General features: G+C 53.6%; 7 protein-coding genes across 14 annotated transcripts; 3 read left to right on the forward strand and 4 right to left on the reverse strand.

The window, feature by feature from the left end:
• Positions 1-19,159: 19,159 nt before the first annotated feature.
• On the reverse strand, positions 19,160-27,862 carry RHCG (Rh family C glycoprotein). Its single transcript, XM_068144353.1, has 10 exons — positions 27,505-27,862; positions 24,003-24,189; positions 23,427-23,577; positions 22,517-22,664; positions 21,940-22,106; positions 21,115-21,252; positions 20,634-20,770; positions 19,996-20,120; positions 19,597-19,670; positions 19,160-19,465 (listed from the first exon to the last, which is right to left on the reverse strand). Exons 1-10 carry the CDS (start codon positions 27,713-27,715, stop codon positions 19,400-19,402), a joined length of 1,404 nt encoding a protein of 467 aa, XP_068000454.1. The 5' UTR covers positions 27,716-27,862; the 3' UTR covers positions 19,160-19,399.
• Positions 27,863-34,365: 6,503 nt separating this feature from the next.
• Positions 34,366-57,759, forward strand: TICRR (TOPBP1 interacting checkpoint and replication regulator). The gene is made up of 22 exons (XM_068143414.1): positions 34,366-35,066; positions 35,563-35,848; positions 36,412-36,653; positions 37,022-37,265; positions 38,147-38,282; positions 39,292-39,434; positions 40,124-40,336; positions 40,877-41,022; positions 42,525-42,619; positions 42,955-43,048; positions 43,800-43,879; positions 44,207-44,449; positions 45,614-45,710; positions 46,238-46,307; positions 47,408-47,548; positions 48,039-48,129; positions 49,337-49,398; positions 50,646-50,783; positions 51,521-51,678; positions 52,143-54,402; positions 56,071-56,184; positions 56,507-57,759. The coding sequence occupies exons 1-22, from the start codon at positions 34,410-34,412 to the stop codon at positions 56,623-56,625; spliced, it is 5,829 nt and encodes a 1,942-aa protein (XP_067999515.1). The 5' UTR covers positions 34,366-34,409; the 3' UTR covers positions 56,626-57,759.
• On the reverse strand, positions 57,757-70,265 carry KIF7 (kinesin family member 7). 3 transcript variants are annotated; one of them, XM_068143417.1, is made up of 18 exons: positions 69,940-70,265; positions 68,491-68,691; positions 67,847-68,258; positions 66,091-66,622; positions 65,676-65,813; positions 65,322-65,549; positions 64,741-64,949; positions 64,361-64,467; positions 63,932-64,087; positions 63,404-63,606; positions 63,072-63,269; positions 61,615-61,740; positions 60,957-61,133; positions 60,454-60,669; positions 60,041-60,247; positions 59,125-59,323; positions 58,891-59,040; positions 57,757-58,687 (listed from the first exon to the last, which is right to left on the reverse strand). In XM_068143417.1, exons 1-18 carry the CDS (start codon positions 70,238-70,240, stop codon positions 58,317-58,319), a joined length of 4,131 nt encoding a protein of 1,376 aa, XP_067999518.1. In that variant the 5' UTR covers positions 70,241-70,265; the 3' UTR covers positions 57,757-58,316. The 3 variants fall into 3 exon arrangements, with proteins under 3 accessions (XP_067999518.1, XP_067999516.1, XP_067999517.1); XM_068143415.1 differs by having other exon boundaries at positions 63,072-63,287; XM_068143416.1 differs by having other exon boundaries at positions 63,932-64,102.
• A 955-nt stretch (positions 70,266-71,220) lies between these two features.
• On the forward strand, positions 71,221-74,293 carry LOC137443618 (ras-related and estrogen-regulated growth inhibitor-like protein). Its single transcript, XM_068143424.1, has 4 exons — positions 71,221-71,463; positions 71,913-71,966; positions 72,431-72,507; positions 73,052-74,293. The coding sequence occupies exons 1-4, from the start codon at positions 71,325-71,327 to the stop codon at positions 73,475-73,477; spliced, it is 696 nt and encodes a 231-aa protein (XP_067999525.1). The 5' UTR covers positions 71,221-71,324; the 3' UTR covers positions 73,478-74,293.
• Positions 74,294-74,507: 214 nt separating this feature from the next.
• Positions 74,508-81,746, reverse strand: PLIN1 (perilipin 1). 5 transcript variants are annotated; one of them, XM_068143422.1, is made up of 9 exons: positions 81,643-81,746; positions 80,878-80,936; positions 79,207-79,405; positions 78,994-79,076; positions 78,265-78,517; positions 77,834-78,099; positions 77,136-77,288; positions 76,193-76,429; positions 74,508-75,552 (listed from the first exon to the last, which is right to left on the reverse strand). In XM_068143422.1, exons 2-9 carry the CDS (start codon positions 80,920-80,922, stop codon positions 75,181-75,183), a joined length of 1,608 nt encoding a protein of 535 aa, XP_067999523.1. In that variant the 5' UTR covers positions 80,923-80,936; positions 81,643-81,746; the 3' UTR covers positions 74,508-75,180. The 5 variants fall into 5 exon arrangements, with proteins under 5 accessions (XP_067999523.1, XP_067999520.1, XP_067999521.1 ...); XM_068143419.1 differs by having other exon boundaries at positions 80,878-80,968; positions 81,643-81,710; XM_068143420.1 differs by having other exon boundaries at positions 76,193-76,426; positions 80,878-80,968; positions 81,643-81,707.
• A 2,407-nt stretch (positions 81,747-84,153) lies between these two features.
• Positions 84,154-91,462, reverse strand: PEX11A (peroxisomal biogenesis factor 11 alpha). 2 transcript variants are annotated; one of them, XM_068143425.1, is made up of 3 exons: positions 90,931-91,462; positions 89,509-89,624; positions 84,154-87,818 (listed from the first exon to the last, which is right to left on the reverse strand). In XM_068143425.1, the coding sequence occupies exons 1-3, from the start codon at positions 91,068-91,070 to the stop codon at positions 87,265-87,267; spliced, it is 810 nt and encodes a 269-aa protein (XP_067999526.1). In that variant the 5' UTR covers positions 91,071-91,462; the 3' UTR covers positions 84,154-87,264. The 2 variants fall into 2 exon arrangements, with proteins under 2 accessions (XP_067999526.1, XP_067999527.1); XM_068143426.1 differs by lacking the exon at positions 90,931-91,462 and adding an exon at positions 90,030-90,151.
• Positions 91,025-103,071, forward strand: WDR93 (WD repeat domain 93). Its single transcript, XM_068143427.1, has 15 exons — positions 91,025-91,288; positions 92,370-92,565; positions 93,057-93,121; positions 93,360-93,438; positions 94,257-94,384; positions 95,781-95,868; positions 96,662-96,845; positions 97,051-97,121; positions 97,580-97,663; positions 98,029-98,160; positions 98,674-98,890; positions 100,099-100,159; positions 100,805-100,961; positions 101,058-101,235; positions 102,544-103,071. Exons 1-15 carry the CDS (start codon positions 91,025-91,027, stop codon positions 102,659-102,661), a joined length of 2,022 nt encoding a protein of 673 aa, XP_067999528.1. The 3' UTR covers positions 102,662-103,071.
• Positions 103,072-135,937: the final 32,866 nt, after the last annotated feature.

Consider the following 135,937-nt stretch of genomic DNA (forward strand, 5'->3'; position numbering starts at 1 on the left):
AAAACGAGATGGGGAAGAAGAGACACCAAACTCCCCCGCAGCAGGGCGGGGGTTCGTGCCTGCCGGGCTTGGCGTGGGGATGCTCCCACCCCCATTTACCCTCCCTGTGCTACCAACAGTTCCTACACAGGCAGCTGAGCTGAGCAGAACCTGGAGCAGCCAGGGAGAGACAGAAGGAAGGAGGCAGCAGTGTCAGGGACCACAGCTTGGGCATCCCCATGCTGTTTCTGTGCTGGCATGGTGCATCTTCTTACGACATGGACACGCCAGGGAAGGTGCTCACAGGGGCAGAGCAGGGCAAAGGGAGATATGCTGGGAGATGCCACTCAGGACCCATCACACTGCTAGGATGTGCCCTCTGGTAGAGGGGGACATGTGGAAGACACAACTGGGCACTCAGGGAACACAACTGCTCCAGTGCCTACAGGCCTGGAGGTTGAACACATGAAGTAAAAGGTGATTTGAGCTCAGATGGGAGAGAAAAGCCACTTCTGGAGCACCTTCTCTGGTGGGAAGTGACTTCAGAGGGGTCAGGGAGTTCTGGAGGGGCTGAGGGTTTTCCTGGGAGAGGTTAGGCTGATGTTTCTAACTTGATGGCAACCAAGGCAGCTCCTCTGGGGGTGGTTGTGATGTTTACTAATGGTGGCAAAGGAAGGGACCAACAGATTTTTAGATCCTCACAAATGTAAAGAGTGGGAATGAGCCCTTCCTGACCATGGGCTATGACTGCACTGCTTTGGTGCAGGACTGCCTAGCTTCCAGCCATGTCCCAACAAATAAATGATGAAGAAAAGGAGAACAAACCTCAATGCAAGCAAGGCATCAGAAGCCCCTCCTCTGCCTTAGAGCTCCCCTTGCTAAAGCTTGATTGACCCTGTTCTGGGGACCCGCACGGCAAACCTCACATGCAGGCCAAAGGCCACTTGGTGGGGGTCTCTCATTTCACCTTCAAACCAGAAACCCCCCAGTTCTGCACCTGCCAAGTGCAGAGCCCTGATTCCACTCTCACAGCCTCCTGTCCCAGGTGAGAGCTCCCTTTGGGAAGGCGATGCACCTTCCTCGGTCGCCTTCGGCGCTGCGTGCCCCCTCACACCCCTTTAGCATCTCTGTCCCCCTATTAATATCCTTTTGACTCTCCTCACACCTGCAGACAATCTGGTCCCCAACCACCTCCACCTTCCCCCCCCCCCCTCCTCAAAAGCTTCCCTCAGCTGTCTTTAAGTCGTAGCTGAAATCTGCGGTATGTAGGAGGAGAAATTCAGTCTGACAGCAGTTTAAAACACCGCACTACTTGGCAGATTTAAATGCTATTTTAAATATAAGCTATGACACAACGGACAAAAATAGCATTGAAAATACCCTGTCATGTTCCATATTGCGAGGAGCAGAGAAGCAGACCAGGCTAGAAAGGAGCAGGGAGAAGGGGGCCAGATGGAGAGGAGAGGTTATTTTGTTTTGTTTGAAAGGAACCGGATCGATGTATTCGGTGTGTGGCTGGGGGGAAAAGTGTTTCATGGAGCCCAATAGAATCAAATAAAATCAACCTTCTCATGGGGGAGAAAAAAAATAATAATATAATAAATAAATCTGCATCTCTTAGTCTTTGTGGGAACCTGCCAAAGCAGCTTTGCTGGTCAATGATTAGTGAGAGGATGTATTTGCTGCCAGGTTGTTTTGGTGGTGCTCAGAACCAGCAGGCAGCAGCGACTGGGCGCCGCTCGGTTCCCTCTGAGCCTTTTTCTCCCCTTTCTTTGTCTGTGATTTAACAGGAATTTGCTCTCCTCGAGGAAGAGAAAAAGGCACCCTAAGATGCCTAGAAGGACACTTCACCTGCAGCTCCTGGCTCGATGGCGCTGCGGTGTGGCAGGCCAGAAGTGGGTGCTGCGGGAGCTGATGTATCACAATGCTGGACTGGGGATGTCCCTGACAGGGTGAGCCTGTGGGACTGGGGAGGGATGAGGACTGATTTCCCAAGGTACGTGGATGCGTGGCTGGAAGATCCCAGGACCTTGTGTGACCCCACAGCACGGTTTCCTGACTGCCATGGGTGTGAAGAGCCTGGAGCATTTGGGCCCTGAAACCGAGGGGCTGCAAGGAGAGATTTCTTTTTCATCCTCCTTCCCAAACACACAAGCGCTGCTCCAAACTGCTCTCTCCTCCTAGCAACTTGTTTCCCACCCCTACACACACAGATGTTCAGGGCAGGATGAACAGCCATGCCTTCTTTGAGTTTGTCTCAGAGGAGCAGGTTTTGACTCCTTTCAGTCCCCCCCAGTATATCCAGGAGTAAATCTAGTGGGAGAAGGTTGACCTGAAGAAGGTTCAAGAGATTTGGGGAGAGGTCAGAGTGTGAGCTAGCCTCAGGCTGCAGGATTTGGTCTCTGACAAGCATCTGATGGCAGAAGTTACCAAGGTGGACAAGCTGCCAGTGCCCTGCAGGACTTCTGCAGCTCCTTGAGTCTTCTTCACCTCCTGCTAGTCCTGCTGCAGTGGCAGAAGCCAGGGTCAGAGAGCCAAAGTGAAACATTTTTGCTATCATCTTCAGAAAGATCTTTTTTATTTCAAAGCCAGTAGGGCATTATGGTAGAAACATGTGGTTTAAAGAGTTTAACAAAACCAAAACAAAAGCCAGAGGCTGAGATCTTTCAAGCCCTTACAGATCACCACGACCTGGGAAAACATACCCTTGGTTTCCCAGCTGACAACTCCAGGCAGATTTCCCTGAGTGTCCAGTAAGGATGGTAAAAGCTCCTTATTAGAATAGAGAACTGCCCTGATGCTGTGCTCCCATCTCAGCTCCTCATCCCCTGGGTGCCTGTCCCGGGGTCTCATGGCTCCTCCTGACTGTGCCCACTTCCTGTGGACAGCAGCTCTGTGGGCACTGCAGCAGAGGGACCTCAGGAACTGCTCAGCTTCAGGAACAGCATGACTGCTCATAGCACCAGGTAAGGAAGGCGGCCTGCAAAGCTCCCGACACATTACCATGACCTTCTCAGGCTCTGGGCTAAGGCACCCAGCAGAGAAGGGCATCCACACCTCAGCATCTTAATAAAGATTTCAAAGACACCCCAGCTGCCCTACCTGATGCAGGCTGTTGCAGATATACCTTCAGACACTAGCACCAAGTGGGAAGTACCCCCACAGCACCTCTAAGCCCCTGTGTACCTTGCAAAGGAGAGTGTGTTACCATTCCCAGCACCTCCCTGTGTGTGTGGAAACCTGGAGCCAGAGGGAAGCAGGAGGATCCCTGCTGAGAGGTGAAGAAAAACCTCCTGGTAGGGCCAAAAGAGGCTTTGCTGCATTACAGACAAAAGAGCATCGCTGCTGCCAGAGCTGGCACTGGGCACTGGATGCTCTGCTCGCTGGGTGATTTTCATGCCCTATTCAGAGAGGCAGAACCACTGCCCTGTAAAAGCAGCCTTCTCTGTGCTTGTTTTCCATTTTAGATGAAAATAAAAGCATTTCTTTGCCTTTTGATCTGACTCACTTCCTTACTGACACTTTCAGGATGCTCACAAGCATTTGGGTACAGTAGGTTCCCTGTAGCTCAGCCAGTCCTCGGGACTCCCCTGGGAACTGCAGCCATGCAGGTACAACCAGTAAGAGAGAAGAGAGGATGGGACATATCCCTCACCTCTTCCAGCCTTTCCTTTGGCTGCCTTGCCACCCTCTGCTGCAGTATCAGCCTTGGGGTGCAGAGCTGCTGATACTCAGGCACCTGAGAGGTACAGCCATGGGGGTACACCAAGCTCCTGCCCACCTGCAGCAGGTATCACAGGGCCAAAGCTGCTCCCTGGAGTGGTGGCATTGCAGTCCTGCCTCCTCTTGCCTCTCTGCCCAGCTGCGACGGCAGCTCAGCTCCCTCCTTTGCTCTTTGTTAACCACTGAATTCATCTGACAACTCAAAGAGAGAGAGAGAGAGAGAGAGGGGAGAGACCCTGCGGCCCGCCGTGGCCGGCACGGTTCCCCGGCTCCCCCTCTGCCCTCATTTGCAATGCTTGAGTGGGGATTTCTCTATTTACTAAGCTAACAATGTGGGTTCCCAGGGCCTGGGCTGATGATGACATCCCGGCGCTGGTGGGTGGTGGGGCCGGGGGGGCGGTGAGGACTGAAGGGGGGGGGTGGGGGGGGATTGCATAATGCCGAGGCAGGCGTGGGAAACCACAGCATCTGCGAGAAAAGTCTCTGCCAGCCGCTTTGAGCATGGCTCAAAGGGCTCCTGGGGAAGCCACGGGGCAGAGGGAACCTTGGGGACCCAGTGGCATGGGGAGAGGCTCAGACACACCTCCCACGACCCCGGCCCCACGGCCACGTCCTTGCCGAGCGAGGGGCAGCCAACGGCCCTGCCACCATCGCCTCCGTCCCTGGAAGGGTTAACGTGGGCCGCCATGGGTCTGCTCATTACAGGGTTAAGGGGGAGATGGCACTTGCAAATCCCTCAATTACCCGGGCCAGAAGGCTGCTCAGGAAGAGCTTTATTAACGGTTGCCGTCTTCATTAACCGCTTCTCCACAGCTGCCTAATTACGGCCGCCATTAGGCTCGCTGGGTCTCCCCACCACCGCCCTGACCCCCCAGCCCTCTGATTAACCTTAATTACACCTCCATCCCCGGGAACCGGGCGCTCACCTGAGCGGGGCCACGGCCGGGGGGCTCAGGGCTGCCTAATTGTGGGCATCCCCGGCGGCGCGGGGAGGGGGCCGGATGCGGCCGGTGGCCAGCCGCCCACCGCACGCCAGATGTTCGGTGCTGAAAGGCAGAGGGCTGCCCTCGCACTGAGCTAAGCGGCGGCAATCAGATCGGTAGCAGGGCATTGAGGGAGGCGGTGAAAGGGTTTCCCACCTGAGCCGATGGGGCTCGGTCGGGAGTAGTGCGGGCCGTGCCGCAGGGGGAAGGCGACAGACGAGGGGTGGGAGATGCTGCGGGTGCTGCTGTTCGTCCCCCCACGCCCTTCCCTGACGAAAGGCACAGCACCCTTCTGGGTGTGCCCCGCAGACTTGCTCCTCTCTGGTTAGGCTACGGGATATCTCCCAGGCTGGATGCAGCAGGCAGGGATGTCTGTCCCCAGAGGTGGCCGTACAGTGCTTGCCCATGCTCAGTATTCCAGGCGAGGCCATGTGAGCTATGGGCCGTGGTCGAGACCCCACTGCTCTCCAACTCTGCCTTCTCCAAGGTGCTGCCACTGCTCCGGGACAGCTCCAGCCTGGTGTACTGCCCTGGCCCCCTTCCACAAAGAAGATTCTGCTGCTTGTCTTCTCTCCTTTGCTGAACAGGGCAAATCACAGCTCCCTGGGTACAGGAAAAATGGAGCTGCTTTCTGCCTCGAGATGCCCCCACCACCTTCTTCCCCCTCCTTGCCACACACCTCCCTTTTGGGAGGGGGAAAAAAAAAAGAGAGAGAAAAAAAGAGATAATAAAGTTCTTATTTCCACCACATTTGCCATTTCCTGGTCTAAGTAAAGAGTGTCATAAGAGTGACAAGCTAAAAGCCACTGATTACTGTGGATTCATGGCATTTATTCTCCTCGTGAAAAGAGCAAACATCAGAAATAATGTGGTCCGGCCTGCCTAGGAGCCTAACCCTGCAATTAATCAGCATTCATGTGCAGAAGGTGCACGAGCATCTGATATGCAGAGAGGGAGTAATTAAAGGCAGATGCAATCTCTGCTTCCCGCAGGCCTGGGGAGGGCAACAACACCCCTCCCATTGGGGTGCAGCCCCCGAAAGTCACCGCTGTCTCCCCTCTCCTCTAGAGCAGCTGGTCATGCTCGCCCTGACTCCCCTTGCTGGCTGCATCAGGGACAGGCTCTGCTCCCTGGAGTGAGCGGGGCGATGGGGACCTCACGTCCCTGGCTGTTCAGCAAAGTGAGCAGGAGGGTTTGGGGACGCGGGATTTAGGCGAGCTTCCGATGCCGTGAACCCTGACACAGCTCGGTGACACCACGAGATCCCCAGAGAGGGGGATTGCTGTGGGCTGGGGCTTGCCCCGGACTATCACTGGCCTCCTCCCGCCGGGGTCTGCCCCGCTGCTCCCGCTGATCCTGTCGAGACCTTTAATCCGTGGGGGATCAGCAAATTAATCCACTAAAGCATGAAGGGCCTGAGCTGTGTTTAATCGCTCCCTTTTGTGTCAGGGGACGGCTAAATGACCATACAAGAGAAAAACCCACAGAGGGGTCAGAGGGGAGGCGGTGGGCGATTAACCCCCGTCACCTCCCTCCAGGCTGCGGCTGAGGGTGAGACAGGGCTGAGCTTGCAGCCGCCGGGGCCAAAGCATCAGGGCATCAGCTGAGCCGCCATCCCCTTGCTCCTCGACGTCCCGTGTCACGATCAGGGGTAGCATTGAGGCCCACGGCGCCCTGAAGCCCCCCCAGAACGGTCAGAGCTGTCCCAGCCGCCAGCAAGATGAGCTATGAGAGGCCTCAGCCCGGCTCCCAGCAGACAAGCTGTTATCACGGCAATTACCCCCCAATAAGCCCTTTGGGAGCTATTTCGGCCGAGGGGTCAGCGGTGCTGAGAGAGCGGCCGAATCCTTCCCTTGCCCCCGGGGAGGAGGAGCTGTGCTGGGGGGAGGCTGAGCCGGAGCCGTCTGCCTGCTCCGGCACAGATTGTGCCAACGCGTGGTTGAGCGTGGCGAACGCTCACAGCCAGCACCCTTCAAAAATATCATTCGGGGAACAAATGACACCACCTCCCCCTCGTCATCCTCGCACACCAACGCCCTCGCCCTGGCAGGGGCGGCCACACCAGCCTGGGTGCTGCGGCCCCCTGGTATCCCCCTCCCATTTTCTTCAAAAGGAGAATAACTTGCAATATATAAATACATATATTATATATATATATATATATATATATGATTTCCCCCCCCCCTTCCTTTCTGGAAACTAATGGACTCCTTAAATAGCAAAAATTGCACCCTGTAATTAAGATCTTGCTTTTTAAATGATTAATCATTCTAACCCCTTCCAGCGGCATCCCACTTACTGCTGCTCTCATATTGAAATGCAGATCTGAGAGGGAGGGAGCCGAGCAGGTCTGTGGAGAGGAGCAATTAAATCTTCCAGCTGTCGCTGGTCCACCCCATCCTCCCTTTTTTTTTTTTCTCTGTTGATTTTTTTTTTCAGGAAGCCTTGGGCGTTGTCCACCGGGTTGGCTCCGTGCCCTGATCAACATCCCCCTTTTGATCCTCTCATCTCCATCCTCCTCTCCCAACCCCCTCCCCTCCAGCCCTTCTATTTCTGTTGTCTCTTGGTTTTTTGGGCTCAGGGACACTCTCTCGTCGCAAGGTCTGACCTGACTCTCCTTGCAAGTGCTGTCAGCTCCCCCCACCCCCCAAAAAAAAAAGCCACCTGCTCCCCTCTTCCTAGATGAAAGGGGAAAGGATGTGCCCTCAGTGTTACAGTAACATCAGCTGGGGGCCACAGAGAACCAGCAATCCCAGCCCGTAACAACCAGCTGCCTGTTTGGGTATGGTACTGCTGCTCTGTGTCTGTGCCAGCCTATGCAGTCCTCTGAGATCTCACCCTCCTGTTCTTCTCTTGGCTTTCCCCTGAATCACATCCATTGCAAAAAAAAATATCAAATAGTATCATAGTATCAGTCAGGGTTGGAAGGGACCACAAGGATCTTCTAGTTCCAACCCCCCTGCCATGGGCAGGGACACCCCACACTAGGTCAGGCTGGCCAGAGCCTCAGCCATCCTGCTCTTAAACATCTCCAGGGACAGGGCCCCAACCACCTCCCTGGACAACCCATCCAAGGGCTTCACCACTCTCATGGTGAAGAACTTCCTCTCCACAGCCAGCCTGAATCTCCCCACCTCCAGTTTCATTCCATTCCCCCTAGTCCTATCACTACCTGAGATCCTGAGAAGTCCTTCCCCAGCCTTCCTGTAGGCCCCCTTCAGATACTGGAAGGCCACAATTAGGTCACCTCTGGGCCTTCTCTTCTCCAGACTGAACAGCCCCAACTCCTTCAGTCATCCTGCAAAAGACACTGATGAACATGCCCTCTCCCTGCAAGGGGTTCCCCACAGCCATGCTGGGCATGTTGCCTGCCTCCCTCACACTTCCCTGGGATCAACTACAGGTATCTTAGGATGCTTCAGCAGGAAAACTGCCCAGGTGTGTAGGAGGTTCTCTGGCCTAAATTCCTCCTGTAGACCCTCTTTGGGTTGGAGGGAGTCCTTCAGGTGTTTTCTAGAAGCATGCAGTCTTTTTTTTTTCAGCCCACTGTGGTGAAGCTATAGGCAGATGGAAACCAACCAGGGGAAAATACATCTGGTTTCCCTTCCCAGCAGTGTCAGGCTGATACCTTGTGAGGGGCAAGCTCCGTCCTGATCACTGTCTAAAGGGCAAGGACCTAGGATCTGTGCTTCTGATTCAGTGCTCTGCAATAAATCTCCATTTCTGTCACATCTTCAAGCCCAGTCCCATGGCAGGTCTGTGAAGTGGCCAAGACTCCAAATCCCATCCCCAGCCAAGACTCCAAATCCCATCCCCACAGGCCAAGGAGGAACCTGGTACTCTGGGCTGATTGAATTCAGAGTTTCTCTAAGAAATCCCCCCAGAGAGGGGGCTCTCCAGAGTTTCTCTGCCAGTCTGGGTTTTCTGATATGGACACAGAGAGGAGACAGGAGAGTGTGTAACCATGTGAGATGGGGAAAAGGGAATGGCAAAGAAGAAAACACCCAGAAGCTGGCAAAGAAGGAAAAAAGAGAAGCTGGGATAGGCAGAAGATGCTCCCCACAGAGTGGAAATGAGAGGAGAAAATGCTTTCCTAAGGAGGGGGAAAGGGAAAAGGGCTCCTGTGGTAGTTAGCTTTCCAACACTGCACCTGTCTTCCCAAATGTTTCCCAAAAAAAAGAGAGATTCCCAGAAGATCTGAGGAAGGGAGGGAGATTTGAGCTCCTCTGGACCATCCACCCCACAATCACCACACAGTGCATTGGACTAGTGTAGTGCTGAGCACCAGAGCAAAGCATGGGAAGGGTGCTGCATAGGTTGGGGGAGTGAGGAGTGAGCCTCCTCCAGGGCACACACAAGGGACTGCTAGCCCTCAGCATCAGTGCTGTTTCCACTCTGATTGTCAGGCTTGTTCCACGTGTTCTGGGTTGAAGCATCCAGCTGTGTCACGGCTATAGGATAGGACATGGCCCTTGTCACCAGGTACTGATCCATACCAGGACACAAGGCAACGCTGCCTGCTGAAGCCAAGAGGAGTTCCAGCCCTCCATTCTCATCCTCTTCACGTGGATATATCCAAGAGGGAAGAAGGTCCCTAGACACCTTGTTCCTGCTTTGCTCTTTATGTTCACTAGGATGGCTTTTAATTGCATGGACAACACTGACATGGAACTTCATTCTCCCCCTTCACCTAGAGCTCAGAGGCCTTTTTGCCATAAGATGGAGACAACATCAACAAACCACAAGATAAGCAATGGGGAACCATGCAGAGCATGAACTGCCCTCCCAAAGGACTCCTTGTGGTCTCCATGCTGATTCGACACTCTTGCTTATACAGTCTGGCTGTTCCAAAACACCCAGCGATCCTCCAGGATTTTAAATGCCTGATTGTTGGTGTTCTGGCTCTGGTCTTGCTGGGAAAAGCCTATGCAGATGGGATCTTAAGGCCAGGTTGCTGTAGACCTCGCCAGGAGCACCGCAAGGGTTAACCAGCAGGAAGCAGAGTCGGGTACAGCCAGTTCTGATGGGACCAGATTCCCAGAGCACCCGAAGGAAAGTCAGCAATCCCCACCAAGCTCTCTATTTACGGATCTCTCCTCTTCTCTACGGCCTTTTCTTCCTCCTCTTTGCTTCCCTCTTTTTACTCCCTGCCCTGAGTTGCAAGGCACAGGACCCTGTCCTGTCCCTGAGCCCCCTCCACGCCATCATTTGCATTTTCACCAGCCTTGATTAATGCCAGAGCCTGTTTATAGAGTTACAATCTCCAAATTAGGTTGCCGAAGGCATCCCGGGCCAGCCCTGGAAAAATCTCGGTGGCTGAAAGGAGCCATAACTAAGCCTCAAGCAGACGTCTTTATTCAGCTGTAATTGACGTTTAACAGACGTCTGTAACTTCGTCTGGACTTATAAAAAAACCCCGAAAGAAAGTTCTCCCCTCTCTTTATGTTCCCCCCTTTTATCCAGCAGTCAAAAGTGTAAGAGCCCACCACACCGGCCCCACTCGGTCAGTGTGCAGCAGGGGCCGTGACAATAGTGGGGCTGAGACAAAGGCGCAGCCCACGCTGCACACACTGGCGCCTTGTATGTCTATTTACCTCCTAGAGTGCTTTATGCTAATTTATTGGCGAGCGGCGACCACTCCTGCATACTGATGGGCTGCCACTTCTTTCTGAGCAGGGGCCCTCGTCTGCAGGGAGGCCCGTGGGGGCACCCCCTTCCCCACCAGCAGCGCCCCGGAAAAGGATGCTGCGATGCTCGGGGCTGCCCGTCTGCCCCCCTCTCTCCCCCCCTCCTCCCCCTCCCCCCTGCCCATCCAAGCTGCCAGTCTGGTCACACCATGGCTCTTTATTTCGTTCCCTTTTGGGCACGGGGTGCTGACGCTGTCCCTTTGCCCAGGGATGTTCTGGGCGCTGGAACCAAACTGAAGCAAACCAAATCTCCCTCTCTGGAGATACCCAAAACTGGCCTGGGTGCGTTCCTGTGTAATCTGGGGTAGGTGACCCTGCTCTGGCAGGGGGGGTTGGACTGGTTGATCTTTCGAGGTCCCTTCCAGCCCTTAACACTCTATGATTCTGTGAAATCTAGAGCCATAGGATGGAGCTAAGGACACAGAGAGAACTGCTATAGATAGCTGTGGAGACAGCCAGATTTTCATACAAATATATCTCCGCTCTGTTCTGCTGACATGTGTGAGTATGGAAGGGTGCTCACAAGTCAGGAAGACACTAGAAATCAGGATAAAATTATTTTCTTCTTTCTTGAGTGCTTACTATTCTTTGCTGCACAATGGTTTATTTCAGCACTGGGACATGAATTCTCGGAACAGGTTTTACCGATGAGCCCTTGAAGGCAAATTTTCCTTTCTTCCTCAGGAAGATGCGGTGCTGCCCAGCCCCTGGCTGGGGAAGAGCCCCTGTGCTCTCCTGCAGGATGATCAGACCTTCAGGAGGAGAGTCAGGTCTACCTCTGCAGACCACATCCCTCTCAGAGGAGAGTTTTACAGGGCGTTTTTCAGTGTGGAGACTACCTGAAGAGCAAATTTGTTTTACTGGTCTGGGACTCCTCAGCCAAAGCAACATCCTGCTGCTCTCACCCACAAAGCACCTTCCAGCACCTGCCAGAGACAAGTTGGGGCAAAGCCAAAGCTCAGAGGCAAAGCCAGGAGAAATGACCAAGGCAGAAGGAGTAAAGACAGGAGCAATATTTTTGGGCACTGAGGACTTGCTGTTTGTAGCACATGGAGGTCAGTGCCATGATAATGTGACCCAGTTACACATGGATCTCCATGTCCATGGTGTGAGCATTGGATAGTTGTATTGCAGCCAGTAAAGTGGATGAGTCAAGTAGTTTACCCAAGAGACACAGAGGCCGTTTGCAGGGTCAGCTGAGCAGTGGGCCAGGAAGCTATAAGATATATGTTTAAAGTCCCTTTGACCTCTCCTGAAGAGAATTAAAGGTCTGCTCCATCCCACTGCTTCTCCACTCATACAATTCCTGGCTGCAGAGCAAGGCAGGAAACCTGTCTGTGTGGTGGAGGACCTGTCTTATGGCTGGCAGAGGCACCCCAAAAGAGTTAAAAATCTGGCCTGAAGCATCAGAGCAACGCTGAGGTCCCAAAGCCAGGAGTTTGCCCTGCCAGGGCAGCCAATTGTCAAGAGAAAGGGGGAGAGTGTTAGTTGGAGAGGTAGGACTGTGACTCAGGTCAGCAGACCTTGCCTGTGCTTTGTCAGCTCAACCCTAGGGAGACCTGAACACTTGAGGAGCTGCTAGCTGGGAGGTGTTTATCTGAGGTGGGTGCCTACCACCAAGCATGGCCAGCAGCTCGCACAGCCACTGCTATCCACTGCAAGCACCTGCACAGTAACACCACCGCTCCCCAGAACACCAAAGGTAGGCACTTCTGCTCCTGGGACGACTGGAGAAAGTCATCATGCCTCTGATGAAACTTAGGAGAACCTCAGGCCACTAGGTAATCCCATACCACTGTCCAAGGCTCAGGGGGTGGCCCCTTTGGCCACTGAGGGACACACACCCCGCACACACCCCCCCCTGCTGCCCCAGGCTGGAGGAGAGCTCAGCTCACCAGAGGAAATAATCTTTCAGCTGCTTTGTGCTGCTAAAGCTACAGAGAGAGGCTGAATCACAGCCCTGGATCCGGCCTTTTGTGTTTCAAACCTGAAGGCTGAGGGTTTCTTCCCTTTTGGTGTAACTTTTGCAGTGCCTCTGGCATCTTTCCCTGGGGCTTTTCACACCAACTGGTGTGGCCATGTGGAGGGAGCAGCCTGTGGTGCTGTGCCAGTGGCTCCCTTTGCTCACAGAAAAGGAAGCAGCCTCTGTGCGGGTCTCTTCCACAGCCCCCTGGCACATCAGTGCAGGGAGTCCTGGTCAGCTCCCTCCATCATGAGGTCAAGGGCTCGCAGGAGCCTGAGGCCAATGCTGAAGCAGGGATGGGAGTGTTCCTCCAGGCTTCCTACAGCAGTGGAAAGGGAGGATTCCCCACAAAGCGCTGAGCACAAAGAGCTGGAGATGCTGTTTGTTGGTAACGCTCAAGGGTGCTTGCGCTTGGGGCTGATGAGGGAGGTTCAGTAGAGAGCCACCAGAGGGGTACATGCACAAAGGGGAGCCTCCTTCCTCCCTGCTAGCACCCTGCCTGTGAGGGAGGAGGGCAGGTGGGGCTCCAGGAAGGTGCCAGTCCAGGGCCTGGCAGCCTGTAGCTCTGCCTGCACCTCTGCCTTGCAGGAGAGAGGGGAGATGTGAGCACAATGTCTTAGGCGAGGGCACCTCATGCTGGTAGCTCCAGAAATAGCCAGGAAGCCTTTGTTTTACTGACTGGCCTTCTTTCTCACAGGGTTGCGTGCCTCAGCTGGTGCTAGCTGGGAGGAGGGTGCCCTGGAGCAGTGTGAGACTGCAGAGACCAAAAAGCTGTCCCAAGCTGGGAGATCATCCTCCTGTTTTCTCTGCCACATGTCCCCCTGCAAGCCCATGCCCAGAGCCATCCTTGCATGAGGCCAAGCCAGGCATCTCCTTGGCCACCAGCACCGACCATCCTCCGAGGCCATGTCCTCAAGGTCCCAGTGTGTCCCAACCCGACAGGCTGTGGGTGTGTGGGGTGGCTGCCCTTTCACAGCCTGTCTAGGGACACCTTCCACGCATGGCAGCAAAACCCCAGGCATTTGGGGCTGCCCCCCCTGACCCCAGCCCTCTCTCCAAAGGATCCTGCATCTTCCCTGTCCTCCCAGGGCGAGCCGCCTCGGCAGGGGCATCCCCAGGCCTCGCTGGCGAGCTGTTACCTGCCAGTCAAAGGCGGGTGAGAAAAGAAACACCCTCCCTAAAGCCCAGGATGTCTGGTGTGAATCTCCCGATTCTGCTAACCCAAGGGCTCCGCTGGAGCCGGCCGCGTGCAAGCGGCGGCCCCGGGGCTCACTTAGCAACAGGGCACGGAGCAGGCTGCGGCTGGCGGGAGAAAAAAGGCTCTTTTCTTGTCGGTGAAAGATTCATCGCTGGGCTGAAAGTGGCCCCTCCCCTCTTTCAAATACTTGTCAGCGGGGAGAATACAGCTTAGATACTGGGCTGATCAGATCATGGCTAATCTGTTATTCCTGGCCGCGAAAACTGCCGGAAGACTTTCAAACAACTTCACTGGGAGCGTGTGCGGCGGGAGGGAGCGGGCAGGAGATGCCTGCGGCCCAGCGCCGGCATCCTGAGTCCATCCCCCGCCTGCGAGGTGCACAGGGAGCGCGGTGCTGGTCCCCCACCCTGCACGGCACCCTCTGTTCCGCGGGCAGCGGAAGGGAAGAGTTTGGTGCTGAGCGGTGGGAATGGAGGTGATGGGTTGGCCAAAGTGTCCCCTGCGGGGAGGAGGGGGCCCTGCTGGTTGCATGGCTTTTGATACCATACCAGATGGCTTGCAGATTTTTGCCACTGTGGGAGGATGCTTGGCAGCCATGCCTGGGAGCCTCGGTGCTGCAGAGAGTACCCACAAAGGTGTGGCCGGTTTGGAGAAAGGGGCTTTCCTGGTTACTCCCTCTCTCTAGCCTGAGAGGTTTGCAAGGGGAAAACCAGACCATACGGGTCAGACAAGTCACACTCAGTCTGTGGTTTGCAGGAATTTCATGTGGTGGCCCAGATTCTGCTCTCCTGAACGTGGTGGTATTTCAGAGAGGTGCAGTTAGCAGGACAGGTAAAGGCACATGCACAAAGAGGAGCACACATCCTGCTGTGCTCAGCACCGGGTCCAGTGTGGGTGCCCAGCCCAGGAAACAAGGGCAATGCACCTTTAGGGGCACTTCTCACTACAAAACAAAGGTAAATGAAGCTGCTTTAACCACTGCCATTTGCACACACAGGTAAGACCTGATCCCCAAGCCTGGCACACATTGCTGTGGCTCTCCCCAAATGCTCTGTGTGCCCACGCACCTTGCCCTGCTCCTTACTACTCTTGCTGCCACAGCCTTGCCCTGCTGCATGCTCCTACCAACCTGGCTTTAGCCCTAAATTCACCTCTTCTGGGCTCAGCAGTAACCATGGTTATTGTGCAGGACCTGCTCTGGAGATGGACCCTTAGTGGGATTCCTCTGCCTGTGATGGAAAGGAAAACTACTGCAAAGTGGCCCAAGCTGATGGGAGCCTGTGGGAGGGAGATGGATGCCCAGTGAGCCTGGGGACTTGCCTGCACCCTGGCAGGCTCCTCTTAGTCAGGAATAATTAATTACCTTCTTGAGGATCTTAGCCTCAGCCCTTCCCTGCTCATGCCCCAGCCTAGGGAAGGAGGGAGGGAGGAGACGGCAGCGAAGAGGGTAGAGAATTAATTGGACATTGTGTTGGGAATCGCCTCCTGGTTGCTGTCAATCTTGGGAGTGAACAGCCTCTTGTCTCACTCAATAGGAACTTTATATGCTCCTTTAATCCTTCAGTCCGTATTGTCAGAGCTTCCCCCCTCCTCCTGTCTCTCCTTCCCACCGCAGGACTTTTGATGACCCCAGCTGTCTGAGGCAATACAAAGAAGCCCCTTAACTAACACCCTGTGATCTATACAGGCAATAAAGAGGCTCCCCTTGACAAGGATTTGCAGGCAGAATATATGCAAATGCCAGGAGGTGCACCGAGAAAGCCGCCGCGCGACAGGGCACAGGTCCCAGCCCTGGGCATGTGGTGGCCCAAGCAGGGACGTGGTGCAGGTGAGGGATGGCCAGAGAAAACCAAGGCTGGCTGCTGCTAGGTGGGTACTGCACACCCTGCCATGGACTGAAGCGAACAGCAGTGCCCTCTTCATCCGGGCCGCAAGGCCAAGGCATCCAGGAGCCCGTAGATGGGGAGCTCCTGGCCTGAGCACCCCTGCACTTTGCTCCTCTACGGCCACCTCCTGAAGTCAGGAGGCCATGCTCCTTCCCACATTAGCACATGAATGGGGTTAGGGGTGGGGGGGAGGCGGGAAGGGGGGCAAGCCCCCACTGTCCACTCAAGCAAACAATTTGGCTAGCAAATTGACATAATTACAAGGGACAGAGAGAAAAGAAAGGCGAGCCCCCTCCCCTGCGCTCCAGAGGGCCCGACCCCCGCAGAGTTACTTAGACCCTTTGTGTGACTCAATGCTAGGTACTGATGAGGGGACGTATGCCCTTTTCAAGGGCCCTAAGCGACCGGCTGCCCTAATCTGATTACAATTTACAGCGCTCCTTCAGAAGGGGCTGGAGCGGGGCTCACGCAGGCGTGGACACACCAGGTCCAACACGCACGGGCAAAGGTAGAAGGATGTGCCTGGCAAAGGGAGAGGGATGTGCCTGGCAAAGGGAGATGGATCTGCCTGGCAAAGGCAGATGGATGTGCCTGGCAAGGGCAGACGGACGTGCAGGGCAAGGGTAGATGGACGTGCACAGCAACACTGTGGCTGGCAGGCTGGCGTGTGTGTATGTGAGGACCTTCCCACATCTCTGGCAACATGGACAACGTGGTTTTCAGTGTGCTGCTTGAACATGGTCGAGAAGACTGAACACAGGTGTGTGGGGTTGCAAGGCTCGAGGCACTGCCAGCAAGAGGTCTGCCGCGGCCAGCACGTGGGGCAGGCAAGGAGCCCATCTAAATCTGGGAGTTCCACCATGTGCCTGCAGCCGCGCTCACCAACACACGCACGGCAACAGATGTAAGCACACAATCGCCATCCTCCTGGGCAGGCCTGCGGATGGGGACCCTCTGCAGAGGCACCGGGGTCCCCGCCAGGAGCAGGGGACAGTGGAGGCGAGCAAAGGCCTCCCTCCAGAATCTCTGCTTCAGCTCACAGGAGCAGGAGTGCGAGCAAAGCTCACCACCTGCCTGTTAAAAGCAGGATTAAATGACGCTGTTCCCCCCACCCCCTTCCCACTCTACCACCACCCCATCCCCTTGGGGAAAACACCACCTTTACACCAGAGTTCCCTTTTTTTATTTTATTTTTTTTATTTTACCTCTTTTCTGCTCCGTGCCCCATAGATTGCAGGGGATTAGCAGCTAGGCTGGGCTTTCCAGCCTCCTTGAAGGCAGGTTGTTTCATCCAGCCCCCCCATGGGAACCTGCCCCAGGACAACTTTGGTCAATGGCTCTGGTGCTTCCCAGCCAATTTGTACCACCTAATCCCCGCGGGTATCGACAACCCCTTTCTCCCACGTCCTCCCGCCTGCTGGAGCAGCCCCAATCCTCTGCTCCCCGCGCTCCCCCGTTGAGAAACCGCCCGTCCACCGCTGGGGCCGCGACCGCACTTCAAACGCGCCAGCATTGTTTGCCGGGGAATTAAAGCTGCAAGGCCAGCCCCAGCGAGTGATTTAGGTACTGAGACCAGACAGAGCCCTGCAAGAGCATGGGCAATAAAACGCTTCACTGCCCAGCAGCCTGGGCAGTTTAGGCGTCTTCCCACGAGGAGGAGGCAGAGCTCGGAGGGATGGGGAGCAGGGTCGGGGCTCCTTGTCCCGGCACACGCACTTGGCACAGGACCAGCTCCCGGTGCTGGCAGATCTGACCTGCCAGACATGTGGGCTGGCCACAGAAACACAGAGGCTGGAACAGACCTCTGAGGTCATCAAGTCCAGCTTATGACCCAACACCACCACATTGAGCAGACCATGTCACCAAGTGCCACGTCCAATCTTTCCTTAAACACCTCCAGGGATGTCAACTCCACCACCTCCCTGGGCAGCTCATTCCAGTGTCTAAAGGCATTGAAGGTCACTCAGACTTTGCCTTCACTGATCCCCTGGAGGCCCTTGCAAGCTGCCTGGGGGGGAAAGACTGGAGGCCACAGGGGCTGGATGTACAGCTGAATGCTGGCTCACCTGGGGCATGACCGGAGCTCAAACAGGGTAGGAGAGAGGGACACTAGTTTGGTGACACAGTAGGAAATGCAATGCCCAAAAGGTCTGCTTCTGTTTTCAGGTTTTGGCAGACTTGGGGCAAAAAGTTCAGGACTCCCTTTTTAACATGAGATTGTCTACAGTGCATGTCAGTAAACATCCCTGTGGTGGCTTCTGGCAGGCGCTCTGGCTGAAGCTGTGAGCAGAAAATGGCTGTTACATCCTTTCCCCCGCACAAAGAGGCTGAGAGATCTCCTTCCTTCAGCAGATCCCAGCACATGGAAATCAGGAACTGCCTTTCGCTTCCCTGTCCTCACCCTGGGGAAAGGGTGCAGCTGAACGTATGCTCAGTCCCTGCAGGGGTCAGTCTCTGGAAACCACGCCTGATCCCTGCCAGACCTGCCTTTGCCATTGTAAGACAACACACAATATACCACCAGCTGGCAAGAGGGCTCCTGACGGCCCAGCTATGACATTTCTGCATTTCCCCCGAGCCAGTAAGCCCTTTCCCTGCATCCCACGCCACTGAGAACATTCCTGTGGAAGATTTTAGGCCTTTTGTTAGTAGACTTTCTATTTTTTCAACAGTGAGGTTGTCTCAGGCAAAGGGGAGGCAACAGGGGTTCAGAAGAGAGCGTCTCCTGTGCCTGGCTGTCCCCATCCCCGCGCCGTGGCAGGGGAACACAGCGTTTCGGCACCTCCTCCTCTGTCACAATGTTTTTCAGCTCCACCAAGCAAAGTGTCCAATTAGAGCAGAGCCTCTTGCTTCCATCTTTGCCGACATTTAATTAACATGGTGCTGCTGGCAGCCGCTGACAAATTCCAGAAACATGTTGTAAAGGGGTTTTTGTCTTTACCCGGAGTGGAAAATGAGGGTGTCATATCCCAAGGGGATGTGAATAGCTACTTTTGACTCCCCCCCTCAGGTGTGAGAATTACAGCTAGATGTGGTGAGCAGACCTATCAGCCCTCCTACCCTCCTTTCTCCCCCCTCCCCTTTTCCTCACATCTTATCACCCTGGCAAACATGCAGGTTTTAGGCCTGATTCTCATTCCTGTCTCCCCCAATTCTGGATGAAGCCTGATGGGCTGGTTAAGAGCCAGGTGCTGTGCTCTTCCTATCAGGACAGCACTGGTAAGTGGAAGGAGTGGTCTGATACCACTGGAAGAAATGGCTGAAACCAAAGAGAGCAGAGTCTGGTCTGCCTGTGCTGCACATGCAACCATCGCTTCCAAGGATCAGAGATGGAGGCCTCAGCAGAGCAGGTGAAGAGAAGATGATGGCAGAGTGTAAAAGTGTAGCTGGGCTCAAAGCTGGCCCTTGCCCAGGTCTTGGAAGAGTGCAGGAATGACTGCTGCAGTTCAGTGCCCCCCCAGACCCACCAGCCTAGCCTGTGCTTCCCACACGTGTTCAGCTCCTGCCGTGGAGAGCCTGGCAGCTGCCTCCAGCCGCTCTATTTTAAGGCAGCGGGCCCCGAGCCAGTGCTATCCCCACATTGCCATCGCCTGTGCATCTGTGTTGGCCCCATGGGACTCGGATGTGTCCCAGCACCTCCGCTTTAGTCCCGGCAGCCAAAGCCTCTCCCAGCAGCTGCTCTGTGAGAGCCTGGGTACCACCCTGTTCTGCCCCACTACCGACACACGGGGGCACAGGGCTGGAAAGAAGAACACCTTATTATTTTTATTCACAACAGCTCGTTACAAAAGCAGGAGAGAAGGGCAGAGACAGGTGCCGCCTGAGCACGGGGAGCAAACGATCCTCTGCCCTCACCCCGCAGCCGTCCCCGCGGTCCTGTGATGGGGGCAGAGGCTGGCGGCGAGGGCAGGCTCGCAGGCGGGCAGCCCCCCCGCCCCCCCGAGGGGCATCGCCCTTGGCAGGGGGCGGCGGCGGGCGGCTCAGGGCGAGGCGGGCTTGTCGGGGTTGTGCATGTGGTACGCGTCGCTCTCCTCGTCCTCCGGCACCTGCGGCGCGGCACGGCACAGCCCCCTCAGGCCGCGGGCCGACAGCGCCACCTGGTGCCTCCCGCCCCCTCCGCCCCGCGCCCGCCGCCGGCCTCGGCCCCAAACCCTCGGTGCGCCCCTGCTCGCCTCACCTCCCAGTACACGTCGTCCTCAAAGCAGTTCTCGGCGGCGGCGTCGCCCCAGACGGGCAGCTTCAGGATGGCCCCTGGAAGCAGGCGGGCAGGGCGGTGGGCAGGGTGCTCGCACGGCCGTGGTGCCGTGTGGGATGTGGGGTGTGGGTGGCTGGAGTTCACCCACCCCGGCAGCAAGGTGCTTGGTGCCAATCTCCCCTTTTCTCTAAACCGGTTTGACCTTACCCCCTGCTTGGCTGCCAGCTTTTCCCTGCTCTTTTGGGCTTGGGGGCGGTCTAAATGGCAGCAAGCCAGGGCTACGACTCTTGCAATGCGAGTGGCAAGGACACACAGTGCATGGATACCTCCATGTCAGTCATAGGCTCAACACTCCCCTCTCCATGCTCCCCTCCTGCTTACCCACAAGGGCACCCCCGACAAAAGCCATCAGCAGGGACACCATGATGCCAGCTGCCTGGAACCCTCCTTGGACACTGGGTGTCCGTGCCTGGTACACGCCGGTGAAGTCAAATGCCTTGATGAACCTGCCGAGGGCAGAAATGGCGAGGATTGCTCCTGGCAGATCTTCATGTCCCGCTCCCTTGGGGACTCCTCCCTAGCCCCATCCCACTTCTGCAGCGGACCAGGAGAGTGATGCAATGACACAAAACACCTCTCACTTCCTTACCCTCTAGCCCCTGGCAAAGCTTTACCTTGGAGGAGGCCCAAATATAAACATTCATCTTGTATTTCAGACCTTCAGGCTTACCTGGCTCCCCAAAACAATGCAGGGGTGGAGGGAGGAGCGCTTCCCCACCCACCTGGGACCTAGAATAATGCCAAGCAGTAGGGCTGTGGCTGACTTTTTTGATGCCACAAGGAGCCAGCTGCAGGAGAGGAGTCTTTTACACTTCACCAAGTCTGACACAGTCAGTGTACCCCGTGTTTTTGAGTGGGAACAGGGCAATTGACAAGGGCTGTTCATTGCTCCTTGCTCCCAGCCCAAGGAACCACAGGTGAAATCTATTCTCAGAGGGAATACGTCCAAGCTGTCTTACCCTTCCTTTCCATATACATCCTCTGTGGCTGCAGCTGCAGTGATGGCCCCTACAATGCCCCCAATAAGGCCTGGCATGGCGTGGAGGTTGTGGATGCCACATGTGTCCTGAATGTGCAACCTGGACTCCAAAAAAGGCTGAAGGAAAATGAGGTAGAGGAAGATCAGACATAAGCAGAGCTCTGCAAAGGATTAGTTCCTTCCATTGAGGACTGCCAAAGGCAGAGAAAGAAGAGTGATGTCTTGTCCCATTAAAGGGCTAAAGGCTGTGGAGCCAAATTCAAGATAAAAATAACAACATATCCTCCAAACTCTCTCCTGAGGGAAGATTGAACCTTCCTGAGCATCCTGGGGCAGTAAATGGAGCCAGAAGTGCATCTACGTAAGGGATGGTGGAAAGCAGGAACCATCAAAGGGGAGTGTCTCCAATTTCTGGTCTCCTGAGCAGGACCAGGGCTGCAGGCCCCTAGGGCAGCACTCACCGTGAGGTAGACATACCCCACCGTGGACACGATGCCACTGATGAAGCCGACGATGAGGGAGCCGTATGGAGTCAGCATCATCTCCGCACTGGTGCCCACAGCCACGCCGCCTGCCAGCGTTGCGTTCTGGATGTGCACCTGCAGAAGCAACCACCCTGTCTTGGCATCTCGGGGGGACTGCAATTGGTGCAAGTGGCCAAGTGGGAGAGTCGGCTCTGAAACCGCTTCCAGAAGAGAAATCAGGGCCTGTTCTCCTGCCTCTCGGTGAAAAACAGGAGGGGAACAGGCAGCCTCTGTCTGCAGCGCAGGCACACATGGACTCCCACTCCCCGTACCACACACGTTCCCTGCATCCACAAATATGGGTGGGGAGTTGTGATGAGATGGAAATTGTCTCACCCGTGTGTCATGCAAGCTCTGCTGTCACAGAGACATGTCACCCACACACAGAACATGCACAAGTCAGCCCCCTGATTGCTCACGAGCTGCCGTGCAGGCCCTGCTCGGCTGGCAGAGGAGCGCTGCCAAGCATGCTTCTGCAACATGCCCGTCAGGAGCTCTCTAGGCAGAGGAGGTCCGGTGCCTGCTGTGGCTTAGATTCACCATGTGCAGGGCATCACCCTGCATCTCAAGCACGGCAGGACTCACTTCCCACTTGCTCATTCAATACAGCCTCTGGGTTTCTCCCCAGATGCTGCTTTCATCATTATGCCCTGTAACCCAGTATCTGTTCAGCAAAGGAGAAGTGTTGATCGTTTCCTGGACCCTCAACCAGCCTCATTAGAAGTGGCCTGGGCCCTGCAGAGCTCTCTGCTCGCAGCTTACCATGTCAAGCTTGCCTTTCTTCTGAAGCACACTGGAGAAGGCCACGGTGGTGAGGACACAAGCGGCCAGTGAGCAGTAGGTGTTAATGGCAGCCCGGTGCTGGGCATCCCCATGATCAGAAATTGCAGAGTTAAAACTGGGCCAGTACATCCATAGATACAGGGTACCTGGTGGGGTGGGGGTGAAGAAGAGAAAGGGGAAAGAGAGAGCAGAGGGATTGAAAAACACCCTCTAAAGGAGATCATCCTGCACAGGGTAAGCTAAATCTTGTAGTCCTGCTGCCCTGCAGCTGCACACTCCCCTGTGATGGGACCAGCATCAGGAGGAGCTGGCAAAGAGGGGGAAACAAAATGCATCCTTGTCTGTCCAGGCACCAGCCCAGCCCAGCTACTGCTGAAGGGAGCTCTGTGAGGTGGAAGACAGGATGCAGAGCTTCTCAGCCCCAGATCCTGCTTTCAGTTTGCTTTTCCCCAGAGACAAAGCAGGGACCAGCTCTCTGCAACTGAGCGGTCTGCATGTCCCAGCACCCCTGAGTGGTCTGCATGCCCCAGCAGCCCCAAAGTGCAGGCCAACTCACCAATCATGGCAAAAAGGTCAGAGTGGTACACGGAGCCCTGCTTGTCCTTACTCTGCTCCAGGTTGGGTCTGTACAGGATGCGTGTCACTGTGAGGCCAAAGTAGGCTCCGAAGGTGTGAATAGTCATGGAGCCACCTGCATCCTTAACCTGCACCCAAAGAAAGACAGAGGCTTGCTTCTGCAATTGCCACTCATTCTGGAGTTGAGGTCTGGTTTGCATCATGCCCAGCTTGCCTGCCCAGTCATCCTTCCAGCCTGCACTCGGTTGTGGGGAGATGTTGATGAAAATGATCTGATCCTGCTAGCTGTTGTGCTTACTTGGTCCTATGCATGGCTATGATGTTCCTCTCAGCTTCCCCTTGGAAGGCATTGAGGCAGAGGGAACTTTCTGACCTGTTTCCATGGCAGGCAGGTTGCAGCATAGCCAGGTTGGCTCCCAAGTGCATTCAGGTCTTCTGGGAGCTCATTTGCATCTATCTCAGCCCTTCAAACCCTCTCTTGGAGGGCAGGACCCAGCAGGAACCCTACCTCTGTCAGCAGATCTCTTATCCTCTTTGTAACTTGATTTCCTTCTACAACACCCATATTCCAGCAGGGAAAATAGATGAGGGAAACCTCAGGCAGGAAGGGAGTGACTGCTCCTTTGTGCTAGGGCTCCTTGTCTGCCTCGGGAGCCGTGGCAGGGGGACACTGAATTGCCAAGGTTGTGTTCAAAAGCCCAGAAGATCTCCCTCCTCAGGGAATTAACACCCCCTGACCCTCTCCTTCATAATTTCTCTACTTTTCCTTCATTCTTGCAGAATTCTTGCATTCCAAAAGCTTATTTGGTGAAGCCGTAGCAAAGGCAGGCAATTTGGAGAGATGCAGGGAGGAAGGAGCAGAACCAAGCAGGTGCTGCCTAAAGCCTTACATGAAGCAGGTTGAGGAGGATGTACTCATTCACTGAGAAGAGTGTAACTTGAAACAAAGTGAGGACAAGGAGCTGGATGGGGCTGGTTTTGCCCAGGATGGCCCCAAAGGCAATGCACACAGAGCCCACGCAGAAGTCAGCGTTGATCAGGCTGGGAAAGGGGAAGGGAAATTGCAGTTTAATAAGCCAATATTCTTTGGTAGCTCACCCCCAGCTCTTGAGATCCCACCCAAAGGAGAACAGATGATTAAGAGACAGCCTTGGATTTCCCACTGACCTTCCTCCCATCCTTACATACTGTCCAAGAAAGGTGTTTTTAAGTAACGTGGGAGGTGTTTTCTCAGCACCGTGTCCACGGTGCTTGGCTTGGGACTAAGGAGTGACACTGATCTCACATTTCCCTTTGAGCAGTACCCCTACAATGGCAGCTACCTTTGGGCCAAGGGGTGGAACGCAAGTAGAGGTATGCAGAGGGAAGAACATTTTAAAGACTTATTTGCATGATGCTTGGCTCCCATCCCAGCTCTTCCACTGGCCAGTCAAGAGGTGGCATCCCAGAGCCCATCTCCCCCTTACTTTTCCACTCCAATGAGGATCTTCCCGTTCTTGAAAGAGTGGAACCAGCCTTGCATCAGGAGAGCCCACTGGATCCCAAAGGCAGCAAGGAGGAAATTGAAACCCACGGCTCCGAATCCGTAACGCTTGAGGAACGTCATGAGGAAGCCAAAGCCCACGAAGATCATCACGTGGACATCCTGGAAAGCTGTGCAGAGGGAAGGGTCTGTCAGCTCTGTGGGGACAGCAGGGCTGAGAGTGCTAATTGAACTGGGTGGTGAAAGGAAGCCAACTGGATCAGTGGCACTAGAGGGGAAGTTAAGAGAACAAAGGTGTGTTTGTCCCATATCCCCAGCTTTCTGAGTCTGACAGTTGCTCAGCTTTCAGAAACTGCTTTTGGTTAAAAGGCTCAGTCTGGAAAGCAGAAGTTTATTAAAAGTTGTGTGCAAGAGAAGACTGGAGACTAATGGAGCATACATAGGCAAACAGGGTTTTTTATGCAGGTAGGTTTCTTCCCTCCAACCCTTTTTTAGTACAAAACTTGGCAAATGCCGTGTGAAACGAGCAGTGCAGTTTGTTAACGACACAGGAATGGTGGTTTGGGGTAGGTCCATCCAGGGCGGGGCCCTGGTGATGGCTCAGAACAAAGAGCACAAAACAACACCTACTTAAATGCCACTGAAATCAGTGGCAAAACACCCTTGAGACCAGGAGCCCCACCTTGAGAGATTTCCAGTGCTTAAACCAGAGAGACCCAGTTCTTCCCACTAAGTGGAGCCCCTCAGATGCCCTTCCCCGGGGGGGAAACCAGACCTGCGTGAGCCTCTTCCAAGGGCTTCCCAGGGCAGTAAAGCCGCTGTGCTTTTTAATGCTGCAGGTTTCCATCAGATAAGCCTGGCCTTGCCATTAAGGGAGCTGAAACGCTGCATACTTACAAACTGAACCATGCAACCCCTCACGCTGCAGGCCACTCTGCCCATGAACAGAGCAGGAGGGCCAGGGCTGCCATCCCCCACAGGGATCCTCCCACCAGCAAACCCGCACTGCAGAGCCGGTAAACACAGCGTCCATGGAGCTACACCAGCGAGTGCAACCTTGTGCAGCACACAAACCTCTGTAGCCGCTTCAACCAGCAACCCTTGTGGTGCCTCCCAGAGGGCAGGCAAAGGAAATTGACTGAATCTGCTCCACACCAAACCTGTGCTGAAACTCGGCAGCCCCAAACGTGCTCCCTCAGGGACAGGGTGGCTGTGTCTGCTGCTTCCACTAAGTACTGGGTGAATATTTTGGGTGAAGTGTGGCTTTGCAGACGCTGTGGCTTTTGTCCTTTGGTGCTTTACAGTGTCTTGCAGCCTTGTTTAAGGCTGAGCATTTTGACAAGCTCCAGCAACGTTGTGCCATGTTGCAGAGCCTGCTTGGTTTTAAAACGCCCCCCGTGCCTGTGAAATAATTGGGAAAGAAATGAAGGAGACAAGCTCTGCAGCTGGGACTGCTCAGCTGAGGTCTTCAAAAGCACTCCTCTGCTTGTCCTAAGAACTGGTCAGCTCTGGTTTTACCCAGCAATGCCCCAGACTCCTCCTCTGCAGGTGCGTTTATTCTCCCCACCCCTCTTCTCCAGGGTAAGCAGTACAGCACACAGCTAGAATTACCCCCTGCCATTTGCATGACATATTTCCTTGTTCATCCTAGAACCAGAAGCACACAGGCCAGAGGTAATGCTGCACCTTCTGAAAACACGGAAGATGCCCACTGTGCGTTAGACCCTGTGCAAACCCAGGAGGAAGAGCAGGTCTCCAAACTGCACCCAGGCTAAAGCCTTTTGCCAGCTCTCGACGTTTGCATTCCCTTGGGAAAAACAGCATTGACCTCACTTGGAGCCAGCCCAGGTGCTGCCATACACTAAAATGTTTCTAACCCCACTTTTGTGGCAGGACAATTGCCATCACTACTGAGAGGAAGCGTTTGGCCTTTGGGAATGCCCCCGGTGCTGAAGGATCTCCTTTCTTTTCCCTAGAAAGCAGAAGAGTCACCCCTTAGGGACTAACATCAATGTGTGATACAAAACAAGAAGGAGCCGTGACACTGGACCTGGCAATGGGCACCACTGGCACAGCCACCCACAGGTTTCCCAGTGCCTGCCTTGCCAATCACCTCTGGGCTGGGAGGAGCTGTCAGCTTGTCACTCATATCCCTCTGCCACTGTGGACAGGTCCTATGGATAGCAGTGGTCACAGAGACATCATTACGGACCCACCGCTCTTCTGAGCGGTGCTGGATGGACACAGGGATCTCAGTGCCAGGGCTAGACCACATTGCCATGATTTGTCCATCCTTGCAGAGAGAGAATGTTTGTGATTAGATAACGGAGGGAAACCAGCTGGCGTTCTGAGCGCGTCAGCCCTTCCTCAAATCTGAAGCAGAAACACAGCTCTAAACTAAGCTGAACTAAGCAGGTTGATTTAGTTGCTCTGGCAGAGGGGTTGGACTCGAAGACCTCCAGAGGTCCCTTCCAACCCCTAGCATCCTGTGATCTGTGATCCTGTGAATCCGTGCAGCCATTTGAGGAGGAACGTCTGGCGCTGCAGAGCAGGGGTGAGATCCAAGGACAGAAGAGAAGTCACATCCTTGGCTCCTGCAAGCTCTTTCTTGGACCCCTAATGTCCTTCCAGCACATCAGTGATTAAAGCAGCCCTCAGGCACTGCTGCTGCTCTATGCTAACATGCAAGGGGTTAGTCCCAAGGGTAGATCTTTCTAAGGAGAGCCCATGGCCATAAACTAAGCTGGAAGCTGGCTGAGGAGTGGGTTTCTGTAAGCAAATCCTTTTCTGAGCCAGCTAATCCCCAGCAGCCACAGGTTTCTATAGCTGCTTTGATTTAGCAGGTGTTTTTAATGGAAATGTTCTAAATAGATGCATGACTCAGGCCTGTTGCTTCCTTGGAAACAATTGCCTGCAGAAGCAGCCTGTTTTGAATGGCTCCCAAAGATGACCAGCCCTGGAGATCAAAGCCAGCCAAAGGCACTGCCTGGCCGAAAGGGCTTTCGCCACCCGAACAGTCCTCGTGGCAATATGATGCAGTGGCCCAAGAGCCCTGGGAGCCTGGCATCAAAATGCCAGTACCTAAAGGGTGATTTACTTGTGAGGGGGAGGGTGTAGGAATGGGAGGAAGATGTCACAGCATCTTGACAGCCGTTTCTCCTCGTGCACAGAAAAGCTTGCTCTGATCCAGAGCTGAGGGAGGGGGCAGCAAGCCGAAACTTGCAGGGTGCTAGGAACACGTCAGCCCTATTCCTGGAAAACAGACGTCATGTGCTGGTGCAGTGGTGCCCTGCCGACAGAGCCCCAAGAGAGCCTCGAGGCTTCTCTCTTGTTCTTTGGTGCACCCCAAAACAGCTTCAAGGCAAGAGCTCAACTTGCCAGCACCTAGCGGAGCCGCCGCCTCTGAGCGGCTCTGCCACGGGAGGGGATGGATGGGATGGGATGGGGAGCATCCAGCCCCAGGAGCAGGCTCCCGCAGTACTCACACGGGTATCGGAAGTAGAAATCGTTCTCGATGTCGCTGGTCAGGTTCATCTCTCTCTTCTCTTCCTCCCAGTGTGCGTCGGCCTCGGGGCTGAAGCGCACAAAGACCCCAAAGAGGACGACCATGGCCAGCTCCCAGAGGAGGCAGACGAGCGGCAGCCGCCAGCGCATGGAGGTGTTCTTGGCCATCCCCTGGTGCCTCGGCCGCTCCATCCACAGGGATTCCCCAGGGCCCCCCCAGCCCGTGCCAACTCGCAGCCCCCGCGCTCGGCCACGGCAGGTGCCATATATAAGTTGGAGAGGGCGAGGTGGGGCCCAGGGAGGTGCCTGCGGCAGGATCACGTTTCAGGGCTTCGGCAGACTTGCTCCTCTCCCCCCTTCCTCCCTGGGAGGAGGGACAGACCTCGGCACCTTCGCTTCCAGCTGCTCCGAGCACTTCTGAGCCCTGCCTCCCTCGGGACGAGTAGACTGGAGGCCACCGTGAGCGGGGAGTGGAGCCTGGGTGTACTGCCCCCTGCTCTGCCCGGCCCCACACCCCTTCCTTTCCCCTTGCAGGAGCATCCTGACTCCTACACCCTCAACTCTTTCTCTCCCTTCACTGAGTGCTCCCTTCACGGCCCCCCTCAGCTCTGCAAACTCCTTTCCCTAGCTGGCATTGAGGGTGAAGGCAAGGTGCCAGCAGGGTGCCCCTTGCTCCAGCTCTCATCTGTACCACCTATCTTGCCATGCACAGTAACAGCCCCAGGAGTGCCTTTGTCCCAGGGTGAGACCATCCTGCTCTTGGCTTTGCAGCATGCATCTGGACAGTTGACCACACCTTATGAGCCAGGGTGGAGGGACAGGCTCACCATCCCATGCAGGGCAACTCCCAGAGCCTCTTGGGCAACACCAAACTGTCATCACGAGGGACTGTTTCCCCCTGCAAGCCTCTTTCCAGGGTGCAGAGATGGGGAGACACAGCCTTGCTGCAAGGGGCATCTACCAGGGGCTGCCCCCTCCTTACCCAGAGCAGCTGGCTCAGTTTGACCAACATGAAGTGAGGCTGAGCCACGCTCCCTTTGGATGACCAAGAGGAGATGGGGGCCTCCCCACGTGCATGCCAAGGCAGCCTGAGTCACTGGGCTGGGATTTTGGGAAAGCAGTCTGGGGGGCATTCCCAGGAGGAAAATAATGTGCTTCAACCTGAATGCCAAGGTCTGTGTCCTTCCCCCCCACCCCCGACATGCAACAGCCTCACCAAGGCTGCCATGTATCTGTAGGGATGCTCAAGTGACACATCCCACCATCTCCTGGAGTGGCTTACCCAGAGCATCCTCCTGGCAGGGCAAGCTGGGCTGGGGCTACACAAACAAGGGCAGTACTCTGAGGTGGTGCTGGAGACCTCAGCACTGCAGCTGAAACATCTCCTCCTCTGGTGTGAGGCTTCCTTTAATTAATAAACATAAACACATCACTCCTTTTATCCCCCCAGTTTTGAACCATGTACTCTTTCCCCAAAGAGCTGGGCAAGTCCTTCAAATGAATCCCACTTCCTTCCTTTGCCTGCAGATCCCCAAGATGCCTGTCAGTCTTCAAGAGATGAAAGACTACAGCCCAGGCAAGCTGCCCAAATTTGCTGATGGCATCTAATTGTGGCCTGCAGGCTGAGCAAGCAGCACTGATTTCTGTGTTGATTAGGCAATCATTGGAGTTTATTATTTTCGCTTGTTTTCTTTCTTCTCGAAATGACAGATGGCAGGAAAATGGTGTGGATGGTCTTGAAGAGACTGATGGCCACACAAAACCATTCTCCAGCTTCGTTTGGGCCCCCATGCAGGCAGCAGGGCAGAGGCAGCTTTGGGAAGAGCTGGGGGAGAGGCAGCTCAGGAGCACTCCTGTACGGCAGAAGAACCAGCTGGGGATCCAGGCACACCAGGAAGGGCTGGCTGGGAGTAAGATGGCAAATAAACCTGGACAGGGAATGTCAGACCATGGGAGAGCATTGAGGTACAGACTCCTTCCTACAGCTCTGGGGGAGCACTGGGAGGTTGAGGCTGCACACCACTGCTGCATTTGTCTTGGCAAGGAGCCAGACAAGCACCACTCCCCTCCTGCCCATGCCAGGGCTGAGGAAAAGAGAACCTCATCTACCCAGCCCCTACCCTGCATGAGCAGAGCTTCAGCTGGCTGTGGCTGGACTGGGGTCACTTGGGGGGGGACACCTAAAGCAAGGGGATGTTGCTGCTGTCCTGAGGACGGGCACTCACTCCCTGGAGCAATGTTGCTCAGGGCCCAGTCACTGTTTGTGGATCTCCCATTCCACCTTGTTTCTGCAGGGCAAGTTGCAGCTGTAGGCACCAGAAAGATGAGATCTCCAGGCAGAAAGAGGCTGAAATCCCTAAACAATACCTGAGCCCTAATTGCTAGAAGCACTGTTGACAGTCTCATGTTCTCTCACCAGCTAGGTGACAGGACCAGGCTTCAGCCCTGCCCTGGAGCAGCCCCTGAGAAAGGCAACACAAAGGCAGAGAGGAGCATTTTAAAACACAAGAGAACACAGTAAGGTAGCACAGCCACCAGCAGCTCTGCTCTGTGGTTACTCTCTAGCAGAAGAAACAACAAACTGCAGAGCTTTTCTAACCTGTGGTCTCACTGCACCAGCAGCAGCCCCAGAAAAGCAATTTGCAAAGCCCTCACACAGCCCAGGAGGTAGCAGCTTTATCCCACTCACTGTCCCCAGCCCCTCTCTGCTGCAGGCTGAGGACAAAAGCTTTTGGCTTTCCCACCAGTGCACTGCACTTGCCTTGTGCTGCCCCTCCTTATCAGCCTGCAGATCAGCACTTTGCCACTGTAGTCCCAGCAGAGCTGGCATGCTCCACTGCCTGCCCATATTGGGAGAGCTCATTAAAACCACCTTCTCTGCAGGCTCCTTTGCAGGGCCAGGGTAACGCTGGAAAAGCTGATGGGGCTCTGCCCTACAGCACTGTTGGCATAGAGCTTCCTGTGGTGGGTTAGACCAAGCCCTTTGCATCCATCCTGCAAGGTACCTGTGTAGTGGGATGCTTGGGGCAGACTTTACCATGCTCCAGTCACAAATGCTGAGCTGACTTAAAAGCCCTGCTGGAGCCTCCACACTTCCACCACTGAATTTGGCCCATCATGTCCAGCACCCCTATGAGCAGCAAGGTTTCCCCCCCAAAATCAGAGGAAGGAGATGCTGGGGGAAGAAAGGCAGGTGTGTTTGCCCTTCTGCTCTGGAGACACAGGGCTAGGGCTGGCAGCAGGAAGGTCTCAGTTGCCTGGGGAGGGCTCTGGGTGAGGGTTGTACAGTACTGGTCCTAGCTGGGTCTCTCCTAGTTTCTCACTTTTATGAGCACTAAAAATATTTGAGAGAGGTGAAAACAAAATCTAAAGCACACAGAAATCCTTCCCTCTTGCCTGGAGGCCTTCTTGCAGCTTCACCCTGGAAAGGAGGGAATGGGGGGCTCCTTGGGTCACTGCAGACTGTCTTGGCAGATCTTATCATGACCAGTGCTGGGCTGGCTCCAAGAGGTGACTGCAAAGCCAAGAGGGTCTGGAGGTGCTCAGGGGAGCACAGAGCCAGAACCACCACCTCCACTGTCAGCAGTATCGAGGGTGCTGGCCTGACAGTCTATGCCTGCTTACCCTCACCTTTCTCTCCTTTATCTCCTGGCAGCTCCAAGGATTCACTGGCGTGAGGAGAACCAGGAAAAAGCAGGCAATGCCAGAACTGCTCCAGGGGAGGGATGTGAGGCTGGGCTGGCCCACATACAGCAGGCAGCAGTCCTGGCTGGATTTACCCTGGAGCTCACACTGGCTTGCCTGGCTTGGTGGTGAGAAGAAGGGAGACAGATCAAACCCTCTCCCATTAAGACAAAGAACTGAAGAAATTGCCTCTCCACTGACCTCTCATGCCATGCTACATGCAGGCCAAAGCCTCCTCCAAGGACTCTAAGGCTAAAGAAATGCAGAAAACTCTCCCATCTGTCCCCTTCTCTTCCTGCAGCTCTCTCTCTTTTTGGACAGCTGGCTGGAGAACCATCAAGAAACCTTTTTCCCTGTTTGCCTTGCTCTCCAGAATTAGCAGTAGCCTTTGGACACACTGGGTAAAGAGGGCACTAGAGGCTCAGAAGTCTTCACACAGCACAAGTGAGTCTCCAGGCACTGCCTATCATCAAAGGTGACTCATTGCACGTGCAGGTCCTTGAGGAGTGTCCTGAAAGCAAAGTATCTGAGTCAATCCAAAACAAAACCCTTTTTTGGGGGGGGCTGGCTCAGCAGAATAGCAAACAAACTTTCCACCAAAGAGGGACAGAGTGGTGGATAGAGCAGGAGATCAAACAGTTCATTCAGGTCTGGGTTTTCTCAGCCCTCATTATTAAGTATCACTGGCAGAGAAATGTTGGCAAAAGGTCAAAATAAAGCAAGACTTTTAACCTAGATAAAAAAAACCCACAGCCCAAACCCAACAAACCCTATCTGGATCAGAGTGCCAACCCAATGTGAGCCTGATTTACAAAGGATTTTTCTTGTGCTTTCCCCTTCCTCCCAAGAAGCTGCATTTATCAGCAAGTAAATGATTGTCCAGAAAGAAGCCAAGGGCTCTGTTTGAGAGTGGAGTCAGTGTCCTTGGGGAGCAGGCAGAGAACAAACATCTCTGCAAGCAGCACAAGCATGGGGCAGTGCAAAACTCTGCCTGCCCCGCTGGGAAACATGCAGGTCACCAGGGCTCAGCCATTGTCTGAGAAGTCTGCAGAAGAGAAGGCTCCGAGGTGACCTAATTGTGGCCTTCCAGTATCTGAAGGGGGCCTACAGGAAGGCTGGGGAAGGACTTCTCAGGATCTCAGGTAGTGATAGGACTAGGGGGAATGGAATGAAGCTGGAGGTGGGGAGATTCAGGCTAGATGTGAGGAGGAGGTTCTTCACCCTGAGAGTGGTGAAACCCTGGAATGGGTTGTCCAGGGAGGTGGTCGAGGCCCTGTCCCTGGGGGTGTTTAAGACCAGGCTGGATGAGGCTCTGGCCAGCCTGATCTAGTGTGGGGTGTCCCTGCCCATGGCAGGGGGGTTGGAACTAGATGATCCTTGTGGTCCCTTCCAACCCTGAATGATAATGATACTATGATACTATGATACTATTGTCTCATCAGCTTTCCTGAGAGCTGGATGGGCTGCAAGAGCAAATATGCTGGAGTCAGCACGCAGTCAGCGGGGGCTCAAGCAGCCGGTGGCAATTCCTGTGTTGGGCTTTGCTGGGAAACTCCCCTCTGCTCCAAGTCTGTTTCTGGTCCCAGGTGGACTGTGATAAGGCAGGTTTTGGTCACACTCTGCTAAGTGTCCTCAGCAGGCTCTAGGACAGACACCAGTGGCTGGGCAATGCCAGTGGGAGCACAACGGGGTTGGCTCTTCTTCAGGACTCGGGAGCGATAGATCGACAAGCAGGACGAGATGCCTCATTTGGCCATGCACAACCCCCAGCTGGGAGGAGGGACCCAGGGCTCCCTAGGGAGCCCACATCACCAAGATTGCAGGCTGCCTGCCTCCCTTTCAACCAGCGAGACGTAGTGTCCTTCCCCTGCACTTGGTGGCTGGCTACTCCTGTGCGCCCAAGTGGATCAGGTCCCTGTTGCAGTTCATTAAACCCGCTTGCGTTCACAGTCACAGCAAAGCCCGATGGGTGCTTTATTGCCCACTTGTCTTTGTTGCTTTGTAAATACGACTGGCTGCCCATGACACTGGTTTAGACTGGGGCATTCAAGCTCTGGAGAGAGGGGTGGTGTGGACCTCTGGGTGCCTTTGGTCTGCAGGGCTTCTTCCTCCCTGTTACTCAGTCCAGTTTACCCACCCACGGATCACACTTCGACTGCTAACACCCGCGGGGTAAGATGCGCCCCGAGATCCGCAGAGAGGAGATACTCGGGAGCAAGCATAATGACAGCCCAGGTTCCGTGCCCTCCACTCCCCCAGCCATCAGTCTCTGTCCAGGCACCCCGGCGCTACGCCTGTTTCACCCACACGGGCCCTGCGTTGTCCTTGCTGTCCTCCAGCAAGGCTCTGAGATTAAACGAAGCGATAGCATGCTATCTCCCGGGGCGCTGCAGGACTCCTGCCTGTAACTGCACCTCCTGCCCCGGGCTCGGCCCGCCCGCGGACGGTGCCAGGGTTGCAGAGGCAGCTGTTTGTGGGCCGGCCTTGACCTCTAGCGGCCAGCGGCAACCTGCGTGGGTGCAGGACGGCGAACCTCCTGCGGCTCAGCCCCGGGGGGGCCCTGCCCGCCCTGCGGGATCCCCCAGCCAGGCGCTCCGCGCTGTCCGAGGGGAGGTCACGGCAGCGACGTTATTACGACATCACCACCTTGATGCCCAATGAGCGTGAGAGTAGGGCAATGACGTCACTGCCCTGCGCCGCCCGCCGCCTTTAAATTTTAAACTGGGGGCGGTGGCCAATGGGTTCGCTCCGGGCGCGGGCCTCGCACTCTGCTGTCGTTACGCGCCGGCGCCAATGGGACGCCGCGCCCCCCGCACTCACGCCGCGCCCCCCGCACTCACGCCGCGCCCCCCGCACTCACGCCGCGCCCCCCGCACTCACGCCGCGCCCCCCGCACTCACGCCGCGCCCCCCGCACTCACGCCGCGCCCGACCAATCAGCGGAGAGCGTCGCTCGATCTCCGGCACGGGCCCTCCTTCCGGTCCCTCGCCCGCCGCCAGCGCGGGCACGCGCTGCGCAGGCGGAGCAATGCCGCCGCGACCCAATGGGGAGCGAGGAATGAGGGGGGCGGGCTCTTGTCGGCAGCCAATGAGGACAGGCTTGGCGAAGGCGCCAGCAGTTGTACGGGGCGATGGCGGCGGGCGCGCTTTGAGGGGGTCTCCGGGCCGGGCGGCGGCCGGTGGTTGTCCCTGAGGCGGGCACCATGGCCTGCTCCCACAGCGTGGTGTTCCTGCTAGATGTGGCCAGCCCGGGCCGGCGAGCGCGGCTCCAGCGCGGCGCTCTGCGGCTCCTCAACCATCTGTGCTGCCGCTTCGGCCTGCCCCGCCTCCGCTGGGCCTTCAGGTTCTTCGACTCACTCGGGACCCGCGGCGGGGCTTCTCGGGGCGGCGGCTTCCGCTCCCCGGGGCCCAGCGCCTGGGCACGCTTCGAGGAAGAATTAACGGAGCGGTTCGGGGCGCGGGACCCCGCGGCCGTCCTGCCCGGGCCGGCGCCACGCGTTGCCCTCACCCACAGCGGCCTCAAGGAGACGCTCCTCGACTTCCAGTGGGACCGTCCGGAGATTGCCTCCCCCGCCAAGCCGCTGCGCAGGAGCCGGAGGACGGGGCTGTCCGCCGGAGACCCCCCCGAGAGCCAGTCCCCCCCCGAGGGCTTTGTGAACGCCATCTTCCTCTTCTCCCCCTGCCCCCATTCACGGAGGGAGCTGCGGCAGTTCGTGTCGGGGAGCGACGCCCCTTCCTCCCCTCGTCTGCCGCCCACGGCTCAGGAGCTGGCGGAGAAACTCCTGCCCAAGAGTGTCCAGGAGCTGATCGCAGAGCAGAAAATAGCCCTCTTCTGGGTGGACACTGCCGAGTGGGCTCAGGTAAGGAGATCAGACCGCAGAGGTTTCAGCCGTGAGTACTCGCGGGCCATCCTCTACGCTGCCCTCCCGTCTAAGAACGGTGAGCGGGTTTGTGCTAGAGCCCTTGAGCAGCGGGGAAAGGTTTTCTGTTACTGCTGCATGATTCTGCTCAGCAACAGCCGTGTGGACTGTGCTATATCGTGGTGGTTATTGATGGATCATCTCGTGCTTGGGGCTCTGTGAGGGTTTTAGCTGTTCAGAATGGCAGGTGAGCATTCTGGTGGTTCACATGTCAGGATACCAGCTTGAAAACTCTGTCTAGCTCTCAATTCCATGGGTATAGCATTTTCTTTTATTAGCTTTCTGTGAGGGCCAATGAAGCCCATAAAAACACTTGGGACAGCCCTGTGTTTAGATGCTTTGTGTACATTTTTCTACAAGCATGCACTCTTTGTTTGGGTGAAGGTTATCTTGCTGCCAACATTAACTGGAGACCTCTCTGTTAACTTTCTTTCAGCTGATGGAATCCCCAGATCACGTTGGCTACTGGACAATGTTTGAGCTGATCTGTCAGACAGGAGGCACCATTTTGCCAGCTGAAGCCTTAGTGCAGGGTTTGAGTCCCACCAGGACAGGTCTTGCTCGTGGCTGTGGTGGAGACTCCAGTTCCTTGGTGCCACAGACTGTGCCTTGGGCCACGCTTCTGCCTCTGGATGCGACTTTGAACTGCTTGTTCTTGAAGCCCTCCGTGTTTCAAGCAGTGTTTCCCCAGCAGGAAGGAGTGTTGTTTCTCAGCATGCCTGGTAATAAAACCCATAAAGAAGCTAGGTGTGCACAGTGGTGACTGTGAGCTGCAAGGGCCCTTGATGAGCTTCCCTTGTGAACAGTGTTCAGGTGTTGAAGAGCCAAAGCTTCAGATAAGAAGTCCTGCTTGTCCTCTGGCTCCTCTCACACAAGAGCTATCAGATAGTATTTCTGACTTAGTCTCTTCAGTTTTCCATATTTCTAGAAGCTTGGGTGCATGAAGAGCTCTTCGATGGTCTGACCTTGTGTAGATGCAGACCCTTTTCCTAGGTGCTTTGTCTCAGCTTCAACTGAATCAAACTAGCAGCACAAAAAGCCCCTTCAGGAGAAAACAGATGAGCTTTAAAGCATTGTACCTCGGCTCTTTCTTTAGTGGCCCCTTTGTGCACTTGGCTTCTTGAGAGCTTGGAGGAGGTCATATCTGTGGTGTACTTAATGCAGAACTCTTCCTTGTTTCCTCTTGGAACTTACTTGGTTTGGTTAGTTTGTTGTTTGGGGTTTGTTTGGTTGCTTTTTCATTTCACTTGCTTTAGACCTTCTGCTTTATCTTGCTCCTGCACAGGAAGAGAGAAGCAGGAAAGCTGTGCTGTGATCCTGGAACCCCTTTCTGTGAGCCAAAGACAATTGCATTGTCCAGTCAACATCTTCCTGAGAGGCAGCTTGAGGAGTTGGAGCTTGGTGCAGGCTGGCCACTTCCTCACAGAGAGCTGGATCCTGCAGAGCTCGCGGGCTGAGCAGGCAGAACATCACAGGTCATTGTTTCATCAGCTGTTAAGGAGTCTAGTAGCTGAAGAACTGCACCTGGTAAGTCCTTCTCTCTGCCTTCAGCTAATACCTGCTCTGAAACAAGCAGAGACAAAGCAAGTGACAGTGCATCATGTTGTGAAGGCAAGAACACTTCTGTTTGTTGCACTGCAGATAGCTTATTTGGAGCTATGCCCTGGACATGCCTTAGGGGATCATGTATGCTTGTAACAGGTGTTTAAGACCGGGCTGGATGAGGCTCTGGCCAGCCTGATCTAGTGTGGGATGTCCCTGCCCATGGGAGGGGGGTTGGAACTAGATGATCCTTGTGGTCCCTTCCAACCCTGACTGATACTATGATACTAACCTGTTCCTGGGTCTCTGTATTTCTAGATAACCCAAATTTTTCTTCTTCTTCAAAAATGTAGGTGGCAGAGGTATTTCTGTCTGAAACTTGCTGCCCCTGCACTGCTGTTTTGTCACCACTTTCTGAGAGCACTGCAGCTTTGACCATCCTTAGGACTGAGAAGACTGCTGAAGCTCAGCCATGCAACCTGGCAGGAGCTGTGGTGGAGGAGTCTTCCCAAGACCATGCTCTCCACCTCCCAGATATTGTGCATAGTGTGCTGAGTAAAGTTGACACATCAGTGGAAGATTCTCTGGCCAGTGTGGGTAAGTGTCAGGAAATGCATAACTGAACCATCTTTTGATCATCTCTAGGTCTGATTTGGAGTCAAAATCTCAAGCTAATGATTTCCTTGGTGAAAAGCCTCCCAATTTGGGGGCTTGTTGGTTTTTGTCATGCCTTGAGATGTGGTGCAGAAATCTGCACTGCTGTATTTTGGGTTCTACAGGCAGAGTGTTGCTGGTAGATACAGCACAGGTACTTGTGCCTGGGGACAAATTCTAAGGGTGAGGTGTCTGTAAGCGTGTCACATAGGTCATCCCTGGCCCCTAAAGCCTTTGGGTGCAGTTGCAAAGGGGCTATTCCCAGGCACAAATCCAGGCTGGGTGCAGAGTGGTTTGAGACTAGTCCTGAAGAAAGACTTGGGGGTTTTGGTTGCTGAGAAGCTCCCCTTGAGCCAGCAGTGCCCTCATGCAGCCCAGCAGGCAGCTGTGTGCTGGGCTGCAGCCAGAGGAGTGTGGCCAGCAGGGCAAGAGAGGGAAGTCTGCCTCTTGACTCTGCTGAGACCCCACCTCAAATCCTGCCTCTAGTTGTGGTGTTCCCAGCATGAGAAAAACACAGAGCTGGTGGAGTGAGTCCAGAGGGCTGGAGCACCTCTGGATAGGATGGGTGAGGCCTTGAGCAGACAAATCTAGTTGAGAGGTGTCCCTGCCTGTGGTGGGCAGGTTGGAGTAGATGATCTGAGGTCCCTTCCAACTTAAACCATTCCAGGATTCATCTTGTGTGTCTCCTCCCCTGATGTATTGTCTGTTAAACTGCCCCTCTGGAGCAAAGGTTTGAAAGGATTTGCTTTTAGAGCTTCTATGAAGACTGGAACCTTCTGCCACTTACTTTCTTTCTAATATTCCTTTTATGTGCCTGCTCCCAGGAGAAGAAGCTCCTATGCCTGAGTGGGTCCAGCAGGAACTGTCTCACACAGGAGGCTGGCACCCTTCAGTGCTGGAGGCATGGTATCCTGCATCCAATGCTTGTGGAGCAAGCTCAGATCTGATGGAGTCATTCAGGTATTTTTGTGTAACATCTCTAAGAAATAACAAAGGGTTTCTGCTTCTTGTAGGGGAGTGTGGCTGTGGTGCTGCTCAGTTCTGTGCTCTCACAGTGTTTCTACTTCTGTACTTGGTTGCTGTGTGCTTTTGCTTTGTCTGGTGTGTGGGCAAAGAGGAGCTTGGGTAGTGATGGGTGTGGATTAAGGTCTTGATGGTTTCAGGAGTGATACAGATTGACTTAAAATGACCTAAGCTCCTTGGAAAAATATCAGGCTTCAGCTCTTCTTATCATGGAATGGCTCAGGTTGGAAGGGACCTCACAGATCATCTTCTCCAACCTCCCCATCAAGGGCAAGGACACCTCTCAACTAGACTCAGCTGCTCAAGGCTTTATCCAACCTGGCCTACAACACCCCCACGCAGGAAGCAGCCACCACCTCCCCGGGCAGCCTATTCCAGAGTCTCACCACCCTGCTACTGAAGAGCTTCTTTCTCAGCTCCAGTCTAAGCCTGCTCTGCCTCAGCTTCAAACCATTCCCCCTTGTTTTGTCTCTAGACACCCTCATGAAAAGTCCTTCTGCAGCATTCCTGGAGGATCCCTTCAGATATTGGAAGGCAGCTCTCAGGTCTCCCTGGAGTCTTCTCCAGGCTGAACAACCCCAGCTCCCTCAGCCTCTCTGGCATTCCTAGGAGTGAATAAATCTCTTTTCTTCAACAAGCTTGAGTGAAACACCCCAAAAAATCCTAGTGGGGCATAGCATAAAGCTGCTCAGGTGGCTTTGTGGCATGAGTCAGTGCCAAATCCATTGTACATTTGGCAACTCTTGCTTGGTTCCAACTTGATGATATTCTTGTTTCTAACTTTTTAGGGGGTGGTTTGGGGCTTTTGTGTCTTGAATAGCTTTTGGGGAGCAGGCAACTCTATAGCTGTGGACTGGCACCTAGAAAACCCTTGTTCAAGGGAGCAAGGAATGTGCCTCCCACTCCCATCAGTGTTAACTGGATTCAATTGGCTTTTTCTCTCTAGGCTCCTGCAGTTTCCTGGTGCCAGTGGGAAGGATGATGGGGAGCAGACTGAAGTGGAACTCTCAGAAAGTCTGTCTGAGCTGTACCAGAGAAAGTTCAGTGAAACCTCTGCTGCAGCTGGACCAGGAAACAACAAAAAGAGACGTATGTGTAGCTTGGGCTTAGCTGTGCACGCTGTCAGAGGTGGCAAAGGCTTTTCAGCAGGCCCTTCTCATGCAGGAACCCAAGAGACCTCTGCTAGCCTGAGACTTTGCATTTAGGGACAGCATCATTTATGTGTTGATATCAGGATTGTTCTTCCCTACAACCCAAATCTCTCTAATTCAAGGCTGTGCAGTGAGTGGCAGAGCTGCTGAAAAGCAGCATGCTGAGCTCTGCAGTTCCTCTAGTTGCTGAAACCAGGACCACTCTCTACTGCTGGTGAAGCCTGCAGCCTCTCAGCTTTTTTCTGCTTTGGAGAAATCAAATGCTTTCTTCTCCAAGAGTACAGTTACTGTATTTCAGTGCACTAATCACAGTTGTCTACCCACTCACCTGCTGCATCCCCTGTCACTTGCTGTGACAGAAGGTTGCTTGCTTTATGGTGTGACTTCTGATTTATCCCTGGATCAGTTCTTCTGTGGAACCACAGCCTTCACTTGCTTTTTGCTTACAGAAGCAGCTGCCTGCTGTGCTGACTGTGTGGTTATTTCACACACAAATACCCACCTTGAGGGCCATGTTTTCCACTAGAAAATTATTACTCTCACTTGACAGTAACACAGAATTCCCCTTGGGTGGAGCTCCTGCCCCAGTGTGTCTGATGGTGGAGCTCCCTTTTTGTGCCATTGCAGGTGGAGTTCCCCGAACTCCAGTCAGGCAGAAGATGAAGACCATGCCCAGATCCCTGCAGATGCTCAACACAGCAAGACTGAATGTGAAAGCTCAGAAGTTCCAACCTGATGGTGCTCCACCAACAGTGAATGAGAAGCTTCCACAGAAGCTTTCAGTGAAAAGATTGGATGAAAAGGTGGAAGAGAAGGAAAAGGCACTTAAAATAGCAAGAGGTGTGTGCTGAGTTACCAGCCCAGCTTGTATGAGATCTTTCTGAAAGGGAGAAGGAAGGCTAAGGAGGGAGCCCCAGGTGCTAGGGAACAGAGCAATGCTTGGGTTTCTGTATCTTCAGCTTGGCCCAGAGTGGTGGTTTTTTCCCACCCCTCTCCCAGTTACTTTCTACAGATGCTTGCAAGGCATTGTTACAGCCACTCCTGGGGTTAGTTTCCTGTCTTGTCTCCACCTGAGAAAAAGGAATAATTAATTACTCTTTCACCACCAGAAGCAGAGGGAAGCAGCTATTTACTAAAGTGTGCAGAAGTGAAGAGTTTCTTGACTGCTGCAGTAGCTTGAGAGCTTGCAGATCTACTCACAACCAAACTTGTCATGGGTCTGGGACTGCTTCTGTTGTTATTCTGTGGTCTGGATGTGTCTTTGCTAGAAGAAAACTCTTGTGATGCTTTCTCTGTTCCCCAGTTCAGCTGGCAGGAGTGTTTCATCAGTGAGATGTGCTGAACAGGCATTTGGCTAACTTGGACCATTTCCCTTTGCAGACTTCAAAACTGAGGAGGAGCTGCAGTGCCACTTAACCACAAGCTACCAGAAGGCTGTGGCTGAGGGAGTCCTTTCATCTGTCTGTGCCCAGAATATGATCATGGCCATTAAAAGGTTCTTGAAAGTAGATGCCAAAGAGAGAGAGGTAGGTAGGGCTTGTGGGCAGGGTTACTACTGGTCTGGAAGTGAAAATTCTTACTGTTTGATGCTACTTCTCCTTCATCTTCCCTGAAGGTGTTGTGCACAGTTGCACAAAGCTGGTCCAAACCACAGCCAGCAGCTGTGCCAGCTCAGTAGTGAAAACCTGTGGGCAGCTGTAAAGAGTGGAGGGAAATCCAGTTGGGCTTTCAGACACCAACAGATGTCTCTTCTTCCTTTCCACTGACCCCATCCTCAATTCTAATTTCACTTCTTCAGAGAGGGTCTCTCAAGAAAAAACCCATTCTTAAAACCCATCTTTTATAAGAGCCTGAGGGCTTCTGGTTTTGCTTTGCATGGCAAGCCCAGGCCTCCTGCTTCTCCAGGAGAGAGGTCCTCAAGGTTGGGTTTGGGTTTTTTTGATTGCCATTAACACTATTTATGGAGTTGAAATAACTTAATGAAAGCAAAATTGGTCAGCTTGTAATTGAAAAATGGTGGTGTGAGGGCTTGGGGCTGCGGGTGTGGGGCAGGGCTTGGGGCTGCGGGTGTGGGGCAGGGCTTGGGGCTGCGGGTGTGGGGCAGGGCTTGGGGCTGCGGGTGTGGGGCAGGGCTTGGGGCTGCGGGTGTGGGGCAGGGCTTGGGGCTGCAGGTGTGGGACCTCCTGTGTGATTTCAAGCTGTCAGTTTTTCTGTGTCCCCTGGTGACTTTGTCACTGAAAGAAAAAGAGAATCCTTTTCCTTGGAGGAGACAGGAAAAGGAGCCATTCCCAAAAGAATGTCAGAAAGCTTTCTGTGGCTGCCTTCCAAAGTAAGGGCCACCTAAGGAAATTGGGCTGCCCAAAGGAGCAGGTTTGGAACAGGCTGCCAAGGGAGGTGGTGGAGTCACCATCCATGGAGGTGTTCAGGAATGGTGTGGCCATGGTGCCTGGGGGCATGGTTTAATGGCCATGGTGGTGCTGGGTTGATGGTTGGACTGGGTGATCTTAGAGGGCTTTTCCAGCTGCCAAAACTATGATCCATGATTAAGGGACTTGAGCAGCTGTGCTGTGAAGGGCTGTTTAGTCTGCAGAAGAGAAGGCTGAGAGGGGATCTGATCAGAGTCTATCAATATCTGAGGGGTGGGTGTCGGGATGAAGGTGCCAGGCTCTTTTCAGTGGTGCCCAGTGACAGGACAAGGGACAACAAAGACAAGCTTGGAACACAGGAGGTTCCACCTCAACATGAGGAGATGCTTCTTTATGGTGAGGGTGATGGAGGCCTGGAGCAGGCTGCCCAGAGGTTATGGAATCTCCTTCTCTGGAGACTTTCAAAACCTACTTGAACATGTTCCTATGTGACCTGCTGTAGGTGACCCTGCTCTGGCAGGGGGGAGTTGGACTGGATGATCTCTGGAGGTCCCTTCCAACCCCTGACATTCTGTGTATGGGTCAAGAGAAGGGTGGGGGTAAATCCTATCCTGCAGACAGGGAGCAGACTTGAAGCTTTTGCTGTAATTCTGTCTCTGCAGGTAGCCTGTTTGGAAGGGGTCAGAAACCACCTCCTGAAGACCAGCAAAATGCTCAGACAACAACAGGGCTTACAGAAGGACACCAAAGTTGGAGAGTATGAGACACTCTGTTTACTTCCCCTGAGATTCTGTGGGGTTGGTTGGCAATTTTTAGTGGTGGGCATTTTGTGCATGTGGAAAACTCTGCCTGGGGTAAATACTCCAAAGAGAATCCGTGGTCAGTACAAACATGCCATGAAATGCAGCTATACAGAGACTGTGATAAGCTTTGCAGCCTACACTTGAGCTGAGGCATCTCCCTGCCACCTAACTGAAGTGCTAAGCACACTGTGCTGTCCAAGGGAGCTGCTGCCTCTCCCATGGCTTTCCTGAGCAGTGGATGTGCTGTTTCCAGTGGGAGCAAGGCAGTGAATCCTGACTCTTCCCTTAGGTGCCGCCTTCAGGTGTTTTTACGCCTTGAGTTATGCCTTCAGTGTCCTTCTCTGCAAAGCAATGCTGATGAAATGGAGCAGCTGTTGGAGGAGGCAAGTAAATCACTGAATCCTAGAATGGGCCAGGCTGGAGGGGACCTCCAAAGGTCACCCAGTCTGACCTCCCTGCAGTCAGCAGGGACATCCCCAACTAGGTCAGGCTGCCCACGGCCTCACTGAGCCTCACCTTGAATATCTCCAGGGAAGGGGCCTCAACCACCTCCCTGGGCAACCTGATCCAATGTTCCACCACCCTCATAGTGAAGAACTTCTTCCTGATATCCAATTTAAATCTGCCCTTCTCTAGTCTGAAGCCATTGCCCCTTGTCCTGTCACCACAGGGCCTTGTAAACAGTCTCTCCCCATCCTTCCTGTAGGCCCCCTTTAGGAAGGCTGCTATCAGGTCTCCTTGGAGCCTCCTCTGCTCCAGGCTGAACAACCCCAGCTCCCTCAGCCTGTCCTTATAGCAGAGGTGCTCCAACCCTTTGATCATTTTTGTGACCCTCCTTTGGACCCTCTCCATCAGGTCCATGTCCTTCCTGTGTTGAGGGCTCCAGACTTGTACACAGCACTCCAGGTGAGGTCTCACCAGAGCAGAGCAAAGTGGCAGAATCACTTCTCTGCAGAGACCAGGTTGTGTTTCTGGTAGGCACTGGAAATGCAGACCTGCAGCCTATAGGTTTCCCTTGATTTTTACTGTGGTGCTTTACATTCCCTGCTGGGGAAAAAAACCCCAACCCAAACCACCCTGATGTTGCAGCTGGCACAGCTTCACCCATTTCCCCCGCTTGGTTTTCTCTTCCAGATGACAGATATGCTGCGCATCTTGTGCCTGACTGAAGACTCGGGGTATCTCACAAGGTTTCTAGATGAAATACTAGAAGTGTAAGTTCTTGAGCATGCCTGAAAGTGCTACTGGGGACTGTGCCTTTGGTCAGTGAACAGCAGTCTGCAGCTCTGATGCCCTGAGCCTTTGGAGTTTCCAGAAGTTAGGACACGTTCTGTTTGCTAGGCTTTAGCTTGGTTTAAAGAAGAGGTAGCTGATAATTAAGCTAATGGGGGTGGAAAAAACCCCAAACCAACCAAGCCAGCTGATTTTTAAGTTGTTTTTTCTAACTGACATTTAAGAACAAACCTTTGAGTTCAGACTTGGGGACTGAAGCACTGAGAGGTCTTCTGGGGGATTAATGTGGCTTCTCTCTGATGCTCTAGGTACATGAGTTCTATACCCAAGACCCTAGGAGATATTTACTATGGCCTTGGTACACAAATACCCCCAAAGCTGGCATCAGTTCTGCCTTCAGACTTCTTCAGTGATGACTCTGTGACCCTGGATAGCAAATCTCCAGCCCTTTCCCCATCTTTATCCTCGGCCTTGACGCCGGGCACTGTTTGCCTGCGCAGCGAGAGCGCTCAGCTGGAGGAGCTGCGCACCAGGTCTGCCAAGAAGAGAAGGTAACTATTCCAAACAGCAGCAGCTTCTTGCAGTCCTGCCTGTGGCTGAGTTACCTAAACTGCAGCTCAGTCATGTTTCTGGTGCTGCATAAGTAGTTGGAGCAAGCTGACAGCTGCTGATCACCCTGCAAGCCAGAGAGAAATACTGAGGGCTCCCATGTTAGTGCTGGCTGCATGGAAGTGCAGTCTTGGTTCTGGTGCAGAAGTAGTGTTGATGAGCAGCTTCCATGAGGGAAAGAGGGTCTTCTACTGTGCAGTAGGTTCCCCCTGTCTTGTTAAAAGTTAAACCTCTCCTTGAGTGTAGACCCCTGCTGTTGGGGATCCTGTGCATGTTTCGGTGAGCTGTGAAATGGGTTTTGGTACCAGTCATAAAGTTCAGTGCAGCCATCTGTATTGCAAGTCATCTCTCACTGGTTTAAGTGAGGTGCCAACACAATTGGCAATCTGCATGTAGGCAATGGTTTTCTATCTCTGGTGTCAAACCTCAGTTCAGAATGGCTCAGGTTGGAAGGGACCTCACAGATCATCTCCTCCAACCTCCCCACCATGGGCAGGGACACCTCTCAACTAGGCTCAGCTGCTCAAGGCCTCATCCAGTCTGGTCTTGAACAATTCTAGGGAGGCGGCCTCAACAGCCTCCCCAGGCAGCCTATCCCAGAGTCTCACCACCCTCCTACTGAAGAGCTTCTTCCTCAGCTCCAGTCTAACCCTGCTCTCCCTCAGCTTCAAACCATTCCCCCCTGTCCTGTCTCTGGACACCCTCATGGAAAGTCCCTCTGCAGCTTTCCTGTAGGATCCCTTCAGATATTGGAAGCCAGCTCTAAGGTCCCCTTGGAGTCTTTTCAATCCCAGATCCCTCAGCTTCTCCTCATAGCAGAGGTACTCCAGCTCTTGGATCATCTTTGTGTCCTCCTGGATTCACTGCAACAGTTCTGTGTCCTTCCTGTGCTGGAGACACCAGAACTTGATGTATTTGAGGTTGGGTCTCAGCAGAGCAGAGCCAAGGGGCAGAATCCCCTCTCTTGCCCTGCTGGCCACGCTCCTCTGGTTGCAGCCCAGCACATGGTTTGCCCTCTGGGCTGCATGAGGGCATCTAACTGTCATTAGGTTGATTAAGCATGCTTCTGGTGTGTCTTTAATTTAGTCTTTGTATGCTTTCTGAAGGAATCATGTATTGGCCAGACACAGGAGCATGACAGAGGCACCACAGAACTTGCGTCAAATTGAGATCCCCAAGCCAGCCAAGAACCCTATCAGAAAGGTAAGGTCTCACAAAAGGATCCTGTGGGTAGCATCTGCAACCTTGTGAAGGGACATTGGTGCCAAAAACAAGCCCTCCTGCTTTGTGTGGTGGTTTTAGGTTTAACCCACTGCTTTCTCTCTGCTTCTCTTGTGGGACAGGGGAGGGGGCAGTGGAATGGCTTCCCTGGTCTCTAGCAGGGGGAGTTTTCATGTTTGCTAGTTGTAAATATCTGCATGATGTTGTAAATACTGTATATTTCATACCTATTCATTGCATTTCATTCTAGAGTGTAGTTCTTGCTTGCAAATACAGCTTCACTTGCTTCTGACTGAGTTAGTCTGGCTGAAGTTAATGCCTGGGGGGGGAAACTTCAACCCACCGCACTCTGCATTCACTTACACCTTGCATCAGCTGTGCAGATATACAGATTGTTTTGAAGGAGAAATTGAGACAAGATGGTGCAGAGCTTGCAGTTGATGTGCACAGTGGTTAAACACAACCTGGAGCTGCCAGTGAGGCTCCATCTACCTTCTCCTCTCTTTCAGGAGAACCTCCGCTCCTGCCCCGCTGTCGAGAAGTCCCAGCGGCTGCCTCTGCAGAAGGAAGCAGTGCAAGGTAAACTCAGTTCTGACTTCCATCCAAAGGTGCATCTTCAGCAAGTGTTCTCTGTGAAATTTAGTGACCTGTGGTGAAATTCTGCTGAAGCATGCTGGAAACCTGAGAGAATCCTAGAATGGCTCAGGTTGGAAGCTCCCTTGGCCTGTCTTCATAGCAGAGGTGCTCCAGCCCTTGGATCATCTTTGTGGCCTTCTGGACTCCCTCCAGCAGCTCTGTGTCCTTCTCATGCTGGGTACACCAGAACTGGATGTGGTAGTTGAAGTTGGGTCTCAGCAGAGCAGAGTCAAGGGATAGAATCCCCTCTCCTGCCCTGCTGGCCACACTCCTCTGGGTGCAGCCCAGCACATGGTTTGCCCTCTGGGCTGCATGAGGGCTCTGCTGGCTCCTAGGGAGCTTCTCATCAATCAAACTTTGAGGGAAAAACAATCACTGTGCTCTTTTTGTGCTCACATGCAGAAGACTTAAGCCATGTCTCTTGAAAAGAAAGCTTTTTCCATTCTTCCTTGAATCTTGCAATTATTGTCATCTTTATGTGTTCAGGGCCAGGTTGGGTGAGGCCTTGAGCAGCCTGGTCTGGTGGAAAGTGTCCTTGCCCATGGCAGGGAGGGTTGGAACTAGGTGATCTTTAAGGTTCCTTCCAACCCAAACCCTTCTGTGAATCTGTGAGAATCAGGACAAGAGTGAACTCCTGTATCTGGAAAGAGAACATCTCTGCACAATACACAGCAGATGAATTCTCTGAACCAGCTCATGCTTCACTTGAGATTTGTGGTTCCCTTCCTGTTGCTCCATCTGGGGCACTGGCTGCTGCTTCTGCTGTGGCATCTGCTTGTAGTTTCTTGCTGGAATAATGCAAACATGTGAGAGAAGTTCAGGATGGTTTTAGAGCAGGGCATGTTCCAGCAGCAGAAAAATAACTCCTCAGTGTTTGTGTCTCTAAAAAGTTGGGGTGTTTTTTCTGTGCTAGGTTGTGATGTTCTTATAGTGGCCTGACAGTCATCTTCCTATGATTTATTTCTGCTCTTCCTCTCCCCTCCCCCCCCCCCCCCTTTACTCTATCCTTTTAATCTGATCATTGCTTGCTTTTTGACTCACAGAGGTTACCAAGGTAAGGAGGAACCTCTTCAATGAAGAGATCCTTTCACCCTCCAAAAGGGCTGGGAAAAAGCTGCCTAGAAGCCAGTCAGTGTCTGCTGTGGAAGGCTTAAGATACAAGTGTGCTGATGAAGGCACTAAAGGTAGGGCATGACTTGCACCTGTGGGATTGCTGTGAAAGAGCTTTAGCTGAAATCCCTATGTCCTCAGTTCTTTGAAACAATTCAGTACCTGTTTTTAATGAAGGAGATCAAAATGGAGCTCATTGCTGTGGTGTTTTGCTGGTGAATAGGAGGGGATTGAAGCTGAAACCTGGGACTGAGCTCTGCCTTATAAAGGAAACTGATGTTTAAAATGCTTGGTTCAAAAGGGATCTGGGAATGAAAGGTGAAGCATGAAGAGTTTACTTCAGTAGGTTAATTCTGTCTGACACACAGTGCTGTTAATGAGGGGGTGGGAAGGAAGTGATGAAATGATGGACTCTTGAGTGTTGGGGGACTGATGCACAAGCATTCTGTGTTGGCTGTCATTCTTAAACTGAAGCCAGTACAGAAGTGGTTCTATTTTTGCCCTAAGTGCTTGATGACTGTGTGATGAGGTAGCTCTTGCTTGATTATTTTTTTTTTTGTTCAGATCATCACAAGTTACTGACCAAGAGAGTTGCAGAAACCCCACTGCATAAGCAGGTCTCCAGGAGGCTGCTCCATAAGCAGATCAAAGGCCGGTGAGTAGCACTCTGAATTTCTTCAGTAAGTAGCAGATGTGTAAATTAAAGTATCAGAGGTCTTCTGCTGTGAGAACAAGAGCCAGGCATCTTCTCTGTGGTCAAAGTGTCATCTGTGGTCAAAGTGTCATCTTCCAGAACCAGTGGAGGCTAAGTTCTGTGTGAGAGGGGGGAAGTACTGCTTGCTTCATGTATCACAGAATCATTAAGACTGGAGGAGAGCTTTAAGATTGAGTCCAGTCATAACCCAACCACCATACCATGTCCTGAAGCACCACAGCTACAGCTTCTTGAACACCTCCAGAGAGGGTGACTCCACTACCTCCCTGGGCAGCCTGTTCCAACCCCTCACCATTCACTCACTAAAGAAGTTTTTCCTAACATCCAGCCTAACCCTCCTCTGGCTCAACTCAAACCCATGTCCTCTCATCCTGCTCTTGGGAGAAGAGACCAACACCAGCCTCACTCCAGCCTCCTTTCCTGCAGTTGCAGAGAGCAGTAAGATCTCTCTTCAGCCTTCTCTGAGATTAAACAACCCCAGCTTGCTCAGCTGCTCCTTGTATGATGCCCTCCAAACCCCTCACCAGCCACATTACTCTTCTCTCTCTACCCTCCAGCACCTCAATGTCTTGTCTCCCAGAACTGAACCCAGTGCTCAAGCTGTGGCCTCTCCAGTGCCCAGTACAAGGGCACCATCACTGCCCTACCCCTGGCCACACAGGTTTTGATACAGGCCAGGATGCCCTTGGCCTTCTTGGCCAGCTGGGCACACTGTTGGCTCATGTTCAGCCACCCACCAGCACCCCCAGATCCTTTCCCACTGGGCTACTTTCCAGCCACTCTACCCCAGTCCTGGAGCATTGCTTGGGGTTCTTGTGACCAAGTGCAGGGTGCTTTAGTTCCTGCAGCTAACTTATAGTTAGTTTAATTGTTGTTTCAAGGCCTTCTGAAGAAAAGGCTTCTGCTGTGTTTTGTGGGGTCTAGGCTGAAGTGTAGCATTTGCTTCCATGTCACACTGCTGCCTGGACAGCTAGGCCCTGCTCAGTGCTGTGTTAACAGGAGGCATAGCGCTTGCTGATTGCTCAGAGCAGTGCACAAAGCAATGTATTGGTGTGGGAGAGAGGAGTGCTGCTCAGTCTGTGTGCCCAGTTCTGGCTCTGTAAACGTGAGCAGTGTGCTAAGGCCAGAATGTCTGCTGTCTCCCAAGGTCCTCTGATCCAGGCTGTGACACTGATGTTGTGGAAGAATCTCCAGAGAAAGCCATAAGAGGTAAACACTGTTTGTTTGGTTAGAGGTGGGTTTTGCTCTTGTAGCTTGAAGATGAGCAGGCTTCAACACAGGTGATTCTATTCTATTCTACTGCTCTGTTGGTGCAGCACTCCTTTGATGGAACATCTTGCTCCTTGTTTTGACACCCCTCTACAGCAGAAGTTATGAAAGACAGGGAGAAAGACTCTTAAATGAAAGTAACAGGAAGGACTTTGAGGATGAGCAAGGTTCTGAGCTGCTGTAACTGCTGTCAAGCCAGCACATGGTGTTTGTTTTAATGTGACTTCAACATGTGCTGTGACCCTAACACTGCTCTGATGTCTAGCAATGGCCACCTAGCTCTCTGGAGTATCTCTTCTGTTGGCTGCTGCTGTTTCTTATCTCCAGGACTGAAGAAGGAAATGTAGCAGTTGGGCAAGCAGGAAGGTGAAATCCTTAGTAAAAGAGGCAGAAGAATGAACTAATCATTTAACTGAAGTGTAACTTGAGTTGATCATAGAATCATGGAATGATAAGGGTTGGAAGGGACCACTGAAGATGATCCAGTCCAATTCCCCCTGCCAGAGAAAGATCACCTAGGGCAGATCCCACAGGAACTCATCCAGAGGGGTCTTAAAAGTCTGTAAAAGAGGAAAATCCACAAATTCTCTGGGCAGGTACACAGTGATGTAGATGACAAATTGATTGTGCTTGTGCTGGAAGACACTAGCTCATGGAGAGGAATGCTAGCAAACCATATAAATGATAGAGATGGATGAGTGGAAAGATAGAATAGAATTAACCAGGTTGGAAGAGACCTTTGAGATCGAGTCCAACCTGCCATCCAACACCATCTGATCAACTAAACCATGGCACCAAGCACCCCATCCAGTCTCTTCCTAAACACCTCCAGTGATGGTGACTCCACCACCTCCCTGGGCAGCACATTCCAAGGGCCAATAACTCTTTTTTATGAAGAGCTTCTTCCTAACATCCAGCCTAAACCTCCCCTGGTGCAGCTTCAGACTGTGCCCTCTTGTTCTGGTGCTGGTTGCCTGGGAGAAGATGACTTAGAGGAGGAAGATTTGTAGGCATTAATGTTCCACATTCTCAAGGAAGATGAAGCTTGCTTCTTCCCACACTTGCCTCCCTGTGCCAGGCAGTTCGCTGCATGGAAGTTTCTTCACTGAGTGCTCCTTTCAGTCAGGAATGTCCCTGTTGGAAACTGAGCCTTCTTTCTCCCTCAACATCGTCTTTATCTTCCTCAGGAGCGGGGCTGAGAAGAAGCCCACGCATCAAACAGCTGTCTCTGAACAGGACCTGCTCTGGTGTTTTCTATCCCACTGCACAGCCCAGAGTCCAGCAGGGACATGAAGAGGAGAGCTGCACACTGCAGGATGTGGAAGGTACTGAATGGGATTTGAGCAGGCTGATATTGCTGATCTGAAGAGCCGGTGTAACTGGCTCTGAGTTTGATTTGATTTGGCTCTACAAGAGACCGTAAGAAGCTAAGAGCTGTGCTGTAATATCTTCTGCAGACAGATTCATCCCTGGTAATTATCTTTGAATTGGGAATCTGGATTTGGAGGCTGGTAAGGCAGCTCTTTCTGTGGTGAATATACTGCCAACTTAAGAACCCAGTCAGGGCCATCTAACAGAATACCACTGATTGTCAGTCTTGCATTGCTTCAATGCAGTGAAATCCTGGTGAAATATGGGACAGAAATCCTAAAGCTGACTTTCAGTCTGCTCTGTGGCAGCATAAAGCACTGACTGATGGGATCATCTTTGCTGGTTTTCTCAGTGGGATTATCAGCTATAAATGGTGATGTTTAGTTCTTCATATTGTACTTACCAGAGCCCTTAGTCATGAACCAGAAGTTTCTGAAGCTGCAAGCTATAAATAGAACAAGAGGCTGAGCTATTCTATACTTCCTTTCCCCTGCTAAAGCACTTTGTGCAGTTGGATATTAGTTTCATATTGGGAAATGACAATGCTGGTGAAGCTTTAACATCTGGCTGGAAAAGAACATGCCAGGGTCTAGGCTTTGTGTGCTGCTTGTCCATACATCTGAAGTGATTGAGACAATTGTTCTTGGCAGGTTACTTGGTGTTAGCTGAATTGTGCTGTTCCACTTTGTAGGCATTAAATGGCATTCAGAGGGCCCCACTGTCCAGACTCCCAAGAGGTTTTTCTTTGGTGCAGTCATTGATGCATGCAGTCCTGCAGTGAACCATTCACCTGGAAGGAGGAGGACAAGAAAAGATTCCTTACACTTAGAGGAGTTGCCTGCCTGTCAGGTAGAAACACTTCTCTCTCTCTCTCTCTCTCTGTTTCTTCCCATCCCATTTTTCTCTGCATATTTAGTGAGACCTACACATCTTAAACTTAGTGTTTCTCTTAAGGGTTTTTTCTTCCACCATGAGAACAGTAAGGCAGTGACATAATCTCCCAAGATTCCCAAGCCATGGATTCCCCTATATTAGGCAGTTTGAAGACTCAGCTTGACACAGGGTGCTGGGCCAGCTTGTTTCAGCTCCACTATCAGCTGGATGATTCTTGGGGTCCCTTCCAACCTGGCATTCTAAGATCCAGTCAAATGGATTTTGTGCTGTAAATCAGTGGTTGGGGTTGGAAGGGACCTCCAAAAGTCCCCTAGTCCAACCCCCAATCTTGAGAAGCAACTTAGTAAGAGGGGTAACCAATACTGCTGGGATAGATCAAGCAGAATTTTGTTGATTGTTGTTTTTCCTCCCTCCTGCAGACTCCTAAAAAGACACCTCAGAAATGTGCCCAGAAGCCTCTGAACTCTGCCAGCAAGCTCCCAAGGAGATCACCTCGTATTCTCCACCGGACCCCACAGAAGCTGGAGAAGACTCCTGGCAAGAGTCCAGCTGCTAAGCAGACTGCAGCTAAATGTTTGGGAAAGTACTTTTCTGATGCTGTGCGAAGGGTCAGGTCACCACCTGCTGTAACTGACAGCAAGAGGCTTCGTTCGCTGCAGGTCACTTTCAAGGACTGTTCTCCAGCAGAAAGGCTTTCCCCTTCTTCCAAAGAGGCTAGAGAGCAAATGCCAGAGCAGGAAGGGTTTGCAGTGCTTGATGCCTCACTGTCACCTCAGACAGATTCAAACCCAGCTGCTGCTTCCCCTCAGGGAAGATGCTTTGCAGAACTGCGAACACCGAGACGTTCCTTGAGGTACCTCTCCAAATCAGCATCTCCAGTTGGTGCTTGGAGGCAAACCCTCCCAAAGGACAGCCAGATGCCACCAGATCTAACTCAATCAACCAGAAGTACTCCCAGGAAACCTGAAGATCCAGGCTCTGAATTCTGTCCCAGCCCACTGAGTGCAGCAATGCCGCAGCTTGCTGTGGGGATAGAGCCTCCCTTCGGTTTTCCTCTCTGTGAAAGGTCCACAAAGGCTGTGGCCAGCAGCTCTCCTTCCTATGCACAGGCCAGGGAATCTGGCTGGGAGCTTAGTGCCTCTAAACCACCTTTTCAAAGATCTCCAGACATTACTGACACTTCACTGGGGTTCATGCCTCACACATCCAAGCAGGCCAGATGTGAAGCAAATTCTAGAGGGCAGAACTCCCCACCTGCATGTTCAACAGCTTCTGAAAAGAAGGAGAGTTGTGATGACAGTGGTGGTAACTCCTTCGGCCTTCAGCTTTGTCCCCAGGTCACTGCAAACCCCCCTGTGTCAGAGGAAGATAAGCATCTGGCTGTAGCAACTCAAAGGTCTCCTCCAAAAGAGAACTTGGAGAACCTGGAAACACATTTGTCTGGAAATCCTTCTGCTGGAGGGCAGGTGTGTGCACAGGGTGCTGAGATGGAGCATGCAGAGCTGGTGAAGGAGGGGACCTCTGGGGCAAGCACCTTCCCGAAGGGCTCTCAGACACTTAGTGATGACCTGGGAGCAAAACCTCTGCCGAGGGAGGACTCTGTGGGGCTGAAGGCTCCAAGCCTGAAGAGACACTCCAGGTTTGCCCAGAGTACTTCACCTCCTGCGCCAAAGTCTCCTGCCTACTCTCTGCGCTGCACCGCAGACAGGAGGCAGCGGGAGGCTGCGGCGCGGATGGGAGATCCTCAGCTCCCGGTCAAGCTCACAGCTCCCAAGAGTCGCTGCAAGCTCGCTGCCGGCTCCCCGACGTACGAGGTGGAACTGGAGATGCAGGCTTCAGGCCTGCCCAAGCTGCGCATCAAGAAGATCGGCTCTTGCTCGGCGCTGGAAGCCCAGCAGGAAGCGAGCGCCGGCAAAGCCAAGGGAGGAGACAGCCCCTTTGGGGATCCTGCCACCACCTGGTGCAGCAAGCACCCTGGGAAGCCAGCAGCTGCCTGTGTTTCACCCTCCTGCTTTCGCTCCTTCCACAGCACACCTGGGAAAGGCGGAGGACAGACCTACATATGCCAGTCATACACCCCGACCAGCTGTGCCTCTACCACCACCTCCCCGTCCCCCTTAGAAGCAGGAGTTCCCTGGACACCTTCTCCAAAGCGGAAGGGGAAGGCTACCCCTGATGCCATCAACGACTGGCCTCGGAGGAAGAGAGCAGCAGGCAGCACTGCTAATGCCAGCTGCAGCCAAGGTGAGAAGAGTGCTGAGGAACACAGCAGAATGTCAGCAGGCACAGGAGAGGTGAAGGTCTCAGAGCATTGCAGCAGCAAAGCAACAAGTACTTTTGGGGAGTTTGAACTGGAAGGGATTTACAGGCTGCAGGACCAGGCATCTCCTAGTGACTCTGAAGCCAGGGCTGAGGAGGACTCTGCCACGGGAACTTTTGGCTTGAAATCTCGGAAGAGGGCCTTTAAGGATCTGTCACCAGACAAGGGGGAGAGTCAGGATGCCAAGAGGTCCTGCAGGGATAAGCACAGCTTGGATCTGGCTGGCTCTGTCACAGATGAGGGCAGCAGAAGCAAGTCAAGGATGGACTCTGTACTTCCTGAGACGCTTAGAGCGTGTGTGCTCCTAACTCCTGAGCAGCACAGCCATGTAGGGGAGGATGATGTCTTCCTTCTGTCAGGTAATGTGTGGTCTTACATGGAAATGCAGAGATGATTAAAAATGTGGAGTGTGCAAAAAAGCCAAGAACACAACTGTTTCCTGTCTGTCTGAGGGAGAATGAGGTGGAGGGAGGGTGGATTGTAAATGACATAGCAGCTAATTATGAGGACAGAGACTGAATGTGAGGAGTTCCTCAGTGGAGTGTTAGTGAAGGCAGAGAGATCAGAGAGAGATGAAACAGCTGGAGGAATTAAAAGTTAAGAGTCTGAGAACTTGGGGAGGGAGGATCCCAGTTGCATCCAGTGGTGGTGTTTGGTGCTGTGGGGTTTGGTTTTGGGTTGTGTGCATGCTGCTAGTTGTTTCTGCCCAGCAGCCAGCAGTGAAGCCAACTGACTTAAGTCTAAACCTTGGCTGTTCCACTGCAGTGTTAGCCCTGTGGGTGTTGGTAGTTGTTGGTGCTGCAGTTCTTCTGTCTGCCCATGCTGGTAGGCCTGGTGGAAGTGGGTCTCAGAAATGATTGCCTCACCAGCAGTAAGGTTCTGTTGGGAGGTGCTGAAGTGTGAACTACCTCTGCTCCTGTTGTGGGTACAGATTGAGCTGGCCTTGGGGAAGCAGTCAGCCTCAGCTCTGTAAGCAAGGCCTTGTGAATTTCCAATAGCTCATGCAGTGCTGTTTTAGAGATTAAGTGGAACAAGAACAACAAGATCTTGTTCTGTAGTCATTGCATGCCCTGAAGCATTGAGCTTCAGTGTCACCTTTTACTCTTGCAAGGAAAGGTTTGCAAGATGGAGAGGCAGTATCTTACTCATTCCACAGGTGTCACTGAGATGAGTGGGTAAACTTGAAAGCAGCAGCATTAGTCCACATGACTGATGTCACACACCTCAAATTCTGGGTCTGGTTTTGGGGCCCTCACTCCAAGAAGGACATTGAGGTGCTGGAGTGTATCCAGAGAAGGACAACAAAGCAGGGGAAGGGGCTGGTGAAGAGCAGCTGAAGGAGCTGGGGTGGTTTAGTGTGGAGAAAAGAAGGCTGAGGGGAGACCTCTTTGCTCTCTACAGCTCCCTGAAAGGAGGCTGCAGTGAGGTGGGGGTTGATCTCTTCTCCCAAGTAACTGGCAATAGGAAGAGAAGAAATGGCCTGAAGTTGAACCAGGGAAGGTTTAGGTTGGATATTAGGAAGATTTTCTTTCTTTACAACAGTGATCAAGCACTGGAACAGGCTGCCCAGAGAGGTAATTGCATCACCATCCCTGGAGGTGTTGAAAAACCATGGGACTTGGGGACATGACTTAGAGGGCTTGGTGGTGTTGGGTTGATGGTTGGACTTGATAATCTTAGAGGCATTTTCCAACCTTAGTGATTCTATGGTCTATATTCAGGACACAAAATAACAACAGTATTTAGCTTCTAGTGGCCCAGTAAGAGACTTTCTGTACCTGCAAACCCATGGTCTGTGTTTGCAAGCCCCCATGGCTGGAGCAGCTCTCTCCCAGTATAAGAGTTCCAAGCAGTTAGTCTTCAGAGAAGGGAAGAGGCTGCTGCTGTGCCAGCCTAGACTTTGTTTCAGGTAAACTCAAAGCATCACTGATGGAAGTTTTGAGGTAGAAGAGAGGCTGTGCATAAAGCTCACATGAAAGCACTCCTGAGTTGTCAGTTGGCTGGAGCATCTCCCTGTGCTTCCCTAGGCTCAACCCCACCAGTGAAGAGCTCTCTGTCTGCCAGCAGCCTTCGAGCCCTGACCCAGTCTCCACTGCTGTGCCCAGGCCAAACACCACAGCCTTGCAGAAGGCCTGCTCCAGGTAACTACCTGTCCTTGGGGAAGGGCTGGTGTGCTCTGCATGCATGCAGCCAGGGAAAGCAGCAGAGTGCTGTGCTGGGGCTTGCCCTTCCTCCCCAGCCTGGGGCTGGATCTGCCAGTCCTGCAGTCAGGGTAGTCTCAGGCTTCCAGGAAGCTGCATGGCCTGGGAAGCTTGGGAGGGGTGGGGAGGTGGCAGTGAAGAGAGGGAGTGGCTTAGTAGGAAATGCAGCATAGTGTTCTTGTTCCCAGTTGGTGTTTAGCTTCTTGGAGTCACCTGTGAACTTTGGCAAACCTTGGCTTAATTTATTCCTTCTCTTTTGTAGAGGAGGAATCTGATGGCTTCCAAATTGCTGCCAGCCAGGAGCTGTCTCCATTCCACCTGGTGGCTTCCAGGAGGCGCCCCCTCAGCAGGACTTACTCACGGAAAAAGCTGCTCAGCTGAAGTCTGGAGCCACTTTAGGAAGCTTTGCCTCCTCCCAGCTGCAAAACATCCCTTTAACCAAGGACCTCATCTTTGGTGCTGGGCTGGAGCTGTTTCGTGTTGGTGGGAGAATGGATGCAAGCATATAGCAGTGGAAGTAAGGACCACTCCAAAAGTTGCTTTTCCAACCTCAACTGCAGCATCTCTCCACCCATTTCAAAGCCTGGCTCAGTCTTCCTGGCACCACTTCTGCTGGTGGTAGCTAAGTTCTGCAGTGAAAGTCCAGCTCTGCTAGGTAAAGAGGGAGAGTTGTCACTCTTCTGTGCTGCCTTTGTACAATAAACTGGTGTCAATTTTTATTGTCACTTAATTGGATTGAGGCTGGAGGAAGAAGGATGCTGGAAGTGAATGGATACAGCCCAAGCTGTGTACCTTGTCCTAACCCTGACTTGGATCCCTCTGTTGTTGCATTCAGTTTGCCACAGCATAGTGGGAAAGCAGTAAGCAGATTAACTCTCTGACTTGATAAGTAAATTACTCAAAACACTTGATGAATGCCAAAAGCATGCAGAGGCAGGGAAAGAAGGGAGCTGAATGCCAAAAGCATGCAGAGGCAGGGAAAGAAGGGAGCTGAATGCCAAAAGCATGCAGAGGCAGGGAAAGAAGGGAACTGAGAGGTTGTCCTGAAACAGCTTGCCTTTTGGGGGGGTCAGGTAGCCAAGCTCCTGTTTTCTTCTGCCATGACCTTAGACCAGGTGCCTGGGCTTTGATTTCTGGCTCTGCCAGAGTGAAACTTGAGTCCCTCTTCCTGAGGTGGATGGTACCAATGCCTAGTCACAGCATTGTATTTCATCTCTCTTAGAGCCAGACTGGACATTTTCCCAAAGCTAAAGTTCCAGGCTGTAGCACAACGTGGCACTGAGCCAGGACTCCTTTTATCCTGGGTGCTTGACAATTCTGCTGCTGCCTGGAAATGCCTTTCCTGCAGCAACTCAATGTAGGAAGCCTCCCAGCTCTGGCTGAGCACTTACAAAGCAGCTACTTAAACATCAAGGCAATGCTGTGACAGCAGCTGAGTTCCCATGCAGTGAGGTTTAAACTGAACTCCTGCCTACAGAGTCAGAGTGAGAGCTGCAGCCTCAGACAAGTGACTACTTCATAAAACATCCTCTGCTTTATTAGAAAAGTTACAGTAGAAATGTAAAAAAAAAACCCAAAGTTGCTACAAAAATCTCTGTACAAGGTCTGCAGGGCTGCAGAGCATCTCCCTCTGGGGCTGAGCAAGCCCTGAAGCAGAGGGTTCCAAACTGTAAACAAGTTTTTAGTGTTAGAGGCCAGGGGGTGAAGGTATCTTAGAATGACAACAGAAGGGTTTGGGTGGAGGAGACCTTGAAGATGATGTAGCTCCACACCCCCTGCAGTGAGCAGGGACACCTTCCCCTAGGCCAGGAGAAACTGGGAAGCAGAACTTGCCAGTATTTAAGCTACTGGGGGGGCAGAAGGAAAGGTGGCCAGCCAGCACTGTGTGGACTGGCAGGGGCAGTGCAGGCTGCTGTCATTTCCCTTACACTGAAGGCACAGCTGCTGCTTCTTCAGGCCTCTGCAATGGAGCAGGGCTGCAGCCAGGCTGGCAGTGGCAGGAAGGCTTTCTCTAAGCTTCAGCCAGTACCTGCTGCTCCCTGCCCTGTGCCAGGTTAGGGTGGAGCTCGGGGCTAGAGTGGGTTTTTCCTCACATCTATCATGGCAGGGTGGTGAGGCAGGGGGGTGATGTTGAGGCTGCCTCTGCGCAGCTCCCGGCGGGGCTTGGCGGCAGGGCCGAGGCTGCGCGGGGGGTGCCCCTCGGGGGCCTGCCCTGCTCTCGGCAGGGGCTCTGCCTCCCGCTGCCGCAGCTCCCCGGGGCTGTCGCTGGGCAGGGAGGAGCGGCGCCAGGTGGAGGGCAGAGGGGCGTGCACCAGGTCCCTGCTCTCCTCCCTGGCTCGGTGGCTTTCTTCAGCGATGGGCAGTGGCACCGGCAGCTCCCCAGGGCTGCATTCTTCGTAGGGCCCTCTGTCCCCAGCCCCATGAATGCTTCTCTCCATCCCTGCTGGGAAAGATGAGGGGTACAGTGAAAGGGCAGCAGGACCTCTACTTTTCTCAGTGCCTGTAGAGCACTTGCTCAAGGCCAGCAATGACCTGCATCCATGCTGCCCCTGACTTCAATCAAAGCCCTCACTGCCAGGGAAACTAATCCAAACTCCCTTTTAACTTGGCAGGAGCAGCAAAGGCCCAGCCTGGCTTTCCTCTCACCTTTGGTCTGTCCAGGATGGAGGTTCATGTTACTCAGCCTCTGGTTTAGCTCCTGGTTTGCCCACATGTAACGGCTCAGCTCCTTTTCCAACACCTGAATCCTTGCCTCATACTGCAGCTTGCTGCTGGCCAGCCCCTCCTCCATGTGCTCTGCAAGTAAAAGGAGGCCACTTCAAGCTGCAAGCCCTGGCAAAACCCAGTGCAGGGCCCCTGCTGCAGGAGTGAGGTGCTCACCACGGCTCTGCTGCAGCAGCAGCTGCATGCTCTGCTCGTGCTCCTTCTGCTGCAGGGTGAGCTGCCGGTCCAGCTCCAGGCGCTGCCGCTCCACAGCTGCCTCCAGCCAGTACACCAGCTGCTGCTGCTCCTCCAGCTGCATCTCCAGCTCTGAGAAGGCAATGTGCTGCCTGTGTTGGTCCTCTCGCAGTGTCACCACCTGGCCAGGGCCCAAGAGCAAGGAACACCTCAGCTCCTTCAGAGCCTAGCAGCTTTCCTGTGATGCCCAGCCTGAAGGAGTTAAGTTTCTGGGTAGAGCACACAAAGGTTAGGAGGAAGTTCTTTACTGTGAGGGTAGTGGAACACTGCAACAGGCTGCCTAGGGAGCTAGTTGAGGCCCCATCCTTGGAGATCACAGAATTAGTGAGGCTGGAAAAGACCTCTGAGATCATCCAAGTCCAGCCTCTGACCTAACACCATGACATCAGCTAAACTGTGCCACATCCAATCTTTTCTTACAGACCTGCAGTGATACTCAAGGTCAGGCAAGACAGAGCTCTGGGCAACCTGATCTAGTGGAGGATGTCCCTGCTCAGTGCAAAGGGGTTGGTCTAGATGATCTTTGCAGGTCCTTTCCAACCCAAACCACTCTGCTTAGGAGGAAGTTTGTATTTCTGGCATGCCAGAGCTACCTCGTGCAGGCAAGAGCAATGTGTGTCTGCACTGATGTGACAGAGCCACCACAGGGGGCTGTGACTAGTTAAGCCCTTGTCCCAGGTGTTCAGGCAGGTGGAGATCACGGTGCTGTGGCTTTGTAGACTTGACTTTATAGGACCAAGGTACAGTAGGAGGCAGGGAGAAAGCTTGAAGCTGAGGAAAACAAGAGTGTGGTCAGATCCTACAGCTCCCACCAGCACAGAGGGCAGCTGCGTCTCACCTTGTCAAAGTACTTGCAGAGCAGAGCTCTGGTCTCAGAGGAGGAGAGGTAGCTGAGCTTGGCCATGAGGTTCATCTCACACTGGGACAGCAGGCTGGCTGAGGCCCTCAGAACTCGTTGCCTGCAGGTGATGGACTCATTCTTGTACTCGATGGCTGCATCCAGAGCCTCGATTGCCTCATCCAGCTGGAACAAGATCCGTTCTTCCTGCCCAGGCAGAGCTGCAGTTACCAGGGAGCAGAGTTTGCTGTCCCACCCTGCCCTGCCCATCTCTACAGTGCTGGCAAGAAGCTGGGATACGCAGCCTGGAGAAGTGGGGGAGCATCTGCTAACCACCCTGTGCTCAGATCTGGACTTCTCTCTGACTACCTCACACTCTTGCAAGCAGAGCAGCCCCAGCCAAGAAGAGATACCTCTGGGGACAGAAGGGTGCCCTGACGCAGCTTGTTGTCGAGCTCCAACCTCTGTTTGAGCAGCTGGTCCTTCTCCTGGCGCAGGCTGTTGATCTCCTGGCGGATCTGCTGCTGGTCGTGGGCGCTGCCATGACGCAGTTGCCCGCTCTTCTCCGTCAGCTCCTTCTCCAGGTGCTCCAGGCGGCTGGACACTCGCACTATGTCATCTGTCAGGGCCTGCAGCAGAGGATGCTCAAGGGCAACTGCTCTGAAGGCAAGTCAGACCTTCAGCCCCCTTCTGCTCCCTCCCTAAGTTGAGTGATCCACACACACCCCTAAGCCAAGAGCCTTTGAAACAACCAGCTCAGAGGCACAGCAGGAGCAGGCTCCCCTGTAAAGGCAGATTTCCTACCCACTTCCCAACACCACCTTATCCTGTCCTGCAACCCTCTGCCAGAGCCAGGCTGGCACCCAGCTCTGCTAGAAATCAACCAAGGGGTTGAGGTGTCACCCTCTTGTCCTACCTGGCTGGAGCGCAGTCGTTTGCTCTCCAGCCCATTCTTCTCCTGCAGCAGAGCTTCCTTCTTGGCCACGATAGCCTCCCGCTTCCTCAGCTCATCTTCCAGCTCATCCAGGGCCCGGCGCTGCTCAAGAACTTTATCCATCTCCATGTCCAGCCACTTCTTCTGCTCCTCAATTTTCTAGTGGAAGGAGAGGCAAAGGGCAGATGTGTGTATGGGGTGTGTGTGTGCAGAGGGCAGCAATGACCAGGGCTGCTGAAGAGCAGTGGGGTTGAGATCAGAGCAAGAGCCTTGATTCCATCTCTGCTAACCCCTTCAGCCCAGACTTCACTCAGTTTATCCTTCCTCCTCAAGAGGCAGAGCTAAGCTAAAACTCGAGCTACTAAGGAGTCCTTGGAAGCCACATCTCCCATCACCCTTCTGCTAACAGACAAGTTTCACAGCTTCTTTACCAGTGCTAGGATTTAGAGGAGATCCTGAGGGTAAGACAAGATCTAGGTCCTCTGCTCCTAACTACAACTGACATGATGGACTGTCCTCCTCAAGCTGATATCCCCTTTCAATCTGACCTCCTTACTCCCAGGTCTCCCCTGTCAGCCTGCCGTCTGCCAAGCAGTTCCTTTGAAGGAGGGAAGAGGAGGCAGGCTGGCTCTGCCCGTACCTGCTGCTGCTCCAGGCTGATGACGGAGCCGTTGCTGCCGCTCCGCCGCTTCCTCTGGAAAGCTGCAATTTCCTCTGTCTTGATGCGCAGGATTTTCTGGTGCTGCTCGTGCTTCAGTTCCAGCTCCTGCGTGTGTGACACAGCAACTGTGAGCACTGAGGAGGAGAAGCTGTCTGCCCTGCAGCCAGGGGCAGAGGGACAGGCTGGAGGAGAAGCTGCCTGCCCTGCAGCCAGGGGTAGAGGGACAGGCTGGAGGAGAAGCTGCCTGCCCTGCAGCTAGGGGCAGAGGGACAGGCTGGAGGAGAAGCTGTCTGCCCTGCAGCTAGGGGCAGAGGGACAGGCTGGAGGAGAAGCTGCCTGCCCTGCAGCCAGGGGTAGAGGGACAGGCTGGAGGAGAAGCTGTCTGCCCTGCAGCCAGGGGTAGAGGGACAGGCTGGAGGAGAAGCTGCCTGCCCTGCAGCTAGGGGCAGAGGGACAGGCTGGAGGAGAAGCTGTCTGCCTTGCAGCCAGGGTCAGAGGGACAGGCTGGAGGAGAAGCTGTCTGCCTTGCACCCAGGGGCAGAGGGACAGGCTGGAGGAGAAGCTGTCTGCCCTGCAGCCAGGGGTAGAGGGACAGGCTGGAGGAGAAGCTGTCTGCCCTGCAGCTAGGGGCAGAGGGACAGGCTGGGGGAGAAGCTGTCTGCCCTGCAGCCAGGGGTAGAGGGACAGGCTGGAGGAGAAGCTGCCTGCCCTGCAGCCAGGGGCAGAGGGACAGGCTGGAGGAGAAGCTGCCTGCCCTGCAGCTAGGGGCAGAGGGACAGGCTGGGGGAGAAGCTGTCTGCCCTGCAGCCAGGGGCAGAGGGAGAGGAACAGACACCACTGGAACAGGGTGCCCAGGGAGGTTGTGGAGTCTCCTTCTCTGGAAACTTTCAAGACCCACCTGGATGCATTCCTGCGTGGACTACCCTAAGTGATCCTACTTTGGCAGAGGGGTTGGACCTGATGATCTCTTGAGGTCCCTTCCAACTTCTAATATACTGTGATACTGTGACAGGCTCTGGTCTCTGCAAGATCTTTGGATATTCTTTAAACAAAACTCTCTCTCTCTCTCTGTGCTCTCCATGACAGTCACAGGCTGCACTGCTTTGTTGTGGCTGAGTATCTAACAAACAACTCTGCTTTTCTCTCTCCTGTGTTGTGTACAGGGGGGAGAGGGAGCAGGGAAGGGGAAGCTATTATTATTACCCCCCTGGTTTTGTCCTGGGGGGGTTCTTGTGCTGCCTATAAATTGTAGAGACCTGTAAATATTGTCTATTTGTACATACTCATTGCATTTTGTACTTCAGATTGAGGTTCTGCTTGTAAATACAGCTTCCCTGGCTCTTTCCCCTGAGCTGGTCTGGCAGTTTTCATGTTGGGGAGGTTAATTTTCAACCCACCACAGGGGGTTAATTTTCCACCCACCGCGGCCACACTACCTTGACTCGGTGCTGCCGCTTGTTGACCTCGGTCTGCAGGCGCCGCTTCTGCTGGCTCTCCTGGCGCAGGCGGCGCTGCAGCTGGCCCTGCTGCCGCCGCATCAGCTCAATGTTCCGCTCCAGCTCCTGCACTCGCCGCTCGCTCTGGGCCGACAGTGACACCAGGCGCTCCGTCGCCTGCTTCTTCCTGGACAGAACCTGTCGGGGCGTGGAAAGCTGCCCTCGGGCTCGGCCTCTTCCCCGTGCCCTTTGTGGAGATGCATCCCCCCCCCCCGTCCCCTCCCCAAGCTCTGCCCCTGCCGGCCTCCCTGGGTGCTGCCTTGGCTGCTCACCTGAGCCTTGCTCTGGGCGGCTGCCACGCGAGTGCGGCACTCCTGCAGCTTGCGCTTCTCCCCGGGGTCCCACGGCTCTTTGCTCTCCAGCTCCTGCAGCTGCTTCTGGCTGTCGCTCAGCTCTGCCCGCACCTGCTCTGCCTCCTGCTCCAGCTCGCTGATCTTCTGGCAGTACTGCCTGTTCAGAGCCTGCGCGTCCTTGCCTGCAACACATTGCCCCCCCAGGGGTCACCTCCAGGGCGCCTTCCCTCACAGCCAGAGTCCTGTAGAGGAATGGATCTTTCCCCTTTCTTCCCAGGTAGTTTTTGGCTACAGAAAATTAAATGCTCCCTTCCCCTCAACTACTCCAGGGAAGGGAAAAGCTGACTGGAAGGGTCTCAGCCAGATGGAGGGGATGGAGAAACAGGGCTCCGCTGCCTACAGGGAGGACTGAGCACAGGCAACACAAGGAGGGAAGATGAGGATAAGTGTAGAGACCAAGATTGTGACTAGGAGGAGGTTTCGTGGGGAATGGGTTCATATTCCCACCTGTCTTAATGAGTTCTGTGATCAGCTCCTCCTTCATGCGGATGTTGATGGCCAGCTCTCGGATCTTCTGCTGTGCCTGCACCAGCCTCCACTCGGAGTCCTTCCCCAGCAGGCGCTCCCAGGGACCCAGCAGCGGCTCCCGCCTCCTACAGACCTCTGCAACACAGGTTCCTGGGTAAGGAAGGTCCCACATTAGCAGCCCAGTGATAGAAGGCTCAGATCTGTAGCCAAGAACTGGCAGAACACAGCCCAGTTGCTCACGGCTTCCACCAAAACAGGCAGCTCCTGCCAGACCCCTGTAGTTCAAGTCTGCAGCAAAAGCAGGTGACTGTCATCTGCCCCAGTGCTGTCCTCTGAGCCCATGCAGGTGGGACATCAACAGCACCCAACAGAGCACCACCTGTCCAACGACCTACAGTTGCTACTTGCCTTTTGACAGCTCCAGCTGCTCCTCCTGAACCGAGTGGGCACTGCCTGTGCTCAGCTCCTCGCTCAACTTGTGATTCTCTTTCTTGCTGCAGCTTTGCATCCCGTTTCTAGAAGGAACAGCAAATCAGTCAGCTGGGCATGGGCCCTGCCAGAGCTCTTCTCAGTAAGGACCCTCATGATCCACAGGCTTCAGAAGATACAGACAGAAACAGCAGCTGTGATCAGGAAAGAGGGCAATGAGCTCCCCAGGCAGCAGAATCACTGACCCCAAAGGCAGCATTTCCTTCCACACCCTATGTGAGAGCTGAGCTGCAGAGCAGGAACAGCCAGGTCACACAACTGCCAGGGCACTGCACGGTGCTGGGACAGCCTCAACTCACCGGCGCTGGGACAGGGACCGCTTCTGGTCCAACTCTTCCTCCTCCTCCTCCTCTCCTGAGGACAGCTCTGCTGGCTTTTCCAAGTCCTGGCTGAGTTCCCTCCTCAACACCACAGCTTTGATCTCTGGATTGCCAGTTGAACAGTGCATGTGGTTCAGGCGCCAGCCTGTCAGGTCCTCCTCCTGGAAGGAGTGGTTGCTGTCAAGCTGCTAGGGCAGAGGATCAGGTAAAGAGGAAACATGAGAGCTGGTGTTGGAAAGAGCAGTTCTCAGCTGGGCCACCACCAAGCACAAAGAAAGCAACAAAATGGAGCTGAGAGGGTTTTCAGAAGAACTGGAGTGTTGCTAGACCCAGCTGCCTGCCCTCCTGCTGCTCAGACACTGAACTCAGCTGGGACCTGCCTGCAACACTGAAGTAAAAGCATCAGTTTCGAAGCTGGGCTGCACTTGCCAGTGTTATGAATCTCTCTGGATGTCAACACAGCCCTCTGGACTACACCTCTGACAAGGCTCACATTTAATGGTGGAGAAAAAGGAGTCCCTGCAGTGGAGAGCATCAATAGTACAAACTTGTACCCTCACCTTCCTGCAAAGGGCTTTCCCACTCTGCTCAGCAGGAAGGAGCCCCGAGGGAGCCCCGCTGAAGCCAAGGGATGGGGCAGCATCCAGTGGGGCTGTATGAGGTCTCTGGCCAGCAGTCACCAGGTGAAGGTTTTCCAGCAGCTGTGGCACGCAGAGGTTTGGCATTGCCATCTCCAAGCGCACGTGCAGCTCCGAGATCTTGTCCTGCTGCTCCTGCAGCTTATCGCTCTGGGAAGCAATGACAGAAAGGTGGTTATGGACACTTGGATCCCACAAAAGATGGGCTGTGCCCTCCTGGGGAGGAAGAGTGGGAGTGGGGCAGGTTGCCAGAGAGAGAGCAGAGCCCAGAAATACCTGCAGCTTGTACTGCTCCATGGCATCCTCCAAGGCAGCCAGGAAATCCCGGTTCTCTTCCTCCAGGCGCTCCACTTGCCTCTGCAGTTTGGCCACCTGCTCATCTCTGAGGGACTCACACCCCTTCTCAGTGCTCACCTGCCCCCCAAAACACAAGAGAGATAGCATCAGCACCCAGCTTCTTCCTTCTCTGCACACCCATTTTTTTCCTGTGAAATAGATCTCTTGGCTGCAGCTAAATCCAGCCTCTCCCTGCCTGCTTTGAGGGCCACATCATTCTCTCTCCCTATAGTCTCTTGGCCAAGTTACTTCTCCTCTCCCTCTCCTGCCCCTTCCACCCTGCTGTGCTGAGGTCGCTGCATTCGGCAGCCATCAGATAAACCCCACCTCAGAGCTAAACCACCCCAACCATTACCTCGGCTTTTGCCGGCTTTGAGCCTTGTGCCTCGGGGCTCTGCTCTTCCGCCGAGGTGCTCTCGATGCCGCTGTCCAGCCCGGCCGAAGTCAGCTCGCTCCTCTCGCTCTCCACGGCGCATAACCATTCCTTAACCCGCAGGATCTGCTCCACCGTCAGGTTACTGCCCTCTTGCAACTCCATCAGCAGCCGGTAGGCGGCGTCGGTGCAGGTCCGGTAATGCGCGCACTCGGCCAGCAGCCGAGCCGTGGCGTCCGGCGCGCCCCGTTTGGCGGCGGCCGAGCGGTGGATGATGCGGGTCTCGGAGCGGTGCCGCTGCTCCAGCGCCTTCTGCAGATTCTTTATCTGCAGCTGAAGCTCTTCCACGTGCTCCGTCTCCTTCCGGCAGTTCACCACAGCCTTGTTCTGGATGTTTTGAGCCCGGCTGGCGTAGTTGAGCGTGTTGAGGCTCTCGTCGAAGTCGGAGGAGGATGGGCTGACACAGGCGATCATCACCGTCTGGGCGTTCCCCCCCAGAGAGTCTTTCAGGATCCTAGGGATTGATGAGCAGAGCCATTAAAGCAGCTGAATTTCAAAATGATGCAAGATCCAGGAGTTTTTCAACCCTTTTCAGAGGTTTAAGCCCAAGGAAAATGATGTTCCTGCTCTGTGGCCAGTTTGGGTCGAGTAAGGTGAGCAGGAGAGGCTGAGGGAGCTGGGGTGGTTTAGCCTGGAGAAGAGGAGGCTCAGGGGAGACCTTATTGTGCTCTACAGCTTCCTGAAAGGAGGTTGTAGCCAGGTGGGGGTTGGTCTCCCCTGAGCCTCCTCTTCTCCAGGCTAAACCACCCCAGCTCCCTCAGCCTCTCCTCACAGGGCTGTGCTCCAGGCCTCTCCCCAGCCTCGTTGCCCTTCTCTGGACACATTCAAGTATCTCAATGTCCTTCTTAAATTGAGGAGCCCAGAACTGGACACAGGACTCAAGGTGTGGCCTAACCAGTGCTGAGCACAGGGGCACAATGACTTCCCTGCTCCTGCTGGCCACACTATTCTTGATGCAGGCCAGGATGTCATTGGCCTTCTTGGCCACCTTGGGCACACTGCTGGCTCATGTTCAGTCAGCTGTCATCTTGGAACAGAAAGTAGTAAAATGTAAATAAGTCACTATTGGGTGTAAAAAGGATAACAATGATAGTTCTAAGCTATCTACCATATCTACCACTAGGCACCTACCATAAGAATTAGTTTGGTAAACTTTCTCTCCCACTTTTGGCTTCTTTGCTCTGGGAGATACTAACTCTGTGCTGTGCTGGCTTCTGCTGACCTTGGCTGCATTGTTTTGGCTAAGTCTAACAAAATTTTCGACCCACCAGTTTGTTTGCTCCCAGGCAGCAAGGGGCAGGATAATCCATGCTGACACCCCACCATGGCTCTGGCAGCATGACTGAAGCAAGGCTTGTCTTCAGCAGCACTGTGATGACCTAGTCCAGCATGTCTACTCTGACCTCAATGCTCCTCAGGCTTCCCTAGGTGAAAATTCCCACAGCAGGTAAACTGTTAAACTGCCATGGGGCACAAAAGGCTGACTGTCCCATCAAGCCATCAATCTGACAGCCTCGGTGTGAGAGCAGAAGGGACAACTGGACCTGCAAGGTGCTCTTGGCCATGCCGGTGTCTCTGCTACTCAACCTGGCAGGCTGGGCATGGGAAAAGGAGGGATTAGCTTGTCCCTCCTGCTGGGACAAGAGCTTGTGAGGGAGGGTCCTGGTCTCAACTGTACCTGGTGATTTTGGAGTCTCTGTATGGGATGTGGCTGCTCTTCCTCCGAGGGTCTCCCAAGGCACTGATGACATTGCCCAAGGCCAGAAGGCCACTGTTGATCTGGATACTCTCCTTCAGCCTCTCCCCTGTGTTTCCTGTCTTCACAATTCGCTCTGAGCCTGCCAGGTCCACAAAGTGAAACTTGGAAACCAGGACCTGTCCCGAGGCAGGGACAGCGGGGGGGTGGTGGCTCAGGGACAGGCGTCCGGCCCCACGCCGCTGTTCCATGGTCACTGTGAAGATGGTGTGCGAGCGGCTCGACTGCCTGTTGATGTGGGTCGCTCCTGTGTGCTTGGCTGTGTTCCCCATCTCCAGCAGGCTCAGCACCTCGTCCAGCCCTTCCACTTCTGACTCCTTCACCCCACAGAGCACTGCAAAGGCAAACAGCATGGTGACTGAGAGGGACGAGCTGCCTGAGCACACAGCTCCTCTGTGCTGTCGCCCTGCCCTACACAGACCTGCTTTCCAGAGTGAACAGGACTAAGCACAGCAACCTGCTGCAGGAGAGGGATGGAAAGAGAAGACCTGGCCCTGCTTTCAGGGATAGATAACCCATGGCCTTGGGCATGGGGCAAAAAGGGAGCCTGTAAGTAGCAGACATACCAATGTTCCCCTTGTCATCTTCTCGGATCTGGATGTCTTTGCTGGCTGTATCCACCTGCAGCAGGTCCCGGAACTCCTCCTTGTAGACCTCCAGGTAGGACACTCGGACTGTGTAGTCAATCAGGTCGTTCTCATCAATAAGCCTGAAGGTCTCAGCCATGGCTCGTGGGATGATGCCCTGCTCATCTTCATTGATGGAAGCTGCCACAGAGGTATGTGATCAGCGGGAGCAGCAAGTGCCCAGGAAGCCTGTGCTGGCCAGGGACAGAGCTGCAGCCATGAGCCTGCCCAGCATGCATCAGCTGGAAAGGTGCAACCTCACAGCCCTCCCACAGTTCAGCCTGGGATTAAACATCCCTCTGAGCATTTCTAAGCCACAGGACCTTTGGGCAAATCCTATCCCAGTGCTGGTGCTGGATTCCAGCAACACTGCTGGTCTCCAGTCCTTCCTCAAGAAGGAAAAGGCACGTCAGCATTTCAGCAGATAGCAAACACCATGCCTGCAGCTACAGCCTGCTGTCCTTTGAAGTCTGCATGACTCCACCACCTTTCCCACCTCTGAGGACTTTTTGTGCTTGCAGCCTGTTTGTATCTGGCCACAGGACTCCGCTGCCTGCGTTTGAAATGGTTTTGCTTTTGCCTCCAACAGCCATGTGAAAGGGCAGTCCTCAGATTTGGTTCACTGACAGCCTGAACTGGGAAACCCAGCACAGAGGCAGATTGAAAGTATGGAAACAATCTAGCTTTTACAAACTATGAAATTAACTAACGCTGACTGAAACACTCACAGTGCATCCTCTGTGTGGAGTAACAACATTAAACCAGCAGCTATAGGAGGGAAAGTTTCCTCTTTCTCACTTCCTTCACATAAACAAACTGGATTAACCCTTGCAGCCCTCCCTCTCCCTATGGTTTATTTCAAGAAAAGCTGTTAAGATTCAAGCCCTAGGAAGACCACCACCCCCTCCAGAATGGACACAGCCCTCTTGCTTGTCCTGCAGGGTTAAGGCAGAAAACCTTCACGCTGAGATCTCCCAAGAAAGTATTGTCCATGGGGGAATGGTTATGACAGCATGGGTGGAGAGGTGAGCGGGTGAGGATGGTGGTTGGGTTGGTGGGGTCAAGCTGAGGGGGTTGGCAGGGTCAAGAGGGAGGGCAGGATAAAGGGGCTGGTTGGGATGGTGAGGTTGGGAGTGATGGAGACGGTGATGTTGGTGGGGTTGGGTGGAGAAAACGAAGCTGATGAGATGCGTAGGGACGGCTGCATGGGTGAGGTTGGCAAGCCACGGTGGGACGGTGGCATTGGTGGCTTGTCTTGGGATGGAAGGAGGTGGCGGTGCGACCCTGGAGCGGCTAGTGAGGAGACCGGGAGGGTAGCAGCGACGCCAGCAATAAAGCAACGCTGCCGGGATGCAGGGTGCCCGGCGCTGCGGGCTCGCCGCGACTCACCGACGCTGGCCTCGCCGATGGTGTAGGTCTTGCCGGAGCCGGTCTGCCCGTAGGCGAAGACGGTGGCGTTGAAGCCGCGGAAGAAGGCTCGCAGCAGCGGCTGGACGCAGGCCCGGTAGACGGCCGCCTGCCCCGCCGCCTCGGGCAGCACGGCGGCGAAGCGGAAGCGGCGGCGGCCCAGCGCCACCTCGCCGGTGGCGGCGTCGCTCCGCAGGCAGGACCGGTGCCCCCGCAGAGCCTCCCGGGGCAGCAGCGGCCGCACCCGCACCGCCACCCGCACCGCCGCCCCCTCCGCCGCCATGGCCGGGCCGCCGCGGGCAGCGGGATGCGCCCGACCCGGGCCCCTCCACCCCCGGCGCGCCGCGATGGCGTCAGGCGGCTCCGCCCGCCGCGGAGACGGGGGTGCGACCAGCACCGCCCCGGGTGAGGGGGGCGAGCAGAATGGGGCCAGCCCGGGGGAGAGCCGCCGGAGTGGGCGGCGGGTTGGGGGTAGAGCGGTCGGGGGATACGAGTGGGCTGCGGGGAGGGGAGCTCCCGAGAGGCTGCGTCGCTCAGGAGAGATTCCGTCACTTGTGAGATGCTTCATCGCTTGAGAGGGGATGCTACACTACTCGTGATGTGCTCCACCACTCATCTGATAACGCTCCACCACTAGGGAGACAACGCTGCACCACTTGTGAGGTTCTCCATCACCTGCGTGAGACAGTGCTCCGTCACTTCTGAGGCAATCCCTCACTCGCAAGAGACTCCAGCACTCGAGATGCTCCACTGCTTGCGAGATGCTCCATCACTTGTGTGACACTGCAGCAGTTGCGAGACAGTGCTCCATCACTTGTGAGACATACCCTCACTCATAAGAGAGTCCATCCCTTGGGAGATGCTCCAACACCCGTTAGGCAATGCTCCATCCCTTGGGAGATGCTCCAACACCCGTTAGGCAATGCTCCATCCCTTGGGAGATGCTGCAGCACTGCCCAGACGCTCCACCGCTCCTCGCAGGCATTCCCATGCTCACCTTAGGGAACAGACAAGGGGCTGCGTGGCCCTGCCAAGGGACAACGCTTGAGGTGGAGGCGTGGGCAGCCCCCTGGGATGCCGTTTGCGAGCAGCTGGTGCAGACAGCCGGTGCTTCCCGGCCGCCTGCCGTGCCGGGGGCTGGCAGGGCCGGCTGCAAGCAGTGACGTCTGTTCGGGATGATGATCTGAGCCCTAGCAAAGTTTTTCATCTGGCCACCCGCAGCTCCGGCCGCACCGCCCCTGCGGCTGCGGGGAGGAGAATGTGCCTCACGGGTCCCCTGGGTGCTGTGGGACGCGCCGGCTCCTCGGCTGCAGGGATCGGAGCTGCACACATAGCTGGGCTTGCCGGCGGGCACGGCAGTGCTCGGTATGGGGCTCCGGCTGCCTCTGCGCCGGAGCGCCAGCTTCACCCCCGACCACCCTGCCCTCATGGAGGTGCCTGGCCCCACCACCCTGAAGATGGAAGCAAATGTCCTGGTTATGGGAGCAGACAACGTAGGGAAATCAGGTAAGGACCGACCGTCGGGTGAGAACCGAGCCCTGGGAGCAGCGGGTGCCCCGGCAGGGAGATCCATTTCTCCCCCACCCCCCTGAAAAAAGGCTGAAGACTGCAGCAGCACTTGGAGTACAAGCTGCAGAGAGCAGCCCCGTGAGCAAGCTGGTGAGATGGGTCTGAGCTTTCGGGCGCTGACCGTGCCTCGGGGCTGAGCACAACCCAGCAGGCAGCGGGCGGGCGAGGGGCAGAAGGGTTTCCTGCCGAGCTGCAGCTCGGTGATGCTGCAGTTCATGCCCTGCCTCTGCTCTGCTCGCGGAGCTGCTGGCGGCTGCGAGAAAACCAGAGGTCATTCTGCTGGGTGGGAGTTTACAGGGGATGGTGCCTGCCTGTGCTCTGCTTTGCAAAAGGAGACTCTTTGGGGTTTAGGACTGCTCTGATGATTCTTTTCCTTCGCTCTGCAGCTCTGACTGTGCGCTTCCTGACCCGGCGCTTCATCGGGGAGTACGGAGACATGGGTGAGTGCCAGGCCGAGGCCAGGCCAGTTCCCGTTAGGGACTGGGGTCAGGGCTAGAGCCTGCTTCTGCCCTCCGGGGTTTGCTGCTTTCCATCCACTCCTTGCCTTTCTGCAGAGCCTTTGCCTGCTCGCAGGGTGCTCGGTGGTGGTGTTTGTAAACTGACTCAGCTCCTTATGCCAGAACTGCATCTCTAGGGTGCAAAATGTCCCGGGTGGCAGCTGGTGGCACCAGTGTACCTGGATTGGATGCTGGGATGGAGGCAGGCTGGGGCAGCCGCAGCTGTGAGGGTTATCATGCTCCATGTGGTTGTTGGTGTATGAAAAAAAGCCTCTGGGTCTTGACTTGTGCAGCACAGCCTGCCAGGGTGGATGTGGCAGACTCATCCCCAGGAAGAGAAGACCTGAGCTGAGGGAGCTACCTCTTGGACCCAGGAGGATGATGATTTTGTAATATTTTTTTGGCAGAATTCATCTACAGCCACAACCTGACTGTGGATGGCAGAGAGATTCTCTTCCACATCTGGGATGTCCCCAGTTCTCAGGTGAGAAGGCTGCACCCCTGTCACCTGTTTTCACCCCAAGGACAAAAGAAGCTCTACTGAAAGTTACCTATGGGGAACCACAGGCTGGCAGCAAAGCTCCAGCTGAGTAAAGCTCTCTCATCAGATGATTTCTTGCCTGCAGAGCACAGGGCAACAGCGTTGCTGGCAGAGTAGTGACAGCCACTGTAGCCCATGGTCCTCCAGCTGAGGACATTAGAGCTGAAGCCCTAACACTGCCAGCCCAGACTGAGCACAGGACTGTTGACAAAGTAGAAATGCCATGCTGAGGTCCCCATGTTGCTATCACCTACAGCAACAGTGCTTGGCAGCTGGGTGGTAAGGTGAGGACAGTGATGCTAAAGCTCAAATCATGTCCCCTTGCTGAGGTCTGCCAGGTGCTTCTCAGCCTTCCTCAATACTTCTCTTTCTTCCTGCCCCTTTGCTACTTGCCAGCGGTCCCTGTACCCTGGGCTCAGGACTGCTGCCTCCAGGCAGGCACAGAAGGAGGGAGCCAAACAAAAACTCCTTCCTTTTCTCTTCCCAGGAGCATGCAGAGGAGGGATCCTCCGAGGAGAAGAGAATCCAGTGGGCAGACAGCTTTGTCCTGGTCTACAGCATCTGTGACCGTGCCAGCTTCAACATCCTGCCCCTCAAAATCCAGTTCATCAAGGCAGCCAAGGAGGGGCAGAACCAGGAGAAGGTGCCCATCGTCATTGTGGGCAACAAGCGGGACCTGCACCACCAACGGGTGGTGTCCAGCGAGGAGGGGAGGCTCCTGGCTCTCTCTCTAGACTGTGGTTTCTACGAGGTCTCTGCAGCTGAGGCCTATCACGGGGCCCTCATGGTCTTCCATGGACTGGCAGAGCGCATCCCTGACACCAAACTGGCACTGAAAAAGGGTACAGGGATCCGTGGCATCGTCAAGACCATGTCAGCTGTGTTTGCCCGTAAGCGAACGGACTCCCTCTGAGCTATGGCTGTTGCTTCTATCTGTGCTGTGCAGCTGGGCTGAGCCTCCTTCCTCCCTGGGTGCCCATGGAGATGGTGTGTGTGTTTCCATAAGTATGATGGATTCCTTGCTGACCTCCTAATGCCCGTGTCTGGGTGTCCTGCCATACACAGCCTGTGCAGCTGAGGGCTGTAGTGCCTTCCTTTTGGCTCTGTGATGGGGCAGAAACTCTACTCTTTGCTGTACCAGCTTTGTAGGTGCCTCCTGCTTTCTTCTTCCATCCTCCAGCACTGGAAACCACCAGGTGATTTTTGCCATAGATCCAGGCAGCATCTTCCTCAGCTGCTTGGCTGGGGGCTGCCCAGGCAGCTGGAGAGCAGGGAGGACACACCACTTCTGCACGACCACCCAGCCATCCCAGAGCCTGCAGCACCAGCCGACCCTGGAGGGCCTCAGGGAGGGCTGACACCTCCCATCCCAGCCTCCTTGCTCCGAGCCCTGTGTCCCACAGCCTGTCAGTGACTGCAGCCGTTTCCCTTGTGCGAGGTCCCTGCAGGCTGTGCCTGGGAAAGTGCAGCGCGTGGCTCGTTCCCAGGACAGGATCGCACCCTGCGCCTTCCCAGCCGTGCAGCTGCCTGTCCCCGGGGAGGGGGGCAAGAAATGGGGAAAGGGGTCTCTGGGCTCAGCTCGACCCCTTCTGCTGCTGGGAGGGTTTTCCCTGCCTCTTCCCCTGGAGTGCCTGGGAAAGCAGTTTGCTGGGAGAGGGTTTGTGTCTGCGGTACAGACGCCGATTTCTCTGCTGTGCTCTGGAAATGCAATAAATCGTCTCTGGCAGGAGGCCCCCGGCTCCTCGGGGCTGTGGATTTGTACTTGGGGCATGGGAACAGACACGTCTCATGCTGGGCATGAGCACCCACTCTCCCCCTGGCAGTGACTCAAGGATGAGTTTCCCGTGCCCACCCCCTCAGCCCTGGACTGGGTGTCTCACCCCACTGTGTTCTCTCATTCTGGTGGCTCGCCCCCGTACAGCAGCTGAGCAGACAGAGAGAGCAGCAGGTCAGGAAGGTTTATTGCTGCAGCAGATACAACGAGGTGTTGCAGGAAGCCAGGAGGTCCTGGGGGAGAGAGGGGCTCCAGGAGCTCCACCTGTTCTCACCAGTTTTCTTCCTGACCCCACCATCTGTCCCACCATGTTGTGGGATGGATCCCCAGGGCTTTCTTACTCCCAAGTCCTCCTGATCAGCAGGGATCTTCAGCTCCTCCTTGGCCAGGGATGGGCCCTGTGAGGGGGGATGGAGGGAGAAAGGATGGGGAGCTATCATTGCTGTGCTGATGTTTCATGGCTTTGCTGTCCTCCCTGCTCTCCATGCTGCTCTCAGCATGTATCCCACCTGAGCCCACACTATCTGCTCAGCAGGGACTGGGGTAGTCCAGTGCCAGTCCCTTTTTCTGGTCTCACCCCTCTTTCTATATCTTTGCCTCTCTGGTCCTCTCTGGTCCCACCTTCCCCTACCTTCTCCTTCCCCTACCAGGGCTTTCAGATGCCTTTATTCCCCTCTCCTGGCCCCGATGCAGTCCTGAGGATATCCCATGGCATGTCTACCACTCTGAGCTCCTGTGCTGGTACAGGGATGCGGGCGGGTGGCTGGCGGTGGCCCGGGCAAAGCATGCGGGGGAGCGAATGAGAGAGGGGGAGCCGGGGTGGGCTCATGCTGCGCTCCCGCTCAGTCCTTCTTGAAGGCAGGGCTGTAGAGGCTGCCGCCGTAGGCGCGGCCGTAGAGGGCGTCGGGGCCGAAGCGGTAGGAGCCCTCGCTGACCCGCCGGCTGTAGGGGGTGAAGGCAGCTTTCCGCGGCACGGCGTACTCGGGCTCGAAGGCCGGGCTCCGGTAGAAGTTGTGGCGCAGGAACAGGGGGTCCTCCAGCCCCAGGAAGGAGAGAGGGTGGTGGCCGCGGTACATCCTCCAGTCGCCCCTCAGCTGGGCTTTCTCCTCGGTGGAGGGGGAGGCAGACTTGGTGTCCTCCTCCTTCTGCTCCTTCTCCGGGTCAGGCTTGCTGCCCCCAGCCGCGTTCTCGTCCTTCACTGACTGCCTGCGGAGCTGAGAGAGGGAGTGAGCACCTGGCCGGGCTGTGCCCACCTGCCAGCCCCGTGCCCGCCTTCCAGCCCCGTGCCCGCCTGCCAGCCCTGTAGCACACAGCCCCCCTAACGCTAGAGGGACCTCAGGACAAGCCAGTTTACCCCTAGAAGGGTCCCCAGTGGAAGGGACTGGCTGGCTGCAGCCCCTGGGCAGCCTCAGTGGAAAGATGGTCCCAAGAGAGCAGCAGAGTGGTTAAAAGTTCAACCTGAGCTTCCCAGGAATTTGTTGTCACAACATGGTTTAGGTATAAAGCATAGAACCATAGAATTGTTTTGGTTGGAAAAGACCTCTAAGAACATTGAGTCCAAGCATCAACCTAACACCACCATGGCCATGGAACCATGTCCCAAAGTGCCATGCCCACATTTCTTGAACACCTCCATGTGAAGGTGCAGCCACTGGCCTATCTGCTGGCTTAATGAGGGGGACTTGCTGTCACAGTTTGGGGTATGCTCAGGAGGAGAATGCAACTGAAGTGTTCTAACAGCATCCCATCTGGTACCTCCTGGCACTGCCTGGAGGGATGGGATGCCCATGGGAGGAGATTGGGCAAACTGGGGGTTGCTAGAGATGGACAAGACCTGACTGAGGACAAACTCACCGGCACATAGCTGTACAGGGTGCCCAGCAGATGCTTGGGGGCACTAACAAGGGTCCCTCCAAGAGCATCCACTGTCTCCATGGCCTTGGACAGCCGGCGGGGGGTGAAGAGGATCAAGCCCTCTGCTGCATCCCAGGCCACGGCTGGGACCTTCTTCACGCTGGAGATGCCAGAGGCGCAGGCAGTTTGCAGGTTGTGAGCCATGCTGCCCACCAGCCCGGGCTCCTCTCCTGCCTGCTAAGAGAAAACAGCTCAGCTGCTGACCCTGGGCTCACCAGCACCTCTGGACAGGGCAGGGCAGGGGTGGCCCAGGGCTCCCTGTCCTCTCCACAGCTCAAAGCCTGAGCGCTTTGAGCTCACTGCTTTGCAAGAGCCACCAGAGTCCTTTGTGTCAGGGTCACTCCCTGTTGTCCACCCTCCTCCCACTCCCCAGCTCCCACTCCCAGCCCCCCAGGGACTCTCTGCTCTGGGCTGTGCTTCCGCCGCAGGCAGGGGTGAAGGACAGTGACCCCGACCTGCTGTTTCCTGTCCCCATGTCCCAGCACAGCCACCACGGGGACTGTTCCCAGCCCCACCAGCTCACACCACCCCTCACTGCAGGGACTGGGGGGGAAGGGGTTGAGTCTGTTCAGGGGCTCAGCAGGGAGCTAGGTGCTGACACCCCACTGCACCAAAGGAGTCTTGAATACATGAACCAGAGTGACCCTGCCCAACCCAGAGCCTGCCCACAGCCTCCAGCTTTGGGGAGCCAGGGGAGGGGAGTCCTGGGGCTGCACCCCTGCCAACTCCCCTTGGACTCCACCGAGCTGCAGTTCAGGGTTCAGTAGGGATGGAGGCATGGTCCTCAAGGCTGTGGGGGGAACATCCTTCATGCTGGCATGGTCCATGGGCAGGAGGATGTTTTGGGGTGTCTCTGTTTTCGCTGCCCCTCTTTTTTCCATACCTCCTTGGTGGGGTTGCCGTCTTTCTTCCCTGCCTTCTCCTGCTTCTGCTCTGGCACCTTGCTCTGCCGCCGGCTCAGCCAGCCAGATGTGGTGCTCTTCTCATCACTGTGGACCTGTGGTGCCTCAGGTGCACTTGGCTTGGCCAAGCTGCCCTAGAAAAGGTGCAAAAAGCCACCATTTAGAGAAAGCTGGCAGGTCCCATCCCCCTCATCCTGCTTAGCCTGAGGATTTCACAGGGTTCCAGGGGGGTGCAGGGAGCAGAGGAGTTAATTCCTGCACAGGGGAGAAATCCTGAGTGCAGTTGAGAGCGCTGGCCTTTGGGCACAGGCCTGGGAAGGGGTTCCCACCACAGCACTGGGTGGGAGAGGAGAGGCACCTCCTTCTCCCCATCCTCTCTGGGTCTCTGCAGGGGCTTTTTGCTTTAGGAGGATGTTATGGCAAGGCCATAAATCAACAACATACATTGGGAGGCAGCTAAAAATAACTCGTCCCACCAACACAGCAGAAGGTTGTGTGTGAACGTGCCACGGGAATCGCCAGCCCCAGCCTGTCCTGCTGAGTCGGGGGAGCAGCCTGCTGCCACCACTCTGCCCTCAGCCCTCCTCCAAGGAGCCTGAAATGTCTCCTCTGAAGGCAGAATCAGCCTGGAAGAAGGGATGGGGGAGCAGGAAGCCGGCAGGTGGGTTTTGGCACTCACCAGGATGGGGATCCAAGTGGCCAGCTCCTGCCCTTTGGCTTTGGCACGCTGGAGGCTCTGGGTGGTTTGCTGGTAAGCGCGGTGGGAGACAGTGCTAACCAAGGCACCAATCCGTCCCAGGGTGCTGGGAGTGCTGGGAGCACTGGGAGCATTGGGAGCACTGGGAGCACTGGGAGCACTTGGAACACTTGGAGCACTGGGAGCACAGGGCTGCTTCTGAGAGGCCTTTGCTGCTGCTGCCCCATGTGCTGCTTTGGGCTTCTGATCTGCAGGCAGAAGAGCAGAGGGGAATTTATGTCCTGGTGGGACCATCCCTGTGCCAAAATCCAGGAGTTTCCTCCTGCTGTGTGCACCCCACGAGTGAGGTGTCACCCCACGCACAGCCAGCCCTCATTAGACACCCTCAGGGGGCATTTGGGCATCAGGGCTACCTGTTTCCTCATCCTCCTCTGGCAGCAGGTACTCCATCAGCTTCTCCAGCCCTCCCAGAGCTGTGTCCACCCCTGCAGCTGCCATCTGGGTCACCGAGTTCCTTCTCGTGTACTTTGCTGTCGTTTCCACTGTGCTCTTGGTGACTTCATAGCCCTCTGCTGCCAGCTCTATGATCTTATCCACAGAGTTGCCAATGGTGCTTCTGGCACTTAGGATGGGGATGGAGATGCTGCCCTTCAGTTCAGATGCGAGCTGCAGGCAGAGAGATGGAAGACAACCCTGTTGGTGTGCTTGGGGTGGTGTGGGACAGCTGGAGGGACCATGGGGACTCCAACAATGGCAATGCCAGTAGGCAGCCCTGAGAGGGGCATAACAGCTCTCCAGCCTGGGCTGGAGGTAGCTGACAGGGATGGGATATATGGATGAGCCAATTGGTGCCATGGTTTAGTTGATTAGATGGTGTTGGATGATAGGTTGGACTGGATGACCTCAAAGGTCTTTTCCAACCTGGTTAATTCTATTCTATTCTATATAGGATGCTGCTGGCCTGTACTAGGGAGTGTGCAAACCACCCTCTAGACTGCAGGAGCCCCTGAAAGAACCCTTGCTTGGAGGTGCTGCCTGGTATTCCCCATAGCAGCCCCCCACCATCGAGAAACAAAGCCAGAGGAGACATGCTGTGGGCTGTGTGGAGAGGCCAAGGGGACCCAGGCTGTGACAGGACTTACTTTGTGAACAGGGTACTGCAGGGCAGGGATCTTCTCCTCCAGGTGGTCCAAGCCTCGGCAAGCCAGGTCGTTAGCCACAGCAACTGCCTTGGGCAAAAAGCATGAGGGGGGTTGGTAACAAGAAGCTCCTGGGCTGTGCTGGGCACATGCTAGTGCCAGCATTGTCCCAGCAGGAGAGGCCGTGGCGGGCTCCCCCGTGCAGTGCAGACTCACACTGAGGCTCCAGCCGGCGCACCACGGGCTCCACGCTCCACTTGGCCAAGGCGCCGGCGCCCTGCACGCCCCTCTCGTAGACATCACACACCGAGGCCACCAGCGGGTGAGCCTCCTTGGTGCTGCTGTAGGTCCTCTGCAGGCTCTCGCAGGTCGAGCTCACCACGGGCAGCTGCAGGACCCTCTGCAGCACGTTCTCCTGTGCGTGGCAGACAGGAGCCAGTCAGCCTGCAGCCTTTCTCTGCAGCCTCCTCCTCACCGCCCCGCTGGCACTTGGTGCCTCGTAGTGAGCCCGGAGCACCTCAGCTCTGCAGGGGGGCATGTCTCAAACCCCACTGAGGGGCTGCTCTATACGGCACCAGGCGTGGGCAAGCAGGCTGGCTCCTGCTGCTGCTGAAGGAGCAGGGACACCACAGCCAGTGTCAGAGAGGTGATGATGCCCTCTCCCCTTGTTCCTGGAGCCTGACTGTCCAGGTGCTCTCTTTGCCTTTCCACTCTGCTCTACTGTTTCTTCTTTCACAGTATCACAGAATCACCAAGGCTGGAAGAGACCTCAAAGATCATCGAGTCCAACCTGTCACCACAGACCTCATGACCAAACCATGGCACCAAGTGCCACGTCCAATCCCCTCTTGAACACCTCAGGGAAGGTGACTCCACCACCTCCCGGGCAGCCCATTCTGTCTGACCCTGTCCTTGGACCAACAAAGACCAGGCTATGTGGCACCTCTGTCCTCTCTGTCTCGCTACCATTGTGACAAGTAAGGGATATGGACCTCAAAAAGGAGAAGTGGAGAGGAACAGGTCTGGCCCTGAGGGCATGCCAGACTTTGGCAGGAGCCGTTGCTATAAGAGGGCACCAGAGCTCTCCAAGGCAGCAAGGTGCTGTGTCCCCACCCCCTGCTAGCAGGGGTGACATGGGATGGCAGTGTACACCAGCACAGCTGACTCCTGTGTGCACTGCCAGTGTCAGAGCATGGGTGGAGGTAGGTTCCTCAAAGCTGGGTAAGCAGGATAAACCTGAGCTCCAACCCTCCACTCCTGCTCTCACCCAGCACCCAGACAACTGAGAGGCATTGCAGTGCCAAGGGAGGACCAGAATGGATGTTGGCTCCTCACAGCAGCTGTGAGGCAAGAGCACCATGGGCTGCATGGGACAGAGCAGAAGAAAGAGCTGAGCTTTGCCCTGATCTCCAGTGGGTGAGAGTGTGGCTTCATGTCCCACTGGATACCATGCCTGGGCCGTGAATCTGCAGGTCTGAGAAAAGCTCTCCTTGTTTTGTGCTGTCTTGTCCTGGTTTTGGCTTGCCAGGGAGCCAATCCTCTCACAGATGCTGCAGTGCAGCAATCCCAGGGGCTCCAGCTGTTCATGACTGTTGGAGGTCTGCTCTCCACACAGTGGGGACACAGATGAAGGGCAGGCACTGCCTGCAGGCATCACCAAGGGCTCACATCAGCTCAGGGCTAACTTTCCTCACTCTGAACTATTTAATTTCAAGCCAGTGAAAGGTTTTATCCTTTGCATTTGCTGATGCTCTGGCTACAGATAGGTAAAGATCCATGTGAAATTATGGGGGAACTGTGGGGCAGTGTGAGATTATGTGGCAGAGTTGGCACACACTGCCTGGTGCCCTTGGCCCACCTCTGCCCTCCCTCTCTCCCGGCACTCACCTTGGCAATTCCATTCTGCAGAGTCTGATTCTTCTTCACTGTCATCGTGGCACACACACCTGCAAAGCAAGGTTGGGAGCCACAGACCCTGCTGCAAAGGCAGGGCTGGGCTCAGCCTCTCCCCACCACTCTTGTACCTCCTGAGCATGGCAGGTCCAGGAGCTGGGCTGAGATGCAAGCCCCCCCACGCCAGTCCAATGGATTTGGCAATACCTAAAGCTTGACTTTTTCACCAGTGAAGCTGTAGAACTGATGACTCCACACAACCATGCCCTGCTAGTGTCTCTTAACACCCAAAGGTGTAAACATGAGAGGCATCTAGTCTGCAGTACAAGGCAGGACAGAGAGCACTGGCAGAGCTGTACAGCACGTTTAGAGCAGCCAGGATGCTCTTTGCTGTGCGTGAGGGCCAGGCGGAGGTGGAGGCTGAGAGGAGGTAAGGCAGGACAGGAGGAGAGGAGCTGCAGGTAGGGATGGGGCAAGCTGCCCAGCAGCTCCCTCCCATATGCCTGCCCTGAAGCTCTGCTGCTCGTCCTGCCAGCACCCAGCCCTGCACGGCACCAGCTCCATGCAGGGGCAGAAGCACCCCAGAACACCCATCTCCTGTGCACCCAGCTGGGCAGCAGCTCCCGGCCCCGGCCCCGGCCTTTCCTTAGCAGCAGATGGAATTCAGGAGGCTTAAGGAGAGTGGTATGATCCCTGCTGTCATCCCCCTGGTCCTGCTGAAGCTCTCCACAGAGCACTGGATGGGGACAGGCTACTCACCGAGGGCGAGGCAGGAGCAGAGAGTGGCAGCTGTGCTGTCCCTTCACCCGGGTCCTCTGAGAGTGATGCGTGCACCCTGCCCGGCCACTACTACCACCGTGAGGCTCCACCTCCTGCCCGTGTGCTTTGGGAGCTGGCAGACTGCAGTGGAAACTGGCCAAAGAGCTCCCTGAAACCTCTGCCGTTTGGAGCATATGACAGCAGAAAATCCCCTTTGCCAACTGCCCTGCAGAGCCCAGAAGCTGTGGCACAGTTGGGATGCACCGGGCTGTGATGCCACTCCTCCAAGAGAAGATGAAAAGGAGCAGCCCTTGGCCCTCACCACCTCAAAAGCCACAGATCATGAGCAGCCAGGGAGAAGGTGAGGGATCAGGCATTGTTTAGCCTGGAGAAGAGGAGGCTCAGGGGAGACCTTCATAGAGAGGAGCAACTGCTCCTCTTGACCTGTCACCACTGCTGCTCTTCCGTGGCCAGCCTGCCTCACTGCACAGGAGGCACTCTGCCAGTTCACACCATAGTGAACATAGCTGCTTGTGGTACTGGTTCAGAAAAAGAGAAGACACCACCTGTGTGGAGCTAGGATAGGTTTTGGTTGCTGATTGTGGATGTCAAGGATGAGCTGCACTGATCAGATGAGGACACTGTGGTGTAAAGAGGACTAAGGCCAGAGAACAAGGCAATAACCAAGGGTGCAGGAGAGCGGTTTGGGCAGCTGGCTGACACAAGCCTGCTCTGTCCCCTGGACCACCTGGCACAAGGCAGGGAGCCCCTTGGCATGGGGCTCAGCATCAGGGGAGGCCCAAGCAGCAAAGCCAAGTCCTTAAACACCTGCAGCTGCCCAGTGCCCCGATGCAGGACTTGATGTGCAACCACCATGGCTCCCAGGCTTCCTGCTCCTGGCTGTGCTGCTCCTACATGGGAGTGGGACACTTCCCAGGCACGTGGGCAAGCCATGCAGGAGAGGAAAATCCCTGCTTCCCCTGCAAAGAGCCTGGAGTTTGCTCCCAGCCTGGGGCTGCAGAGAGCTCACTGGCCTGCCCTGCCAGCTGGGTGCAGGGGCACACGAACGTCCTGGGCTGTCCCCAGCTCACGGTGGGGTGAGTCACTGCTCTCCAGATAGCAGCACAAAGGGCAGCAGCCTGCTCAAAAGTTTGCTCTTTTGGCACTGAGCCTTTTTCCAGCCCCACAGACCTTGCTAGACGTGCAGGGGGCATGCCAACCTTCTCCCTGCATTGGCAGGAGCCAGGATCAGCAGACAGCACACAGCCTTTGCCCTACTGGCGCCTGAGCTCACCCCCTCCTATCCTCTGGGGCAAAGGCTATGCCAACCCAGGATTCTGCAGGGCAAACTCCCACTGCCTCCACTCCCAAGCACCAGAAATGCTTTCTGTGTCTCTGCAGGCAACATTTACAGCTCACCAGATCAGCTGGGTGCACAGAAGCAGTCTTACACCCTTGCCTCTGCAGTCTGCTCCATACCATTAATGCACCACAGCGAGGGCGTGAACCAGATCCCCAGGGAGCTGCAGGGCTCCTCTGCTTTCAGGTTTGGGAGGGAACTGGAGAATGCAAGGTCCTGCACCTGGGTCAGGGCAACCCTTGATATCCATCCAGCCTGGAGGATGATGAGACTGAGAGCAACCCTGCAGAGAAGAACTTGGGGGTGCTGGTGGTAAGAAGCTGGACATGAACCTGCAATGGGCACCTGCAGCCCAAGGACAGTGGCAGCCTGGGCTGCATCAAAAGCAGTGTGGCCAGAGATGGAGAGAGTGGATTCTGCCCCTCTGCTCTGCCCTGCTCACCTGCAGTGCTGTGTCCAGCTCTGGGGCCCCCAACACAAGAGAGACATGATCCAGAGGAGGCCACCAAGATGATCAGAGCTGGAGCACCTCTCCTCTAAGGACAGGCTGGGGGTATTCAACCTGGAGAAGAGAAGGCTCCAAGGAGATCTTAGAGTGCATTCAGCCTGAAGTCTAGGGAGGGGCTGTTCAGAAGGGCCTGTGGTGACAGGATGAGGGGCAATGGTTTGAAACTGGAGCAGAGTAGATTTAGGTTGGACACCAGGAGTTCTTCACAATGAGGGTAGTAAGACACTGGAACAGGTTGCCCAGGGATGTGGTTGAGGACCCATCCCTGGAGGCATTCAAGAGCAGATTCGATGTGGCCCTGAGCAGCCTGCTGTAGTTGGAGGTGTCCCTGCTGCAGTTGGAGGTGTCCCTGCTGCAGTTGGAGGTGTCCCTGCTGCCTGCAGAGGGGTTGGACAAGATGAGCTTTGAGGGCCCCTTCCCACCCAATACAGTCTGTGAATTTCCATGCCCTATGGCAAGATCAGCACCTCCCTCACCTCCCTGCTGACAGATGCCTGCCCAGTTTCTTCTCCAGGTCTGCCTCCCTGGGCAGCCCATTTGGTGTTCTGCTTTACTTCAGCTTGGGAAAAGTGTGATTTAATTCCCCCTGGCTGCCATCTGAATGCATTACTTCCTGGATGGATTTAAAGACTGATTTATTGCCTTCTTCTTTGCAGACCTTTTAGACACTTGAAGACTTCTCACACCCTTCCCCAGTCACCTTTCCTCTACACCACTGGTTCATTGGAGTGTTCTCTGAGGTTCCTTCCAGCCTGAGCCATTCTGTGATTGTATGAACATCCCCTTCACAGTAGCTGTGCTTGTGCTTGGCAGAAGCCTCCAGCTCTCACTGCTGGTCCTGAAGGGTGACTGATGGCAGTTCTGAGGATGTCACTTTGTTTCAGGGGATTCCACACCTCCAGTTTTACCTGGCAGTCACAAAGCTACTCCTCCAGCTTCCTGCAGCAGAAAAGGGGACTGGAAATCAGCCTGACCAACCTTGGCTGCCACCTTGCTACTGCAACAGGACAGCTCTGCAGCACCCAGGCACAAGAACAGGATGATCCTCCACAAAATTCAGAGGTGGGAGGGAGGATCCCTCCTGCAGCATCTTTGTATAACACACTTTAAGTTCCAGACAGAGACAGTGTCACAGTCATCTCAGTTTATTGCTGGCCTTATGCCAACTGCTGTATTAGAAACATACACACACACACAAAAGGCACTAAAAGGATTTTCTCCACATGGTTGTGATTCTATGGCTTCAGTCACATTATGTTAAGGTAAATTAAAGTGCTAGCCTCCAGCTGGGGAGCAGAAGGCAAGTATTAGTGCTTAATATCCAGTAAAGAGAGTTACTCCTCTATGTTCCCACCCACCTCATGTAGCAGGGGAGAGGTAAGGCTGAGACAGGCTAAAAATTCACGTCCCCAGCTCCTACATTAGGCCTGTACTTGCTAATCTATGTCAGTCCCTACAGCAGAAACATCAAAGCCTGGCTCAGAGCTTTGCAGTGCTTGCCTGGCACAAGGGAAAAAAAGAAAACAAAACACCCTTCCTCCTTGTCAGGCACAGGGAGGTGCAGCTGGGTAGAGACCACATCACTGTGGTAATGAATTTCCCTTTACCTTTGAAGTACAAGAGAAAAGAGAGAAATCAGTTGGCAGGCTACTGAAAGAAGGGTTTTGTATCCAGCAGGTCCCCAAGAGGAATTCAAAACATCATTTTCTGCAAGAAGATCAAATTCAGTAGGCCAAAGCTCTGCTGCCAGATCATCAAGACTCCTCTTTCTTCCTTAGGAGGGGCTGCCACAGGCTGGGATAATGATCAGAGCTGACCAAGGAGGGCTGGGCTGCACATTGCCAGCAGCTCAAAGGCAAATGGAGCAAAGGAACAACAACAACAACAACAACAAATTCCATTGTTGAAAAAGGAGAGGAAGCCCTTGAAGACAAGTAGCCCCTAAGTGATGCTCCATTATGGTATGGACTGCCAGCACTCTCTCCTTCTAGAGGTATTCACTTCCATGCTAAAAAGAGGAGCTGCTGCTGGCTACCTTTGGTCTTCAAGAACACTTTATCATCCTGCCCAGCAACCTCTTCTTCCAAACACTTCCTTGGCAGGCTCACACACTTCAGATCCAAACTGGAAGTAATTCCAAGCCCAACCACAAGAGTTTAAGGTAAAGTGGGGCACTGGCTGAGCCTCCTCAATTCCACCTTTTAATAGAGGAGACCAGCACCTTTTCAGTTCTGTTTTCAGACAACATCAGGGCTTAATAAGAGTACCTGAGCCCAGCTTAGAGCAGTCTCTGCTCACATCTCCCAAGAGATTAAACAAGGAGACCTTGCACCAGAAAGCAGCAGAACACACAGGCCTGACCCTAAGGAAGGACCACTGTTTCTCCCATATAATGTGCAAATGTTAGTGTCAGAACTGGTGCTCTGCCAAGCCAGGAGCAACAGGGACTGCCTGCCATGTTAAGACAGTTGGACACAACATTCCTCCTTCCACCCAGGTGACACTGCTAGGCAAAGGGTAAGCCAGGAGCAAGGATGCAGTTGCAGGGCAGACTTAAGGCATTTTCAAATGGTAGAACCCATTCAAGCAGTGAGGGAACACACAAGAAACCTTGTGGCCATGGGAGAGGGGACTAGACAGGAGAATATAACCCATGAATGCCCAGCTCCAGCAATGAGCTTTTCTTCTCCCAAGGGATTCTGACAGCACCACCAACTATGTTCCCTTCCCCCCCGGGAGCTTACACAACTAGAAACACACCCTGGCAGTTGTTCTGACTCAGTGAGCTCTGAGCCAGGCTTCTCTCATTAACTCCAGGTTCCAGAGCTCTTTGTTATGCTGGGATTTTTCATGTAACATCAAAACCACAGAGCAAGCTCCTCATCACAGTATGATGAATGGGAGGTTGTTGTACCTGGAGTCACAGGGAGCTCAGGCACACACGTGATGGGAAGTTGAGTGCTTGTGAGTGCTTCCAGGCTCACAGCTGTGGAAACCCACTTCCCTGCAAACCACAGCAGCAGCAGCACTCAGACAAGCTTCTCCACACACTGTCCTTCACCAAACCCCTCAGCCATAGCCCAGTGCAGCAATCAGAGGTGGTGGCCAACAGGCCCTTGGCTCACATTATCACAGGAAAAGAAGAAAGTGCTGATTTCCTGGGGCACAAGCTGGCTCTCACAGGACTGCAGATCCAGCAGATGATCAGAAGCTCAGATCACACCACTCCTCAGCAACCAGCACACTGCATTCACACCACTGCCTGCAGAGAACAGGTCCATCAACCCAAACCCTTCAGAACACTCACACTTGACTTCAGGCCATTGCAAGCACAGCTCCTAACCTGCCTGAGCCCACTGTAGACTACCTGAATGCAGGAACCTTTGCCTGAATTCCAGCTTTCCAGTGCAAACATGATCAGTTCTGAGTCATACCCCCAGGACAGTCTCTATGCAGTTATTTCACAACCCTGCACTAAAAGAGAGGAACATCAATATCTCCTCATTGAGCAGCCATGTTCCAAGTCCTGCTTCTGTTTGGGAAACATTACTCTGTCTTCTCCCCGTCAGGTAACGTGTCATAGCACCAAACTCAGCTGTGATGACACAGGGCAAGGAAAAGGGCAGAATTCACTTATTCAGGGGACAAAAATCAATCTGGAAGTTACTGTAAGACATGTTGATTTCCAAAGTGCCACAGGAAGGATCAAAACCTGCCAGAAGATCAACGCTGTTTGCTTGCTGCCTACTTTGAGTCACTGTTTCAGCTTCAGGTGTGGCCTTGCTAGTGTGAGGATCCCCACAAGGGAGGAGAGGACACCACAGAAACCAATCACTCCTGGGTTGGTCTTGTAGATGGCCAGTGTATCCAGAGGGCCTGGGAGGTCACAGAGGTTCTTCACCAAGTCCAGCAGCAAAGCAGGATGCCTCTTCAGCACCTGGAACAGCAGGAGGAGGAACCCAGGGAAACCCTCAGATTTCACACATCCTACTTCCCGACGGCAGAAGTTCTCCTTCACCTTTTCTTCCTGTATAGCTTGTTCCAGCCTCCAGGAGATCTCATACCAGTCCCTACCCAGGTTCAGCAGCAGTGAGATGTAGTAACACTTGGTGGCCCAGCTGTGCCACTTGGGCCTGTCGATGTCGGGCCGCAGCCCCACGCTCTTCAGCCACAGGACCGTGTCACAGACAAAGTAGAGGGCTCGGGACAGGTTGGAGGCTGTGAGGCAGAAGCGAGGAACCACATCTGACAGCTGTGTCGTCCTCCTGGCTGCCACCAAGGCGTGCACCACGTTGCCCAGCCTGAACACTGCAAGGAAGCCCCACAAAGGTTAGCACAGCCTGGCCCTTACCGCAGGCTGACCCGCGCGGGACAACCTGCCACGTCCCTGCACACGTGTGCCCTTGGAAACCTCTGTGGGCTTTGAGCATTTGTGTGCTCAAGCATCCTCTTCTCAGAGCATGAGAAGCTAGGATGAGTGAGGAAAGGGGTGTCAGCACCTCAGTTCTGTCCTGACCACCCCCACACAAATTCTGCCAATAGCCAGGACTTGCAGCCTTCTCCTGCTGCTCCATCCTCGGTGCCTGGGTTCTCTCTGGACCACAATCACCCATGGATACACAGATTGGGTTGGGTTGGAAGGGACCTTAAAGATCATCCAGTTCCAACCCCCCTGCCATGAGCAGGGACTGCTCCCACTGGCCCAGGTTGCTCAAGGCCTCATCCAACCTGGCCTCGCACACCTTCAGGGAAGAGGCATCCACAAGCTCCCTGGGCAACCTGTTCCAGCTCCCGAACGGCATGTTGCCAAGACAGCCATGAATGAGTTAGTGGCAGCAAAAAGTGACAGAGCTGCCAGTTCCAGCTGTATGCTGCACTGGATTTCACCTAGCTCTGTGGGGAGGAGATGTTACTGCACTAACCCCACTGCCATCTTGGGCTGTGGCTTCCCTAAGCCTCTGTGGAAGGTGGTGGTTAATGTGCTGAGCACAATGAGACCCCAGTCCCTCCTCAGCCACGAATTTGTCAGAGGCAGATGCAGCTCCCTGCAGACAGGAATAGCTCTAACATTGCCTGATTTCTTCTGCTGCCCAGTTTGGGTTTTGCCCCCTGCACGCTAACATGATATTATGCAAACCACTTTGAATAACCTGCTGCCCTGGTAGATGTTGGCAGCACCCAAGCTTAGTCCTGGATTTAGGCTTGACATCTACTCCTAATTTGTTTAGAAGCAGCAACAGAATTATGGCTGATAAACCAGCTGGCCTCTCTGCTTAGGAATTCACCATGCTGTGGAGCTAGCTGGGGAAAAAAAAAAACACCAAAACAAATCCATGGCAACTCATGAAATCAGAATCTTTGCCTCATACATTGAAATTGTTCCTGGATTGAGCAATTGCTAAGTGGGTGCAAGATCAACCCTAAGCAGCGATGACGACAGCAACCATAATGGATGCAGCTGTGACACAGAACAATGTGGTGCAAGCAATTGAGACTATGAGAAAAAAAGGATTGAAGGGAAAAATCATTTAGTGGAGGGTTAAAGGAAATTCATGTGTGAAGTAGGAGATAAAAAGCCATGCTCAAGTCTGGTCCCTCAGAGGCGATCTTTAACGGAATGATGATCTTTAACATTAGGCCTGCTCAACCCCATCACTTAGAAAGTCTAACAAGAGGGCACCAAGACAGCCCTGCACCATAACCCTTTGGTCTGTCCTTGTACAGAGGTGACAATTTGATCTCTGCAGCAACAGCTGCCTGTTCACTTACCTCCCTACTTCTCCCCATGGTAATTCAGGTTTCCTCACTGGAGAGGAGGTTGAGAGGTGATGGAGGTCTACTTGGCCATACCTAGCCTGGCAAGCCAAGGCAGGAATAAGGTCTACTGACAGTTTCCATTGGGTGGCTATGGGCTAAGTTACCTACAGAAAAGGCAGAGCTGTTTTGCTGGGAGGTAGAAGTGAAAAGGGACTTATCCCTCCAGACACCAGGTACTTACTTTTCCGGCCAGAACTCATGCTAGATTCCAACTGCTTGAGTTTCATTACCAGCTTCTCTTTATCAGTCTTATGCTCTATTAGATAGCTAAGCAACATGCATGTGAACTGAGTGGCTCTGGAATGGAGAAAACGAGGAAAAGGGTACACAGGTGAAACACAGGCACTTCACAGCGATGGCAGCAGCAGGGCAAAGTTTATTTCCGAGCTTAAGGTCACCCCTCTCGCCCCCTGGCTGCGCCAGGGCGAGTTCTACCCGGGAGCAGGGGCGCCGAGCGCAGGAGGGGCGGCTGAGGACAGGCGGAGCGGCGAGCAAGGGAGCAGCAGTGCGGCGGCAGAGGGGCCGCTGCCCGCCCGGGGAGCCCGGGCGGCAACCCCGCCTGCGGCAGGGGCTTCCCCGGGAGGTGCAGCGGGGATGCTCCGCCCCACGGGGGTCCCCGGGAAGCCGTCCCCGCGGGGCCGCTGCCCGCAGGGGCCGAGCCGCCGGCCACGGCATGAGCAGGCCGCCCGGCCCCGCACTCACCGGAAGAGCTGGTCCCGGCCCTGGCTACGGTTGGTGAAGTCCACGAAGGCCTCCATGGCAGCGGCGACGGAGGGGCGGCGGGCGCGGGAGGGGCGCGGGAGGGGCGCGGGAGGTGCGCGGGGGCCGCGGCCGCTCCGCCCCGCCCCGCCCGGGTCCCGCCCCGCAGAGGGAACCTCCGGCTCCGGGCTGCGTTCCCGGCCGGGCTGCGCGCCGTTGCCGCGGTAACCGTCAAGCACGGGGCAGGTGTCGCCGCTAAAGGCTCTCCCCGGCTGCCGGCGCCTGCGGCCGTTACCTTCGGGAAGGTGGGAAGGGAGCGGCTGGGTTGCCGGCCCGGTCCCTCGGTTCCCGGCCCGCACTCTGCGGCTGGGCCGCTGTGCGGGGTGACGGCGGCGGGGAGGCGCCCGGCGTGAGCCCGAGCTGCCCCGGCCCCGCTGTGCAGGAGGGAAGCTCAGCAAGCAGCCGGTGGCTTGGGAAGCAGGGTCGTAGCTCGCAGTGCAATCACCTGCTCTCCAAGTGAATTGTCGGGGGGGTTTATCTCGGGGGTTGTGCCTTTAAAGGTCCCTTTCCATCCCAAAGCATCGCAAGATTCCATGGATCTAATCCAGGCCGAATTAAGTCTCCTAACGAGGGCACCAATGAATATTTTTTCCGCAGTGCCTTGTCACTATTCTCAGACAAACTGGTGCCAAAGCTTTCACACTCTTGTTTCCTGTAGGTAGCTTGCAGACATCTGCGTGGCTCAGCACTCCCAGGACAAAACCCCGGAGGAACAGAGGTAATGCAGGGGACAAAACGCTCTGTGTAGAACAGGGCTGTCTATCTGTGCTGAAAGGGATCTTCCTTGCCTTGCAGAGACCATTAATCACCTTTTTCTTCACCCCCCCACCCCCAACCCCATTACCTCATGCAGGTAGATATTGCACGTTTCTTCACTCTTCTGCATCTTCTGTGGGTCCCACGTCCGTGGTGTGGCTTGCGTCTGGAAGGGCAGCAGCATGGCTGTGTATCCCCGGAGGCACCCCCTGGAGATTCCTCCTCCATCTGAGAAGGACTGGCTAAAGGACGAGGAGGAGAGTTTCTTCCTGCAGGATCCCGACCGAGAGCGTGCTGCCTTGCCTCAGCCCTTCAGGATGATCAACAAGCTGGTGATGCTGGTTCTTGAGAATGCTATGGAAATCATTGAAAGAAGGGAGATGCTCCAAGAAGCACAAAAACCGAAGAGCCAGCCCACAAAATGCTTTCCTACAGCTGAATTCCAGGTACAGAGCCCCTCGGAGCAGAGGCAGAGTTAAGCACCGTAGTGGTTTTCCTGGAGCGTATCCGTTCAGCTGCTTTTACACTCTTCTGTTCATCACCTTCCTCAGAAGCCACCACCAGCTCACTGCTTTCACTTGAAAAGGCTGCAGCTTCTAAGCTGGTCTGACAGGTTCTGCTTCCCACCCACCTATCACACCTCTCTGAAAAGAGAGAAGCAGATATTAAGCAGCTTTTAATTCACCTTCTGCTTCTCAGGCTGGCTCCACCCTTGTTTGCTGAGGAGAAGGCAGCTAGTCCTTAGCAGTGGGCAAACTCAGCTCTGTCTTCTGGGGTACACCCTGGCTGGAGGGTCAGGAGCAGGAGGGCAGTGCTGCCCTCCCCATTGCTGTGTGGAGGTATCCAGGAGGATGCAGTGATGTCTGCTGGTGCTCTACCCAGAGGAGCTCAGTATCATAGAATCACAGAATCAGTAAGGTTGGAAAAGATCTCAGAGATCACCAAGTCCAACCTGTCACCCAGCACCTCATGACTACTAGACCATGGCACCAAGTGCCATGTCCAGTCCCCTCTTGAATACCTCCAGGGATGGTGACTCCACCACCTCCCTGGGCAGCACATTCCAATGGCTAACAACTCTGTCTGTGAAGAACTTTCTCCTCACATAGAGTCTAAACCTCCCCTGGCACAGCTTGAGACTGTGTCCTCTTGTTCTGGTGCTGGTTGCCGGGGAGAAGAGACCAATCCCCTCCTGGCTACAACCTCCCTTCAGGTAGTTGTAGAGAGCAATGAGGTCTCCCATTGAAGCTCTGTGGGAAGGCTGAGTGCTCCTCAGCTCTTGGCCTTTAAAGCCCCTTCTGTTTGCCAGCAGGGGAGAGGTGGGAGCAAACTTTCTCCTTCCCAACACAGAGCAATCTCTCTGGTGGGAATGAGAGGCCTTTCCCTGCTCTTCTGATGAAAGCTCAGGCAAAAATGCCTCCCTTGCAGAGTCAATGATTTCTGCTGGTGAAGGACTGGGAGTCTCTTGCTAGCACGGCTGATGTGGGGAGGCAGTTGGGTACACTCATCTTTTCCCTTTCTTGGCAGGTAACTGGAAGAGCCAATTGCCTTGCAGTGTCTGGGACATGCATCTTTGTTGGCCTGTCCGTGGGCCTGGCTGCCTTCAAGGTGTCTGACTGTGAGGAGCTCAGTGCCTGGGATGCAGCCAGCACAGAGATTTGTGCCGTCCGTGCTTCGCAGCTGGGGAAGGAGCACCACGTCCTGCTGGCTGTGGATGAAATGGGTTGGTGTGGCCTGGCTTTCCTTGGCTGGCTGGGGATGGCTGTGCTCTGGGGCTGAAGAGCTGACAGCTGCTGGATCAGGAGGAAGATGGGAATGGCTGACAGGGTTCCTAGAAAGCCTTGCACAGAGGGCGTTTGATGGCAGGCTGGAGGGTGGCTGTGATTAGCAGAGGGTGTGGGTTTCATGTCCTCTTTGGCACAGCAGAGGCAGGTGCAGAGCTGAGTGTGGGAGATTCTAGGGACACCTCAGACCAGGCTTTTCAAACTGGCTTATCCATCTCTTGTCTACAGTTGAGTGTTCATTGCTGCTGGCATAAGGAAGCCAGTGAAAGTTTAGTGCTGGAAGCAGTGGGATGCTCTTCCTTGAGCCCAGGAAAAAATATTGTCCTGTTCACTCTCCTGTACATGTTGTAACAGCCTTCTCCAAAGAGCATGGCTGCCATCTGTTCACTTTTCTCCTCCTCCTTCTGTTACTTTTGTGTTTCTGTTGCAGGACTTGTCTGGCTTTTCTGCTTTCACAAGGAAAGCTTCTTGCTCATTAAAATCCTGAATGAAGTGGTAAGTACTGCCACAGACACTGGGCAAAGGCTGGTAAGGAGTCAATCATAAGGAGTGCTAATTGCTCTCAAGAATTTCTGTCATGAGCAGCAGCAGCAGCACTCTGAGAGTGCTGCTCAATATTCATTCCTGTTCTGCTCACAGTCTGTCTGGCCTTCACCCTGTTGAGAGCTGTGGAGGGCCACAGAACTCTGAATCAGGGATCTTGCTTTGGTGCCAGCACTATTTTCTTTGGCAGGAGGATATCAGGATGCAAAGTACTTGTGTGGAGGTGGTGCTGTCTCCAGGAGGTGATTACACAGGAGTCCTGCTGCAAGGCAAGTGCAGCAACATGGTTTGTTGGGGGATGGCTGCTGTGTTCTAGCAGAGGGGCCAGCAGCAATGCTTTTGAAGTGTTCAAAATGTTCTGGGTTCACAGGGATCCTGTTCCTAACCCTCCCACTCCCTCCTCCAGCTGAGAAAGCTGGTCCTGCCACTTTCCATCCTCTCCAAGAGGCCTGCTGTGGATCAGGGCTGATCCCCAAAGTGAGCTGTCTGTAACTGGCCAGCACAGTTCCCAGCTCCCAGGAGGCTCAGTGAAAGCAACTTTCCTGCTTCCTCAGAAGAATCAAACTCACTTTTTCCTCTGCTTTGCTATGGCTCCCTGGGACACTGGGAATAGGTACATCTGAAGAATGTTCTCCACAGGCATAAGCCAGACAGCAAAGGCTCCAAAATCACTGCAACAACCTCCTTGCCACAACATTTTTCTGCTTCATGGCAGCTGCCTGTGTCAACCCATTTGCTGCTGGCAGGCTTTCTGATCCCTTGTTTGGTGGAATCTGCCTGAACATACAGTGAGAGATCAAGATAAGTGGCACACACAGAACCACTGTGAGACCATGTCTCACTTTCTACTTTATCTCAGAGGGAAAATAACTTGGAGCCTCTCCACGGTGGGTATTGGAGCTGGAGGCTGAGGTGTCAGTCTCAATCAAGCATGTGAAGCCTTGAGGAGGAGGAGGGGTGGGATTTTATATTGAAAGAAAAAATAGTAATCCAGATGATGTTTTAAGGCCATAAGGTAGCAGAGGCTGCTTGCTTGAGAGACCTTTTCTCCTCTTCTCCAATTGCTCAACGTGGTTTCTCAATGCAGACAGTACAAAAGCTTGGCTGGAGATCTACCAATTGCCTAAGGAGTCCTGGCTGAAGGAGATGGAAAAGAACTCAGGAGCTGCAACAGGGCTGGTTTGTGGGGAAAGGAGGTCAAGCTGGACATCTGTGGTACAAAACAGTTCCATCTCCCACTGTGCCTTATTTGCTTGTACCCTTTTGCCTACAGGTCCTTCCCCAAGCCTTGCTCCAGCAGGCAGTGACAGCAAGATACAGGCTGAACAAGTCTGTTGGCCCAGGGGGATGGAGTCTGTGTCTGTGTGGCTGTGCTGCTGCCCATCCCACATTTCACAAGGCTTTTTTTGTTACTGGGACATGTTTACTCTCCCAAGACAGGCTTTTAAATGAGGCTCCCTTGGTCCCAGTGCTAGTCCTGCTACCCCTCCCTGAAACTGGCAGCTCCTTCCCCAGCAGTGTTGCCCCATCTGAGGGTGCCCTGCACAAGGGCATTCCACAGGGCTTCTCCTTTATGCTACTGGGGGAAGGTTAAGGAGTGGGAATTGGGCCTGGTGCCTCCACTTAGAAGTCTGGTCCTGAACCATGGTTTGTGTTTTAGGCTGTCTGCAAGAGGAGGCTGGTGGGGTCGTGGCTGAACCCTCCTGAGCAGGACTGGGTCTCTGCCTGTTTGCACTGACCACTGCCACCTCTGGTTCTTTGGCAGAAAACTGGAGCTGCATGGAGGGTTCAGCTGAAGTGATAACTGGCCTCAGCTGTTACACAGAACTTTAGGTGCTAGCTCAGTGGTCAACCCTCTCCTGCACTGCTTCCACCCGGATAGATTTTACCTCCCAACACACAAACATCTTCTGCCCAGCACCTCCAGCTAACCCTCTGTGATGCCTGCCTTGTACCTCCTTCCTTCCCCTTTTCAGCAGAGGCTTTTCTGGCCATTTAAGAGGGAGGTGCTTCTCAGCCCTGTCTTCAAGGCAGACATTCCCCTTCACTTGGCCAAGCCAAAAGCCAACACCCAGACATTCCCTCTTTGCTGATTCCATGTAAGGTACTCAAGTCCCTGTCCCTTCCTTCTCAGACATGGTTGACTCTTATGTAGCCAGCTGTCAGTGTGTGTGTGGGGGGGCTGGTGGTGATGATGGGGATACCCCAGTGCTAGTCCCCTGCTAGGATTTTCCATTCTTGGGCTCTCTGAAGTAAAACCTGGTTCTTAGAGTCAGCAGCACTCTGCCACCTTTAGTCCTGCTTTCCCTGCCCCCTCCCCCCCCCTATCTTTTTCCCTGTACCTTCCTGTGCCCCATGCAATAAGCGGAGGCTGCTCAATGCACAGAGACAGGAGGTGCTTGGGCAGGACATCCTTTGTGATGCTGAGAAAGCAGTGACCTCCCTGAAGCTTCTGTGTTTTGATGATTGAGCTTAAACCCAGTAGCTCCTAGGCAGGGTCAGCCCAACTTTGCATACAGTTACTTTAGAAAGCATTTGATTCCCATGGGCAGAGGAAACTCAGCAGTACAGGGGGCACAGGACAGTTCTCAGGCTGACATTTTCATTGCAGGACTCTCATGTGTCTGCAAACAATGCTGATGCAAAGCTGAGCCTCCCAGTGCTGCTGCTGAAGGTGAAGCCACACAAACCCATTACAGGTCAGGACCAATCCTGTGCTTGCAAAGTGAAGCCTCCTTCAGCTGTCAAAGGGGTCATGGCCCTTATGGCTACAGAACAGGTCAGAGAGTTCCAGTAGCATGATCCCTGGTGCCTTCCTGACCTCTCTTTGGAGTCCCTTGTAATGCTGTAGTTGCTCCTTCTCCAACCATCTCAGGTGTCACCTCTGTGAGCACAAAATACTTCAGTGTGTCTTGGAGTGGGTGTCATACACCCTTGGCTTCCTTGTCAGCAGAGAGCAAGGAAGTTGCTTCCTAGGTTGACAGGTTGCCCAGGGAGGTGGTGGAAGCCTCATCCCTGGAGGTGTTTGCAGCCAGGCTGGATGTGGCTGTGAGCAACCTGCTGTAGTGTGAGGTGTCCCTGCCCATGGCAGGGGTTTGGAACTGGCTGATGCTTGAGCTCCCTTCCAACCCTAACAATTCTATGGTTCTATGACAGCAACCCTGGTTTGCCACTCTGAGTCCTGGATTCACAGGAAGGTGCTGAGGCTGGGGAGGGAGCAGAGCACAGGCTGGAACACTGCCCAGGCAGAATGCCCCAGGCAGGCAGAGTGAGCTGGGCCCTCAGATGACTTGCCCTAGTCCCTGCCTTCAGGGACCAATGACATGGCAAGTGCCACATGTTCTCAGTGTTGACATCCCTCCACCAGGGAGATGCCATGTGTCCCTTCAGGACAATGGCACCCTGAAGGAAGGATACTCCAAGTGCCTCAGAGCTCTCCATGAGGCCTGCTCCTCCAAGGCTGTGCCTTTTTCCCTTGTGTCCCTAATCCAGGCAGTAGTTTTAAAAGCCCTTTGGATGCTCTGAAGGAAGTGGATGATGACAGCATGCTTGGCCTGGGGTACAACCACCTAATGAAGGCCTCCCAGTGGGAGCTGCATGAAGCAATCTTCTGCAGAACTTACAAGGAGTATCTGAAGGTGGTGGATGAGACAGAAGGCAAGGAGGAGACCCCCAGGTGAGTGGGAGCATCAGCCAGGATTTCAGTCCATGAGACATCAACCCTGGGTCCTTTTCAAGCACAGAGGGAAGCCTCTGTCACAGCTTTGCTCCCCTCATCCCAAGTTCCAGGGCAGGGGGCTAGAACCAGGCCTTGTTGCAGTGCTGCTTGCTTACCAAAGCTTTGCTTTTACAACTAGCTCTTCTTTTTTTTTTCTCCCCAGACATGCTACTTTTCACTTTATTTTGCCCAGCTGGATCCTACAGGTGGGACCTGCAATCAAAGTCCAGCCAGGTAACCCAAATGGATAAGAAGCTGTTAAGCTGTGAAGCCCATCACTGCATGACTGGGAGCTCCAGTTAGAGCTCACTGGCTCTGGCTTGGCTTCACTGTGTGAATTCCATCTCCATGGACATAAGCCTGGATGCAAATGTCTGAGACTCACAAGTCTGGCATGGAATCAAAGCAACTTAGCTCCATGGTTTAAAAACCAACCAACCAACCAACCAAACAAGAAACAAATGGAACAGCAAACCCAGCACAAAAATCCCCCCCAGAGCACCACAGAAAATGAGCAGGCAAATAATCAAAAGTAACAGACAAAGGGAGAGCTTGTTGTGGCTTAGTTTCTGTGTCAGGGGAACCATGAGAGCTCTAACAAGAGTTTTCTGATGGTGTTTTGGTGTTCTGTATGGTTCCTTTCTTTGTCCCCAAACTCCTCCTCTCTCTTCTTGTCCCCTTCACTGGACCAGATGTTCCAGCTGGCATCAGTGTGCACTGGGAGGGAAGCCACAACCTCTGCTTCTACTCACTTCACCCACTCAAGGAGAGAGCAGGTAAGAGGGTCTCTCTTTCTCTAGCAGAGCACTCTGTGGGGAGAAGGAGTGTTCAGTGGCCAGTGGCTGTTGTTCAGTCAGACCTTGGTGATTCAGGGAAATGAGGAATGGGGAGGGGAGTTGCCCCATGTCTTGTAGGTTGGGCTGGATGCTAGGGCTCCATGCTGGAGCCACTCTGGCAGGAGGCCCCAGAGTGGTTTAGTGGTCATGAGGTGTTGGCTGACAGGTTGGACTTGATGATCTCTGAGGTCTTTTCCAACCTTATTGATTCTATGTTGTAGCAGCAAATTGGAACCAAATCCTCTCTTGAGAGAGAGTGCCCTGCACCTTCTTACAGTTACCTCTCTTCATGTCCTCCTGTTTAGATTCTGATCCAAACCCTGATGTTGTGTGGCCATGTGCAGCTCCAATTGTGTGCTCTGCTGTTAGCTTCTGCTCCAGGTACCTGGCACTGGCATGTGAAGATGCAACAATAACTATCTGGGATAAGCACCTAGGTGAGTTTGCCCTTTGGGACTGTGTGGTGGGGTCACAGTGGATAAACTGCTCCCTTCCCTGGGGGTTTCAGGCTCTGGGAACTGGCAGTGAATTTACAGCCAGTCTACAAACAGTTTGGACTCCTTCACGGGATGCTTGGCAGGAGTTGCCAGCACAGTGTGACAGCCTTAGCCCTGACAGACCCATTCCCATCCACAGCAGTGCAGGGGATGTGGACTGCTGCAGCAAGGCCTTCTGCCTGCCTTGCCCTGAGGCTGTGGGACAGGCAGTATTTGCCACTTCAGCCTGAGGCCATCTTTGAGGCTGTTGGGGCATCACAGTCCAGGCTGCTACCGGTGCTAGTGTCCTCCTGCCATGGTGCAGGGATTCTCCTGGCAGAAGAGAACTTTCTGCTCTCAGGATTGTTCTGGTGGCTTCTGCCTCTGAGCAGGCCACTGTCCAAGCTAAACTGTCCTTGGATTCCTTCCTAAGCAGCTGGGTTTGGTTTGTTTTTCCCCCCTCTCCTTCCCCAGGATACCCACTCTCTGTGACTGCCGTTCCAGAGGAACGCCGCATCCGTAGCCTCCACTTCCTGCAGAGCTCTACAGCTGCCAGGGATGAGACTCCTTGTCCTGGTGCAGCTCCTGCCTGCCCCATGGTGCAGCTCCTAGTGCTGTGTACAGACAGCTCTTTCTATTTGGTGAAAGCACCCAGGACTGGGAAGTCCAGCATCATGCTTCTGGCAGACAGGTGAGGTAGAACAAGTTCTGCACCCTGAGGGCAGTGCAAGAACACTGCAGCAGGTTGCCCAGGGAGGTGATTGAGGCCCCAACCCTGGAGATATTCAAGGTGAGGATCACAGGATGTCAGGGGGTGGAAGGGACCCAAAGAGATCATCAAGTCCAACCCCCCCTGCCAGAGCAGGACCATACAATATAGCTGAAGTCACAGAGGAACACATCCAGACAGACCTTGAAAGTCTCCAGAGTAGGAGACTCCACAACCTCTCTGGGCAGCCTGCTCCAGTGCTCTGTGACCCTTACAGTAAAGAAGTTCCCCCTTGTGTTGAGGTGGAATCTGCTGTGCTGCAGCTTACATCCATTGCTCCTTGTCCTATCCCAGGGAGCAAGTGAGCAGAGCCTGGCCCCTTCCTCCTGACACCCAGCCCTCACACAAGCTCAACAGGGCTCTGGGCAGCCTGATCTAGTTGAGGATGTCCCTGCTGACTGCAGGGGATGTTGGATTGGATTACCTTTGGATCTCCCTTCCAACCCAGACCATTGTGTGGTTCTGTGTCTCTGACAGATCTCACTCCAGCCAAAGCCCCCTTGTGGGGTGGTAGGCAGGTCCAGGTGGTCAGGGAACCCCAGGTTTCTATAGGGAGCTTTCTTCTGCTGTTACTCAGGTAGCTCTGCCATGCTGCTGCCAGCAGCAAGGGTGGTTCTGCCAGGAGTCAGTGCTGAAATCCAGTGGCTATGGCAGAGTTAGGGCTGTCTCTGGGGTCCACAAAGCAGAACTCAGGTCCTTGCAGCCCTGCTCCAGGGCTGCCATTCCGCTGGGTGGGTCTCTGCCAAGTACCATGGGAGCTTTTGCCTTTTCTCTTCTGCCAGAGTAACTTTCCCCCAGAAGCCAGAGTAAGCATTTCTTGCTTTATCCATCAATGTTGTGTTGATGTATTCCCTTGGTTTGAGGGGAGGGCTCAGCTCTAGGAAAGCTGCAGCTCTGCAGGCTGTGGCTTTGTGCCTCTATGGCAGGCTGGGGATTGGCATCTCCAGCGTAGCTCCTAGGCAGGTCTGCACAAGGATGGGCCTCAGGGCTTCCTGCCCAGGAGAAGACAACCATTTCCTCCATGGTTAGAACTTCATGCCAGCCTGTGTGCCACACACTGCCATGCTCACAGGCTGTCACTCCACAGCAGGGCCACGAGGCAGTGCCATCAACATGAGTCTGTTTTACAGGCCTGAAGATGCAGACCTCGCGGTCAGTGCGGTGGTGCCCGTCCTGGCCCTCCCCAGTGCAGTGAGTATCAGTGCCAGCCCTCTTCACTGCTGGGGCAGATCACAGGTCCACCTGGGCCAGGATCCTGTTTCCAAGTAATGGCTGTAACTGGATGCCTGGAAAACAAGGAACAGAGCAATCAGATGTGGTAGTGCCCTCACATCCTTTCTCAGCCCCCAACTGTTGTTAGCTTGGGGGCTTCCTTCCAGAGGCCCTGGAGACCTGCACATGGACAGGTCCAGCTGCAAAGATGACAGGATCTGAGCATGAAGCTTCAGGCATCAGGGTCAGATATGAGAGGGCATCATGGTGAGGAGAAGTTACCAGCACAGGTCCAGCCAGACCTTTCAAGGAGCCTTAAAGTTTTCAGGCATGGGAGGGAAAGGACAAAAAGTTGCTCACCAGAGCAAGCTGTGCAGAAGAGTGGAACTAGTTCATTTCTAACCCTCTCTACTGCCCCTTTCCAATCCCAACCTACAGCAATTCCAGTCCAGGTTCCCTGCACAGCCTGTTCTTGATCTTCTCTGGCCCTAGGACTACTGAGCAGGCAAAGAAAACAGCAGCAGGGTTGAGGATGTGAAGTGCTGAATGTCATTCCACGTCCTTTGTAGGAAATGCTTTTCACTCCTTTTGCATCTCTTTCTAAGTGTTAACTTGCTGTTTGAGGTCCTGGCCTTCTCCTGGGATGGCAAGGTGTCCCTGATGAACACTGCCACATCACAGATCCTTTGCTGCTTCACTCCTCCACCTTCTCACGCTGTAGCATCCCCCTGGCAGCCAGTGTTCAGCATGGATGGTGTGAACTGCTGCTTGCTGCTTCGAGGTGGGCAGCCTTAGCTATGTGCTCACTGGGTGCCTTCAGCTGTGCACTGCTCCTTGATAGTTCTCACTGGCTGACTCTGCTCTTGTTTCTGTGTAGGAGATAAGCAGCAGCAGCAGGAGGGAGATACCTTGGCACACAACCACAGCACTATCTTCCTTTTTGACTTCAACTCCTACCCACTGAAGGAAGCTTTCCCAAAGGAACCAGATTTGCCTCTCAAATCCTTACAGAACCTGCCTTGGATGGAGAGATGTAAGAAGTTCTTGTGTGATAGGTAAGCTCCCTCCTGCCTGAGAGGGGAGGGCAGCTGCACTGCTGGGAGCTGTGATGTGGTTCAGGTCTCACTCTGGAGCTCCTGCATTCTGAGTGCTGTGACAGATTTCTGTCTGGGGAAGGCTGATGTTCAGGTAGCTGGCTTCCTAACAGACACCCAGGACCCTTCCTCCACTCCCTTCTGTCCTTCCTGGAACAACTTCAGAGCTGTAAGCCAGGATGCTGGGGGAAGCTTTGTCCTTCCAGGTCTAGTTCTACTGTGCTCCTGTGCAAGCTCGTCAGGAAATGATCCTCACTTCAGTGCCTGCCTAGTCCCTTTGACAGCAGAGACAGATAGAGTGGGGATCCCTGGCACCTTGCTCCTCCCCCCCATCCCGAGGTTTATTTAATGTTTAGGCAGAGCTGTGTTGGAGGTTTCTCGGTTTGAAACGGTCCCCAGCGCCTCAGGCCGTGGTTGCAGAGCTGCTGCGTTGAGTTCATGCTGTCAGTAGGTGGCAATGTGACCTCTGTTATCGGGGCACCTTTTCCCTCTTGGGAACTTCTGCCCGGTCCGTGCCAGCGCTCCTCTGTTTGTTCTTTTCACTGTGCCTTCATTCTCCCACCTGAGATGGAGCAGGTGGGTGCAGGTGTCGCCTCACAGCACACATCACCTGCTAATCCCCAATTCCTTGTCTCCAGGGTGACTCTTCTGCTGTTGCCTGGCTGGTTAAGTGCAGAGAAGTTTCATCCTGTGCTACCAGCCACCCATTCTGTCCCTCCCTCCCTCCCTCCCTCCCTCCCTCCCTCCCTCCCATAAAGCTGAAGAGGAGACTCTTGTCTGCCTCATAACACAAAAACAGGGGAGAATTCACCTCCAGGGGTATCTTGCTCCCTGGGTGCTGAGAGCTCGAGCCAGAGCAGAGCAAATACAACTGTAGTGAGCCCTGTGCCTACAGAGGCCAGCAGGTGAAGAGAAAGGTGAAGGTCACTGCTGTCAAGAACAGTAAACTTGAGCATGAGGGTTGCCCAGGGAGGTGTCTGGGGCCTCATCCCTGGAGATATTCAAGGTGAAGCTCAACAGGGCTCTGGGCAGCCTGATCTAATTGAGGATGTCCCTGCTGACTGCAGAGGGGGAGTGGATGACCTTTGGAGGTCCCTTCCAACCCAAACCATTCTATGATTCTATGAGGGAGTCACTGAGGGGTTTGGACACAAGAAGTCAGAACTGTTTAATTTACAATGAGCCCCTTGGAGGCACCCTTGGAGGAACCAGGCTAAAGTTGTCTGAGCACCAGGGTCTCTTTTAATCTGCCTTTTCTCCCCGTGTTAGGCAGCAGAAGCTGCTGGGAAGTGAAGAGGAGTTATCTGAGTACTGGAGCTCACTGCAGGCACAAGCAGTTGCCATGGACCAGGAAAGAGTGAAGGTGAAGGGCCAGAAGAAGCCATAGTCAGCCAGGCTCTGCACTCACAGTCCTGCAGATCTGTGATCCAGCACTGATACTTTGATAGCAGCTCAGTTCAACTCTCCTGCTGCTGTCCAGCCTGGAGCAGTTTGTCCTCTGGAGCAGCTGCCTGGCTGCCACTGCTCAGCCACAAGGATCTGCAGCCCTGCCTCTCCCCTTGCCTAACCCTCTGCCTCTTCCAGCAGGCTTCAGCCCCTCCTCAGCAGAGCCAAATGCTGCTGCTGGAAGAATCTCCAGGTGGGAAAGGCCACTGCTTGGAGGTGGCAGGCCCAGCATCTGTGTGGTTCAGCCAAGTGCTTGTGCTGCATCTCTGGGTCCTCCCAGAGACCTGGAGTGTCAGGGCAATGTGGTGTGTCACAGTGTCCCACTGTAATAAAGCCTTTTCTCCATCACAAGTCTCTTGCTCTTAACAGGACTGGCATTTTATTGTACTCTGGTGTTCTGTCCTGTTGTTGTTGAGGCTCACCTCTGTGTCTTATCTTCTGCTCTGACCCAAAGGGGCAGGCAGCAGCATCCTTCAGCTTAGCAAGAGAGCTGGTCTTTTCAACTGGCCATGAAGGGGGCAGAGCACAGCAGTGCCACTGCAGAGTGTCAGGCCTGACCTAGGCTCTTCTGCAGCCTGGTTGTTTCTTTTGACTTCAAAGCAGGCAGTACAGAGAAGCTCTCTGGGTTGTGGTGAGGCTAGAGCTGGTTTTGGAGCCAAGAACCAATGTCACTGAGGAGCAGGACAGAAACTGGGGGGTGGAGAGAAGTTAGGGCTGTGCTGAAGCAAAGGCAGGCCAGGAGCAGGGCCAGCATGTTGGTTCAAAGGCCATAAAAAGCTGAAGCTCGTCCTGTGGGAATAAAGTCATCCAGTCTGTCGTGGAGGTAGGACTGGGGAGAAGCATTCCACTTGTTTCCCAGTGCCAGGTGCCTGGGTTTGCTGTGGAGAAGGAGCAGCTCTTTGAACTAAACCTCACTATTTGCTACCTTTGTGCAGAGCTGTGGGGGCCAGAGCAAAGCCCTTTTGTGCTGTCATTTTCCATCTGCCACAGATTACAGCTTCACAGCTCCTCTGATTGTTATGGGTACTGATCCTGGGCTGAGTGAGCTCTTCCCATCTGCCTCAGTACAAAGTCAAGTGGGTTAGCTCCAACCACCTTCAATGCCTCTTTAAACTGAGCCACCTGGTTCAGCACTGCAGTGAACAAGGAATAATTCCTGAAGCTTGCTTCTGTGCTTGCTGTGCTGGCAGTAACAGCTTCATCATTTTGTTTCTGTGCTACTTTAGGGTGAGCAATGGACCTTCTGCCATAACTGGACACAGGGGATCCCTCAGGGCAGGAATTCTTATCCCTGCCTTGCTTCCCACGCTGCAGAGAGCCAGCACAACTAGCACACAGCCTCTTGAACAGCACTGGGTCTAATTCTTGCAGTTTGAGCAAATGTGAAGGGCTTGAGGATCTGTGTCCTTAATCCCACCCCATCTGCTTTCCATGCAGAAAAGGAGCAGGGCTTGCCTGGCAGGGGGAGAGGCAGGGCAGGATCTGCTAAGCAGTGAGCTGTCCTGTGCACCCACCACTCTGTGTGTGCTCATCTCAAGGGGTGCTTGTTTGTTTGCAGTTCAGATTTGTTCTAAAACTCTAATCATGTGCTTGGCCAAGATAGCCAGGAGCTGGCAGGCTCCACAGAGAAAGGAAAACAACAAGCAGCTGCAGGAGGTTGATGAAGAGCCTTTGTTTTTACTCATGACTTCAGCAGGGGACCATTTGTTCCCTGCTTCTTCGAAGGGATACAGAAAAACCAGGTCTGATCAGTGTGCCGAGGCTGCCTGGGGGAGGGAGCTGTGTGCTGAGCTCCCACAGCACCTTCTGGAGAGGCCCTGAGGAGTGCTTGTTCCAAAGATGATGCCCTTGCCAGCGAGTCTTTCATTCCTGGTCACTCTGTGAGCCGTAGATCTGAGCCAGCCTGAGCTCTTCTGCTGCTGTAGAGAGGCCTTGGGAAGTGTCATAAACAGCAGCGTCAAAAGATGAAACTCTTGAAGAGCCCTGGCTGGGAGCCAGCTCCTAGCTCAGTGCCAGGTTCAGCGAGCTCAGAGGTGCTACCTGGGTGTAAGAAGAACAATTTCTCTGTGTGCTTTAAAACAACCAAACCGGTTGGTGTATCGAGGCTTGTGAGAGTGAGGAAGGGCAGCTGGGATCCACAGAGAGGCGCTGGAGCAGCACCGTGGTGGCAGAGCCAGGCTCCTGCCCAGCCATGCAGAGATGGTTTCTGTGGGAGAGGAGCCTCTCCTTTAATCTCACTAAATTATCTGCTGCTCTCTGCAAGAAGGCAAATGTCATCTTACATCTTTGCATACTTGTTTGTGCTTTTTGGAAGCAGAGGAAATCAGAGGCTGATCTGATAAGATTCCCCCCACGCCCGAGGGCCAGCAAAGGCTTGGGCTGTGTGGATAAGTCCTGGCTGTGCCCTCAAAAGGGCTCTGGAAGCTACACTCCTTGCACTTGTGGTGCCAGATTTGATGCAACAACAGCTCACATATCCCCTAGTGCCTCACCACATACAACCTGAAGCCATCCCAAGGAGGAATCTGCAGAGACCTCTGTGTCCTGTCTGGGGCAAGAGGCTGTGGGCCACGATGTGATGCCTGGAGGGCACTCCCTGCAAGTGCTTGCTCTGGAAATAGGAGCAGCAGAAGGTCAAATTTATCCCTGCTGTACAAATTTGTGTCTGGATACAGCTGAGCCAGGTGCCACATCCCATTCCTAGCTGCTCAGATAGCTCTCATTGTCCAAGCCAGTGTTGCCTCATTACCTCTAATGCCAGTTCCCTGTACCAGGGTACAGTTTCTCGTCGTCCCTTGAGCCCAGCTCAAGCTGTGCTGTTCAGCAGATTAACTCTTTTAATCTTCCTCAATGCATTGTGTCAGGGATCTCAGCCTGGTTGAATTTGGAGTTTCTGTAACCCCTTCCAGTTTGTCCCTGTTTCTGTGCCAGTTTGTCCTTGTCTGGTGTTTCTGGTGCTGCTCTGTCTATGACCTGGTGCAATCACAGAACAGTAGGGGTTGGAAGGGACCTCCAGAGATCATCCAGTCCAACCCCTGTACCAAAGCAGGATCACAGGGCATGAGAGGCCAGGTTCTGCTGGCCTTCATATGTGCTTTTGTAAGAGGAGGACTGCTGGCATGAGAAATGAGCCCTGATTTCAAGGCCAAACTCCAGGAGGAAGCTGGCTGAGCCAGGCTGAGGGTGCTGAAGGGATAAGAGTTTTGTACAGTGGCTGGGGGGATGCTGTGCTTTGGCTGTCACCCCATGGATGTACAGGTCCCTTATGCAGCTGAGGACAGACAGAACTCATTCACTGAAGACCTCACACCCATGTAAGCCAGGAGCCATGGCTGGGGTGAGGGGCAAGCAACCTGGCTGTGCAGTAGGGGAGGATTTATCAGTGCAAGGGCCAAGTCTTCACGTGGCACACCTCTGTACAGTGCCTTGTGCTGGCTCAGCCCCAGGAAAGTCCACAGTAAGAGGAGGGGAAGGTGAATGACTCATGGCACTGCAGGGCTGCTGATCAGGCAGGAGGGAAATGTGCAGCATCTGGGCCGGGGCTGCCAAGTCTGACACGCTTTGGCTGCCTCCAGCACCTCAGACTGAGCAGCTCCCTTTGGTGGCAACCTTACATCTGCCTGCTGGAGCAAACCACAGCTCTTCTGCATGCAGAGGGCTGGATCCTGGTCAGAGAGAGAAGGAATAGGTTTGTGAGGGAGTGTGCAAAGGAGATGGAGAGCTGCAGAGGGGGGAAAAAAACAAGTCCCGCACAGAGCAGGGAGGAAGAGACACTAATCAGGCAAGGAAGAGGAACCTGCCAGGTTGCAATCCTCACCTAACAATCAGTTACAGGATAATAGAGCACAGTAATGCAGGGCAAACACTAAGGAGAGGATGTTGCTGAATTAATTCCTTTCAGAAACACGAGGCTCCTGGAACAAACATCCGGCACCCTGATTTAAACGGCTCGTCAGAGGCGCCAGCACAGGCTGTGGAAATGATGCCAGGTGTCAAGCTGCCTGTGATGGAACTGGAATCATTTCTCACCTGAACAGGTCATGTTCCAGCTTCACTGGACCTTGCTGGATGTGAGGGAGATGGAGGAGCTGCGTGGTTTGTGCTGGAGAGACTCACAAGCTGTGTGTAAGCTCAATGCAGGCATAGTTCATGGTGTCCGCAGTGGAGCGAAGTTGAGATGAGGTTAGGTGTGAGGGGAAATTGGCACTGGCTGTGGAGGCAGCATTAGTGTGGTTCTTCTGGGGAGTCCTGCAGCAGCATCCATCTGTGGATGTGCCTAAAACTACCCCAGGAAGCCTTCTCCAGCAGCTGACAGGAATGGCATTGCACTGACCTTGCCCAGGCCAGGGAGACTCAGTAGCAGAGGGAGATCTTCGGAGGTTTTTCCAGCCCAGATTTCCAGTGCTTCTCACTTTCTGAAAGGAAACCAGTGTGGGTTCCTGAAGCCTTCCCCACACATTCTCTGCTTGGCTCCTTGCTCTCCATGAAGGCTGTAACATTCTCCTAGTGTGGTGGAGGAAAAGGAGAACAACATTTCACCCAGTCCCTGGGGGCAGTGCAACAGGAGCAGGGAGCCAGACCAGGAGAAAGATTGGCAGTTGCTCCCAGGGGAATTGAATACTCAATTCCATTCCTAGTAGCTTTTATCCTTTATGGATCTCCCCCACGACAGGCTCCTGGCAGAGGCTGCAGCACTGCTGGAGGATGAGGCAGGACACAACAGACCTGCCAGGCTGTACTCCCTCCTGCTTCAACAGCCCTTTACCCTTCCCAGTGAGCAGGCACTGGGGACTATGGTTTTGTCACCTCTTAGTGGTTTTTTCCCTTCCTGGTGCTGTCTCTGTGGAAGTTCATATTTTTAGCAGCAAGTTTACTTAAAACTATCTCTGCCAAAAGCGTTGCCAGGAGGTCCCTTGGCAGCGGTGAACGTTTGCCGAGGCCGAGTGGTGTGGATCAGCACCGTGGACAAAGCCCCCCTCCTGCAGGTGAGATGGGAGGCAGTGCTCTCAGCAGGGGTAGGAAGGGGTAAAGCAGGGATGAGTGATAAAAAAAGAGGCAGTGCTGAGTTATTTTGCTTTGCTATCATCACTTTAATCAGTGCTTTTCAGGCACAAGCTGTATTTTTCTTCAGTGCACATTACCAGGGCTGTAAATCATCATTCCTCAGGGATCAGAGAGGCTGAGGTTATTTACTTGTTAGAACCAGCATGAACAGATAGAGACACATTTCCTGTACAAAGCCAATCTGGGTCTGAAACCTCTCTCTGTACACTCTCCACCTCTTCAGGGAAAACCTGAAATCCAGACCTGGATTTTCCACTTGCATCTCCCTGTGACCACGCTGATCCTAACCTTCCACAGCGAGGAGGAAAATGTGGAGGCTACCTGTGGCTTAGGCTACTTGCTGGGGCTCTCCCCCTGACATCAGGATTAACTACAGCTGCCCTTACTGAATACATCAGGGCAGCCTCATTAGAACATGACCATTTGGTTGGAAGACAAACATCTTGGGGGCAGTGTGAATTCTCCTAGGCCAGGGTGGCAGGCAGAGCAGAAAGGGTGCTGAATTCCCCCTGGACATGCCAAAAGGAATGAGATCAAGTGACTTAAACCTTAAGAGTTAAAGGGGGGGGTGGGGTGGGGGGTGGGGGGTGGTGAGGTTATTTGATGACAGATAATGATTTGGTAGAAACGCTTGGATGGAGACGGGAAGGCTCTTGGGACACCTCAGAGCAGCCTTCCAGTACCTGAAGGGGGCTGCAGAAGGGCTGGGGAGGGACTTTTGACAAGGGCTGGAAGTGACAGGATGAGAGGCAATGGCTGTGAGCTGGAGGAGGGGAGATTGAGACTGGAGATCAGGCAGAAATTCTTCACAGTGAGGGTGGTGAGACCCTGGAACAGGTTGCCTGGGGAAGCTGTAGATGTCTCCTCCCTGGAGGTGTTCAAGGCTGGGTTGGATGAGGCTTTGAGCACCCTGGGCTAGTGGAAGGTCTCCCTGCCTGTGGCATGGGGCTGGAACTGGATGATCTTTGAGGTCCTTTCCAGCCCAGCCCATTCCACAATGCTATGATTGCAAAGCTTCCAGGGGAAAGCCACCCTCACCCTTTGCAGTTTGATGCTCATTGTGGTGACAGTCATTTCCCCATTTAATTTTGACTTTGCTTTCATTTGCTGGGAGCAGAGCAACTGCTAGAGGCCCTCTCCCTCTTTCAAAGACGCCATCCTGCAGTTAGGGAATATTTAGCCAAGCACTGGGGCAACAGAACAGAGAGATGAAAGGCAGGTAATGAAATCTAATGAATTGTTGGCAAAAAGATCAACCAATTAATGCTTTCAGCTGCTGCAGCACAAAGACATATTCCCTCCCCCTCCCTCCCCCCAAAGGTAGATCAAGCACTGTTATGAATTCCTAAAGCCTCTTTAGAGACTTTAAAATGCATCTTCCAGCTCCAAGCTGTGGACTCACCGAGCATTCCAGCAATAATATTTTCCCAAGGATGAAGTGTTCCTGAGCAGAATGGCCACTGAGGTGCACATCATTCCAGATGCCAGGGATTTCGAGTTAGCAAGAGCTTCGAGATCTCTAAGTATCATAGTATCATAATGTCAGGGTTGGAAGGGACCACAAGGATCATCTAGTTCCAACCCCCCTGCCATGGGCAGGGACACCCCACACTAGATCAGCCTGGCCAGAGTCTCGTCCAGCCTGGGCTTAAACACCTCCAGGCACAGCACCCCAACCACCTCCCTGGACAACCCATTCCAGGGCTTCAGCACTCTCATGGGGAAGAACTTCCTCCTCACCTCCAGCCTGAATCTCCCCACCTCCAGCTTCATTCCATTCCCCCTAGTCCTATCACTACCTGAGATCCTGAGCAGTCCTTCCCCAGCCTTTTTGTAGCACCCTTCAGATACTGGAAGGCCACAATTAGGTCACCTGGGAGCCTTCTCTTCTGCAGACTGAACAGCCCCAACTCCTTCAGTCTGCCCTCATAGGAGAGGTGCTCCAGCCCTCTGATCATCCTTGTGGCCCTTCACTGGACACCTTCCAGCACCTCCACATCCCTCTTGTCATAGGGGCTCCAGAACTGGAGGCAGTACTCCAGGTGGGGTCTCACCGGGGCTGAGTAGAGGGGGAGGATCACCTCCTTTGCCCTGCTGGCCACACTTCTCCTGATGCAGCCCAGGATCTGATTGGCTTTGCAGGCTGCAAGTGCACACTGAGAGCTCCTGGTGAGCTTTTTGTCCACCAGCACCCCCAAGTCTCTCTCCTCAGGGCTGCTTTCCAGCCAGTCCCTGCCCAGCCTGGATTTGTGCCTGGGATTGCCTCGACCCAGCTGCAGGACCCTGCACTTGCTCTTATTGAACTTCATGAGGTTGGCTTGTGCCCACCTCTCCAGCCTGTCAAGGTCCCTCTGGATGGCCTCCCTTCCCTCCAGCATGTCTGCTGCACCACACAGCTTGGTGTCATCAGCAAACTTGCTGAGGGTGCACTCAATGCCACTGTCCATGTCCCCCACAAAGATGTTGAACAAGCCTGGTCCCAGGACTGATCCCTGAGGGACTCTGCTTGTCCCTGGCCTCCACTGGGACATGGAGCCATGGACAGCCACTCTTTGGGTGCAGCATGTATCAGCTGCTGGAAAGCTCAGCATTTCCCCAGGAGGTTGAGAGAAGAGATCCTGTAAAGGTGTTTTCAGCTTTTGAGTATTTTCAGTGTTGTTTTCTTTTTCCTTTTCACTTCTCTTCATTGTTTAATTCGAGGCACACAGGGTCAAGAAGTAAGGGGAGCTCTGAGGAAGCAGGTCTGAGTTTTCACAGAGGGAAAATATGGCCACAGTTGGGTTCAGCAGCTTCCAAAGCCACTCTTCACTGAAATGTTGTGTGTGTGGGGTTGGTTGGTTGGTTGGGGTTTTTTTTTGCCTGTTTGGGGCTTTTTTTGAGCAAAAAGCGCCATGCACATGCTCAGTGTTTCAGGAAAGAGTGGGGAAGTGAGGCTCTCAAAGCACATTCGTGATCTCCTGCTCCTTTACCTTGTGATGCTCGAGCAGAGTTCCTTGCGATGGACTCCTGTCATGATCTCCAAAGGGCCTCCTTCAAACCCATTTCTGCTCTCCTCAGGTTTTTCAGATGAACATAAGATAATTGTCTAGAAAAGCCTCTGAAGCTTTGACTCTCATTTGTGTGAGGAAGCAGCTGAATTGCTCCATAAAGTTGCGCTGGGCTAACCCTGCAAGGGGCGTTTGGCTTGGACGTTTTCAGTGTTCACCTGAGACTGTGACAGGAACTTCCCTGGGTCAAACAAAGCTGGGGAGGGGTCTGGAGCACAGCCCTGGGAGGAGAGGCTGAGGGAGCTGGGGTTGCTTAGCCTGCAGAAGAGGAGACTCAGGGGAGACCTTAGTGCTGTCTACAACTACCTGAAGGGAGGTTGTAGCCAGGTGGGGGTTGGTCTCTTCTGCCAGGCACCCAGCACCAGAACAAGAGGACACAGTCTCAAGCTGCACCAGGGGAGGTTTAGGCTGGATGTTAGGAAGAAGTTCTTCCCAGCAAGAAAGATTGGCCATTGGGATGTGCTGCCCAGGGCGGTGTTGGAGTCACCATCACTGGAGGTGTTCAGGAAGAGATTGGATGAGGCACTTGGTGCCATGGTTTAGTTGATTAGATGGTGTTGGGTGATAGGTTGGACTTGATGATCTCAAAGGTCTCTTCCAACCTGGTTAATTCTATTCTATTCTATTCTATTCTATTCTATTCTATTCTATTCTATTCTATTCTATTCTATTCTATTCTATTCTATTCTATTCTATTCTATTCTATTCTACCCTACCCTACCCTACCCTACCCTATCCTACCCAGAGCCTCCTGGGCTTCTAGCTAAAGCCCTTCTGCTGGAGCAGCATGGCCACCCCGGCTCTGCAATGCAGCAGAGCAATGGTGATATTTATCAGGCTACTTGAACGTGGAGCCCTGGGGAAACTGTGAGCTGAGCCCTGCGTTTGCTGTGGCCCCTGGAGCAGAGCCAAGGGCCTGGAATCAGAAAGGCTGAGCAGGGCTGAGACTGCAGACACATCTGAAACCGTTGTGCTTGCAGCCCTCCCTGCCAAAGCTCTGTGCCAGGGACAGGGGCTCAGGTGAATGAGATGGTCCAGCCAGTGCCCAGGCAGGCGCAGGAAGCTGCTCCCACTAGCAGCACTTTGCTGAGGGAGTAAGGGGAGTTTGAACTCAACCTGCTGGAGACTTAAAGACCTTCTGGGAAGGATGCTGAGGAGGGCAGGGAGCTGCAGGGTATCTCTTTCTCAGGAGCAAATGCCTTTTATTCAATCATCCCAGAGCCCCTCTTGGCTTCAGTGCCCTCTCCACGACGGTGAGACTGATTACTTGGGCTAATGTCCTCATCTCTGGTGAACAATATTGCTGCTATATTTAATATGAGAGAGGGTTATTGCACTGTTATCTAGAATGAGCCACAGCCATTAAAGGTTGCTCTATATCTCAAAGCTAGTTTTAATTAAAACTGCCAATAACTTTTCAGGTCTTTGACTTCTGGAGTTGAAGTGAAGGAACAAGATGCTCAGGTGGTTTCATTTGATTGTACAACTAATTATTAGGAGAGTGGAACTGGGTTCACTGGCAGCTGAGCCCTGCATTTTCCCTAAAACCACAGAAAGGTTCAGGTTGGAAGGGAGCTCAGAGATCATCTCCTCCAACCTCCCCACCATGGGCAGAGACACCTCTCAGCTAGATTCAGCTGCTCAAGGTCTCATTCATCCTGGCCTTGAACACCCCCAGGCAGGAGGCAGCCACAGCCTCCCTATTCCAGAGTCTCACCAGCCTCCTACTGAAGTCCTTCCTCAGCTCCAGTCTAACCCTGCTCTGCCTCAGCTTCAAACCATTCCCCCTTCTCCTGTCTCTAGACACCCTCATGAAAAGTCTCTCTGCAGCCTTCCTGCAGGATCCCTTCAGGTACTGGAAGACAGCTCCAAGGTCCCCCTGGAGTCTTCTCCAGGCTGAACACCCCCAGCTCCCTCAGCCTGTCCTCATAGCAAAGGTGCTTCAGCCCTTGGATCATCTTTCCCTCTTGCTCAGTAGCCTGCAGTGCTGCTACTCCACACGCTAGTGTCTGCTCCAAAGCATTTCTTGATGGGAAGAGAAGTTCTTAACCCACAAATTATTCCTTTCTCATAATTGTGACTTCTTTATTTTTTTTTTCCCTTCAAAAGCTTTTGTTTATCTGGGGCTTAAAGGAACCAATGCTGGAAGTTTTACACAGAGAGAGTGATTGCCCATTGGAATGTGCTGCCTGAGGAGGTGGTGGAGTCACCATCACTGGAGGTGTTCAGGAGGAGACTTGATGGGGTGCTTGGTGCCATGGTTTAGTTGGTTGGGTGGTGTTGGATGATAGGTTGGACTCGGTCTCAAAGGTCTCTTCCAACCTGGTCTGGTCTGGTCTTTGTGCCCTCCCCTGGACTCACTCCACCATCTTTGAGTCCTTCTCATGCTGGGGACAGCAGAACTGAAGGCAGCCTTCGAGGTGGGGTCTCACAAGAGCAGTAGAAAGGGGCAGAATCACCATGCTAGCCATGACAGCCTGGCTCAGCTGGCTTCCCAACACCTGTGGCAGCAGGTCATCACTTTGCCAGGCCCGTGGCAGGAGATGTCATCCTCCCTCACTCCACTCAGCTTGACTTTATTACGAGCCCAAAGTGTGGGATTTCGTCTTGCCTGGGATCTCTCTGGGCAAATGCCCCACTAGCCAGGAATACAGACCTGGCTCCTCAGCAATTGCTTGGCCTGAAGTAAATCCAGAGAGTTTTCTTGCTCCCTTGTGAGCTTCAGCAAACCTGGGCATCACAGCAGCTGCTCTGCCAACACCAGTGGCAGAATCCCAGGTCACATCTCCCTTTACCTGCAGAAAGCAGGGCGGGGGGGGGGGGGGGGGAAAGCCTCACAAGTGCAACATTAAAAGCCTGCAATGAAGATGCAATTAGAGATCAGAGGAAACCTTCCGGCAGGGAAGTGTTAATTAGTCCAATCAGAGATTTCTGTGTCTTTCTTTCCCTGTGCACATCAAAGTTCAAGCTTTTGATGGTCGTAGTAAATCTGGGAAATCTGTTTCTATCCAGCACCTGATGATTGGTTTGAGCTGCATCATTGATCTCTTTGCCTCTGATCTTTGCCTGTGATCGATATGCAAACACAGCAGAGGTGAGCTCAGGGCTGCAGCTGACCCTGAAGGCAGTCTGCAGTCGGATGCACTCCTTGATTCGAGGCAATTCCCTCGCTTACCACATCTCACCTCCACCCTCTCGCCCCGTGCATGCGTTCAAGAATTCACAGGTAACGCCTGGGGCTGATTTCCAGCGGGGAGGAGGATGGGGATTCCATGCAGCTTTGTGAAGAGGGGACGCCTTCGGCACCAGGATCTAAGTGGCAAAATGAACAAGGAAATGACCTTCCCTCCCGCTTCCTCTGCCTGTGCTTTGTCTCCTGAGCACCACCTGCTACCTGGCAACTTCTCTTCCCCAACCTCAGTCGATGGGCAATTTCCACACCCCATACCCCCCCAAGCACTGCTGAAATACTGCTGGGGCCCCAACCCTGGAAATAGAATCGCAGAATTGTCAGGGCTGGAAGGGACCTCAAGGAGCAGCCAGTTCCTACCTCCCCTGCTATGGGCAGGGACACCTCACACTACAGCAGGTTGCTCAGGGCAACATCCAGCCTGGCCTTAAATATCTCCAGGGATGAGGCTTCCACCACCTCCCTGGGCAACCTGTGCCAGTCTCTCACCAGCCTCATGGGGAAGAACTTCTTCCTAACATCCAATCTGAATCTCCCCGTCTCTAGTTTTGTTCTATTCCCCCAGTCCTATCACTCCCTGACACCCTAAAGATATTCAAGGTGAAGCTCAACAGGGCTCTGGGCAACCTGATCTGGTTGAGGATGTCCCTGCTGACTGCAGAGGGGCTTGGACTGGATGACCTTTGGAGGTCCCTTCCCACCCAGACCGTTCTGTGATTCTGTGGGTTTCCACTCCTCACTAACACCTCCACGTGCCAGTACATCCAGCAGTGTAACCACCACCTCTGGGAGAGGAAAATCCCCCCAGATTCACACTCAAATTTCCAGCCTCTTTCCTCAGAGCACAGAGACAGCTTTACACCATCACAGGGTGCTTTGGGTAACCTGGAATCCCACCGAGGTGTTCAGGAGGAGACTTGACAGGGTGCTTGGTTGCATGGGTTAGTTGATTAGGTGGTGTTGGATGATGGGTTGGATGTGACGATCTCAAAGGTCTCTTCCAACCTGGTCCTATCCTGTCCTGTCCTGTCCTGTTCTATTCTATTCTATTCTATTCTATTCTATTCTATTCTATTCTATTCTATTCTATTCTATTCTATTCTATTCTATTCTATTCTATTCTATTCTATTCTATTCCATTCCATTCCATTCCATTCCATTCCATTCCATTCCATTCCATTCCATTCCATCCTATCCTATCCTATCCTATCCTATCCTATCCTATCCTATCCTATCCTATCCTATCCTATCCTATCCCATCCCATCCCATCCCATCCCATCCTAATCTATTCCATTCCCATTGCTGCCTCGATGTGATTTGTGTCCCCGGGCTGTATTTTGGGCTTGAATCCGTTCCCATTGAACCCGGATTATCACCACAACACAAGGAGAAAGGCAGCCTGCTTGTGTGGGCAAACAAAGGCAGGCAATGACGTGTGGATGTGTGTGTGTGTGTGTCTCTGTGTGTGTGTGTGTGAGTGCGAGTGAAACTCCTTCTTAACTGTGCCCTGAGCCCCTTTTTCTTTCCCTGCCTGGAACTTCAGCCTGGCTTTCCTTAGCAGCCAGTCCTTTCATTTCCTTCTCCTTGTTCAGCCTTAAAAGTTATTTACCAGGCACTTCCAGAGGTGGGTGATTTAGGCTGTTCTAATGCTTGGTTTGTTTTTGTCTCCTCCAATTGCCTGCTGACCTGCAAAGTGGTGGCCAAATCAGACTGAAATTAAAAAGGTGGTGGAATATGCCCCAGTCTCTCCTCAATCAATACCAGCCTAAATGACTGCAAACCTGGAGCCATGGTGCATGCAATACATCATTTTGGAACCCCATAAATTGCTTTTAGCCCATCTCTCCTGATTCCTCCTTAATGGCCTTTCAGCTAAGATCAAGTGTAGCATCAGTTTGGCATCAGCTGTGTACCCAGCCCGGGACCATCTTGCACTGTCAGTGGGATGAGCTCTGCCAAATGATTTTAACTCCTCCATGCTGGCCATTTGGAAGTGGCTCTGAGGTGGTTCCCCTTTGAGGATTGCATTGAGAGAGGCAGTTCTGGTCTGGCATGAGCTGTGATGTCTCGCCTGGGGCTAGGTTTTACTTTCCCTTGTTCTAAGGGAGGAAGAAAGGGAAAAAATGAGAGGTGGGGGAGAGGTAATTGGACTTTGGGATTTAACCCCTAGTTGACAGAGCTCCAAGTCACTCCTGCTTCCTGTGGTTTCTTTCAGGCAGCTGCAGCACTTTCAATCCCCAGTGGGGACCTCCAAAGGTCACTGTCCTGCAGATCTCTTGCTGTGTCCTCCAGAGATCACAGCTGGGAAGGCTCCACTGTCCCCAGGGCAGTGCATGTCCTGCTCCTGGTTCATCCCTTTCATAGAATCACAGAATGGTCTGGGTTGGAAGGGACCTCCAAAGGTCATCCAGCCCAAGCCCCTCTGCAGTCGGCAGGGACATCCCCAACTAGAGCAGGTTGCCCAGAGCCCTATCGAGCCTCACCTTGAATATCTCCAGGGATGGGGCCTCAGTCACCTCCCTGGGCAACCTGTTGCAGGGTTCCACCACCCTGATGGTAAAGAACTTGTGCCTAACATCCTTTGCTTGCAGAGAGCTGTGTGAGACTCAAGGAGCAGGTGTTGAGCTTCCCCTCCTCCTGAGACAGCCCTGCGGCTTGTGCTGAGCTGGAAGGACCTCACCATCTGCTAGCCTTGTTGGCCTGCCCATGCCACTCTCTTCCTGGCACATACATGCTTGTATCACAAACCCTCCTGCAAGAGAAGCCTTCACCTGCCCTTGGACCAGCCACCCCCTGCCTTTAGGCCAGCCACCCCCACAGCTCAGCTGGAAATACGGTGGACACTGAGAGAACAACTCCATGAGGGGACAGGCTCTGCTCAGCTGCACCCTGGGATAGGACAAGGGGCAATGGATATAAACTACAGCACAGGAGGTGCCTCCTCAGCATGAGGAGGAACTTCTTCACTGAGAGGGTCACAGAGCACTGGAGCAGGCTCCCCAGGGAGGTTGTGGAGTCTCCTTCTCTGGAGACTTTCAAGCCCCATCTGGATGTGTTCCTGTGTGACCTGTGCTGGATTCTATGCCCCTGCTCTGGCAGGGGGGTTGGACTTGATGATTTCTTGGGGTCCCTTCCAACCATCCTGTGATCCTATGATCCTATTCTCTCCACAGCTCCTTTCTTTACAGGCTGTCTCCACAGAGCTGCTCTCAAACAACTTTTCGGAGAGATGAGTTAAGCCCAACCCAAGCAGAAGCAGGACCAGCACTGCATCCCTTCAAACAGGGCCCTTGCTTTTGGGTACCTTTCCCCATCCTCAACCTCCTTTTCTGTGGCTGGCTGCACACTCCTGGGGTTTCAGAGGGCACCTTCTCATTTCCCATGAGTTGTGCAGCAGACATCTGCTCTGGGTGCAGCCCCTTCACCTGCACCTTCCCAACACTTCCTGCTTAAGATACCACCTCTCTCTGTAAAAAGTATATTCTTCCCTGGGCTTAATCTCAGGAGACAATAGGAAATAGCATCCCAGCCCTTCCTGGACATGAGTAGCTGGGAAGAGAGAAATCAGTGGGAGGTTGGCTCCTCTGCTTGCTCCAAACCCTGGTTGAAAATGAAACCTTTTCCTCTCATTTCAGTGCAGTTTCTCTCAGTTTTCACCAGAGGTGTGGGTACAAGGGAACAAACATTTAATCATGAGTCCTGTGTCCAGGTCTGGGCCCCTCACTTTTGGAAAGAGGTTGAGTTGCTGGAAGGTGTCCAGAGAAGGGCAACAAAGCTGGGGAGGGGTTTGGAGCACAGCCCTGTGAGGAGAGGCTGAGGGAGCTGGGGTTGCTTAGCCTGGCGAAGAGGAGGCTCAGGGGAGACCTTATTGCTCTCTACAATTACCTGAAGGGAGGTTGTAGCCAGGTGGGGGTTGGTCTCTTCTGCCAGGCAAGCAGCACCAGAACAAGAGGACACAGTCTCAAGCTGTGCCAGGGGAGGTTTAGGCTGGATGTTAGGAAGAAGTTCTTCCCAGAAAGAAGACACAGCCATTGGGATGTGCTGCCCAGGGAGGTGGTGGAGTCACCATCACTGGAGGTGTTTAGGAAGAGACTGGATGGGGTGCTTGGTGCCATGGTTTAGTCGATTAGATGGTGTTGGGTGAGAGGTTGGACTTGATGATTTCAAAGGTCTTTTCCAACCTATTCTATTCTATTCTATTCTATTCTATTCTATTCTATTCTATTCTATTCTATTCTATTCTATTCTATTCTATTCTATTCTATTCTATTCCATTCCATTCCATTCCATTCCATTCCATTCCATTCCATTCCATTCCATTCCATTCCATTCTTCTTCTTTCCTGGTTATGCATCTAGGGCCAGTCACAGAGCTGGATGGAATCTCTCATCTGTCTTCCCCAGCAAGGGGGAACAAAGTCATTCCCTGGGCTGGGAGCTCCCTGATGAACTGAGCTATTCAGGGGATGCCTAAGATTTGTTGGTTTGAGCTTTGAAGCTGGTGGCCCTGTGAAGTGAGAAGGCAGGCTGCTTTGTAAAGAGCTCCAAACACCCTCAGCTGTTCAGAGGTGGTCAGAAATCAGATTTTCCTATCAGAAGCAGGAAACACTACCTCCCTGCAGCAGAACACCACCTTTTGGAACACACCTAAGCAGGAAAAGCATGCCTGCTGTTGGAGGGCAGAAAGGCAAGTGTCCTGTTTTGAGCTGGCATTTGAAGATTCCAGTTTGGGCTTGTTTCCAGTTTTCCCCAGGGGAATGCCAGCATTTTCCCCCTGGGACTACTGGTTTCCTTTCAAATGATTTTTTAATAGGGAAGAAAATTAATCTTTCCTCTGGAGACAGTTACAGAGTCAATCTCAAAGGAAACAAAACTCTTGTGAGCCTGCCACATTTGGCCCTGCTTGCCAGTGCCCCCTTTGCTGCACCAGCCACCTGGATCCCTTCGCTATGCTGGTGTGTTGGGGGAAGACACAGGCAAACTGTAGCAGAGGAACCCACAAGTATCTGGCCTTTATATTTCTAGGACCTTAATAATCAGATGCCACCTCACAGCAACCCAGAGCAAGCCTGGGTGAGATCTCCCAGCTCTGGCTGTGAAGGCAGAGAGCAGTAGGACAGCTCTGAGGCTGCTCTGAGGCTTCTTGCCCTTCTGATGCCCTTCGTCAGGAGTCAGCACAAGTTCCAGGGTGAGATGGGGAGGCCACTCCTGTGGCCTTTTCCTCTTGATGGACTTCAAGTGGACTAAGGGCTGCTGAGGAGTCTCTGCACTTCACAAAGTGATGCAGCCCTTGCCTGTGCAAGTCCCTGGCAGTGTGGGAGGAGGGCACCACTTAGCACTGCTATTCAGGGTGTGTGGGGAGCCTCTAAAGCTCCTCAGGTCTACTGCCACTGAGTAAAATGCACATCCAGCTGCAAACTTCACTCCTTTCCCTTTTCTTTCTGAGCATCAGGGGCAGTATGCACAGCCCCTGGTGCCTTTTTACATGTCTTCACTCGAGGCTGCAGTGTTTGAACCTTTCTGTTCATCCTAACAGGAAGCCTCTTCATTAGCGGAGCCTGCGCCAGGGACGTGGCACTCGAGGCAGAGCCTGACAGTAGAAATGACTTCTGCAGGAGCCATAATGAACCTCTGTGTGTGTGCAGATCACAGCACTGATAGGCATAATCTACTGCATCTGGCTTCAGCTTGCAGCAGCTTGACCTTTTGCCAAAAATGAATTTTAATAGGCAATTGACTTAAGTAATTGGTAAGTGTTCGAATCAATACTGGAACACGGTGGCTGGGTGTGGGAAAGGGGCTTGGAAGGAGATTCAGACCAGCAGGATGATGTTTGTGGAGGTTGGAACTCGGTTCCATGGTTGTATTATCACTAAAGCACCATGTACAGCCATCACTTCAATAAAAAGTAGTTTTCCCTCTCCTGGCACACTCCCAGCAGGGTGAATGCTTCTCCAAGCCACACAGAAGCAGGCTCCAGTGCTCCCTCCTGATTCACAGAAGATTCACAGATCCATGCAGATTCACAGTATCACCAAGGTTGGGAGAGACCTCAAAGATCATCAAGTCCAACCTGTCACCACAGACCCCATGACTAAACCATGGCACCAAGTGCCACGTCCAATTCCCTCTTGAACACCTCCAGGGATTGTGCAGGGCTTGTGGAGCCAAGGAGGATGCCATGGACTGCTGTGGGAGGAAGAATCCAGGTGCACACCCACCCTGGTGCCATTTAGAGCTGCCTTGGGGATGCACACTGCTCCCAGCCCCCGTGGCTGCCCCAGGCTGGGGCTTTCTGGGCTCCAGTCCTGCAAGTAACATCATAGTGAGCTCATCCCTTGGGTGTGCAGAGCTAAATCATGTTTAGCAGAGCATTGTTCCTGCAGTGGTCCACAAGAAGGTTCCCTTTGATTGCTAAAGCATGGCTGCTCCTCTGGCCTCCCTTTGTCACCCGTGGGTAAGGGCAAGGGAAGCCTCATCACGCTCCAGCAGCAAGCAGTGAGAGGTGTGTGGTGCTGGAGACTGCTGAGGACCTGTTCTCTGCTCTGAAACTAAGGCAAACAGATGTAACCCTGCTCATTAAATCCAAGCACACCATGGTCTGAGAGCTGGTTGTGGCTGCTGGCCACCATGGCCAGGTGGCAACACAGAGCTCTGCTCTTTTTGCCTCACACAGCCTGGCTTTCTGCACAGGACAATTCTGGCAGAGTAGAGTAGAGTAGAGCAGAGCAAAGCAGACCCAAAGTTGCTCTTTCTTTGCTGACCTGGCTCTGCAGGTGGAGCAGCAGCAAGTGGTTTGTGGTAGGTGGCATGGGTAGCTATGCCTCAGTGACACTCTGGTGCTGAAGTGTGGAGCAAGCCACAGACACCTTTACTCCAGGCTGGTTTTTAGCAGCAGATCTGTGCTCTGCTGCTGAATCTCCCCCTGTTTATTTAGCTACTTTCAATTTCTGCCACATGGAAAAGTTTGTTTCTTTGTCCAGGAGGAAAACCAAACCACACCAAACCCAAACACACCAATGCACCAAAAAACCATATGCATTTGGACCCTCTGTCAGCCTTTCCCATGAAGGAACAAACATGACCCATCATGAAAATCAGGTTTTCCTCCCTGGGCAATCTAGGGGTAAGAGCTTTCAGGTGAAGAAGATGCCTTTTATTTGGGGGTGGTGGGTATTAAATTGAGACCACCTGAAAATCATCAAGAGCCCTGAGCCTATAAAAGGCTCAGTGGGTGGGTGGGGTGGTGTTGGGTGAGGAGTTTGGAGGATGAAGGGCTTCTGCAGAGGAGGATGGTGGCTGTGGGAAGCAGAGCTGCGTGGGAGATGATGGTAAGTCGGGGTGGTGGCTGCTGTGGTTTTGCTTCTGTTTGAAGCAGCTGCTTTGCTTGGGGGGCTCAACCCTTTGTGAGGTGCTGAGGAGCAGGAGAGGGTTTGCACTTAGGTAAGCTAAGTGGGAAAGCAGAGTTACTTAAGCAGGGGAAGTTCTCTGTTGTTTTGGGGGCAGGGTAGAAGGACCTGTGCCAGTGCAGTTCAAGCAGCTTTCAGCAGAGTTGACTTCCCTGGCACCAAGCAGAGCAAGTGTTGACCTGAATTCTTAATGATCACCCAGGTGAGACTTTTTGGCTATGAAGTGCAGTGCTGGCTCTGTTGGTAGGGGGAAAGGTGCTTTGTGTCCTGGCCCAATTTGTCTTGTGCTGTGCATTTGTGTTTGGATGAGGAGAGTGAGCTGCAGAGCTGGTTGATGTGCTCAGCCTGGAAGGGGAATGGCTGGGAGCTGAAGTTGGTGCACTCAGAACAGGTTCTGCCTTCTGACTTTTACCTCTCTGCCTCTCTTTGGATGCAGAGAGATGACTTCTGTGGAATGTATGAACCTGGTGTATTCTATGTGTGGATGCATGTTTCAGCTGAGCAGGGAAGCCTGTGGAAACCAGCAAACCCTAACATCTAGGGGCTCTTGCCCTTGGCTACAATGACGTGCTAAAGGCACTGAGTGCTCTGGGGCAGGTCAGAGGATCTGCCTTGTTTCATGTCTCTGGTGAGGCTGTGCCTGGTCAGATGTGGCCCATGGGGAGGACTGTGGTGGTGTTGGGGACCCCAGGCTTTGTGGTGTGTGATGCTGCTGAGGACAGGCGCAGCATGGAGGAGCTGCTCGCCTCCTGGGAGGTGCTGGGCTTGCCATGGTGGGCACAAAGTGCTAGGAGGCATCTTCCCCTCTGCCCACCAGCTCCATTCAAGCTGAGTTTTGCTGTGTCTTCTAAAGCTAAATTTAAGAGACTATTTGTAAAGAGCTGCCCCTATTTTTAGCCCAGAGCAGTTCTTCAGAGCAGCTGCATGTGCAAAAGCAGACTGGAGTGATGGAGGGAGCAGCATGGGGTTGAAGGCAGGGCTGCTCCTGTGGCTGTGCCCAATTCATGTGAGGCCTCTGAGTCTGCAGTCAGGGGGAAGGGTAAGAAATTTGTTTTCTGGGGCTGGCCTGACCCTGGGGAGCTGCTGCAGTTCAGCCATGCCTCCAGGAACCTTTTGCTGGCACCACTGTCTCTCTTTGCCCCAAACTGGGAAAGGCTCAGCACCACCTGGGAAACCAATGTTTTAATTGCAGGCTGACTCATGGCTGGTGCAAACCAGCTCCAATGGTGTCAGTCCAGAAGGCAGCCACTAACTTGGCTGCATGTGCAAGAAGCTGAGGTTGAGCAGCCCCAAGCTCCAAACACAATTTCTTTCAGCTGCTCTTGGTCTCAGAGTTTGATTCTCATAAGCAGGCTGAGCACTGAGGTCAACATCTTTGTGTTTTAGCAAATAACTTTGTGCTTTTAAGACTCTGTTGGAAAAAAAATGCAGGCAGGAGCTGAAGAACTGGAAGGGCAGAGATGTGTTTTAGTTTAAACTTCTGAAGTTGTAAATGCTGCAGAATTTTCAGCTGTGTTTGCTCTGAGAATGGAATGACTGCCAGCTCAAATGGTTTTGGTGGTGCTTCTGTAAATGAGGCTCACAGGTATGACAGAACCAGCAATCTCTCCCTGTGCCAAGTGGCTGCTCCAGTCTGACTGCAGTTTGAGCCCTGTGCAGAACAACTTCTTCAATATGCAGGGGGGAATTAACCACAGCTTCTTTTCCCAGGATGTTCCCTTTCTAGATAGATAAAGAAGCTAAATCTTTCCATCAAACCATGTTTCTACTTAATATGTGCTGCAGATCCTTCAGCAGAGTCACAGCTGCCAGGTGTGACAGAGATGAATGCAGCAGTGGATGGCAAATGGGTTTGACACAGGTAGAAAGGCATAGGGGGGGAAAAGCTTACCCTTCCCTTTTTGAGTAGCTGGACATCCCCAGCAGTGCATCTGTCACCGTGCTGCTGAGATAATCTGTCTTCTACACTCTGAAATCTGATAGGATTTGTGTCTGACAGTGTGGAAAATAGAAACTGGCTTGGCATTGAGCAGGCTGGCAGGGAAACTTCTTCCTGGGGGTGGGATTGACAGCAAGGTAAAACCGATTACCATGGACCCTGGCCACAGCTCGCCAGGGCTGTGCTTATGCAGGCAACAGAGGGACAAGAGGAGGGTCAGGGGGCTTGAACATCTCACCTATGAAAAGAGTCAGAGCTGGGGCTGCTTAGTCTTGAGAATCAATAAGGTTGGAAAAGACCTCAGAGGTCATCAAGTCCAACCTGTCACCCAACACCTCATGACTGCTGAACCATGGCTTCAAGTGCCACATCCAATCCCCTCTTGAACACCTCCAGGGATGGTGACTCCACCACCTCCCTGGGCAGCACATTCCAATGGCTAACAACTCTCTCTGGGAAGAACTTTCTCCTCACCTTGAAGACTGAAAAGGGTTCTGACCCAATGCCTATAAGTGAGGGATGGGTGTCAAGTGGAGGAGACCAATCTCTCTTTGGTGGTGCACACTAATAAGACAAGGAGCAATGGATGCAAACTGGAACATAGGGGAGTTCACCTCAACATGAGGAGGAACTTCTTGACACTGAGGGTGATGGAGCACTGGAACAGGCTGCCCAGAGAGGTGGTGGAGTTGTCATCTTTGGAGCCTTTCAAGACCCACCTGGATGCATTCCTGTGCAGACTACCCTGGGTGCTCCTGCTTTTGGCAGGGGGGGTTGGGCCTGATGATCTCTGGTGCCTTCCAACCTCTGACATTCTGTGATCTGCAGTGGCTCTGCTTGTGCTCAGGTGAGCAGCTGCCACACGTTGAGGCTTGCAGCTTTTGTGTGGCATGGAGCTGCTGTCTGGAAGTCGCTTTCCCCGACCGCTTTTTGCTGCTGCGCCTTATGTATCCCCCAAGAGTTCTCCAGTGCTAAAGCAGTGCCTGGAGGAGCTGTGCCTTCTGGAAACATCATTTCACTCCTCTATCTTCCTGGAAAGTTCATTGCTGCCTTGACAACACTCAGGTTTTATTAAAAATGATGAATGCCTCTGAGTTGAACGGAGGCACACTCCCATGGTTTGATTTCCTTAACCAGCTTGCGTCCTGATGCGTGAGGCGCGTTCTGCTCTCTGGCAGCACTGACATTTGTGTTTGTAATTACTGAATGGTGGCAGCCCACTGAAAAGGCCTGCCCCCACTGGAGGGAACGAGATGGATGGGAATGCACAGCTCTGCGAAGGCACAAAGTGTCACAGCACATCAGGGCAGCCCCAGATTAAAAAGAGCCGGGGCTGACATCCTCCTGCCCGCGACAACAACATAAAGCACACACACACACGTGTGCCGGGAGAAAGCACTGGGTTCTGATTGTTCCTTTTGTAGCCAGGGGATGTTCTCTCCCTGCTCATTGCCTGACACAGTTACCTCTGCATTTTGGAATGCAGGAGCCTCTCCAAAGCAGCTGATGTCGTGTGTGGGAGTTAGGAGGCCTCTTGGGGTTTGATTGTGGAGCGCTGAAAAATTGAGTGAGCCAAAGCGGAATAGAGAACCCAAATCTGAGATAAATCTTGATAAATTGGGTGAAGGAAGTGGGGGGGAAAGGATGCTTTGGAGCTGCTGTTTGGAAAGTGCAGAGATGTAGGATAAACTTATCAGCCAGAGTGAGCTAGTTTGTAAGTGCGTTTAGAGCATTAACCTTCTGCAGAGGTGGTTCCCACCCCCTGCTCAAGGACCCTGGGGAAGGAGAGATCCTCAGGCCTACTGTAATTAATGGTACTTAGCTCCTAGGTGAGAAAGAGCTCTTGGATGAGATTGCTACCCAGATTGTGCAGATTTAGTGAAAGCTTGGAGATCTAAATGCAGTTTGTAATTTAGGTGGTTGACCTCCTCTCCTGGTGACCCTGGGCTGTGCTGCTGCTTGATGCCATTTTCTCATCTGCGTGGTCTCAGAGCACTTCCAATCCAGTTTGGGTCTTTTTCCTGGCTGCACAGCAACCCAAAGCAGACCTTATAGGTGGTTGGAGCAAGACTGATTATCAGACTACAGATGGGAATGGAATAAACCAGGTTGGAAGAGAACTTTGAGATTGAGTCCAACCTATCACCCAACACCATCTAATCAACTAAACCATGGCACCAAGTGCCTCATCCAATCTCTTCCTAAACACCTCCAGGGATGGTGACTCTACCACCCCCCTGGGCAGCACATTCCAATGGCCAATCTCTCTTTCTGGGAAGAACTTCTTCCTAACATCCAGCCTAAACCTCCCCTGGCACAGCTTGAGACTGTGTCGTCTTGTTCTGGTGCTGCTTGCCTGGGAGAAGAAACCAACCTCCACCTGGCTACAAGCTCCCTTCAGGTAGTTGTAGACAGCAATGAGGTCTCCCCTGAGCCTCCTCTTCTCCAGGCTAAGCAACCCCAGCTCCCTCAGCCTCTCCTCACAGGGCTGTGCTCCAAACCCCTCCCCAGCTTTGTTGCCTTTCTCTGGATATCTTCCAGCAACTCAACATCTTTCCTAAGCTGAGGGGTCCAGAACAGGGAAAGTACCTGGGGGGCCAGGGGCCAACACAGCACTGGAAGAAAGGCTTGGTGAGAACTCCAAACCAGGGGCTTCAGGAAAAGCTAGACCAGAACTATCTCTACTGGGGGAACAGGATTGCCTTCAGGACCTTCCAGGCTGCTCCCCAGATGCTTGTGCTCAATTTACAAGAGCTCTTATGTGTTAATGGACAGCTGAGAGGGATGGGGCTCTGACTGGTGGATGGCTGGAGAGCCAGGCTGTGCAAGAAGAGGGAAACAAAATATTTGCTACCTCCACCACATTTCAAAGAGCCTGAATCAGCACTGGGGCCACCTTGCATGGCTGTAGAGCTGCTGACACCAGAGAAGACCACTGTGCTTGGGTGGTGGGTGCTGCAGCTCTGGCAGGGGGGGCCTCCATTACTCTCTGAAGGCAGAGTGTTGTGCTCTAGAATGGTTTCACCCTTGCAAACTCTTTACCATGAGGGTAGTAGAACACTGGAACAGGTTGCCCAGGGAGGTGGTTGGGACTCCAACCCTGGTGAGACTCAACAAGGCTCTGGGTAACCTGATCTAGTTGAGGATGTCCCTGCTGACTGCAGAGAGGTTTGGACTGCATGACCTGTGGAGGTCCCTTCCAACCCAAACCATTCTGTAATGCTAAGCTCTGCCCAGTGCTGGAGCTGAGCTGCTGCCCTTGGCAGCTGGTGTGGGTGCTGCTGCTGCTGAGAGCTTGGATACCTTCACCCTTTGTGGATGTGTGATTCTGCCAGGGGGAGAGTCTATAAGTGAGGTTTAAAGCTGGCTTGGTGCTGGTGTACACCCATATTTCTGGTGTCTCAGGAGCTACTGGCAGAGCCTTGGCTGAGTTTTTTCTGCAAAGCTCCAGTTGCTGAGCAGGTCTTGCTGTGAATAACAACTTTGTGACTTCCTCAAGTTGGTGCTGCACCTGGATTATTATTTTTCTGATAGGCATAACAGACACTTTCTTTCCTTGGGCACTGGATTTATCCTTTGCAAGTGCTAATTTGTACTGATTGCAGCTCATCAGTCTCGCATCTTGTCTGCCACAGGGTTCCTTCTGCCTTCTGATTTTCTGAAGGCAGTGTGTATTGACAGCTCTCTGAATTCCACAAGGCAGGGGGTGCAGGCAGGGCTGAAGCCTTGCAGCATGGCAAGTCCTGGGGTAGGCTCTGGCAGTGCTTAAGGCTTCCAATGTTTCCTTTCATTAATGCCATGGTGGCAAAACCACCTTGCAGTCCCCCTTGTCAAAACAGAAACGCTATCAAAACCAAGTGAGCTTTACCTTCCTGGTATGGATTCTTCAGCAGATAGCAAAACCTGCCTGTGAGATATGACTGAAGTCCTCTTCCCCAAGTGGTTGTGTGGTGGTGGGTTTTTTTTTCCTGGCTTGGTTTTAGTTTATAAATCAAACTTTGCTTCCAGGAATGACAGCTTAAACCCGCTCAGTGTCGCTGTGAAAAGAGGCTGCTGATTCAAAATGAAGAAATGAAGTGTTTAGGGAAGATGAATGCTGAAAGCATCCCTCCTTTAGCTGTCTAATCCTACAGCTTGGGACACAGACCTCTGTCTGGCCAGGAACTTCTCCTTTGCAAGGAGCTGGTTCCATTGCAGCTGGAAGCATGAAAGGAGGGAGGAAGAGAAGAGGTTTTTGGGTAGGAACAATATGGGCATAGAAGCTGATGGGATTTAAACCAGAGGTGAAATGCCACATGCCTGGCACAGGGATAAAAGAATGAAGCCTGATGTGTTCTGAAGGTGGTCCCTGGCCATCTGTACCTGCTTAGTGCAGCTCTGCAGGTTGCTGTCTGAAATCTCCCTGTAGAGGCAAGAGGACAGTGTAGTAATGTTGGCTTTCTCGGTCCAGGACAGATGCTCTGATGGTCCTTTTCATTCTGAGAGAGGTTAAAACTCCTAAGGTAAGATACCTGAAGAGCAGGTGTCAAGAAGGGGCCAGTCTCTGTTCAGTGGTGTCCTGTGACAGGACAAGGGGCAATGGGCACAAACTGGAAGACAGCAAGTTCCACCTCAGCATGAGGAAAAGCTTTTTCACTGTGAGGGGGCTGGAGCCCTGGAGCAGGCTGCCCAGAGAGGCTATGGAGGCTCCTCCTCTGGAGGCACTCAAACCCTGTCTGGATGTATGATCCTGCTCTGGCAGGGGGTTGGACTGGACAATCTCCAGAGGTCCCTTCCAACCCCTACCATTCTATGATACCTAGAGGACACCTTTGCAGTGAAGATAGCACTGATCTCTCCAAGGTGTGCTTGGGTCCCTGGGGGGTTCCTTCATCTCTGCTGTCTCCAGTGGGCTTTGGTGTGCAGCTTGCTCTGCCTGTGATGTTTGAGTGCTGTGGGGGATCACACCTGCTCAGCCTGACTAGATGAAATGGAGTCTCAAATATCCTGAGGCTGAGAGATACTTTCCTTACTTGTCTCCAGCTTTTCCAGTCCTGAAGCCTGATTGCTGCTGTGGCAACCTTGAACTTCTGCAGCTTCTCCTCTTCCAGCTAAAATGATTCAGTCTGGCAAGAGGCTGGTGGGGCACTGAGCTGCTTATGAATGCAGAGCTTGTATCAGTAAGGGAAATGAAAGAATTCCTCAAAGCCATGCAAAGTGTCACTTTGGCCACAGTTTAGTCAGCTGCTCATTTGCTTGTGGACATAATAAGGTTGAGTTTTTCTGTCAATGCATCATGGAAATGATCCCCTGAGCAGTTTGGGATGCACAGGCTGAGCTTGAGGTTTGAGTGAGGTGAGTGACTGGCAGGGACCAGTCCTCTTCCAGGTGCAGTGTCCTGTGAATCCTGGTGGGAAATGGATATGGAATAGGAAGGTTGCACTGAGCAGTTTGGGGTGTGTGGAATCAAAACCTATTCAGTATCTCAGGCAGGTGGAGACACAAACATCTCCCAGGTTGAATTTCCATCTTGGGGACAATCAACCCAAAACAGAGTTTCAAAGGGGTTCCAGGGACATGGGCTGCCTGATGAGCTGGCATGCTGAGCTCAGGTAACTGCACAATAACTGTCTAGTCCCAAAGATGTGTGAACTATGTCACATGCACCTACAGGTCTGGGGAGTGAAGTACAGCAGGTCTTGCGGGTTATGCAAGCTCCAGCACTAGCTGTTCTGTCTCCTGGGATCAGAGGTGCTCCTGGTGACTGCTTGGTACACAGCCCTGTCCTTTTCCAGGCAATTTGGGGCTGGACTGAGGAAGCTGGATAAATCCTGATGGATACCAGCTAGCCTGGCTTTAACACCTTGCTGGGCTTGAGCAGTTCCTCTGGTCTATGGAAGGTCCCCTGAGTGTACATTACTAGAAGGTGAAACTGATCTGTTAGTCCTGTCTCAAAGCTTGACTTGCATCTGTGCTGTGCTTGCAACTGCCCCAGAAAATGCAAGAGATTCATAACAACTTGGATATAAACAAGGCAGTGAGAGCCATGTCTTGGTGATGTCTTTGTGCTCCAGCCACCTTCAGTGAGGTTTGAGGGCTGCTCTTCCCAACCCCCCCTGCACTACCCACACTGCCTTCTGCTCTGGTGCATGGCAAACTAAAGGCATCTGTGCCTCCAGGGCCTTGGGAGGTTTTTAGTCTGAGGATAATGGTAGCTGGAGCAACTTGTGGGTAGAAATTCCTTGCCTGTTGTCTGCTCTGTGCTGTGGTGCCCACTTTCTACTCCCCCCCCCCCCAAAAGTGTGGATGGGATGTCTGGTGTGGTTAGCTGAGCTATGCTGTGTTCAGAGTGTTTTAAACAGACAGCAGGGATCCTGTAAAAGAGTAAACCAGTCAATGCTGTTGGGACCCCTTCAAGGGCAAGTGGAGGTGATGGAGATGCTGAATTATGGCCATGAACTCATTTGAGGTGGTGCTGCCCTGGGGGGGCAGGCAACATGTGTGGGTTGTGAGCTCAGAGCCTGGGGCATGCTGAGGAGCAAAATCAAGATGGCAATGTGGCAGCTAAGGGAAAATGTCATTGCAACTGGAATGGATGACACCCAGAGAGGAGTGAGGGGATGGGCCAGGGTGCTGGAAAAAGGAGAGCTGCTCATCCTGGCCTGTGGAAGAGCAGCAACTGTGTGAGCCCTGAGCTGTGGTTGTGTACTGGTGATGCTGCTGAATGGACCCAACCCAGCTGAGCCTCGCTCGTCCCAGCTTTGGTTTTGTGCCCACTTTCAGCAGCAGAGCAATGGCACAGGGCATGAAAGCAAATGAGCTCTCAGGTGCTGTGCTGCTTGGATTTAGCCTTGGAAAAGAGCAGCCTGATGTCAGTCCTGCAGGGAAGCTGCCGAAAGCAGTTGTCTGTATTTACACCTCGTGGCGCTCTGCAGCGAGCCTGACCTCTGCTCCATGGCAAAACCCTTTTGTGGTGCAGGATGGTGCTGGAGTGGAGATAAATTAAAGGCCTGAGGGTTTTATTAGGCGAAGGATGAATGATAAAATTGCCCTGGCATGCCTGCAGTTGGATAATTTAACATAAAGTTCAATTAGCTTTATCCTGCCCCTACATTTTTAATTTCTCAATATGTTAAACTCCTTCCTTCCCCCCCTCCACCCCTCCTCCTTCCTCTGAAAACCTTGCAGTTGCTTCATGGAAATATCCAGTGGCGAGGAGACTGAGAAATCTGAACAGCTTTGCAGATGCTGCTGGGGCTGTTGGCACCCACAGGTTGCTGGGGGCTGGTGTCAGGAAAGAGAGGCAGTGGCTGGGAGTTGAGCTGAGTGTCTTGGCTCAAGGAAGAATCCCAGTCCTGTTTGGGCAGCTGGCAAGCTGGTGGTGCTGCTGCTGGGATGTGCTCAGCCAGCCTCTCAAGGGCAATGTGGCCATCGAGGAGAACACAACGTGATGCTGATGGAGGTAGTGTTGTCAGAGCGAGAGCAAAGGAAAGCCAGACCAGGCTGCTGCTGGCTGTGCCATGGTGTCACCTGCTCTAGATGCTAGCCTTGAAGAAAAGCACCTGGGGGTGCTGGTGGATGAGAAGTTCAACAGGAGCCACCAGTGTGCACTTGCAGCCCAGAAAGCCAATCACATCCTGGGCTGCATCAAGAGAAGCAGAGCCAGCACCTCAAAGGAGGTGATTCTCCCCCTCTGCTCTGGTGAGACCCCACCTGGAGTACTGTGTCCAATTCTGGGGCCTCTAGTACAGGAAGGATCTGGAGGTGCTGGAATGTGTCCAGAGAAGGGCCACAAGGATGAGCAGAGGACTGGAGCTGCTCTCCTATGAGGACAGACTGAGGGAGTTGGGGCTGTTCAGTCTGGAGAAGAGAAGGCTCTGGAGGGACCTAATTGTGGCCTTCCAGTATCTGCAGGGGGCTACAAGAAAGCTGGGGAGGGACTTTTGAGGGTGTCAGGGAGTGATAGGACTGGGGAGGATGGAGCAAAACTAGAAATGGGTAGATTCAGATTGGATGTTAGGAAGAAGTTCTTTCCCATGAGGGTGGTGAGAGCCTGGCACAGGTTGCCCAGGGAGGTGGTGGAAGCCTCATCCCTGGAGGTGTTTGCAGCCAGGCTGGAGGTGGCTGTGAGCAACCTGCTGTAGTGTGAGGTGTCCCTGCCCATGGCAGGGGGATTGGAACTGGCTGCTCTTTGAGCTCCCTTGCAACCCTGACAATTCTATGCCCTCTAATGAGGGAGGCCTCTTTCTCCCTTTCTTCCCAAGGGAGAGCTTGTCCAGGCTTGCTCTCACCTGACTTAGAGCTGCTTAACCAACCCATGGGCTTGTGCCAGAAACTATACACACAATTCCCCATGTGACCAAACTGCCTTTTGTCTCACCCGGTGGTGCTGGAGACAGGGATCACTCCAGCAGACAGAGCTCTCAGTAGACAACCCAGCAGGGTCCGATGGCAGTAATCTCCCTGATCTATTCCAAGCCTGTAATTATCCCCCCCTGGCCTTTCATTTGCAAACCAAAAGGAGCTATTTTTAAGCTGCTTTTGTGAGATTAACCAAACATCGACAGCTCTTTGTACCTGTTTCAGCCTGAGTTAGATCTTCCGTGAGTGGGGATGCAGGGGCTTGTCCGCTGGTTTCAGATCCCCTGCTGCTGCCTGAGCAATGACACTAATCTCCAGCTTCTCCTGCGCAGACCTCCTCTAATGATTGCAGAAACTCATTAGCCTCTCTTGTGGCCCAGTCGCATCGCTGGCTTGTTCTGGCAACAAATACACGCAGGTTGTCATCTTCCCCGGGGCTTTCTCTTGCATTCAAACTAGTTTGGTCCTCTAGCTTTGCTTTGCTTCCCCACCCCCACCTCATCCTCCTTTCAGGGATTTTTTTTTGTCCCTGAAACGAATGTGTGGTTGGTCCGGGATCCCTGCAGCCAGCTGGGGAAGCTGCAGCCCCACTGAGTCTGAAGAAAGATCTCTTGCAGCTGGAAGGGCGAAGGATATGAGGTCAGATCTATCAATACTGCCCAGCAGTTCTGATGCCTCTGCAGCAGCTGTGTTGAGGTTTGTGGCTGCCTGCCCTCCACGGGAAGAGACTGAAAGATTAATCTGTAGCTGCTGGTGGGAAGGTGCCTCCATGGTGATGTGGTTGTTTGTCCCTCTCCCTGTGAGGGCATCTCTGGAGACCCTGCAGGTGTGTGGAGGGAAGGTTGGTGTGGGCTCCCTGAGCTTTTTCTCTACCTGGTTACCAGACATGGAGATCTGTGAGCATGAAGGTTCATCTGGCTCTGACCACTACTAACTCCCCCTGATTGCTTGGAGACTCTGCCACTGTGTCTTTGAGATGAAAAAACAGATTATTATTGGGTTTTTTCCTGTCCCTTGTCAGGCAGGCTTTAGAGGAGGTGTTGTGATGACCTTGGGGAGCTGTGTGGAGCTGCTTGAGTTTGCATGGTCCAGACTACCCTTCCTCTCTTCAAGCCATCAGGCTGTAAAGCTGCTTGAGAGCCAGTGAATAGAACAGAATTAACCAGGTGGGAAAAGACCTCCAAGATCATCATGTCCAACCTATCAGCCAGCACCATCTAATCAACTCAACCATGGCACCAAGTGCCTCATCCAGGCTCTTCTTAACTACTTCCAGTGATGGTGACTCCAGCACCTCCCTGGGCAGCACATTTCAATGGGCAATCTCTTTCTGTGAAGAATTTCTGCCTAAACCTCCCCTGGCACAGCTTGAGACTGTGTCCTCTTGTTCTGGTGCTGGTTGCCTGGCAGAAGAGACCAACCCCCTCCTGGCTACAACCTCCCTCCATGGAGTTGTAGACAGCAATAAGGTCTCCCCTGAGCCTCCTCTCCTCCAGGCTAAGCAACCCCAGCTCCCTCAGCCTCTCCTCACAGGGCTGTGCTCCAGACCCCTCCCCAGCTTTGTTGCCCTTCTCTGGACACCTTCCAGCAACTCAACATCTTTCCTAAACTGAAGGGGGCCCAGAACTGGACACAGGACTCAAGGTGTGGCCTGACCAGTGCTGAGCACAGGGCAGAATGACCTCCCTGCTCCTGCTGGCCACACTGTTCCTGACCCACACCGGGATGCCATTGGCCTTCTTGGCCACCTGGGCACACTGCTGGTTCATGTTCTGTCTACTACCAACCAGTACCCCCAGGTCCCTTTCTCCCACACAGTCAGATGAGAAGCAAGAATTGCTAGCCAACAGTAGCACCAAGTGATGCTCAGTGGGTTGGGCTGCCTCTGACACCCCACATTGGCCACTGATGGCAAGCTGCAGGGTTGTGTTTTGTTCAGGTTTTTTCCCCCTTGCACTGAAGCAACACACAAGACATTGTCTCTAATCATCATGTCAATTGCTGTGAAGGAAAATCTGATCAAACTCTTAATTTCTCAGTTGATGAGATAGCAGTGGCATGTTGAGCAGACACTTACAAAGCCCACTTCAACCTTAATCAATCTGAGAGAAGGAGACAGTTCTTAATTTTCCAGCTGGCTACATGGAATTAGTTAAAGCCATACTCTGTGCAAATTGGCTCACCCCAGAGAGCTTCAAGCAGCTCATGTTGTGCCTTCCAGGGCCTCAGCAAGGCAGCAGGTGAGCACCAAAGTCCTGCCTGGCTGAGGGAGGTGGAGGGTTTGAAATTTCCTTATCAAAGGAGCTGTTAATGTCCTTGTGAGTGACACAGCTGCTGCAGGGCAGCCAGTGCTCTCCAGAAAGCAGACCTCAGTACCAGAGCAGGGAATCATAGAATCAATATGGTTGGAAAAGACCTCAGAGATCAAGTCCAACCTGTCACCCAACACCTCCTGACTAACTAAACCATGGCACCAAGTGCCACATCCAGTCCCTTTCTGAACACCTCCAGGGATGGTGACTCCACCACCTCCCTGGGCAGCACATTCCAATGGCTAACAACTCTCTCTGGGAAGAACTTTCTCCTCACCTCCAGCCTAAACCTCCCTTGGCACTGCTTGAGACTGTGTCCTCTTGTGCTGGTTGCCTGGGAGAAGAGACCAACCCCCACCTGGCTACAACCTCCCTGCAGGTAGTTGTAGAGAGCAATGATGTTGATTGATTCAGCCCAGATAGGTGTGCTGAATCTGGAAATGGCTTTAACTCAGGGTTTGTGCAGCTCTTAAGGCAAACTTCCTACCTCTGTGTCTTTTCCTGTTGGCTTCTAGCCACACAACACAATGGGGGCTGTGCAAGTGCCTGGTGCTCATCAGTGATGTGAAGACCCAACGATGTCTGGAGTCTGCTCATGACTTCTGAAGAGTGAATCCACGTGAGGTGGAGCTGCCCAGGGCATGGTACAAGGCAGAGCCTGTTGTTGTGTGCTTCACAAGCAAAAGCACTTTCTGCTCACCTCAGTGAATGGATCATTCTTTACTGGAGCTGTTACCTTACCAGCAATGTGACTGTGTGGCTTCCCCAGGATTCTTTTGTGGCTGTCTTGCTCTAAATCTGCTTGATGTTGCTGTTGACTAAGCTGATACCCGTATAGGGGGGACTACTGCCTAGTGAAGGTATTGTGGGAGGACAGAGGGGTGATTTTCTCAGGAGCAGGGAGGTCATTCTGCCCCTGTACTCAGCACTGGTTGGACCACACCTTGAGTCCTATGTCCAGTTCTGGGCTCCCCAGTTTAGGAAAGATGTTGAGATGCTGGAAGGTGTCCAGAGAAGGGCAACAAAGCTGGGGAGGGGTTTGGAGCACAGCCCTGTGAGGAGAGGCTGAGGGAGCTGGGGTTGCTTAGCCTGGAGAAGAGGAGGCTCAGGAGAGACCTTATTGCTGTCTTCAACTACCTGAAGGGAGGTTGTAGCCAGGTGGGGGTTGGTCTCTTCTCCCAGGCAACCACAACAAGAGGACACAGTCTCAAGCTGTGCCAGGGGAGGTTTAGGCTGGATGTTAGGAAGAAGTTCTTCCCAGCAAGAGAGATTGGCCATTGGAATGTGCTGCCCAGGGTGGAATCACCATCCCTGGAGGTGTTTAGGAGGAGACTGGATGGGGTGCTTGGTGCCATGGTTTAGTTGATTAGATGGTGTTGGATGATAGGTTGGACTCCATGATCTCAAAGGTCTCTTCCAACCTGGTTTATTCTATTCTATTTTTTTATCTATGGGGAGGATGCAGCCAGCTCCTGGCTGCTGCTGCTGCTTTTGATTCCAGAGCTGTGGTGTTTGTAGAGCAATCCTTTCAATATTTGTTAAAAGTATCTACAGTATTGGAGAGGGCTTCTTTTTCTGTTGAAATAGTTAGTGGGTGTGTGCACAGAGATGTTTCAAATAGGATTATTTTATAAAGCAGAAAATAAACTGAAGCAGTCCCCAGCTGGAAAAACATTCCAGATTTGCTTGGAGTTCCTACTTGAATATAAAAATCAAGGCTTTTCTGGGGGGGGAAGGTATTCCTCCCTTCCCCTTGCAAGGCCAAGTCTTAGAGCCATTTTCTTTACTGATTTGAAGGAGCCTAACTTGTAACCAGAAAACTTGCTACTACATGAATCAGTAGCAGTTAGATTCCAGCCAGAAACAGCCTGGTTAGATTTGATGGACTTCAGACAGTGTAAACTGCTGAAGGGAAC

Source organism: Melanerpes formicivorus, unplaced genomic scaffold (assembly GCF_026170545.1).
Source record: "Melanerpes formicivorus ecotype bairdi unplaced genomic scaffold, bMelFor1.0.p_v2 SCAF_10, whole genome shotgun sequence".
NCBI lineage: Eukaryota > Metazoa > Chordata > Aves > Piciformes > Picidae > Melanerpes > Melanerpes formicivorus.

Coding starts and splice junctions, on each gene's coding strand:
- RHCG (XM_068144353.1), bottom strand. CDS start 27,715: ATGGAGCGGCCGAGGCACCAGGGGATGGCCAAGAACACCTCCATGCGC. Junction 24,190..27,504: donor TTTCTACTTCCGATACCCGT/GTGAGTACTGCG, acceptor CCCTCTGCACAG/CTTTCCAGGATGTCCACGTG. Junction 21,253..21,939: donor AGAAAGGCAAGCTTGACATG/GTAAGCTGCGAG, acceptor TTGCTTCTGCAG/GTGCACATCCAGAACGCAAC.
- TICRR (XM_068143414.1), top strand. CDS start 34,410: ATGGCCTGCTCCCACAGCGTGGTGTTCCTGCTAGATGTGGCCAGCCCG. Junction 35,067..35,562: donor ACACTGCCGAGTGGGCTCAG/GTAAGGAGATCA, acceptor ACTTTCTTTCAG/CTGATGGAATCCCCAGATCA. Junction 43,880..44,206: donor CTAGATGAAATACTAGAAGT/GTAAGTTCTTGA, acceptor CTGATGCTCTAG/GTACATGAGTTCTATACCCA.
- KIF7 (XM_068143415.1), bottom strand. CDS start 70,240: ATGGCGGCGGAGGGGGCGGCGGTGCGGGTGGCGGTGCGGGTGCGGCCG. Junction 61,134..61,614: donor TCAGCCTGGAGCAGCAGCAG/GTACGGGCAGAG, acceptor TCCTTCCACTAG/AAAATTGAGGAGCAGAAGAA. Junction 59,324..60,040: donor TCTGCAAGTACTTTGACAAG/GTGAGACGCAGC, acceptor GGCCCTGGCCAG/GTGGTGACACTGCGAGAGGA.
- LOC137443618 (XM_068143424.1), top strand. CDS start 71,325: ATGGGGCTCCGGCTGCCTCTGCGCCGGAGCGCCAGCTTCACCCCCGAC. Junction 71,967..72,430: donor CGGGGAGTACGGAGACATGG/GTGAGTGCCAGG, acceptor TTTTTTTGGCAG/AATTCATCTACAGCCACAAC. Junction 72,508..73,051: donor GGGATGTCCCCAGTTCTCAG/GTGAGAAGGCTG, acceptor TTCTCTTCCCAG/GAGCATGCAGAGGAGGGATC.
- PLIN1 (XM_068143422.1), bottom strand. CDS start 80,922: ATGACAGTGAAGAAGAATCAGACTCTGCAGAATGGAATTGCCAAG. Junction 79,406..80,877: donor TGCAGAATGGAATTGCCAAG/GTGAGTGCCGGG, acceptor TGCCACGCACAG/GAGAACGTGCTGCAGAGGGT. Junction 77,289..77,833: donor CCACTTGGATCCCCATCCTG/GTGAGTGCCAAA, acceptor CACCTTTTCTAG/GGCAGCTTGGCCAAGCCAAG.
- WDR93 (XM_068143427.1), top strand. CDS start 91,025: ATGGCTGTGTATCCCCGGAGGCACCCCCTGGAGATTCCTCCTCCATCT. Junction 100,160..100,804: donor TCCTGGCCCTCCCCAGTGCA/GTGAGTATCAGT, acceptor TTGCTGTTTGAG/GTCCTGGCCTTCTCCTGGGA. Junction 100,962..101,057: donor CTGCTGCTTGCTGCTTCGAG/GTGGGCAGCCTT, acceptor GTTTCTGTGTAG/GAGATAAGCAGCAGCAGCAG.
- PEX11A (XM_068143425.1), bottom strand. CDS start 91,070: ATGGAGGAGGAATCTCCAGGGGGTGCCTCCGGGGATACACAGCCATGC. Junction 89,625..90,930: donor GCAATATCTACCTGCATGAG/GTAATGGGGTTG, acceptor TCTCCATTCCAG/AGCCACTCAGTTCACATGCA. Junction 87,819..89,508: donor CATGAGTTCTGGCCGGAAAA/GTAAGTACCTGG, acceptor GCTTCCTTGCAG/TGTTCAGGCTGGGCAACGTG.